This window comes from Serinus canaria, chromosome 6 (assembly GCF_022539315.1).
Source record: "Serinus canaria isolate serCan28SL12 chromosome 6, serCan2020, whole genome shotgun sequence".
NCBI classification, from domain to species: domain Eukaryota; kingdom Metazoa; phylum Chordata; class Aves; order Passeriformes; family Fringillidae; genus Serinus; species Serinus canaria.
The window spans coordinates 32,964,306-33,108,091 of record NC_066320.1 but is presented as its reverse complement, the minus strand read 5'-3'; the positions used below and the strand labels follow the sequence as shown (position 1 = coordinate 33,108,091).

Genomic DNA, 143,786 nt, shown 5'->3' with positions numbered 1-143,786 from the left:
TGGGTGTGGAGTTTGATTAGGAGTGTGTGATGTCACAGGTGGAAAACAGAGTTTGGGGTTTTAGAATATAGTAATAGATAGATAGATAGATGAGAGAGAGAGAGAGAGAGAGAGAGAGAGGTTTTAGGGCAGAAGTTCTTTTTCATCTTCTTCTTCCTAGGTTTGAGTAGTATTTTGTAATTGGGAGTGATCCAATAACTTGGAGTGATCAGTTATTGGGTTCAAAGTGAAAACAATTTAGGTGTCATTTCTTAATTCGTTTAGCCTTAAAAGACCTTGTAAAGAAAGATCTTGATGGAAGAGAAAAGAAGCCAAGGACCAGCAGCTCCTGCCCCAAGCTGTGGCCAGGATGGAAGCCAGCAGGGTGAAAGGCAGCTCTCTGGTGACCCTTCCAAGTGGGAGCCAAAGGGAGAGCCCTGGGCTGTGCTGGGATGAGTGGGAAGCTCTCAGCCCTGTGCTGGGATGAGTGGGAAGCTCTCAGGGATGTGCTGGGATGAGTGGGAAGCTCAGGGATGTGCTGGGATGAGTGGGAAGCTCAGCCCTGTGCTGGGATGAGTGGGAAGCTCAGGGATGTGCTGGGATGAGTGGGAAGCTCTCAGCCCTGTGCTGGGCTGGGTGGGAAGCTCTCAGCCCTGTGCTGGGATGAGTGGGAAGCTCTCAGCCCTGTGCTGGGATGAGTGGGAAGCTCAGGGATGTGCTGGGATGAGTGGGAAGCTCTCAGCCCTGTGCTGGGATGAGTGGGAAGCTCTCAGCCCTGTGCTGGGATGAGTGGGAAGCTCTCAGCCCTGTGCTGGGATGAGTGGGAACCTCTCAGCCCTGTGCTGGGATGAGTGGGAAGCTCAGGGATGTGCTGGGATGAGTGGGAAGCTCTCAGCCCTGTGCTGGGCTGGGTGGGAAGCTCTCAGCCCTGTGCTGGGATGAGTGGGAAGCTCTCAGCCTGTGCTGGGATGAGTGGGAAGCTCAGGGCTGTGCTGGGATGAGTGGGAAGCTCTCAGGGCTGTGCTGGGATGAGTGGGAAGCTCTCAGCCCTGTGCTGGGATGAGTGGGAAGCTCTCAGCCCTGTGCTGGGATGAGTGGGAAGCTCTCAGCCCTGTGCTGGGATGAGTGGGAAGCTCAGGGATGTGCTGGGATGAGTGGGAAGCTCAGGGATGTGCTGGGATGAGTGGGAAGCTCAGGGATGTGCTGGGATGAGTGGGAAGCTCTCAGCCCTGTGCTGGGATGAGTGGGAACTCAGGGCTGCTCAGGAGGGTGCTCCAGGCACCACTGAAAGGCTTTTCTACAGAAATGGTGGAAGTGGCACTGACTGGGCAGTTCTGCCTGTGGTGAGCAGCACAAGTGAGCCCAGCACAGCCAGTGGAAGGTCACAGAGCTCCCTGCTTCCCCGTGGGCTGCAGGACTGGAAATCCCTGCCTGCCTGCCCAGGAAAAACCCATTATCAGCTTGGTTGTTTCCTGATGACAGCATGCTTGGTCCTGGATGGAACAAAAAAAAAATAATTCTTGGGAGCAAAACATGAGCTCCATCCTGGGATGTAGGTGCTTGGAACTCCCCTTCCTGCTTTTCTCTTTCTAAAGGGAATCCAAGCTGTAGTTTTCTTCTGCCATGAAAGGATTTATCCTCTAAATTTAAATTAAGAGCAGGATCTTCAGCCAGGTGTGGGTGATTCAAGGAAAACTTCATTGCTGGCCCCACTTGGGCAGGCAGAGCAGGGTTGGATGGGATTTGGGGAAGGAATTGTTCCTGGGAGGGTGGGGATGAGCTGGGATGGAATTCCCAGAGCAGCTGGGGCTGCCCCTGGATCCCTGGCAGTGCCCAAGGCCAGGCTGGACACTGGGGCTGGGAGCACCTGGGACAGGGGAAGGTGTCCCTGCCATGGCAGGGGTGGCTCTGGGTGGGTTTAGGGTCCTTTCCCACCCAAATCATCCCAGGATTCTAAAGTTCCATAATTATACACGTAAATGAAACCAAAATAATCCTTTAGGCTGCTCTGCACAAACTCTGTCAGATCCACAATGGGGACCTTGGAAAAACTGGCTCAGGCTCTCCTGGAACTGGGCTCAGTTTCTGAAGGCATGAAATGAAATGAAATGAAATGAAATGAAATGAAATGAAATGAAATGAAATGAAATGAAATGTGGGAGAAGGGATGGAAACAGGGACCAGCTGCAAGTCTCTGTCCTTCTGCACTGCCAGAAACTCCAGTTTCAAAAAGAACTGAACAGAAAACACCCCTAAATATTCAGAAATTAAAAAAAAAAAAAGCAGTAGTGTGCCACTTCCTATGATTTAACAATTGGGATATTTTAAAGGGATTATTTGTGTAAGATTTGACCACCAAAGCATCCAAGCCTCACTAGTGTGAGCCATCACCTGGAGGTGAAGGGAATGCTCTGTGACATTCATTAGGAATTAAGGGTGATTAAGGACACTCGTGTTTATTTGCCATTATTGAAAAAAAATTACTGAGAACGAGCAAATTTGTCTCTAAAGGGTGGGGGGTTTTTTTAATTTTCACTTTATTATCATTCTTACTTAGAACATTTTGTTTCAAAGGAAATGAGGGCAAATGCTGCTTTAGAAATAAAAACTTAGGAGCCATTAATTATAATGAGGAGGGGAAAATAATAATAATAATAATAATAATAATAATAATAATAATAATAATAATAATAATAATAATAATAATAATAATAATAATAATAATAATAATATTTCCAGGGTGTTGCTCTGTGTTCCCAAGAGCAGAACTAAGAGAATTTCCCTGGAGAACTGAAAACCTGGAGTGCTGAGAGCAGCTCCTGGGACAGCAGGAGCCCCAGGGTCATGCCAGGGGGGAGTTTTAAAGGATCAGGGAATATCAGCCCATTTCTCCACTACTCACTCCTCCAGACATGCCCAGAGTTTGGAATTATTGTTCCCTTCACCTCAGGAACCCCAGACCAGCAGAGACCTCCCAGCTGCCCTGCCCAGGGTGCAGGTGAAGGCAATGTTGACTTTTCCCACCTTTCAATCAGCCCGTGGCAGATCCCAAATAAATCTTTCCATCAGAGACAGACTTTGGGAACTAAACTGTTCACTCATTTGCATTTTCGATCAAAACACAGGGGAGGCTTGAAAAATTTACTGTGCATAAATAAAAGATTTGATGGCTCTGATTCCCATTTTCCAAACCCTCACAGACACTCCACACTAATATTGACATTAAACTTCAGTGTTGGTGTAGGATGAGAACACAGAACTGCTGTAAATACTGGAACAGGATGCAGGAGGAAGTTTTGACAAAAGTAGGGGTTTTCCAAGAGGTTCTTGGGATGATTTCTCCTGTTGGGAGGCACAAACAGGCTCAGGGGGCTGTTCCACACCTGAGCAGGAAAATGGGCTGGGGCTACAACAGCCAGGTGGGGCTTCCTCAGCCATGGAATTATGGAATGGTTTGGGTTGAAGGGATCTTAAAGATCATTCCTGCCATGGCAGGGACACTTCCCACTGTCCCAGGTGCTCCCAGCTCCAGTGTCCAGCCTGGCCTTGGGCACTGCCAGGGATCCAGGGGCAGCCCCAGCTGCTCTGGGAATTCCATCCCATCCATCCCCACCCTCCCAGGGAACAATTCCTTCCCAAAATCCTATCTAAATCTGCCCACTGTCAATTTAAATCAATTCCCTGGCTCCTGTCCCTCCATCCTTGTCCCCAGTCCCTCTCCAGCTCTCCTGGAGCCCCTTCAGGCCCTGCAGGGGCTCTGAGCTCTCCCTGGAGCTGCTCCTCTGCAGGTGAGCCCCCCCAGGTGTCCCAGCCCTGGAGCATCCACCCCATTTTGGTGGCCGTGTCCCAGCCTGTCCCTCTGAGCACCCCCAGGAGCTCAGAACAGCCTGGGAAGGTCTCAGTGAGCCCAAAGCCTCACCTGGAGAGCAGGCTCAGGCTGCAGGAGATGTTTGCAAACCCCCCAGCACGGGAGGGCTCCTACCTTGAGAGTCTTGGTGCTGCTCCCCAGCTCCAGGTGAGGCTGGAGCACCCAGGGGCTCTCTGGGCTCCAGCCCTGCCCTCAGTCAGCCCCGGGAGCAGGGGCACCTCTGAAAGGTGTGAATTCCATCCTCACACGGGGCACCAGGGGTGGGGGTCCCAGCTGTGAGCTCCTCTGGGGCTGCACTGAAGGCACTGGAGAGGGCAGTTCATGCTCACACTCAGTGTTTGTTATTTCTTACCAGTAAAACACTCTCACTGCTGGGAGACTTTTACTTTTCATTACAAGGCACAAAACGGCCACAGTCTCTTGGTCCAAGGGCTTTTAAGACTGAACTGTCCCATGAAGAGCTGACACCTGGATTATTTTCCCTTTTAACCCAATAACTGATCCCACAGAGCCCCAGTGGGGACTTTTCTGCCCAATTACAAAATGCCACCCAAACCCAGAAAACAGAGAGAGAAATGCCAAGCATATTCCTAATACAAATTGGGCCAATTTATGGCAAAGTGAGATAATTTTCATGGGTTTCTATTTCTGTCAGGTTTTAAGGCACTGAGGATTGCACATTCCCCTGCTCTTGGCTTAAGTGCAGGAGAGAGGCAGAGGCATCAATTAAGAGATTTATCCTCCCCTCCATGAATCCATCAGAGAAACATTCCCTGGCTGCACTTGTGAGTGTCAGGGCTGCAGAAAACCAGGCTGGACTGCAAACAGAAACTGAAATTACAAAGCATTCAAGGACAAGTATCCTGAAGAAGAGCCTGGTCTGGGCTGGATTTTATCTCTCCCATCTCTTGGACACTAGATCAGAATTTCTGTTTTTGCAACAAAACTTGAAATTCTTCCAGGCTGACAGCGAATGGCTGTGGCTGTGCAGCTTCAATACAGCAGCACAACCTACAGAGGGGTCACATTTCATCTTTAATTCATTTAAAATCAAGAGGCTGCATGACATCACTCTGACACTCGCTGAGACAGCAGCAGCCAGCTGATGTCACACATATTCTAAGGAAATATGTCAAAATATATTAGCTCATATTTTTATCTGGACAGCTATCAAATGAAGTCAACAGAAAACAAGCTCTGCTGAAAGCAAACATTTCCACTCTCACAGTCTCAGAAGGGACAGAACAAATTATTTATAACACTGCAGTTTGTACAGGCAGGCACGAGTTCCTCTTCAGACTTTAGGAAAAAGAAAACAAGGAGAGCATGAAAAGCCAGCTGATTCCCAAGGCTGCACTAATTCCAGTTTCAGGTGCACAAACCAGCCCTCCCAGGAGACTGTGGCTCACAGTTCAGCCTGGAGAGGGGCTGAGGACCACTGGTTTAAACCTGGAAATCCTGAGAGCTTGGGAAAAGCCACCAGATTCCTTTCACCAAAGGGGGAACAGAACTCAAACAGGAGGAGGCAGGCAAACCCCTGACAATGGGAATTACAACTTCAGGTTCCTTTTTTTGGGAGTGTTTTCCCAGAGCCAGAGGCTGTTTCCATCCCTCTTTTCCCAGCCCCACTGGGAACCACACACACAAAAGCTGGCACAGCTCAGACTGGCACAGCTCGGACTGGCACAGCTCGGACTGGCACAGCTCAGACTGGCACAGCTCAGACTGGCACAGCTCAGACTGGCCTGAGGGGCAGAGGCAGAGCCTTCTCTCTCTTGGGGAGGCTCACCAAGAAGGGTTTGAGCCTCTGCCACCCAGCTGGGTGAAGTGGAGACAATAAATTCCATGGGTTTGTGTTACTGACACATTGGGCATCCCTGCTGCCCTCCCTGACCTCAGAAATGCTCCTCAGGCTTGGCCTTGATAAACAGCACCTGAATTCAACCCTGAATTCACCAGAAACTCCAGGAATTTGGGCTGCTAGGGATTCCCCTTGGAAACTCCTGCTTCTTCTCACCTGAATGACCCAAATGGAACATTCTTTTTATCCTCGAACTTTCCAGGAAAGCCACCGACCTGAGCTGTGGCCAGGATGGAAGATTGTGAGGACTGAAATCAACTCTCTTGTGACCCTGTAAACATTCCTGTCTGGATTTTGGGGGGAAAACGTTAAAAAATGTTAAAAATGTTGAATTGTTTATTGGGGCTGCCCGAATAAATCTTTCAGGATTTGATGCATTTTGTGGGCAGAGCTGGGAAGCCTCGGGTGGAACTGAGGAGCTCCACTGGGGGTACAAATAAAACCTGAAAGAATTCGGGGTGAATCAGAATTTACAAACCTTTTAGAGATGCCAGCCCAGCCTAAAATTCCTCCTGGAAAGCAGCACCCTGGACTGACAGGATTTAGGAATAAAAAACATCACTGAAAGAAATAACTCACCTGATAATTCCCCGGCGTGGCTGGTGAAAAAAGGCAACAGGGGGGCGGCGTTTTACACTTAATTACCAACAATTAAATGCTAATTCTGTGCCTTTAACTGCTGCGGTTCCAGGGGCTGATCCAGGGGATGCTCCTGCCCTGGATTTTTAGGACAGATTTCCTGATCTCTCACTGCCTCCAGAGTGTGAAAATGTGCCGATATAGATAATGAAAAATAAATAAATAAACATCAACAATAGTAATAATAGTAGTAGTAATAGTAGTAGTAATAATATTAGTAGTAATAGTAATAGTAGTAGTAGTAATAATAATAATAATAATAATAATAATAATAATAATAATAATAATAATAATAATAATAATAATAATAATAATAATAATACGGTGATAACATTAATGAAATAACAATAATAAAAATATTTCCTAATTTATTAGGAGAGTCCCACAAAAACATACAGAAGGTATTATGTGAAGCAGAGGTTGAAATTCCACCTGAAAAGCGTCAAGGGTGAAGGAAAGCAGTGAAATCTTTGGGCATTTGGTGCATCACAGGTAGCACGGGAGGCTCTTGGGACATTTTATGAAAAATAGAACAAATAAAGATGCCCCAATCAAAGAAAGAATTACAACAATTAACGGGAATTGCAGGGTAAGGGAGGAAAGTGGTGCCCAGATTTTCTGTCATTTCTCACCCACTTTGCAGAGCTCACAGAAGGGGAAGCAGCAGGAACAGAGCTCAAACAGGAGGAGGCAGGCAGACCCCTGAGAAGGGGAATTGCAACTTCAGAGAGGAAGACATGAAAAACATTTTCAAATCCCAAGCTCTGTTTCCGAGCTGCAGTTAGAAAGTCAGGATGAGCAATGATTCTCCCAGAGATGCACATTTACTCAGGATTTTGGGCATTTCTCCATAATCCACCACGACAAAATCTGCTTGGATGTGATACTCAGGAACACAAAAGTTTCTAAGTTCTTACAGTTGTACCCAATTCTAAAGGCAAAACCTTTGATCCACACCTCATCTCTCATTTTGGGTAATGCAAAGACTTTTTACATTTGCAAATCTAATTCTCGTTTAGCTCAATGTAATTTTTTTAATTGAAAATGCTCTTTGAAACACAAACCAAAACAGTTTTTAAAATTTACACTTGGTACAGACACTCATAAACAACAACTCTGTTTAAATGTTCACAGGAATGGAGCTTGCAGATCAAGCAAAAACGGATCAAAAATTCAGTTCTGGCCACAGAAAGTGCCACAGCTCATTTGTGGTTTTGAGCAAGCCCCAAGTGCACCTCTGTGGAGAGAGGGACTCCAGCCCTTTGTGCCACCATGGATTTTTGGCAGCCTTAGTCTGAGGAGCCCGTCCTGTGTGAGCTATTTACATTAAACTGGTCTCATTTTTGATCAACTACACCAACTCCCCATGCACAGCAGCCACTTTTCAGTACCCTGACTTGATTATCTAATTTCTTTTTTATTTTTAACAGCAAAGAATGCACAGTTTGCAACGGTGACAATATTCAGTGTGGTGGTGGAGGGATGATCCTGGCAGGTGCCACCAAAGCCACTCCATCAGCTGGGCAGGGGAGAGGAAACACAGCCAAAATCCCAGGGTGGATGGAGATAAGGGCAGGGAGGGATCACTCACCCCTCACCCTCACCGGCAAAACAGCTTCAACTTGGGGAAATTAATTTAATTTATCACCAATCAAATCAGAGCAGGATAATGAGAAGCACAAATCTTAAAACACAACTCCCCCATCCTCTCTTCTACCTGGCTGGATTCACCCCCTTCTCTCTCCCTCCCCATTCCCAGAGGCACAGGGGGATGGGGAATGGGGCTGGGGTCACTTTGTCCCCCTCAGCCCTTCCCCTGCTCAGCCTGGCTCCCTTTCCATGGCTGCAGGGACAGCTCCTGCCCCTCCATCCTCACTGCCTGGGGCTCAGAGCTGCTCCTCTTGCCCACCCTCCCTGCCCTGTGCAGGGTTTTTAATCCCTTCCCAACCCTGTTCTCCCAGAGCTGCTGCCCCACGGCAGCTGGGCTCAGCCTGGCCAGCCCTGGCTCCATCCTGGAGCTATTTACCAAGGTGCTGCTGGGTTACAAAGGTGGGAAACACCTGATCAGGAGGTTCATTTGATCAGGAAAAACATTCCTGTTTTCATTTTTGCCCTGTGCTGGAGGAACTCCTTGTCCTGTGCATAACTGGGGGCCTAGAGCTGGAATTGGCTCTGTGGGAAATGGGGAAAACTGCCAGCAGCTTCTCCCAGAAACCACCAAAACCTTGTCAAGCAGCCCCAAAACACTTGTAGGGAATGAATTCTTTTGGAATGAGTGAGCCACTGGGATAATTTCTTCCCCACTTGAGGAAAGCTGAGGAAGGGAGCCCAGCCCTGTGGATATCCCATGGTTTGGCTGCTTCCTTCTCTCTCCTGGAGGATCCCTGGAAAAGCTTCAAGCTGAGCATCTAAAAGTGGGGTTCAGGGTGTGACATCTGCCTGCAGGGCTGCCATGGGAGCAGGGAAGGGAAGGGGAGGACGCTGGGATGATTGTAGGAGAAATTTGTCCCTTTTGGAGCCAGCGCTGCTTGTCCTGAGCTGGGCCATCAGAATGAGGTGGCCCCAACACCTGGGGGGCCTCCAGGAGTCCTGGAGTTTGTAAAAACTGGAAAAAAGACATCAGGCAATGGCTGAGACAAGGTCAGAGCACTTTGGCAGCAAGCCTGGAGCTGCTTTCTCCCTGCAGGAGATCCTTTGGCATTTGCAGGGGGAAGTGATGAGCCAAAGTTTCAGCTTGGGCAGCACCTCCAGCCCAGAGAGGGGAGAAACCACCCTGAGGAACGTGAGGAGTGTCCTGAGATCCAGGAAAGGCAGCATTTTCCAGGGAGAAAAACCATCCCAAGGAACACACATCCAGCAGGAATGTCCTGGAGATCCAGGAAAGGGAGCATTTTTTAGGGAGAAACCCCTGTGAGGAATACCTGGAGATCCAGGAAGAGCAGCATTTTCCAGATAGAAACCCCTGTGAGGAATATCTGGAGATCCAGGAAGGGCAGCATTTTCCAGATAGAAACCCCTGTGAGGAATATCTGGAAATCCAGAAAGGGCAGCATTTTTCATGGAGGAACCATCCCAAGGAACACACATCCAGCAGGAATGTCCTGGAGATCCAGGAAAAGGAGCATTTTTCAGGGAGAAACCCCTGTGAGGAACACATTTCCAGCAGGAGTGTCTGGAAATCCATAAAGGGCAGCATTTTCCAGAGGGAAACCATCCCAAGGAACAAATTTTCAGCAGGAATGTCCTGGAAATCCACAAAGGGCAGCATTTTCCAGATAGAAACCCCTGTGAGGAATATCTGGAGATCCAGAAAGGGCAGCATTTTCCAGATAGAAACCCCTGTGAGGAATATCTGGAAATCCAGAAAGGGCAGCATTTTTCATGGAGGAAGCATCCCAAGGAACACACATCCAGCAGGAATGTCCTGGAGATCCAGGGAGGGCAGCACTGGGCATTTCCTGGGCAATGGGATGGATCAAATCCACATCCTGGCAGCAAAGTGGCAAATTTGTTCCCTCCTTTTCTCCTCGTGGTGAATCACCCACACTCAGCCTGTGGTCCTCAGGCTCTTCTAAAAAATGAGAAATCTTAGTTCTGTAACAAGAGAATTTTTCCATCCAATTCAGCATTTTTAAACTCAAAACAAAGACAAAACTTCAAGTGTTACCCCCATCACTCTGTGTACAAAACCACAGATTCTTCCTGCAATTCTGTTTTCACATTCTGTTTCCATGTTCTTCTGGGAACATCCTGAATATTTCCTGAGTAAGCCCAGTTACCAACCCTGCCCTGAACTCCTGCTGCCCCAGTTGTGCCTCAGGGCTGGCAGGAAACATTTGTTATTTTCTTCCCAGGATGTTTTACCTGGAAGAAATGACAGGGAAATTGGGGGAAAAAACAATTTCTCTTGTTTGCAGGCTGATCCAGTGAGGGCAGGACCTGGGGAGAGCAGAAAGGAGCTGCAGCTGGGCTGGTTTTAATCTGTTTGGGTTTCATTATTGGGACAATGCCTGGGACAACCAAGGCCTTCTTGGATAGAAGGGAAAGGGGAGAGTCTCTAAGAAAAATCCTACAATTTTGTAAGATCAAAATCCTACTGCAAAGACTTCATTCACATTTCAATACTTTGGCTTTTCTGAAGACAGATCCATTCATTTAAACAACAAAAAAAAAAAACTGTATCCATGTAATTCATACCAAATTCTTGAAATCCTCCATCCCTTTACACTATTTAAAAATATTTATGCCTGCTTATTTATTTATTAATATTTATACCTGTGCACAGAACAGATTTTTTGACCTGCCAGGAGTAAAACTTCCATAATTAATTGGAGCAGGAAATCTCTTCCCTGGGCCATCCATAGAGATCCCAGATCCAAGCAGAGGCATTTTAAATTAGTGCTCCTAAAAAGCACAGGCAAAGCAAGGCTCAATATTTTCAAAGCCAAACTATTTTTTAAAACAATTAATTATTATTGATGAAAATGATGATTAAAGGTGTGGTTTGATTCCTACCCAGAGTGAGCACCTGAGCGTGTCCTGGGTGGCTCCTGACACCAAATCCATGGGAAGCCAGGTGGGAAATGCCAGGGGAAAACAGGAATAAAGTCACAAGAAATATTTGTGATGTTTGTGTGTGGGTTTTTTGCCACTCCATCAATACCTCAAGCAAACCAAAAACCTTCTTTGAGTTTTGGCTTTCATTCTTAAATCTTTAATTTTGTATTTCTCCTACACTGTGGGGGCTGCTCAGATACTCCTCTAAAAGTACCACTCAAATCTAAGGCTGCATTTTCTTTCCAAGATTTTCCATTAGAACAGAAATAATATTTTTTTTTCATTTTTCATTTACATTTTCAAGTTTTTTCCCAGGTCAATCTTCACTTACCGACCTTAAGATGACTTTTTATCTATTCTGAAAAGGCATCAGTGCAAACCATTCAAAGCAAGCCATGCCTCTGTAGCAAATTAAAATAAAATAAAGGAAAATAATGCAGTAAAATAGAGGAAATAAGTAAATAGAGTAAAATAAGTAAAATCATACAGTGAAATGGAGTAAAATAAAGTAAAAGTAATACAGTAAAATAAAGTAAAATAAAGTAAAATAATACAGTGAAATGGAGTAAAATGAAGTAAAATCATACAGTAAAATAGAGTAAAATAAAGTAAAATAATACAAGAAAATAAAGTTAAATAAAGTAAAATAATACAGTAAAATAAAGTAAAATAATACAGTGAAATAGAGTAAAATGAAGTAAAATCATACAGGAAAATAGAGTAAAATAAAGTAAAATAGAGTAAAATAAAGTAAAATAATACAGTAAAATAGAGTCAAATGAAGTAAAATAGAGTAAAATAAAATAATGAAATAAAGTAAAACAGTAAAATAAAGTAATGAATAGAAATATAAATTAAAATAAATAAAATAAAATAAAAATAAAATAAAATAAAATAAAATAAATAAAATAAAATAAAATAAAATAAAATAAAATAAAATAAAATACACCTTTTCTTTCTGGTCAACGAGTTAAAAACAAACTTTGCAGTGGGCAATGAGAGTGTGAAGTATGCTGTTTTTTCCAGCCCAGCCCTTTTCTCTGAGCAGCAAAGGCCCAGTTATGCAGGACAAGGAGTTCCCCCAGCACAAGGCACAGGTGAAAACAGGAATATTTTCCTGATAAAACACCTCTGACCAGGTGTTTCCCACCTTTACAACCCAGCAGCACCTTGAGAAGTATATTGATAATATGTATATTATCTTATTGATAACGTAGTTATATTATCAATCATATATAATATTTACTTGCATTATCAATAATAAGTATCTTATTGAAAATAAGTAGAATATATTGATATTAGAAATATCAAGAAATTGCTGGTTTGTCCTCAGCACAACCTGCCTTGCTGCCAGAGCTCACGACAGATTTAAACACACATATTTGGAGTGGAGGCTATTAAAAAATTTTATTTTATTTTATTTTATTTTTAATTGTAAATTTTATTTTATTTTATTTTATTTTATTTTATTTTATTTTTAATTTTATTTTTATTTTATTTTATTTTATTTATTTTTATTTTATTTATTTTATTTTAATTTAATTTAATTTTTTTTATTATTTTTAATTTAATTTACTTTATTTTATTTATTTTTTTTTTATTTTTTTTTTTTTATTTTTTTATATTATTTTTATTTCTGCCTCCTGCAGTTTGTGTTTGGCTGTCCCAGCTGAGGGGTGAGCCCAGCCTGGGGAGGCTCCTGGGGCAGCTCAGGGCAGCCCTGCCCTCCTGCAGCTGCAGTGCAGCCCCTGCCCCTCCTGAGCAGCCAGGCTAAATTGGGTTGGGCTTCTGCAAGTGAACAAATTGGGACCTGGGAAAGACCCCAAGCTCATTTTCAATTTTGTTCTGAGCTCCTGTTTGAGCTGGAGTCGTTAGGAAAGCAATAAATAGGCCAGGGCCATGGGGGACCAGCTCCTGATGTACATTTGGGTCAGGGGCTACCACCAGGATTTCTTTCGATCATATTCCATTAGAAAAAATAAAATAAAATAAATCCCAGCCACAAAAAAGTTTTGTGTGGAGCATTTTTGGGAAGTCCTGAATAGCACAATAATAATTAGCACTGCAAATCAGAGCTGGGTGAGGTTTAGAACCGAGTTTATTTTACCCTGGCACTCACACATTGGAAATTTTCCTCCCCAAATGTCTCAGCTTGCACTTTAACAGAGGCATTCCACACACTCATGATTAATTGCTATGCAAAGGTATTAATTGAAGCAATCTGTGCTCACTTAAACTTATTTTTTAGTGAATTTTCTAGTTTAGCAACATTAGATGATTAACTTTTGTATTCATATAAATAATTGAAGTCATATAAATCTTATTTGGAATAAGTCAATAATGAAAACCAAAATTTCAGTCTTTATCATTTTTATAGAGATCCTTAAAGTGCAGTTTCATTGCCCAAGGTTATGAGAGGTGCATAAATAAAGAAAATAACAAATCTCTCTTCCTTTTTTGAGTTCTTCAGATGATGAACACAGACCATGCAGACTGAAATTTGGGGTTTTAAATGGAGATTATTCATCATTTGCATTTTGGTGGGCTTGTAATGAAGTTTGCTCTGCTCTTCTCATTCAGGGGCTGTAAATTTATATTAAAGTGGGCAAGGCTGAAGAAAGAGGAGAAATTTGGATGGGATATTGGGCAGGAATTGTTCCCTGGAGGGTGGGGAGGGGCTGGGCTGGAATTCCCAGAGCAGCTGGGGCTGCCCCTGGATCCCTGGCAGAGCCCAAGGTTGGACACTGGGAGGTGTCCCTGCCATGGCAGGGGTGGCACTGGGTGGGATTTGGGGTCCCTTCCCACCCAAACCTGGGATTCTGTGAGGAAATTACTCCTGTCCTTGGACTGGAAGCTGCCCAGGTTTACCTGCAAACATTCCCTGGCACTTTGGGAAGTGTTCAGCACCAGCTCAGGGGATTTGCTCCCACAGAAACATCCTGGCTGAATTTTAATGGAAAAAAAAAGTAATTTATTTGATTAAAATTATTAAAAAATTAAAAATTAAATTAAAACATATTTAAAATATTTGTTCAATTAAAAAATACCCCCATGGTTCCATCAGCTGCCACACCTGGAGCATGCAGAGCAGGACTCACAGCTCCCGTTCAGCTGGACCATGAAGGGTGGCTCCCACACCCAGGATGTTCCAGGACAGCATCCCATGGCCTGGGGCTGTCCCAAAGCCCAGGAGGGTGGTGTGACCCAGGGATCACCAAAGCTGCTCCAGCCCTCCCTGAGCTGGGCAGGAGGGACAGACAGAAAGGGCCATGGGTCAGCTCTTCACCCTCCCCAGGGCCTGGAGCCCCTCCCTGCTCCAGCCTGGCTCCCATGGGAGTCAGCTCCCCATGGACCTCTCCAAATTCAGCCCTGCCATTTGTTTCTGCAGGTGGATTATACAGTTTTTATTTTAGAGGGGTTCCCTTGCTTCTTTTTTCAGGAATTTTAATGATCATTCCTAATTAGTGGAGCACCTTTCTGACCCTTCCTGCCCTGCCTTTTGAAACAGCCAAGGGACACTTGGGTATTCTTGGAAATAAATTAATGGTTTCTTTGATTTTCTTCACATAACCAACATTTTAAACAACTTTAATATTTTATTAATTTAATTTTATTAATATGAACAACAATGTTGTTCATTTTGGTTTTTCTTTTTCATTCCTCCCCAGCTGGACACTGTTTATCACCACTCTGGAGTGAAAGTAAATAATAAAATAGTTCTCGTGGAATGAATCATTCAAAGAAATGTCAGAAAAAAAACCCAAAACCCCCAAGAAATTTTAAGGTCCTTCACTTTCAAGGACTTTCTTTAAAAGTGGAGGAGAAAGCTTGGAAGGGCCTGCCAATATCTGCTTCAGTATTAATTACAATTAATAGATCAGAATTGTGTGAAATATGGTTTGCTGCTTCGAGCAGAAACACTTTGGGAGATCACACCTTTGAATAATTCAGGGTGCAAGGGGAAAGATTGAGGTTTCTAAAGAAGTTCTCTCCAGTTTTAATAATAAATGACCAAAAGTTTGGATAAGAGGAGAAATGAAGTCTTTGCTAATTGTTATTACCATTGGTTTCTGTCAGGATTCCAATAAATTTGATTATTTCAGATGGATGAATCACGGCCCAGAGAGCCAACATGTAAATATTGCATGACTGCTTGCCCACTGTATCTCCTAATGAAATAAATCTCTTTATTTCCCAAAATAATTTCTAGTAAAGGCTCCAGCACCATATCAATTTATTTCACACAGAATCATTAAGGTTGGAAAAGACCTTAAAGATCACCAAGTCCAACCATCAACACCTTGAAATAGATTTACACTGAAAAAAGACTTTTCTGTCTTCATTCCCTGAGGCAAACTTGTTTCCTCTTCCTTCCCTGCTTCTCACAGGGGAATTGGTCCTTGGAAAACACAAAAAAGGGCTTGGAAAGAGGGTTTAACTTTCAGGGAAAGTTCTCACCGTGCACTCCAATGACTTCTCTCTATTCCTCCTCACTGTACCAAGCCCCGGGGTTTCTGGGCAGGTGTGAGAGGGGGAAAAGGCAATAAACCCCCAACAAATGCAGGGTTTGGGGCTGGAACTGGGAGGGACACGGGGTAAACAAAGCGAGCCCAGGCTTTGCTCTGCACCAGCAGCAGCAACATTTAACCCCAGCCTTGAAAAGGAGGATGCTGACAAATACAGCCAAGTCGTGTATTCAATTTTGCTCAACTACTGGTGTGAAATTTTAATCAAAAAACTAGAGAGCTCATTCAAAAAAGAAATTAGTGAAGGAAAAAAAAAAATTAAAAAAAAAAAATAAAAAAAAACTTTGGTCGTCTCTCATCAGTGAAAACTGATTTAGTTATGCAAATTACTGCTATGAATATTAAACCACTGATGAAAGGTTTTTAATGAAGGGATCTTTTGTTTTGGAAATGCAAGGGTATATGCTTTAATTTCTTGCTAATTTACTGTTCTTTGATAATGTTCGCATTTTCCCCAAAGTGCCTGCACTGATGGGTTTAATGCTGTGAATAGAAGTACAGGCCAACAATACTGGTTTTGACAAGCCTTCCCCTGTGTAACTATAGATCATGATTTGCAGCCCCTTATGCACAATTCTATTAGGGTGAATTTTGTCTACAGGGCTTTCCATGAAATGAATTCTCATTTTAATGTTAGCCTCCTGCAGTTTTTAATTTTTAATCTGTAATATGAAATTGCAAATTTTACAAACATCATTTGAAAAAGCCACTAGGACAGAACCGAATGCCAAAGTTTACATATTGCCTAATTAGACTGTTATGAGAAGCAGCTTATCAATGTCAAGCCAAAGATCATCAAAAAATCCAATTACTAATTTGAAAAACACATATATTTATAGGTTCATTTTGTTTAATTTGCATCCGATTAGCTTAATAATTGTTTAAAAATTGTATTAAGGTTAATAATTTGGGTTCAGTTAGCAACACACCTGGGCTGCCCAAGTGGGTACCCCTCCAAAAACAAAGCTCCATGGTGATCTTTTCCAGCAGAAAGCACAGAGAGCTCATTACTCAAATGACAAGGCAATTTTAAATATGAAAAGTTATTAAATCCACTCACAGGCTGCTCCTTTTTCAGCTGGTACTGGTCAAGACTGCTCAGGCTGAGCTCTCCCAAACTTCCAGCAGGATTCACCTCGTTTGGATGCTGAGTCCTGTCTCACCAGCCAAGGTCCGAGATCCTAACAGGGCTTTAAAATTTGGGCTTTAAAAAGTTGGAATTAGAGGGGAGCAATGGTGGGCAAGGCAAAGGGGGTGCTTCTCTTTAGGGTCAGTTTAGTGCAAGCTCAGAGTGACATTGCTAAACACAGCAAGGGACAGCTCTGGGAAATTGGTCTCGTGGCTGGACTCAGAGGTCTTCTCCAACCTAAATGACTCTGGAATTCCAATAATTCCATCAAACAGGTGCCACAGCCAACATCACTTTAGAATTTGACTCCTGGGAAGGTTCATCCCTCCCTGGTGCTGTGCTGGTGAGGGTGGTGGTGTCCTGAGGAAACACAGGAGCTGTCCAAGTGGGAACTGCTGATCCTAGGGCCAGAACTGATCCTAGGGATAAACTGATCCCAGGGACAGAACTGACCCCAGGGCCAGAACTGATCCCAGGGCCAGAACTGATCCTATGGACAGAACTGATCCCAGGGATAAACTGATCCTATGAACAGAGCTGATCCCAGGGTCAGAGCTGATCCCATGGGCAGAGCTGATCCCAGGGCCAGAACTGATCCTAGGGATAAATTGATCCCAGGGATAAACTGATCCCAGGACCAGAACTGATCCCAGGGTCAGAACTGATCCCATGGACAGAGCTGATCCCATGGACAGAGCTGATCCCAGGGCCAGAACTGATCCCATGGACAGAGCTGATCCCAGGGACAGAGCTGATCCCATGGACAGAACTGATCCCCATGGACAGAACTGATCCCAGGGCCAGAGCTGATCCCAGGGACAGAACTGATCCCAGGGCCAGAGCTGATCCCAGGGCCAGAGCTGATCCCATGGACAGAACTGATCCCAGGGACAGAACTGATCCCAGGGCCAGAACTGATCCCAGGGACAGAACTGATCCCATGGACAGAGCTGATCCCATGGCCAGAACTGATCCCAGGGCCAGAACTGATCCCAGGGTCAGAACTGATCCCATGGACAGAACTGATCCCAGGGACAGAACTGATCCCATGGACAGAACTGACCCCAAGGACAGAGCTGATCCCAGGGCCAGAGCTGATCCCAGGGCCAGAGCTGATCCCAGGGCCAGAGCTGATCCCATGGACAGAGCTGATCCCATGGACAGAGCTGATCCCAGGGCCAGAGCTGATCCCATGGACAGAGCTGATCCCAGGGCCCAGCACAGCCATGGCCAGAGCCTGGGGAAGCTGTGCCAGGCTGGGAAGGGTGCCAGGCTGGGATGGTGGTGTCCGTGTTCGTGCTCTCTCCGAAGCCACCTCAGCCTTGGAACCCCCCAGCCAAGCCCTGCCTGGGCTCCTTCATTAAGCCAGGAGTGGGGCTGAGCTCAGCCTAAAGGGGAGCGAGGTTTCCCTTTAGTTAATGGGAAGCAGGAGGCTTCTCCAGAGGGGGAACAGAGCCCCAGGCCGAGCTGCAGCGCCCTGGAGGGACGGGCATGGATCTTGGGAGGCAACTCTCCAGATGATCAAATGAGTGCCTGTGCCTGCCTAATTGGCACGGGGTGCAGCAGCTAATGAACGAGGAGCAGTGCAACAAAGGAGGCACAGGCTGGAAAGGGAGGAAAATGAGCTGGAGCTAATTGGTGGGCTTGCCTTGGCTGGGATTAATCACACATTGGAACGGGAGGGCCACAAAGTAATGCCCACCCCCCAAAAGGCACTGCAGGGCTGATCTGTATACCTATAACGAGCTGGCTTTGGTAAACTGACAGGATTCTGCTTCAAAATAAAAAAAAGCTGGTGGGTTTTCAGCTGGTCCAGCTCCTCAAAGTCTCAGCTTTAGTTTTAAACTTAGTTTCAGGCTTTGACTGAGGAGATGCTCTCAGTGGGTTCAGTTAGAATGGATTTGGCCCCTCGCTCGCCTCAGGGGTGATTTCTGATCTGCCTGACCCTCCTAGAGGGGGTTCTCAATTCCCATTATTTAAAAATAGGTCATTGAGAGTCTTAGGAACACAGGCAAAATGTTAATTACAAAGTTGACCAGCAGGGTTTTGGTCAGCTGGTGGGGTGTCTCCCCTCAAAGAAAAACAGGGATTTATGGCAGTGGGGTCTTGGGAGGGTTACAGGATAAATGCTCCTGGTTGAAAAGAGCCTGGTCTAATCTAATTTACAGCTCTAATTAGCTGCTTTTTAGAAAAATCTGTTTGACCTTCTTGAGGGCAGTGAAAGCTGCATCTTTCCCTGGTATACACAAACATTGCAATTTAAAATACCTCCAGAGCTGCACAGCTGGGAGTGTCAGATCCAGAGGGAGATGCAGCTCCCTCAGGAAGGAGCAGAGGAGAAAATCTGGAGTTCATTCCTGTGCCACACAGTAGCCACCAAGATTTCCTTACATTCTTCCACCAAGCAGCCTGGAAAACTCTCTAAATTGCACAAAATCCCAAATTTCATTCCATCATGTCCTAGAAAATGTGATCCTGTCACTGAAGGAAATGATATTAAGACAATTTAAAACCTGAATATTACATAAAGATTCTACAATAATTTCATACTAACATAACTTACTTTATAATATTTCTATACAAAAGCTAAATATTAACATTAAATTCATTTTTTAAATAAACATTTACTTAGAATTCAATAAAATTTAGAAATAAACTTCTAGCTTTCAGATGGCTGCAAGGCTGTGCAGTCCTCTGATCTCCTACAAATAGCAAAAAGTGACATTTTTCTGGAAATCATAAGTTTTTCTGTTTAAGAAAGAGCTGCAATTTATTGTTAAGAAGTTTCCTATTCCACCAGAAGAGAAAACAACTCCAACAAAATTTTGTGTCTGTCCAGGTTGAAACTTGAGTTGAAACTTGAATCAAACTGGATTAAAAACCTATTTTAAAGTGCTGTGGTTCACTTAGTCCAGGTCTCTCCTGGAGCTGGGAAATTTTATTGAAGGATTTGCATCAGCAAATTTTGAACTGCTCAAGTCAAAATAGGATTTTTTAATTCCTTAATGAACACTGAGGGGTGAAACTCCTCTCACTCAGGTTTTGTTTTAAACATCCATCCAATTTTAGGAGGGAAAACAAGACAAGAGGAACTTCCTGGCAAGATTTTTGCATCTTAATAAAATAAATTTTAAAATGCAGTAATTTATTCAGATAATTCTAATAGCAGCAGCAAAAGTGGTGCTAAAACCACTGATTTTTGCCAGTGTTTCTTCCCTAAGACACAGAGACACAGGAATATTTGCCTCAAAGTGCTCTGGCTGGAAATATTTCCAGGGCTGTGAATGCTGCTCAGAATCAGCAGTGAGGGGTATTGGAGCACTTCTGTCATGGGTTTAGGGTACCCCACCCTTCATTCCAAATTCTGGCTGCAGAATTTGGTTTTATCTCTTGATAAAATTGATCTTTTCAGTGAAATCCAGTAGAATTTACTCTTTCTGCCATCTGCCTTGTGAAAGCTGTGGTTGTCAAGCTGTGGGATGACAAGGGTGTATTTGAGCCATGCACAATCCTGCATTCTACTGGAATTTAAAATCCCTTCTGGAGAAAAAAATCATTCTGGAGAATTTCCTTAAATTCATTACAATAGAAAAGGGAAATTTATAATGCTGAGGATCAGAACAGGATTGGGATTTTAGCTTCCAAATACTCTGTTTTTTCCCAATTTTTAGTGTTAATTGCTTGTCACAGGCTGACAAGTCCTGACCCACCTGCCACTCACAGAACACAAAAACATCAACACCTGCCCTGAGCACCATCAAACGTTCCCAGCTGAGCCCACGCCCTCATTTTTAATTTCCAGTTGTTTCATTACCTTTTTTAGTACTACAGAAGGAAAATTTACTCCAGGAGTTGTTGCTCAAGTTTAGTTTACTCACCAGTTCCAGCCTCTGTTGGCAAACCTGAGAATATTCACTAATTATGACTTTTGGAGTGGCAGGGAACCTCACATGGAATTTTTTAAAAGGGTGGGAGTTCCCACCTGTCTCCAGGATTATTTTGTGACCTCCTCTGAGTACCAGCCATAAATGATATTCTGAAGGAGCAGGGAAGGAAGCTGGAGTGGGAATCTATGGAGACAACATCCTCCAAGATCATCAATTACCTGCTCTCTGTTAATCTCTGAGAATTGCCTCCATCAGAGCCCAGCCTTTGGGAAATTACAGAACTTCCCAAAATTCTGGGGGTGTTTACAGCTCAGCTCCAAGGTTAACAACAGCATCACACCTCTGGGGCAGGGCAGGGCAGGAATGCCATGGAAAGAGACAAATTAAAAGGTGCAAAATTCAAGCCAACGTGAGTTTTCTTCCCATATTTCATGTAATTAAGCAGCTTGTCTGGCTGTCAGGGAACTCTTTCAAGCCAAGAAATCTGGAAGGAAATTGGATATGAAAGAGACTGTCAGGAACAGGCAGGGCTGTGGCACTGATGGCAAGGCAGGGCTGAAATATTAAAATCCAGTTTTGTTGTCAGGAAGTTTTGAAGGTTTTGAAACTCTCTGACAATCAAGTTGATTTTTCAGCCTTATTTATGTAGTGGAAGCAGGAAGTCCATCTATTTTTAATAAGTGTGGGGATGAAATTTAGAGGAGAGATGGAGGTTCCCAGAGGGAACAGTGACAATTGACAGCACAGTGGTGACAATGCCATCAAAAGGAGCATCTAACCAAAACCTCTGGAAAAATAATGCTCCTGCTTCAATAATAAATACTCTGCAGGGATATAAAAGCCATGAGGATGTGGCATTTGGGGACAAGGGACAGTGGTGGCCTTGGAAGTGCTGGGGGTGGACTCGATGGTTTTGGAGAGCTTTTCCAACCTAAATGAGGCTGAGAGAATAAACATCATCAACAGGCAGCTCTCTAGATTTACACAAAGTTTAAAGTTCTCATTCTTCTTTACTATTCCCTTAAAATCACTGGAGAAATCAGCTTTAAATAAATTCAGAGACATAAAAACTTACAGATATATCTATACCCAGCAACTTGAAATGCAACAATCATGGATAACTAAGAGAAACCTCTGCTTCCTGATGTAATTTATGTCCCATTCTTCTCCTTCTTTCCTTAAGAAAATCATCTGCCCAGATTAAAAATAAAAAAGATTGACAATGCAGAAAGTTTGCAATTAAATTTTCCCACCATTTGCTTTTTTTTTTTTTAATTTTGTGCTGCCACACGACCAGCAATGAAGATGTAGCTCTACAGAAATTACAGAGAAGATAATTTGGAAATTTTCCTTGAGGAAAGATTTGTTTCTTTGGCTGACCCCTCAGGTAAAAGATTTGTCTCAGCTCTCCCTCAGAATCATCTACCTTGAGGTAGATTTGCAGTTTCAAATTTTCAGGGTGGAAATGGAGCTGCCTATAAAATAAAACACATCTTTATCTGATTTGAATCAACAGGAATTGATGTTAAATGCCAGTTCTACAAAGGAGCACAGAGTGAATCCCCTCTGGAAAGGCCCTGGACAGTGAGCAAAGCCCAGGTCTGGGGGGCTGCAGGGTCCCCACAACCAAACCCAGGTTATGCACAATAAAATGCATCAGCCACGTGCCTCAAACTCCTGATTTCCCTGGCTGGCTGTGGAACACTCCCAGAAATGACACAACAACAACATCACTTTTTGAGAGACTTCCACAAGTGAAGCTTTGCTTTGGGAATTTCCATCCTTCCTTGTCTATCCCTTCACCAAACACATCTGGCCTTGCACAGACCCCCAGGGCACGTGTGTGCTCCTGGCATGACAGAACTGGGGCCAGCTCTGGAGATTCCCTCCCATTCCTACAGAGGCAGTGGGACACATTCCCCAGGGAGAGCTCTCCCAATTCCTACACAGGCAGTGGGACACATTCCCCAGGGAGAGCTCTCCCATTCCTAGAGGCACTGGGACACATTCCCCAGGGAGATCTCTCCCATTCCTAGAGGCACTGGGACACATTCCCCAGGGAGATCTCTCCCATTCCTAGAGGCACTGGGACACATTCCCCAGGGAGAGCTCTCCCATTCCTACGCGGCACTGGGACACATTCCCAGGGAGATCCCTCCATTCACACACAGGCCAGTGAGAGACACATTCCCAGGGAGATTCTCCATCCTACAAGAGGCATGGGACCACATTCCCCCGGGAGACCTTCCTTCAGAGCACTGGACACCATTCCCAAGGAGATCCATCCATTTACAACAGGGCACTGGGAACATTTCCGACAGGGAGAGCTTTCCCATTCTACGGGCAATGGGACACATTCCCCAGGGAGATTCTCAATCCTACAGAGGCACGGGGACACATTCCCCAGGACAGATCTCTCCAATTCTAAAGGGCATGGGAAACATTCCCCAGGGAGATCTCTCCCATTCCTACAGAGGCACTGGGACACATTCCCCAGGGAGATCTCTCCCATTCCTACAGAGGCAGTGGGACACATTCCCCAGGGAGATCTCTCCCATTCCTAGAGGCAGTGGGACACATTCCCCAGGGAGATCTCTCCCATTCTACGAGGCAATGGGACCACATTCCCCAGGGAGCGCTCTGAATTACTACAGAGGCCCTGGGACCCATTCCAGGGAGATCTATCCCATTCCTAAACAGGCACTTGGGACACATTCACAGGAGATCTCTCCATTCCTAGAGGCAGTGGGACACAATTCCCCGGGCGATCTTCCCATTCCTACAGAGGCACTGGGACACATTCCCCAGGGAGATCTCTCCCATTCCTACAGAGGCACTGGGACACATTCCCCAGGGAGAGGCTCTGCCCAGGATTCCTGCTCAGTCTCGAGACCAACTCCAGCAAGGCACCTGGGAAAGTGGCAATGAGAGGAGACAATTTCTGATTTTTTACTACTAGAAAAGGAGAATTTGCTTCAGGAGATGTTTCTCAGGTTTAGTTTATCCACAAATCCCATCTTGGGGATGAACTCCAGCTCTGGAGGAGAACTGAGGCATTTAATGTGAGCTGAGCTTTGGTAGATTTGAACTAGAACCAAACCCAAAAGTGACAGATCTGAGCGACTGGAGAAAAGAACCCAAACAACTTCTTAGAACTAGAAAAATATTCCTGTGGATCCCTGTATGTCCCAACCATGGCATTGCTTACACAGAGGAGACAGTTTTGATTTTAGGGGAGATGGGAAAATTTTGCTTTCCCCTGGGATTTCAGGGTAAAGTTTTAGGAATGTCTTGATTGGGAAACAGTGTTTAAAAAAAAACACAAAAAAACCAAACCAAACCAGAAGACCCCCCCACCATAGAATATTCCAATTCTCATATTGAACCAAGTGAAGTTTAAGGGAAAGTACCAGATTCTGCACCTGGATGTAAGGACAGACTGGAATTTTCACACTAGAACTAAGTAATTAAAAAAAAAAAAAGTGCATTATAATTCAGTAAAAAACCCTTGTGGATATGGGTACAGAACATTCCACATGATAAAAAAGAGACAAGCAAAAAATCCAACCTAAATTAAAAAAAAAAGATACTATTATATCAGTTTTGAGGTTTGGAGTCTTTTCCAAGCTGAACAATTCCAACTCCAACTGCTCTGCTGCAGAACCACCCCCAATGCCTCACACACCACATAAACAAAGGGTTTGAAGTCAGGTCTAAAATCTGCACAAGTTTGATGCCCAGGCTGAATTTTCTGTTTCTGCATTTAAGAAGCTCCCAGCCATGAAGACAAATTATCTGTAAAAAGTCCTAAAAATTCTGTCTCCAAACCACATCAACCACAGAGACTGAGCCTTAGAAATGACCTTGTAAAACAGCAGCAATTATTCTTAAGCATTCTTAAAACCAAAAAACCACACAAGTGCTAAACTGTTTACAAGTTTAATGACTTCAGAACCTGCACTTTTCAATACAAATTTAATTTTTAAAAAAAAGTTATTAAAAATTTACCACAATACTTCCGCTAATACAACTGTTTTTTTAAAAGAATATTTACAGAACTCCAACGAAAAATAAAACTTAAGCATAGGAAAATTTCAGCAGAAAATAGCTTTAGCTGGCAGCTTCCTGATTGTTGTACTGATCAACAGGAAAAAGGGGAGAAACACTGGTCAAACAAAAAGTTATTTATGTTTGCAGCTTTGCACAAGCACCCCATGGTTTAGGAACCACCACACATTGGCAAAGCTACTAAAGAAATATCTACTGCCTACCTGTAGACACATTAGGAAATATATGTTGTAAAGCAACCATGGAATTACCAAAAATCTTAGCTTAAAATCAGAGTGCAAATCAATTCACATTAAAAAAACCTGTAATTGGAATTACTGAATTGATTTAAAAACTGGTGCTGGGACTCCTAAGGCTATTTCCTTGTTCTTGTGCTGGATCTTGTCCTCCTCTCCATCCCTCCAGTGGTCTGAGATGCCCTTGCATCCTCTGCTCCAAGTTTAGTTTTGTTTCTTCTTCCTCTTTGGAGAGACCCATTTTCATCATTCCCTATTTGCACATGGAGAAAATGTCAATTTGTATCATCAATCAAACCTTTCCCACAAAATTCCATCTTCACCTACATTGTTTTGAAAGGAAATGTCCCCAATGACAACATTCCAAAGATTACATCTCTGAATTCAACAAACCAGATACCAACCCCACACTCCTGCACATCCAATATCCTTTAAGTTGGATCCCTGAGGACTCACAGCTATTTCTGAAAGTAGGTTAACATTAATGAGAGCACCAAAACCAATTAGCTGCCATTTCAGCTAAAATTCCTTCCACTGATATGTAAAACTAAAACAGAACCAACACCAAAGTCCTGCACAAATGAACACAGAGGAAGTTTTATGGCAGGCAATTCCTTGCTGTAGCTCTGAAGAGTTGCTGCCATTTCTACTTCAAGGCATTCATTTGATAATATTTTCTAATTAGGAGTTTTTAAGTCAAGCTGAAAACTCCAGGGAATATTTTAGGTGGCAGCAGGACCAGGGCAGTGATTGTCCCCCTGCACTGGGAGGCACCTCCAGGGCTGTGCCCAGTCTGGGTCCCTCAGCTCAGGAGGGGCTGGAGTGTGAGCAGGGAAGGGAAGGGAAGGGAGCTGGGGAAGGAGCAGCTGAGGGAGCTGGGACCTTGGATCTTTTCCATCAGCAGCCCCAGAGCTCTGCACACCATTGGCGCATCTACCCAAACTCAGTCGACCTTAGAGAAGAGAAAGCCAAGCCTTGCCTCACCTGATTTTAATTTTTTGGGTGGCACATCCTCTGCTGGCAGCTGGCCCTTCCTTCTGCGAGCGGTGGGGGCTGCCTGGGGAGCAGGGTCACCCTCCTGGCCCTTTCCTGACAGATTCTCTTCAGAAGCAGTGGATGCTCCACTCCAATCCCGAGTTCCCAGAGTGCTGCCATTTCCTGGCAAGTCACTGCTTTCATGGGGAGAAGTAGCAGGAGCTGCCTCTAATGACACCTCCACCTTCCTCCTGTTGTTTCTCAACTGCCTCGTTCTTCCTTGGCATGGATTATTTTCTGGAGATGCATCTTCACTTTCTTGAAGAATCCTCTTCTGACCTCTGCCTCTGGATAGGTTGGGTTTTCCCCTGAGCGAAGTGGAAATTGTTTCTTCAGAAGTGGAAGAAGCTGTTTTCTTCCTGCCCACTCCTGATGGATTTTCTTTTGCAGGTGGAGCTACGTCCAAAAGTTTACCTTTTTCTTCAGGAATTCTGTCTTTGTCATCTTCTGGCAGACCCTGAAGTGAGGTGGGACTAAGAGCCAGTGAAGTGGTTGCTTGCCCTGAGCTCCCTTTTACAAGCTCTGTATTTTCTTGGGAAGAATTGTCCAAATTCTGCTTAGCTTCCCTATTGTTATTTTTTCTGCCCCTTTGTTTTGTCAGGACCTGGTTTCCCTGAATGGAACTTTTGGCTTCTACCAAGGGAGCAGTTTCCTTCCTCCTGCCTCTTCTCAGCTGATTTTCTTTTCCAGGGGGATCACAAGTTTCTAAGGGAACATTCTGCTCTTCTTTGTGAGCTTCTTCTCCGTCACCTGCCGGCGACCTGCGCTTCCCTCGAAGAGAGATGGAATTGGTCGTGTGTGAAGCCAGAGCAGTTTCTTTCCTTCTGCCCCTTCCTGCTGGCTTCTCCTTGGCACAGGACACTGCTTCCAAAGGCACACTTTGTTCCTCCTGAGTACCCTCATCTTTAGTCTCTGGCAAGCCACATTTTTCCTGGAGAGGAGTTGAACTTGTTGCCTCTGCTGCCGGATCCATCTTTTTCCTTCTGTCCCTTGCTGGTGCACTCACTTTTGCCTGTAAAGTTTTATTATCCAGAGCTGGATTTTCCTCTCCTCTCTGTGCCACCTGTTTAGCATCACCCTCCAGCAGCCCACGTCTCGTTCTGACGGAAGAAGATCTGGTCTGTGGAGCTGCAGCCACCTCACGGCTCCTGCCCCGCCTCGGTGGATTGTCCTCTGCTAAAGAGGGAGCAGCTTCCAAAGCTGATCCTGGCTCTTGTACAACAGCCTCATCTTTCCTAGGATCTGCACTTAATGTTTGTTTTTCCATGGAGGCAGGACTAGCTTTTTGTGGGATGGAATCAAGTTGCTTTCTCCTACCCCTCCTTCCCTGTGAAGGAGGATTTTCAGAACTCTCATGTTGATTATCTTTGTTAGTCATCCCTTCATCACCCTCAGGTAAACTTTTTCCTTCAATTGCTTTGGAACTGCTTTCTTCAAACTGAAAATTAACTTTTTTACCTCTTCCTCTTCTAGTCACCACTGCATTTCTTTGTGCTGGATTGCTCTGCAGGATTTCAGTTTGCTCTGTTTTAAGTATTCCCTGTTCATTTCTCGTCCTCCTCTGAGTGCCCTGAGCAGGACTGGCACTGTCTGCAGCAGGGACTGATGGGGCACCTGGGCTGGGCTGCTCCTCCCTGCCTTGGGCTGCACTGACACCAAGAGAGCCCACAGAATCCTGCAGAGAAGATTCATCCACTTCTGCTTCTGACTTAAATTTGGGAGTAACTGGTTTTAGGCTGTTCACATTTTCAGTCAATTCCTCAGCTTTTTGCTCCAAAAAGTCTTTTTTACCTCTCCTGTTTCTAGCCCTGTTTGCTTCCATGTTCTGAGCACTGACTGGCATTTTGTTTGTCTCTGCAGAAGGTGACTCTGCCTTTAATCTTCGAGCTGCCTCTGTTGTATTTTCCTGAGCATTTTCTGTTTCATATCCCTGAGATCCTTTCATCTTATTTTTCACATGGGATTGTGTTTCAGCATCAGTTTCAGTTGATGTTTCCTCAGTTTTCTGAATGTTTTGTGTATTTTCAAGTGCGACCCCATGAGTGTCAGCTTTTATTTCAGCTGAGTCCTTTCTGTTTCTAGTACTTCTAAGAGACCTAACTCTTCTCTCTGTTGCCTTCAGTTCAAGCTTAGTGCCATTTTCAGATTCTTGTGCTGTGACAGCCTCAGGAGCTTTGTCACAAGCCTGTTCCTGTCTTTGTGAAACCTTTGGGGACGGGTCTTTACGAAGCCTTCTGGTTGTTCCATGAAGGTCTCCTGGAGAAGCTGCTTTACCTTGGTCATTCCTTGCTCGTCTCCCTCTTCTTGGTGGAATCACTGGTTCTGTGTTCTCCACTCCTCTGTGCCTCCTTGGTGACAGGGGCACTTCTTCACTGTCCTCCACCCCACTGTCAGCAGCTTTGCTATCAGGATTATCCAAACCTGTTTGTAGCTGACAGATTTCACTCTCAGTGTTTCCAGGTCCTGTCTTTGTGCCTGGATCATCTTCAGTTTCATTGGTGTCACAGTCCTGCAAACTCTGTTTGGTATTTGCTGGTGCTTTTTGTAGCACTGAGGAATCTTCAACACAAGACTCCAGATTTTCATTTGGATGTTTTAACTCCTTCAGCTCTTTCCTTTTACCTCTCCCTGGTCTCTGGGCAGCTCCAGGTGGTTCCACAGATGAAACAATGTCAAGCCCTTGCTGATCAGGGCACTTTGGAGCCACTTCTTGTATGCAACGCTTTGGCCTCCTTCCTCTTCCCTTGTTTTCAGCTGTGATCACTCCCATCTCCTCTTGGGTGTCAGGACTCTGCAACTCCTTTAAACTCACACCATTTTCACTTGGCTTTGCTGCAGCAGGAGGCACAGCCCTCCTGCCCCTTCTGGGTCTCTGGGTAGGCTGCTCTTCACCAGCTGAGTCCTTCTGTTGGGAATCTTCACCTTGGGAAACTCCTCCTTTCTCTTCTAGAACAGGGCAAAGAGCACAAACAAAAATGAGACATTCCTGTGCCTGATCAAAGCATCTGTGTATTTCCATTTCCCTCACAGAGGCATCTTGCTCAAACAAATAATAAAATAAATAAAGAAATATTTAACCAATTCTTAGATTTAAGGTCAAGCTTCTGACTGAAGTTGTTTAATTTATTTGGATAGGTCAAAGGGAAAAAATGATCTTAGCACAGGGAATAGCTGGGCTCACTGAGAGAGGTTTGAACAACATTTGAACTTCATGGTATCATTTATGATTTTATATATTCATTATTCCTCTAAGCAAAATATTCATTCTTACCATGTTTATGACTGGAATTAGAACCAGGAGGTGCAATTTCTCCCTGAGAATCCATAACATTTACTGATCTGACCTAAAGGAATAAAAAAATCACCAATAAATGCATGTCTGACAGGACAAGAACTTGTGGAGCCAACCAATACCAGATGAATGTACAGCAATGTTAATAAAAATGCTTGTGAAACCCTTTTCTTTACAAATTAGATTAATTAAGTCTTATAAATGCATCATCCATTTAACTGATATAAACCCACAAACATAGCAAATTCAATTCTTGCCATCTAAAGTGAAAGACAAGATTGTGGAGAGGTTGAGAAGTGCCTGAATGAGTGCTCAAAGGGAATCTGGGGTATTGAAGAGAAATTGAGCGTTCTGTAGAGTTTTATTGTAGTTCTAAGCACTAAGCTCAGGGATACTATGGAATATGAGAATCAAACTAATTTTTTCAGGAAATGATAGTGGCAGTGATGCCAGCATCTCCACTGAAGATCAAGATTCCCCTCACAATAAAAAGGAGCAGCAGAACAAACGAGGCTGGGCACAGACATCACCAACCCTGACCCCACTGATTGGACAATTCATTTCTCCTACCTGTAATGGTCAGTGTGGAATGGTGAGTGAGATGCTGGGAATGTCACTTTAATATTAACCTTATCACTTTTATATTAAGCCTGTTTTTAATGATACTTAAACAACCTTAAAGCACTGGCTTGTGACAGGTCCTTTTAAATAAATATATTTTAACACACACAAATGCAGCCGTCCCTAAAAAATATTGCAAGATAGAAAGTGTCATACCAGAAAGTCTAAATTAATTTCAACCACAGGTTTCAAAGTCTAAAAAACATCCTTTCCAAAAGTTGAAGTATTTTACCTTCATGTCCTCTGGAGTACCAAACATTTCAGTCACTCCAGCATAGTCCACTTCAGAATCAGAAGATTTCTGCCTGGGTTCTGCCATGAGCCTTTGCAGCCCCACAAAATCCTCCACTGGCTGATATTTCTCTTTAGGAGACTTCATCAATCTGCTAATTCCAAACATGTTTTCCACAGGCTCCACCTTCTCCTTCGGTGTCTGGAAAATGCGGCTGATGCCAACCATGTCTTCCACGGGCTGGGATTTCAGCTTTGGGCTTTTCTTGGCTGAAGTCACACCTGGCACAGCTTTTACTGCTTCCCTGCTCTCTACTGGAGTCTCCAGCAACCTTTTCAAGGCAATTTCATCTGTGACTGGCTCCAGCTCTTGCTGAGGGGTCCTCAGGAGCTGCTTAATGCCTGACAGATCCTCCACTGGCTCTGGCTTCCGCCGCGGGGTCCTCATGAGATGCTTGATGTCTGACAGAGCCTCCACAGGCTCCAACTTCTGCTTTGGGGTCCTCATGAGATGCTTGATGCCTGACAGAGCCTCCACAGGCTCCAACTTCTGCTTTGGGGTCCTCATGAGATGCTTGATGCCTGACAGAGCCTCCACAGGCTCCAACTTCTGCTTTGGGGTCCTCATGAGATGCTTGAGGTCTGACAAAGCCTCTACTGCCTCCAGTTTCTGCTTTGGGGTCCTCAGATGTTTGATACCTGACAGAACCTCTACAGGCTCCAATTTCTGCTTTGGGGTCTTCAAGAGCTGTTTGATACCTGACAAAACCTCTACAGGCTCCAATTTCTGCTTTGGGGTCTTCAAGAGCTGTTTGATGCCTGATAAAACCTCTACAGGCTCCAGTTTCTGATCTGGGGTCTTCAAGAGCTGTTTGATGCCTGACAAAACCTCTACAGGCTCCAATTTCTGCTTTGGGGTCTTCAGGAGCTGTTTGATACCTGACAGAACCTCTACAGGCTCCAATTTCTGCTTTGGGGTCTTCAAGAGCTGTTTGATGCCAGACAGAACCTCTACAGGCTCCAATTTCTGCTTTGGGGTCTTCAAGAGCTGTTTGATGCCAGACAGAACCTCTACAGGCTCCAATTTCTGATCTGGGGTCTTCAAAAGCTGTTTGATGCCAGACAAAACCTCTACAGGCTCAGGTTTCTGCCTTGGGGTCTTCAAGAGCTGTTTAATGCCTGACAAAACCTCTACAGGCTCAGGTTTCTGCCTTGGGGTCTTCATGAGCCTCTTGATACCTGACAAAACCTCTCCTGGTTCTGACCTTTGCTCAGGGGTCCTTAAAATCTTCCTTTTGCTTGACATGACCTCAACCGGCTCCAGTTTCTGCTTTGGAGTCCTCCTTTTACTTCCTGATTTCACCAGAGGTGCTGGTTTTTCTGGAGTTACTGCCAAACTATCCACAGGATCTCTGTGCACAGCTTTTCTCTTTCCAGGAGTTTTTGTGGCTATTTCATCAAACATAGATGGAGATGACTCCTCTTTCAGAAGGTGGAATATGCCTGGACTCTCTTGCTTCTGCTCTGAAGCATCTGAATTATTTAATGGTGACACAATCATCTCTCCTGAAATAAGCAGTACACTTATGTTATTTGGAAAAATAAATTAAGCAGAAAACCCAAGCATTTTAATTGCTACATAATAAAAACAAATCAAATTCAAATATACCCTCCTAGAAATCCAAATCCAAACACATGCATTGGGCATTCAGTGTTGGAATGTCTCATCAGCAGCTTCAACTTCCATACCAAACAGAATGAATAATAAAATATCCCACTCAGAAACTAACTGGAACTACATTTTCTTTTAATACCTGGTAAATCCCAATGGTTCCTCTCATGGGCTGCTGGGATGCTTCACCTCAGTTAAGTCTGCCTGGGCTGAGACTGCTGTTTACACATAATATACCCAAATATTCTATTTTTAAAATACCAAACCTACCAGATTCCTCAGGAGTGTGCAAGTCAGAAATGTCCCCTGCAGCCCATGGTGGTGTAACATCAGCATCCTGAGCAGCAGCCAAAGGAAATGTTCTTCCTCCCTGATTTTTTGGAGTTTGGAACATTTCAGACACCCCTAGAAATGATATTTGGGGAAATGAGCAGATGTTTTGACAAAAGAACTGCACAGCAGGCAGATGAAGCCACAGACATTGAAAACTCACCTGTGTAACTTTCATCCATGTCCATGTTTAGCTTCAGCTTGGGATTTTTTACCACTTTAGGGACATGTCCAGCTGACCTGACTCTGGTGGAATAAGCTCTGCCCACAACTATGGTAGCAGGTGACTCTGCATGACCTGTGCTGAAGTGACCTTTTATCTTCTTCTCTGGAGTCTGCAGAGCGAAAAGAAAAAAAAATGTTATTAAACAAAGATTCATGGTGGAAGAGGTGGCCAGGCTCCTTCCATAATTTCTCATCAGTCATGGTTAACTGGGAGGCTCCAGAAGGCTGGAGGATGAGGGTTGAAGGTCTAGCCAGCCTTAGTTTGGGAAAGGCAGGTTCTGATTTTTCTCATCAGAGGATGGATTCCAAGATCTTGGAGGTCTTTTCCAACCCTAATAATTCTGTGATTCCTTTTGTACAAATCTCCATTTCCCACATGCTGTGGCACACACTGACTCCCATTTTACATCACACCAAGAGCTCAGCTTCTCTACCAAAATCCATCCAAGCTGCTTGGTGGATAGGTAAGAAAATAAAACGAGGCAACACAAAACAGACCAGGATACCTTTGGTGGGTGGTTTAATCTCTTCAGGGCTCTTCCTTTACGGACAGTTTTTTTAGCAGTCTTTGGCTGTGGTCTTGCAACCCCCAATTTTACCACTTCTGCCCAAGATTTTGCAACTAGAAGAAGAGGAGAAAGAAGCAATTTAACTCTCAGCTGTGTAAATAGAAGTTGACAATTATTTCTTTATGATTCCAATACATTTTCTGCAGTCTGGCAGAGGAAAGTGGTTGGTATTACCAGATAACACCTGACATGTTCTCTGAAATATTCTCAATTTGAAAATCCAATTTCAGCTGAAGTTTAAGAAGACTCCAAGTACCCAGTGTGGCTTTCCACTCCAAACCAATGATCTTCACAGTGTCAAACACAGCTCAGATCCTACAGCTGAACACTGACCCAGTTCCTTCCTCTCTCTTTTGGAAGGAACTCATTTTTCCCGACAGAAATTTGCCATGAGCTTTTCAGCCTCCTTTATTATAGATGAGCTTTACTCTGGTGAGATTTAACAACAGAAATTGTTTTTAAGTGAAGTTGCTTTCACCGCCTTCCTGAGGAATTTCAGTTATTTATCCTGAATTTAGATCTATACAGACTTCCCATAATTTTTTTTGTATCACTTTCTCCTTGTGACACACTCCCAGAATTCCCAAAGCAAGGTTATCTTCATCACAGCACCATTCTGTACACAGCAGAGGGAGCAGGGAATTACAGCTGTGGAATAAATGAAGCTGGAAGTTGTAGGACACCTGCCTTGTTTACTTCAGGAAAAAAAAAGCTATCAGAACAAAGGGATCATATAAAAGGAATGACTTTTAAAAACAGAGATAAAAAGGAGAATGCTGTTCCTTTTCCATCCAAGAAAAGGATGCTGTTATTCTCTTGTCAGAATTGCTATGTCAGTCTGTAAATAAAAAGAACTTTGAAAAGCTGACATTGCCAGGGTGTGCAGGATGCAGAGGAAAATGCCAAGCATCCAGGAAATTATCTGAAACAGCTCTGGAAACAGTTTTATTTGGATCTGAAATTTTTAAGAGCTGTGATGTTCTTTTCATATTACAGAAGGAACTGATGCAGGGATATTAAAAAGCACATTACAGAGGTGGTGAGAAATGGAATGCCACTGGTATTTGTCAAGAGCTCTGCTGCCATTAAAATGGACAGAATAATAAAGTAATAAAAATTCCTGGGTCAATGGGGAATTTGACTTTGTCAAACTGATTTAACTGATGAAAACAGGTGACAAATACACCCTACAAAGCTTATTCAAAAGTCAAAACTTGAAGAACCAGAACTCCCCTATTACAGTTTCCAATACTGACAAAACTATTTCCAATCAGTGCTCAACACTGGGAATTCTGAAGATTTGAAAGAAACACCCAGTTATGATCCTATTTTTTATGTCTCTCACTTATGTACCTATTTGAGTAGTTAAATACAGCCCAGCTCCTGGATAAAGTTTGTGAGCCTTGTATAAAAAGCAGGCACAAAATCACCAAAGTGAAGGTGCATTGCTATAAAAGGTTAAGTTTTTCAAAACTAAACTGATGTGATAAACATGGTTAAGTTTAACATTACTTGACAGATTTTATAGATCATGACTCTAACCTTGCAAAGAGAATGTTAATTTTACTATTTTTAAGCTTCTGAACATAAATATTAATCTTTAATTATGTTTATAGATGCTTTAATAAACTTGCTTTATGAACAAAAAAAATGCAGATTTCAGAAGGTTGACCAATTATCTGGTGGCTTCTGCAGAACAAAACAAGCCTTTTCCAGTGTGGTTCCTGTATTTTAAAGCATGAAAATGACTATTAAAAATTAATTATTGAAACCAACCTAATAAATTGGCACTGGAGGCACCACTTCTCCTCTTGGCACTGATGACAGCCACAGCTCCACCTCTACTCCTCATGGCAGAGCCCTTCAAGCGCAGCTGGGCACCTCTGGCTGACCTGGCAGGTGTCCCTGTCACCAAGGCTTTGGCATCTTGGGCTGCAGGGGAGGATTTTGGGGTTTTCCCCTGGGCACCACTCTTCCCCTCTGGATCCATGTCTTCTGTGCCAGCATCCTTCTCCTCTGCAATTGGGAATGGAGTGGGGGGCTGGGAGATGGAGAAACGCCCTTTCCTCAAGGGGGCTGGAGAGCCTGCAGGGGTTCTGGGAGCTGAGACAGGGGATGAGGCACCTGGGGGCTGCTGGGCTGGGGAATTTTTGGGTGATTTTTTTTCTTCCTAGAAAAAACAAACAAACAAAAACCCCAAAAACAAACAAAAAACCCAATTAGTGAATGGAGGATATTTCCTTCATTTGAATGAAGTGATCAGTCCAGGCAAACCCTGCCTGAGACTTGGATTTTACTTTTTCAGGAATGATAAATGATTCCTAAACTGTCAATCAAGTCTGGGCTAAGTTTGGCAGGAAGGTTTACCTTACTTTGATCCTCACCCTTTCCCATCCTTACCCTTAATCCATCCCCAGGGACCAATTAAATCTTTTTATGTCCATTTTAGTTTCAGATTGATTGATTTTAAATTTTTAGCCTGATTTTTCCTTGTGTGTTTTACCCATCCAGTAAGTAGCAGAGTGTCCTTGCCAATGAACTTGGTTGTACCTTCACTTTATAATAAACCTGTTTTAGCTGATGATTCCTTGAGCATCCCCAAACACTCATGAGTGACACCAGCTCGCATCACAGAAGGGTTACTACTAATTTTGAATTAATAAATAATAGAATAAATACAAATATAATAGAAATTCTAAATTCCGATCACAATAATGGACTCAGCAACTTGATGACTTTGAACATTTACCTGATCTATCAAGTGCTTCAAGCCCTGAGCCTTTTTGAGCACGGCCCGAGGAGAGTTTCCGTGGGGTAAGCTCCTCCTGGCAGGGAGGGCTCCTCTTTTCAGGGGAGAGTTGGGAGGCAAACTTTTATCAAAGAGTTCTGGGCTCAGATGACCACCAAAGGACACTCTCTTTCTTTTGCCCAAAGTCTGAGGGAGGGTTTCACCACTTTTCCTCTTCTGAGAGATTCTTTTTGTCTTGCCTGAAAAGAACAATGGAAACGATTTTTAGATATCCAAGAATCCAAGGCAGCACTTTAACCTTTCCTTGTGCATTTCAAAGTTGGAAACAAAACCCAGAGAAACCTACCTTAAAGGGAAATAAATTAAATCCAGGATATTTTATACATATTGTGTATTGTTAAGGTCAGAGGTAACAACATGATAAATATTTTCAATTAGTGTCAGTAATTGGTTCCACATTTTACCCAGGTAGGAGAATTCTTAGGAAAGTGCTATGGAATTTCTCTCACACAAAAAACAAGGCAGGGAATCCAATGTATTTACCTGAGTCTTCTCCATGCAAGAGGCCAAAAGTTTTGGTTTCTGAGCCAGGCTCAGTGTCCCTCAGCTCAGCAGCACTTCCAGGAGATCTCTTGCCCGATGGTCTCCGAGGTTTTGTAGCATCTTCCAAATCCTGGTGTTGGTGACACCTGTCCATGGCCAGCTCTGCTGGAGTTCCACTGGCTTTTCTGCCTGGATCATGCTGTTCCTGAGCAGTGTTTGTCTCCAGTGCTGTTTCAGCCAGCACTCCAGAGCTCCTTTGCCTTCCCCTTTTCCTTCCAGGTGTCTGACCAGCAGGAGATGCCAGCATTCCTTCTGCAGCCAATGCCTCTGAATGGGCACTTTTGTCCAAGAATTCTTTACTTTCCCTGCTGCTTCTTCTGGGACTCTTGGAATCAGAGAGAGAGGCAGGGGTTTCACAATGCCCCACCTTTGAGTTATCCAGGTTTGCCTGATCCTGGATTTCTTTCAGCACCTCTTGGGCAGCTTTTCCTGGTGTTTGTTGTTTGCTGCTTCGTCTTTGCTTTAAGCTTTTCTCTTCTGGCAAAGGCACTTGTGTGCTCTCAATTCTGCACACTGGGTCTTCCCTTGGAGCTCCAGCAGGGATCTCTGGAAGTGACTTCAGTTTCAGTGACCCACGCCGTGGGGTCCTTGGAGTGCCAGGATTCACTCCAGTGCTTTCTCTGGCAGGTGACCCAAGAAGAGACCGAGGACTCTTCCTCCTGGGCGTTGGTGTGCTCAGCACACACGGACCCCCTCCAGAAGCAGTGCAGCTTTTGGGGCTGCACACAGTCCCTTGAACTGGACAGTCAAACCTCTCGATGGAGCACTGCTCCAGCAACACCAGGGAGCTCCTGCGGCTCTCCTTGCTGGCCCTGGGTGTAACTACAGCACCTCCAGATCTGCCTGGTGTCCTTAATCCCTTGGGGCTCTGACTGCTATCTCCTGACACCTCCTCTGAAATGGGAGCTCCAGGACTCCTGCTAAAACTCCTGCTGGGAGTTCTCCCCGCACCTGAGAGCCGCTTGAACCTTGGGCTGTTTTCTTCTTCTCGTCTCACAATTATGCATTTTTCAATATTTTCCATCTTGCCTGATTCACTTCTTTTAGCCAGGCTGCCCAGATCCAAAAGGCAACTCTGGGATGAAATGGCAGCACTTGGTTCTGCCACAACACTCCCAGGGTCTCCTTTTGCAGCTTGCTGAGAGGAACTTCTCCTGTGCAGAGCTTTTTCCACTTTCAGCTCATTTTTCACACTTTCATAGAGTTTACTAAAGGGAGACATTTCATTTTGCTTTTTAAGAACACGATGTATTCTCTGTGAAGATTTGGGTGTTTGGAATTTGACAGGGAAAGCTTCAGGAAGATTTTTCTTTGGAGTTTGTTTCTTTTCATTGGCATTTTTTTCTTCACACTCAGCATTATCTACAAAGAAAGCAAAGCAACACAAAAATACAGATGTAGAGTTACTTTAAAATTGCAGAACTACAAAGAAAAGTTCCATAAATACAGATTAAAAATTCCTTATTTTCCCTCCCAAGGGGGAAGATCGAGGTCAGCAAAGATCTTCCTGGTCAACCAGGATCTACCAAAATGAACACCTGGAAGCATCTGGGGCTTTTTGCATTGAGACAAAAATCTGTCAGAAATGATAATTAAGAGCCTTCTCTGAAAATCAGGATTGTTTAATACAAGAAGGATGGGAAGGTGAATTCCTGGCATTTAAGCAGTCTATGGGTTATAATTATCCAGAATTAGCTGCTCTGGATTTTTCTGTTTCTACAGGAAACAGTTCCTGTAAACAATTATTTCAATATATACCACGTACCTTCAAAATTATACTTGTTTCAATTTTTCATTAGGAAAGAGTGCATGAGATAATGCAATATTTGCTAAAAAAAGGTGTAGCTGTAGGTCAGCAGAGCAGTTCAAGTTAAATTTTAATGTCTAAGGTGAATGCACAGCATTTAAACACGATGAGACAATCACTGACACAGCAAGGTGCACTCAGATTGGAAAGTCTTAAAATGCCTTTTCCTCCCTCTTTTAACTTTGGTTTAATTCTAATGCCAATAATAAATGCAGTTAAGGGGACAAAAGCAAACAAAGCCCTCATAAAACAGGCACCAACCTGAAGCATCAAGACTTTTAGCTCCTGGAGGTTGTTTTTGTAATAATTCCACTTCTGCCACCTGCTGAACATGAAGAACCTGTAAATTTGTACAACATTACAGCAGAGCAACAAATATTTTATACTTCAGCTTTCAATTCTACACTGAAAAAACCTATTTATAACAGAATATTCACTGTCCCTAAAAAGCTTTAAAGTATTCAAATTAAATCCTTGAACTTTTCAATATTTAACATTGGCCAATACATTTGAGGCCCTAGAGAGAAGTTTATCTTGTTTTATAATTTTAATTCTGAGCTGTCAAAGCAGCAGTAAAATAAGAATAAAACCACTTGAATCTCCCCTTCTTACCAAATCCAGTGGAAGATTTATAGCTCTGTCTTAGAAACATCATTAATTATTAATTATCTATTACCAAACAGTGGCAAATTTCTGACTAAAGTTTAGTAAATTTTTCGAAGTATTTATCAGAAAGAGTTGATTTGCATTTTAAGATAAAAAAGCAGTTTAGGGCTGAAAAGTTACTTTTAATAAGAAAATAGGACAAAGAAATATAAAATTCTGTCACTACAACCAATATATTTGTAAAGAAAAAAACCCACAGCCACAAAGTTACCTGCAGAGTTTCATCTTTTGGAGACCTGGAACGCTTCCTTTTCGGTGTTGATTGCAGAGGATATTCAAACCTGAAAAAATATTTTAAAATACCATTTTTTGTCATGTAATTGATGACTCAGTTCTGATTATTAAGAGGAATGACCTAGGAATAGTTGCCCCCTCCAACAATGCACACATCTCCATTTGAAAGGCTTTAGCAACTTAAAACCACTTTAAATTTCCCCCTAAAACCAATTCAGAATGATGTCTGTAAATTTTATCTTTACTGACTTAGCTTAATGCAATATAACTGATAAAAAGATAACTTTAAGCAATCCTGCCTTCTGCTGAAGCCCTGTAAGACCTTGCAAAGAATTAAGAACTGAATTTCACTCATTTCCAGTGTAGAATCAAGTACCTGAAGAGCCTGGCACCCACCTGAAAGAACGGTCGATAATGGTTAACACATCTCCGTGCTTCAGGGCAACAGGCTGCTCCAAGCACGCCCCGTTCAGCTGCGTGGGGTTCACTGAGCTGAGATTGGTCAGGACTGCCTGGAAACCAAACAGAGACCTGAGTGAGCTGCAGGGATGCAGCAGGGCAGTGCATGTTTCAGTGCAGCACCAGCAGCTCACCTCCTTGTTCTCGTTGATCTCGATCTTGCAGTGCTCGTTGGACACCCAGGGCAGGCGCATGCGGATGTCACACTCTGTTTTCCTGGGGGGAAGCACAGGTTCAGTGCCACACAAACACTGGCAGAGTCAGGGCATTTCCCAGCATTTCAGTCAGTAATGGTACAGCAGCGTGATGTCTCTAATTTTAAGGAAATTAACTACCTAAGTCTTTTTAAACTGGTACAAAACAGCAGCTCACACTCCTCCAGCGCCAGAGAACTGAGATCAGAAACACAAACACCCAAACTGAAAACAGCAGATCACAGCAAGCTGAGACACGACTACAGCACAGCTGGTGCTATGGGATTAACTTCCTCCAGAGTTTCCTCAGACTCGTGGAATATTTTTAGACAAAATGAGCTGTTAAAGTCATTCTCAGGTTTACATTTCTGACCTGAGACTGCAAACAGGTAACTGGACCTTGGTCTCACCTGCAGAACTATTTCCACCTTGTTAAAAGTTATTAGTGCATTAAAACATGTTTATAAATGTACAGACTTTTCCTTTCTGTCCTTTTCTGAAGCTAATCTCTAATGCTTTTGACTTGCTGTTGGTCTTATCACTTTTCACCTTTACTCCTTTCCCCTGATTTCCTGCGGCCAGAAACTTAAAATCAATCAATCAATAAAAGCAGTTCCAAAAAGCAGAAATAAAATAAAGTTCAACTTTCTACTCTTACATTAACCCTAGTCCAGTATCACCTTCCCTCCTCTGTACACCATTCCTAAACAGACGTTTATTTTTGTAAATAAGCATTAAAATACATGATCTGCGGGAAAACAATCATTATTTCAATGTATGCAAGCAAATTCTCACCTTCCAAACAAACAAGAAGTTGAGGTGAGAGGAAAAACAATTCCATCAGTCCCATTCCTTTTAATGACAACGATTGTTCCATAACGAGGCATCTTCGAAAGTAAGGAACCTTACCTATAAAAAACACCCAGATTACTCATCCTAATTATGATTTACACGTTTATGAGAGTAAATGGATGTAAAATTTTATGCTTTATTTTGTACCAGAGATTAGGTATTTTCCAATAGACAGCATTGCTGTTTATATACGTTTCTCTGCGTAAAAAATAAGGAATATGTTTATACAAATAGTCAGACTAATGTTGGTATTCAGGTGGTTTTTGTCACCCATCATAACCTTGGAAAGCTTCAGGAGCAACAGAGATTTTTGTCCCATAAACAACTTAAAAACTCACTCCTCTTCACCTAAACCTAAATCTTTCAATCTCTTACCTAAAGGGAAATTCTCAGATTTGGATTTAAAACAGGGACCAGCTGATTGTAGTCATGTTCTCCTGGGAAAGGAGGGGAGAGCGGCAGCAGCTCCCAGGAGCAAGAACAGCTGGGAAGGGGCTGGAGCTTGGGCAGCCCCTGAGCTCTATCGCGACCATGCACAGATCACGACAGCAGCACTGAACCGGCATAAAAACCCCAAACCCACAGCGCAAAAAGATACCCTTTAATATAATTCATTATTTAATGCATAATTACAATTACCATAAGCGATCCTCAAAGAAGCATCTTTGCTATCACTCTGTTTGAAAGCAGCAAGGTAAAACAAGGCAATTAAATGCAGTTAAGAGAGACTCTCATGGAATTTTTGAGTGGGTTTCATGCGATAAAACACTTGTTGGCTACGGGACACAACTTGGGGGGGAAGGCGGCGGTCCCTCAGCCTTTAGGGCACGCAAACACTCGGGGTCCTGCACCGGGAGCGCCCTGCCCACGGCAGCCACCAGCTCCCACAGGCCAAACAAGCCACAGGAGCTGAAGAAACCGAAATTGATAAGCCCGGGCTTCAGGCGGTCACAGGACAGGTAAATACTGGGGGAGAAAGGGGCAACAGCCACCACGGCATGGGGCTAGAGCCACCATGGGGGAGTAGGTGGCCACCAAAGCGGGGTGCCAGGCAGCCCAAATCCTCCCCGCGGCAGCCGGCACCCCAAAGCCGCGTCCCCCCGGCCCTACTCCCCTCCCCGCTGGCCCACCCGTACCTGGGTCAGCCGGAGCGCTGGCGGCCACTGAGGGGCCCCGTGTGGCGGCGTCCGACGCGCGCTCCCGGCACGGCGCGGCGCCGACTGAGCCCTTCCCGCGCGCGCGTGCCGGCCGCCGAGCCCTCGCACTGCGCTCCCCCCCCCCCCTTCCGCCCCGCTGTATCCCTCCGCCAGGCACCAAAACAGAGCCCCCGGGAACAGAACAAATCGACGGACTGGGAGCCGCCGCCACCGCCCGCGCCTGCCGGCAGCAGCCATGACGGCAGAACAGCACCGAGCCCGCCCGGCCGCGACAAGTGGCACAGGGCAGAGGGACTCTTTTAGCTTTACCCCGTACCGGGATCGGCGGAAGCAGAAACGAACGCACCGTGCGGACCGTTGAACATTCGAAAAGGAGCGCGGTGGCCTCTCATTGGCGGAGGGGGCGGCGCGCGACGCGACGCGCAGCCAATGGGAAGCGGCGAGGGCGGTTTGAGTTCAAACGGAGGCGCCGCCCCCCGGAGCCGCTCGCGCCTCAGGCGCTGCTCAGGAACCACGGCGGGAGCGGCCGGTCCCTCACGGCGGGACGGGGCCGGACACGGACCTGCAGCTGTACCTGTGACCGAACCTGTGCTTGTACCAGATCTGTACCTGTGCCCCAACCTGAACATTTTCCTGAACCTGTACCTGTGCCTGAACCCGTACCTCTGACCACACCTGAACCTGTACCTGAATCTGAACCTGTCCCCGTACATGAACCAGTACACGAACATGTGCTTGTACCTGCTCCTGTGTCTATATCTGTACATGAATCTGTACCTGAACCTGTGCCTGAGTCTGTACATGAACTTCTACCTACACCTGAACCTGGATCTGCACCCACAACAGTGCCTGTGCTCATACAGGTGTCTGTACCTGAACCTTGGTCCATAGCTGCACCTGAACCTGTACATGAACCTGTACCTGAACCTTTATATTTGTATCTGACCCTGTACCTCAACCTAAACCTGAACCTCTACATGAACCTGTACCTGAACCTTTGTCTATATTTGTACCTGAACCTTTGTCTATATTTGTATCTGAACCTGTACCTGAACCTAAACCTGTACATGAACCTGTACCTGAACCTTTATCTGTATTTGTATCTGAACCTGTACCTGAACCTTTGTCTATATTTGTATCTGAACCTGCACATGAACCTGTACCTGAACCTTTGTCTATATTTGTACCTGAACCTGCACCTGAACCTGTCCAGGATTATCGAGCCCCTCTCTGAGGGAGGGGACTTGCAGGGAGCTCAGTGGTCCCCAGTTTGCACCTCCCCAGATCAACAAAACACACCCAGATTCACTTTATATCAATTGAGCTTCACTTAGGCTTTATAAAGTGATTTCAGCATCTGTGTTTGATCAGATTAAAATACTACTAGCCACAAAAATACTATTAATCACAAAGGTGAGGGGGAGAAGAATAAAGTGAGCAGCAGTAAAAGTTAAATTAGTATTTTAAGTCCATTTTAATCAGCAAATTAGTTACCTTCATTTAGATATAAAGCTGATCCCCATCTCTGCTCCCAAACAGGAATTCATTGCTGAGACTGGAATTTGAGGGTCTGTGAGGCCAAGAATTAACATGAACACTGTGTTTTCCTGTGACTGAAGACAGAAGGAAAAAAACAATAACAACAACAGTGCATTATTGAGATCTGAAATGTGACCTTCATTCCGAGTTTGATGCTTAGGAATGGGATACAGGACAAGGTCATCCAGCCCTTTGTGCTTTGGGGCATAAAATTCTACTACTATTCAGATCTTTTACAAAGCAGAACTTTTGATTTTGCTCCTACTTTATTATCTGGCTTGCCTCAAAGACTATTTTATGTGCTGTGATGACTTTAGATGTGATACAGCTAGATGTAAGCAGCTTTTTAAATGTTATTTTTTTCAAATAAATGACTTTGAAGTCTATTTTGTAAACTTTGGAGGGGCCTTTAATTTAGCTCAGATTACTGTTATTATTATTACTATTATTACTACTACTACTATTTTACAATAGCTGTGTGTTACTGGACAGTCTTTAATTTAGATGTAAGCCATACCAAAATCAGGATTCTATTTGGTATCTAATTGGGAATCATTGCTAATTAACAGGTATTAAAAAAAATCCTTCCTGGGGGTCCTGAATGATGTATCTAAAAACAATTTCTAGCAGAAAAACTCTTGGAAATTGAATTTATTGCAGTCTCTGCCAGCCCACATGTGAGCAAACAGCACAAATAAATAAACACACCTGCACTGTGGCAATAATTGTATTTTCTGGCATGATTTACAGTGGTGCCACAGCTTTTGTGATGTGCAATATTTAGAGGAAAACACAAATTATAACAAAGGTTTTCAATGTCTCCAAGAGCAGCATCTGTACAAATATTTAGCAAAGCAGATTTACAGGAAGGAAAAGAAAAAAAAACAAAGACATTTTCTCCAAGGTTTAAATTTGCTGGTAGGTTAATTTGGAAACATTTAATTTAGACAAATACACCTGAATCCACCATGAAGTAAAACTGTCAGCTGTCAAAAATGAGGAGAAGAATAAAGTCAATGCTTGAAACTCCTTGACAGAGAATTAAAAAAATCAGCATTTTAATTTCTCACGTGAGGATCCTTGTACAGAGTTATTTATTCCAGTGTTGAACAGGCTGGGGAGCCCTGAATGAAGCTCATTTACAGATTTGTGCTATCTGTGGCTTTTACTTTAAAAAGCACAAATTCTGGTGAAAGCTTTGCCTAAATTAGGGCTTTTACAAGGTATAAAGTAAATAAATATTCAGGATACTCACACTGGGTAAAGCCAAGGCCAGAGATGAGAAGTTTCATGATTACCCCTGAAAATTTAAAATTTTGCAAGAAATCTCTCTCTTAAAATCATAATTTATTTCACTGACACATTATTGCCCCCAGGATTTTTGGAGTGCTGCTATTCATGCACAGAACCTGATTTTGACAAAGGATTTTATGTGGGAGAAATCTGCAAAAATTTAGGAACAAATGGCATGTTTCCAAATTTTATGGAATACTTTGAAATAATTAATTTACCTTAAATGACGAAAGAACATAAAAATACTAGCCTAAAAACTTTTTAAAATGATGGACACACTGATATTTTTAAGTCAAATCTGTATTTCAAGTAATCCAGATTGATCTGGAAAAGGAGCTTTCCACTTGTCCTTCAAAGCCAGGGAAGTAAAAGGCACAACGTCCCTGTGGGGGTTTTTGAGGGAGTTTTGAGGAAGTTGGAGATGGGACCTTTGAGTTTTTTAGATGATGTGGTTTATTTTCCTTATTTTTTATACAGGTAGGAAGGCTGAGTTTGTTTTCTATTGCTATAGCATGGTTTAGAAAGTTGTTAGACTCTTAGTTATGACAGTTTTTAAAGAGTTATTGACTAATAAAACACAGTTAACGAGGATATCTTTGTTTTTTATTTAATTTTTAGATGTTTTATGGATTCATGCTACAGTGTAACTTTTTTTAGTTAATTTCTATGACACACAAACTTATAGCACTGCATTTTAATCTTTTTACTTTTGTAACTACTTTATTTTTTTTCTATATCTTAAACTCTAAAGCTCTAAACTTCCCTTTCCTTAGCTTAACACGTCTCTGCTTTAAACCATAAATCCACATTCTCACTTCCAGCACCTGAGTTTGGAAACCTTTTCCAAGATCAGATCCTGGGTTTAATTCTAAACTTTGGCTTACAGGCCCAAAGTTCTGAGAGTTCCCTGCATTTCAGATCCCAGCAGTCCCAGGGGAATATGTCAGGTTTAAAATGCAAATGAAACCTTTGCAGCGTGTTCCAGGTCTGTGTGACAGACCTGCCAACTCCAAATATGACAAAGCCACCTCTGAGGATGATGGGATCCAACTCCTGGCCCAACAAACAAACCCCATGCCCAGCCTGGGAATTAATCCAGGATTAATCCAACTTCAGCACATCACTTTTAACCCCCAAGGTTAAAATCCCATAAGGGGGATTTGGCATCTCCCAGCCAGTCCTTCTGCACAGCTGAGTTAGAAATTTGTACATTTTATTGGGATTGGGGTGAGATTCCACTGGATTCAGCAAAATGAAATTACTCAACCTCTGAAATTCTGGAGTTCCATAATTTCCATGGACACTTACAAACAAGGGAGGAGAGCAATTCCATGGGCTGCTATCCTTGGAAACAGCCTCTGCTCCATCCATAGGCTGCCACATGAATCATAAAACCATGGAATGGTTTGGGGATGGAAGGACCTTAAAGCTCATCCAGTTCCACCTTCCCCCTGTCCCAGGGGCTCCAAGCCCTGTCCAGCCTGGCCTTGGGCACTGCCAGGGATCCAGGGGCAGCCCCAGCTGCTCTGGGCACCCTGTGCCAGGGCCTGCCCACCCTGCCAGCCAAAAATTCCTTCCCAAAATCCCATCTCTCTCTGGTACTCTATGCTCTCATAACCATTCCCTCTCCATCTTTTCCACAGTTTCCCTTCAGGTTTTGGAAGGACAAATTTCTATTAAAAAAAACAACTAGAAAATCCCACACTCAATAATTCCTCCTGAAGCTTTTCCCACCTGGGAGAGCTTTCCTTGCTTTTTTTCCACCCAGCTGGTGAGAAATCCCAGCTTGGATCTTCTCTTCCATGCTTATGGATAGTTGGAGTTCAGGAAAATTCAGGAAAATGCTGGAGCTGTTTCTCATGAATGGAAACAGGTGAAAAGGATTCTTTGCACGAAGAACTTCCCTGGCAAGGTGTCAACTCGATTAATGACTGAGTAATTCCCCTCCTCTGTGCAAAGCAGCACAGCAAATGCTGGATAAAAGTCATTAGAAGGAAGCTCTCACCAGAAGATCTAAATTACATCCTAATCCTTTAATTCCTCAGATGAAGAACACTCCCCGGGAAGTTCAGTGGCCTGGAAAATTCTCAATTCAACAATTTCTGCATCAGGCAAAACAGAGCTTGACATTTGTGCAGAGCAAACACCTCTGTGATCTGCCTTAGTTTACACTGTTTAAATATCCCATTAAACTATATATATTTCATGGGCAGTTTACAATTAAATTGCATTTTTTCCCTAAAAGTTGAGTTTCTAAAAACACAACCAGATAAGGAACCAGGTCTTTATGTATCTTTTTTGTAATGTTCAAAAGTAGGAGAAAACCAACTGTATCACCACCAGAGTACAGAAATATCCATGCTTGTTATGTGATCAGCTAGTACAATTATCACTATTTATTTAAATTAACCAACAATTAATTAATAACTGATAAATATTTGAGGTTCTTCTGTTTTCTGAGAGCACACCTGCCTGTCCTCACACACAGTTACCTCCCAGTGGTCACACAAGCTGCATAAAAGTACATCACCCAATCACAGAAAATATTTTATCAGCTCCTCTGGAGTAATTTAAAAAATTAACAGCTTTTACATGCAATGGCAAATTAGAATCAGATTTGTTAGGTTTGGAAAAGATGATCAAATCCAACCACCAACCAGTTCACCACCAGCCCGTGTCCTCCATGCCACATCCACACAGATTTGAACATTCCAAGGATGGGGCTCCACCACTGCCCCAAGCATTTTCCCAATGCTTTAAAACCCTTCCCAAGAAGAAATGTTCATTTCCAAACCTTTTCTGGCACAATTTGAGGCCATTTCCTCCCATCCTGCCAATGTCAGAACAGTGCCCAGGAAGGACATGCAGAAAAGTTCTTCCCAACAACTGTGGAAAATAAAAATCCTAAAATTACCTCCCCTGAAGAGGCATCTCCCAAACGTGGAGCAGGGGAGACAGAAAAGGGTCAAACAGAGATCAGGCTGCCTGAAATCCTATTTGATTTGCCATTAGTGTGGAACCCCTGAGCAGCTACTCCTGCTTTACACACACCTCCCCCCCTTGTTACAGCAGTGGGGCCTTCAGGGTTAATTTTAGCAAGATGTCCAATGCAAAACCTGTCAAAATGAATTAAGAAATTGCTGTTAATTAAAGTGAACTTTCAATTCATCATTGGGGACACAGCTGGAAGTTTAGATTCTGTTCTAATCTTAGTATGACACCACAGTTTACCACAGGATTATTTTACTTAATATAAAAATTTACTATTTTACTATTTTTTATTATTTACTATATTTACTATTTTAAATTTTACTATATTTATTTCATCAGATCTTACTTATCCAGACAGTTTGGGAAGACCTGGATTCCAACTGCTTCCATGAGTTTCTATACCCTTTATATGCACGTTCAGTCACCAAAATAAATCAAAATTTTACTCCCAGACAGCTGCAGATAAGCAGTGAAAAATTACTTATCTAGATAATGGATTTAAACTATTTTAGAATGCTTAATTCAAATGAACGCACAACACAGGAATGAAATTAAAAGATTTAAAGGAAATAATGCAGGTGGAGAATAAAAAGGAAGCTTTTGTTCTTGCATCAGAATGTATTAGATCTTGCAATTTGCATATACAAATAATTCAGCCACATTCACCGGCATTAAAAACACAGCAAGATCAAATTAGAAATGTAAGAAAAGAAAATAATAAGAGCTGAAACTGTATAATACATACATATATTATAAAGATTTGACAAATTAAATACATTTTGGTTATACAGAAAAGTTCCAGTAACTTTACATGAAAAAATGGGACAAGGGAAAGGCAAACATTTCAAAAGACTGAACACGGGGTGGTCAGGCTCATTTGAAAAGTCTAAAAAATACATAAAAATAGCCTAAAAAACACTGCTAATTACAGTATGCATTCTTCATTAAGGCCCAAGTCAGCCAAGCATTAAGGGATTGCTCTGGGGATCCACGGCATCCATGGATGGCGGGATGAGGGCGTTGGGAAGCGAACGCTTCCCAGCCGAGCTGAGCTGGGACCTTCTGAACACATGAACAGTCCAAGTCACACAGTGACCAAAACACAGACAGATCAGAAGGACACTTCCAATCCAACTATTTGGCCTTTTCAAGGAATTCCACGCAACAGAGGGAGAGTCAAAGGAAAATTCCAATCCAGCCAGACCCTCCCCAGAGCCCCAGGCAGCCAGCACACACGGGGACTGCCAAGGCAGCTCTTCAAATTCCACAAAAACCTTCATGGAGCTTCAGCTGGGAGCCCTGAATTCTGTTTTAGGCATTTCTCTTTCCTCCTCCATATCTCAATCTGGTTATCAACTGAAATCCGAGTACCCACCGAGGATTTGGCGTTCCAGCTGAACTCCATCCTGCTCCTGGTTGGAAGGAGACCTTTGGGAACTCTGTGGGAGTTGTGCTGCAGCTCCTGGGGGCTGTGGGACCCCCACACCCTCACACCCCATCACTGCTGCACTGAGATCGACCTCGTGGCCAACTCAACCCCAGGTTTTACCTCAGGGGCCCCAAAATCTGCCCAACACACAAACGATTATTGTTCAAATACTGGCTAAAGGGTCAGAAAGATCCTGACAGGAGGATCATAACATGGGAATTCCTTCCTTTTCCAACCTTTTGGATCTCCCTGCACTGAGACTGACTTCAGGAGACAACCCCAGTTTCCACCAAAGGGACCTACAAATCTGCCCAACAGACAAATTATTATTATTATAATTATTATTATTATTATTATTATTATTTAAATGCCCCCTAAATGGTTGGAAAGATCCTGACATCAGGATCAGAAAATGGGAATTCCTTTGCATTATTTTCCAATTTTTTGGAGTCTCCTCGCAATGAGATTGACCTCATGAGACAACTCAACCCCACTTTTTACCTCAGGGATCACAAAATCTGCCTAAGAGACAAATTATTATTATTATTATTAAAAAGCCCCCTAAATGGTTGGAAAGATCCTGACATCAGGATCAGAAAATGGGAATTCCTTTGCATTATTTTCCAACCTTCTGGAGTCTCCCTGCACTGAGATTGACCTCACGGACAACTCACCCCAAGTTTTTACCTCAGGGACCCCAAACTCTGACAAATTATTATTCAAATGTGGGCTAAATGGTCGGAAAGATCCTGACATCAGGATCAGAACATGGGAATTCCTTTGCATCGTTCCCCAGCCCTTGGGAGTCCTGCTGTGCTATGAATGAGATGAACCCCCTTGTCTCATCTCCAGGCTGAATTTATTCTGGCTCTTTCCATTTGGATGGAGTATCAGGAACATGCTCTTCCTCAGCTCCCCTTTCAGCACCCAGCCTGAGTGTTTCCTCTCACAGAGACTCACGAGCGAGGTTTTGTCTCGGACCACTCTCGTTCCTGAAGTGCATCATTTACTGCACAAATAAATACAGGAGTGCAGCCCTGGGAAGACAAGAACAGCCAATGGCACTGTGGGGACTCAGGAATTCCTGTCCCAAACCTTTCCCAGCCAGGCTGGCATGGAAGGAGACCAAGGGACACCTTCCCATCCCCTTGCACTGCTCCAAGGTGCAAGGAGATTCTACTGGAATGGGATAAAATAGTGCAAGAACAGCAAGGAAAGCTCAGGTTCAGCTGCTTGTTTGAATTTGATGCTGCATGGCCAAAGCCCTGCTGGACGAGACAGAACTGCTGCACATTTGTTATTTAATTAATTACAGATTCACCCCTGTGTGCTCAGTAAGTCAGAGATGCTTTTGGAAGAGTGGGAGAGATAAATTTGGTAATCATTCAACATTCGGGAGCCCTGTGATTTTGGGGATTTTCCAGCCTCTGGTCAGGGCTGTAATAAAAACTTTTATAGTTTCTGTCACCAATTCTCTTCTCAGTAGTACTTTCAATAAAAATATATCTCTGTACACAACCTAAACCCCTTAGGAAAAAACCTTTTTTGATAACATTTCTGGGAGGGTAAGAACCTGGAGGAACTTTTGCTGCAATACTCAATATTCCTGGCATTGAACTGTTCATAAAATGGTTTTTCCAAATTTTACCTCTTAATTATCCTGCTGAGTCAAATCAAGGAATAAGAGTTCATCTCTTATTTTAAAGAAGTGGGAAATTACGCAGGTTTATAAAGAAGAGATGCTTTTAACTTAATTTCTGGCCTTTCCCTTCAAGTAGACAAGTTCAGGTGCTGCAAAATAGACTTTTCAAATATGCAAAATATTCTAAAAATCACATTATTGCCTTTCTAAGTTGACTTAAACATTATTTGGGCAAAAACCAAATGAACAGGGCTTTGAAAATTCTGTTAATTCAAAAATTCAAATCTGTATTTCTACTGATTTTTTTTCCTGTGGAGAGTAAGACTCAAAATCCAACAAAACCTGGAAGCTCTTCAAAACAGCCTGGAAAAAATAAATATCTGTTTTCATGGTGAAAATATTTTCCTGGTGAACAAAATATGTTTAAACATGTGCACCCAAATTCCCTGGTTTAGGATGAACTGTAAATCACCTGTCAAAAAATTCAAGAATTGGGAGATAACATTATTGATAAATATTTATGAGTGGCAAAATTCAAAGGAAAAAAAAACTCCAATAATTAATTTTTTGTTATTTAGAATAAAGATTTCTATCCCATCTTACAGTGCTATACAGTATAGGAACATTATACTTTACTTTAGAAGGTATTTATATTTAAGAAACAACTTTATACAGCAAATGCAACTTTTAGAGCCAGCACAACGTTGTATTTACAGTTCAGTCAACAATCCAAGTGACATAGAATAAATTAACATAATATACAACTATTTATACAGACAAATTAAAAAATAAGGCAGAATTCTCATTTGAAATTAGCATAATCTGAAAAGATGTCGATGAAATCTTGTACCACTCTGTAGCAGAATTCATACTGTTCCTGGAAAACAAGGAAAAGAGATCAAAATGTGCTTTTGGTTACACTAAAAACCCAAATTCTGCAAATCCCAGTGGTCAATTCAATATATCCTAAGTGGGACCAGTAGCTGGGGACTGGTCTGTTCTGATTTCTGGTTATTATTTTAAATAAAACCAATGGTTTATTTCCTTTGCTCAGACAGAGGCTGATCCTGGCTCTCTGGTTCAAATGATTTCTTGAGCTTTTTCAGAGATGCATCTTAAACTGAGTCAGTTCTTAGGCCTGGCTTTTGATTTAAACCCAGCTGCTCACAGCAGAAACTCCTGAGCACTGCCCAGGGATAATCAGGGAATCAGAAAATCCCAGCATGGTTTGGGTTGGAAAGGACCTTAAATCCACCCAGTGCCACCCCTGCCACCTTCCCCTGTCCCAGGTGCTCCCAGCCCCAGGGTCCAGCCTGGCCTTGGGCACTGCCAGGGATCCAGGGGCAGCCCCAGCTGCTCTGGGCACCCTGTGCCAGCCCAGCACCCTCCCAGGGAAGGATTTCTTTAGCAAATAATATAAAACATGACAATCAGGCTCATTCTGGAGCCTAAGAATTAATTTCACTCAGTTCTTCTCACTCTGGATACCGGCCTGACAGAACCAGTGGGGGATGTGGGAAACCCTAAATTCAGATTATTGATAAAACATCCCTTTCCTTCAGCAGCTGTGGGAAGAAATTCCCCAGCTGCTCTGGGAATTCCATCCCAGCCCCTCCCCACCCTCCCAGGCAGGAATTCCTTCCCAGTATCCCCTCCCTGTCTCAGCCTGACCATGGATAACCAATTCCATTTCTTCATCCCCTTTCTTCCTATCTGTGGGATGGAGAGAACATCCCCCTGGAAAAAGGGTTGGAGGTAATTGTTTCTGAAGAGGTTTCAGATTGCTGAATGGAAGCTGCTATAGAAATCAAAAATATCAATATTTTTATGTATTTTCAAGTTCAGAAAAGTCTCAAAAAACTTTTTTATGGTTTCTCAATAAGGAAAAGCATCTGGACTAAGCTTCAAATAGTAGCTGTAGCTGACTTGAAGGAAAACTTTAAAGATTTTAAACAAGTCAGAGATATTTCCAAGGATTTCGTCATCCCTGGGAGTGTCCAAGGCCAGGTTGGATGGGGCTTGGAGCAGCCTGGGACAGTGGAAGGTGTCCCTGCCATGGCAGGGATGGGAATGGGATGAGCTTTAAGGTCCCTTCCAACCCAAACCGTTCCATGATTCCAATTTATGCCCAGACATTTTAAGGTAAGAAAGAACAACTGATAAACAGCTCAAAAGCCATTTACTTAATACATTTTATCACCTGCAACACTCAAAATACATTTAATTTCACTGCCTCAAGTTCCTAAAAGTCAGAGAAAATTTAACCAAACTGTATTTTAGACATGCTCTAAAACCCCTGTAAAACCCTGATTATGCCTTGTACACACACATCCACCACACATCATTTATGCCACCCTGCAAAACCCCTTTTATTCTCCTTTGCCAAGGATATTTACACTCAGAACTCCCTTCCAAAGGCCTGCTAAATGCCATACCAGTGTTTGCACCATGTGTGGCCTCTGCAGCCTCAAGCTCTTCACAGCCTGGAACACGTCCAGGAGCCCCTCAGCCTTGACCCGTTCCAGGATGTTGCTCAGGGCTATGAAGGTTCCTGTTCTCCCTGCTCCAGCACTGCAAAGAAAACACAGTTTTTTGCCATGAATGGGGTAAAAATGGGAAAAGAGCATTGGAATCTGAAATGCAGGGAACTCTCAGAACTTTGGGCCTGTAAACCAAAACTTAGAATTAAACACAGGATTTGAGACCTTGGAAAAGGCTCCCAAACTCAGGTGCTGGAAGTGAGAATGTGGATTTATAATTTAAAGCAGAGACGTGTTAAACCAAGTAAAAGAAAGTTTAGAGTTTTAGAGTTTAAAATATAGAAGAAATAAAAGTAGTTCCAGAGGTGAACAAGGAGTTCAGAATGCAGCTCTGTGGGTTTGTGGGCCATAACAGGATTGGCTAAGAAAGCTCACACTGCAGCACGGGTCCTTAAGATGAAATATTTAAGGATTGGGTCAAAAACCAAACATATCCTTGTTGGCAGTGTTTTATTGGTCAATAAATCCTTAAAAGGTCTTGTAACTCAGGGTCTTGTGACCTTCTGAGCCATGCAGTGAAGATGTGAGCCGAGCTCACCCTCCCTCTCTGTGCAGAAAATAAAAAATAAATGGCATCATCTAAAACAATTCAGAGTTTGTGTCTCTTAACTCAAAACTCCAAAAATCCCCAGAAAAGAGGAAGGCCAGGGGCACAGAGCAGCCAGGCTGAGGTGCAGAGGGGGCTCACCTGCAGTGCACAGTGATGGGGTGGTTCCCTGTCTGCTGCTGCTGCTTCTGCACAGCTGCAATGAGGTCGATCATGCCCTTCCCTTCGGCAGGAATCCCGATCTCCGGCCACCCGTGGAAGTGGAACTGCCTGACCAGCCTGCTCTGCTTCTCCTGGTTGCTCTGCCAGCAGGAAAAAACCCTTCAGCCACTCGTCACTCCCAGGTGCAAACACAATTCCTGCCTGGAACGTCTGCAGCAGCAATTTTGCACTGCAGAATTTGCAACCTGGTCCTCACCATATAAAGGACCTTGGTGATTTCATTCCCAGTGACATTCCATGATTCTATCCTGGCAGCTCTGTTTCTGATAATTTCCCCCTACAATTTTCCTTTGCTTTGCACAGCTGTTCCCTCTGGGAAGGATTTAGGAGTCACTGGAAGTGCCCAAGGCCAGGTTGGACAGGGCTTGGAAAAACCTGGGACAGCGGGAGGGGTCCCTGCCTGTGGCAGGGGTGGAGTGAGATGAGTTTTAAGGCCCCTTCCAACCCAAACCCAAATGTTGTGAAAAATCTTGAATCAAATTTTCTTTAATACCCATGTGGGAGATGGCAGAAAAATCTAGAAATAACAGCAACAACAAAACAGTTAAAAAAAACCCCAAACCCACCCCCCATTTTGCAGCCACCTGTTTCACTGATCAGAATTTTCAGGGACTTAAAGCAAAATTATTTCCTATAAGCTTCCTTTTAATGCCAGCTTTGGATTAACCACATTTGAGTTTAGACAGAAATCCCAGAATTTAAGATACATAACCAGATTTGTAAATGCCTTCTGATGGGGGAAAAAAAAAAACCCCAAAACCGCTGGAATTGTAAAGAATTACCGGATTATAGGTGACCAGGAAGTCCCTCACGCTGATGGCATCCATCAGGCTGTCACTCTTGATTTCCACCGTGATCTCTCCGTGAGTCACAGAGCCCTCTGATGGCCAGTACTGGCAGCATTTTTCCTGCAGAATCCAGAGAATTGCAAATATTCCTGGATTTATTTTCCCCAGTTATCTACATCGGCATGAATCTCTGGCATAAGAAGTGACATCCAGCACAATAAGGGTGTTCAAACACTAAGAATACGGTGATGAAATATTTCTTGAATGGAAATCATCATGATGAAAAAGGCTCAGGAGGCCCAGATAGCAAATATTGCTTTAAAACAGAGTAGAATAATAAATGGAGTTCCTGAAAGCAAGGTAATGTTGTTAAAAAACTCCCAAAACCACCAAGAAAAAGCTTTTCACAACACCCTTGTTGAACCCAGAATTTTCAAGTGTCAGCACAGGACTCTTTAATTAATTAATGACATTTATGCTCATATTTAAATCAAATTATCAATTAATTCTCATATTTTAATCAAATTAGGACAAGCTCAGAATGAGCAACAGGAGCTTTCACTGGGACAAATGGGATAAAAGTTCACACAAAAGTTTATTCCCAAATCCCAAAACTCTGTCTCGTGTCAGGCACCCCTTAAAGCAAACTGGAAGCTTTTAAAAATCACAATATTCTGCAGGTTTTTGGTGTTTCCTGACAATTCCAAGAAAAAGCAGCAACACTGCCTCACACCAGAGAGTGAAGCAAGTGCTCCTTTTCGGAAAAACCAAGAAAAATTGAGATTGCTGGAATTTTTAGGCAAAAAAAGAAATAGTTTCTCCAGTATTGCTGCTGGTGGTTTGCAGGTGGGAGGGGGAAGTGTGGGGCTGCAGGGTGGGCACGTGTCAGACCAGACCCTTTTCTGACCCAGCCATGGGGCAACTGGGAGGCCTTTCAAAAACTTTGATTCCATTTTCAGTCTTGTGTGAAGGGTGAGATAATACAGATGTTGTAATTCACACCACCACAAGCAGAAGCTATTTCCTAATTACAATGCATTATAAGGGTTTCCTGGCCCATCAGCTTTGGCCCCACCATGCTGGAAATGCCTTAAAGCCAATTTAAAATTACCCCTCTTGTGGAAGAGGTTTTACAGTGACTTCTGAGAGCCAGGAGAAGTTTGATCCGTGTTCACTGAAAGAATTTCCTACCAAGGGTGTTGACATAAAAACCAAGAAAGGAAGAAGGAGAAATAAGAGAAACCTGCAGCTCTGTTCCAATGAGCACTTTGTCTTTCCTGGCCAATGGGTAAACTTAGGAGTTTTGTAAGAATGTATAAAGAGCATGCTAGAATAAAAACAGTTTGCTAGAATAAAAATGCTAAAATAAAACCAATTTGAAGCCTTCTGAAAATGGAGTGTGTTGCTTTGTATTGTCTCCATCTCAACTGCAACAGTGGCTCCCACTACAATGCACCTTCCATGGTTCTGTTTCTCCAAAGTATCCAGTCTTATTGGCAAGGACTTCTTTTGAAACTTGTTTCTATTTCCATTTCTCTCTCAGCAATGCCTGTCCTGCTCCATGGCGTTTCTAAGTCAGCATTTCTCACCTCAAGGTCTGCACCCTGTGTGAGCCCTCTGCCAGGCTGTGAGAGCTCTCCAAACCCATCTCCCACGTACCTGCTCCCTCTCCTGGACCTCGGTGAGCATCACGATGGTGTGGCACTTCCACTCCCACACCATCCTCCAGAAATCCTCCACCGTGTGAGGGAGGGGGCCCTGGGTGGCAATGAAATAATCCTTCTGCCGGTAGCCCTGTGGGAAGAGAGGGGGTCACCCAGGGGACAGGGACACGGGGACACCACGGCTTAACCGGGGCTTCTCCCCCAGGGAACGGCCCCAGGCTGCACCAGGGAAGGTGGAGTTGGGTACTGGGGGAACTTCCCCTCAAAAAGGTCAGTGAGTCTCCCTTCTGGAGGGATTTAAAGCCCTGTGGAGGTGGCACTTGGGGGATGGTTGGACTCGATGGGCTGAGAGAGCTTTGCCAAGGTTCTAAAATCTCCCCCAAATTCAGGATGCTCAGGGGAAATTCTCCAGTCGTGGCTGAGGGGATGAGATGTGCAGGAGCACATTTCACAAGATCAGCACAACAGCAGCTCCCAGCTTTCCTCTAGAATGAATTTCTGCCTCAAGTTTTGAGGTCCAGTTTAATTTCACAGAATCAATGAGGCTGGAAAAGACCTCAGAGACCATCCAGTCCAACCTGTGTCCCAACCCCAAGGCTCTGAGGCCACATCCAGCCTCTCCTTATTCCCAGGCAGGTGGGATCTGTGTGGAATCCACAACCCTCAGTCACTAACGTGGTTTCACTGCTCAAGGACATGATTAATTCTCATATTTCAGCAAAAACAAGGCACAATCCCGTGCTCAGCTTCCAACAGGAAGCTGGGAAGAAAGCCTGGAATTCATCCAGCTCTGCCCAAGTAAAGCCTGGCTGCCAAACACTGTCACAGCTTTGCCTGTGCCCTACACTGACTTCTCTGTTTCTCAGAAAAGCAAATATTTACACCTGTTAACCTGACCCAGATAGTGGAATCACAAATCAGCTGTAATTGTGCAGCTGATTTGTTTGGTCAGAACTGAATAAAAGGTTTGGTTTACAAATCTAACAACAAGGTTTAAATTGCACAACCATTTAAACTGAAATTAAAAACACCAGATAAGAAATGCATTTGGAAACTCCCACAAACAAAGCTCATGTTCTTTGCAAGCCAAGCTGATTGTGCCTCTTTAAAAAGACCTCTCAGCAGCAGCAAGATCTCTGATTTGAAGAGGAAAGGCATGAAAATGTTGTATACTTACATCTATGAAGGAGGCATTGATGTAGTCTGTGTACTCCTGCCCTCTTTTCATGGACAGAATCACTCTGTTAAAATCATCTGGAAAAAAAATTTTAAAAAGCCTGGGCTTTAGTTTTGAGTCCAGTAAAAAAAGTCTGGTCTTAATTTTGAGTCCTGTCTTACTTTTGCCAACTGCCCACGGAAGAACAAACCCCACCCAATCTTTTTTGTGAAATCTTCATTTTCAGGTGCAAACATTCCAGTGCTGCCCAGACCGTGCATGGCATCACACAGAAAAGGGGGAAGGGGTGGTTTAGCAGGTGAAACTGCTGAGATATTTAATTCAAAATCCCTGGCTGTAACAGATTCTGGGGTGATTCAGTAAAACCCAAATCACTGAATCTTTACAGTGGCAGTTTGTAAGGGGAGCTGTGCTCTGCCAGCAGAGTGTGTGCTCCCAGCCAGGGATTCCTGGCTTTCCCTGGAGAGGAGGAGCTGGGCTCTTACAGGGGATGATCTGGATGACTCTTGCTTTCTTCATGTTGGCCGGGAGGTTGCCAGTCCTCATGTTCTCCTTCATGATGCGCACGTTGGTCAGCTTCTGCAGAGAGCAAGGGGTGAGCACCAGGGCCAGCACATCCTGCATGCCAGGGCTCTGGGTGGGCTGCAAACCCTGCCCCACTCACAGGGAGCCTGCAGGCACTGCACTCTCCTGGCTATAGAAACTGAGAAGGAACAACAGTCACAGCACCCAGGATGGGTTGGGTTGGAAGGGGCTTTAAATCCCATCCAGTGCCATGGCAGGGACACCTCCCACTGTCCCAGCCTGGCCTTGGGCACCTCCAGGGGTGTCCAAGGGGATCCAGGGGCAGCCCCAGCTGCTCTGGGCACCCTGTGCCAGGGCCTGCCCACCCTCCCAGCCAAAAATTCCTTCCCACTATCCCATCTAATCTTCCTTCCCTCAATACTGTTCATTTTGGAACTTGTTGCTCTATCATCAAACTTATTTTTACATCATTTTTTTCTACCCAGTTCCCAATTTCTGGTTAAATTAGTCCTTTAAAGCAAAGGGAGAACTCCAGTTAACACCCAGATGGCAATTAAAACTTTAAACCTATATAGAAAATAAATATTATACCATAAGGAAAATCATAAAAAAATTCTAACCATTCCTTCAGGGAACTGAAATAATTTAAACAATGATCACAAACAGCCAGTGTGGTTTTCTTCAGCTGGGGTTTCTCCACTGATAAGAAATGGGGTTTTTTTGGAATTTTTTGAGGTTTTTCTCCAGCCCTGTACATTCCCTGTTGTCAGATACCTCAGAGTTAACCATCCCACTGGGATGCAGATTGGGAGCACCTAATCCAGTTTCCTCTTCCAGCATTATCTGATCTGGCAACTGCACCCCACTCAGAGAACCACTTCACTTTTCTTTTATAAACAAACAAAAAGCATTTAGGGAAAGGCCACGGAATGACAGAGCTCTGAATGAGGGAGTGAGATTAAAATCTGAATTTATGGAACAGGATGTTCAGCAAGGCCCCATTCACAACAACCACCAAATAAAACAACTCCTTCCCTCTGAGGCACCTTGAAGGTTACACTCTCATCCTCCTGGCTTACATCCTGGAAATCCTATGGGAAAGATTTCCATACTTACTTTAAATTCCTCTTCCAGGCCTATTTTGACCAGGTTTGGAGCTGCATTTTGGGAAGTCTGGAGGTGTTTTTCCAGGGATGACACATCCAGCTCTGTGTCACCATAGAGGTAGTACTCGAGTAAGGCTTGGTAAATGAAGGAATATTGCATCTGGAAGGGACAGAGAGGAGGAGGAAGGAGGGAAATGAGGAATTCTGGCACTTGTTTAAAAATCACAGAATGGTTTTGCTTGGAAAGGACCTTAAATCCCACCCAGTGCCACCCCAGCCATGGCAGGGACACCTCCCACTGTCCCAGGTGCTCCCAGCCCCAGTGTCCAACCTGGCCTTGGGCACTGCCAGGGATCCAGGGGCAGCCCCAGCTGCTCTGGGAATTCCATCCAGCCCCTCCTCACCCTCACAGGGAGCAATTCCTAATTCCCAATATCCCATTTAACTTCAAAACCTGCTCCTTGTCTTGTCACTGTTTGGTGACAATCTTTAATTATTAACATAATAATTAGAAATGATTATGCTAAACCAGAGTTTTCCTCTTTGCTCACATTCCCACTCATATTCTCTGACATTCCACTCTTGTGTGCATGGGAAAACCTGGAAATGACTCCTAAAAATCAAGTGTTTCACAGTGGTCTTCTCCACCTTTATCTTCTGCCCCACCCCACATCCTTCACTGAGCTTTGTGCATTTTTGAATTAGAGAATCCCAGAATGATTTGGGGTGGAAGGACCTTAAATCCCACCCAGTGCCCCCCCCTGCCATGGCAGGGACACCTCCCACTAATCCCAGGCTGCTCCCAGCCCCAGTGTCCCAACTGTCCAACAGCACTGAGCTACAAGGGAGTGGGAGCACAGCAGCCCTTCCTCCTGTGCCCAGGAAAAGCTGGGATCCCAGGTGCTGGAGAGCACTCACATCAGTCTGCACCATCTGGGGCCGCTGGTTGCGGATCCTGCAGACGAAGTCGAAGACATCCACCCTGTGCTCGGCGTGCATCATGTCCATGATGGCGTCGATGACGATGAAGGTGCCCGTGCGCCCCACGCCCGCGCTGGGGGGAACAAACACCTGCTCAGCACAGCCCTGCACCCCGACACGCTCCTCTCACAGCACAGCATCTTTGGGAGCAGCTGTGAGAGCTCAGAACAATGAACTGGAACCATTCTCATCTCCCCTTGCTGCACCTGCTGTTGGACATGTGTGTGTCTGGGGTGACTGAGGGTCCCCCACACACACAGGAGCAGGGCAGAGATGAGAATCCTGACTCTACGTTTCAGAAGGGTAATTTATTATTTTATGATATATTAAAAGAAAGCTATACACTAAAGCTATAGAATTATAAAGATATAGAATTAGAACAATTCTCATCTCCCCTTGCTGCACCTGTTGTTGGGCACGTGTGTGTGGGGCGGTGACTGAGGGTCCCCAGGACCAGGGCAGAGATGAGAATCTGGACTCCACGTTTCAGGAGGCTGAGTTATTGTTTTATGATGTATTAAAAGAAAATGATATACTAAAACTATAGAACTAGAACAATTCTCATCTCCCCTTGCTGCACCTGTTGTTGGGCACGTGTGTGTGGGTGACTGAGGGTCCCCAGGAGCAGGGCAGAGATGAGAATCTTGACTCCATGTTTCAGAAGGTTAATTTATTATTTTATGATATATTAAAAGAAAATTATATACTGAAACTATAGAATTAGAACAATTCTCATCTCCCCTTGCTGCACCTGTTCTTGGGCACGTGTATGTGTGTGGGGGGTGATTACTGAGGGTCCCCAGGACCAGGGCAGAGATGAGAATCTTAACTCCACGTTTCAGGAGGCTGACTTATTGTTTTATGATATATTAAGAGAAAATTATATACTATAACTATAGAATTATAAAGCTATAGAATTAGAACAATTCTCATCCCCAACTTGCTGCACCTGTTGTTGGGCACGTGTGTGTGGGGGGGTGATGACTGAGGGTCCCCAGGACCAGAGCAGAGATGAGAATCTTGACTCCACATTTCAGAAGGCTGATTTATTATTTTATGATATATATTGTATTAAAAGAAAATTATATACCAAAACTATAATGTCACAGACAAGTTTTATGAAAAATCCTTCCCTTAGGATTTTTTTCTCCTGAGAAGCTGAAAGGCCTCAGGAACAAACTGTAAACAATGATTCTCTGCTGCTGTGGGATGCAGCAGGTGGATCTGGGATTGGTCCATGTGGTTGTTTTTAATGGATGGCCAATCCCAGTCCAGCTGTGCCTCTCTCTGGTCAGACACAGGATTTTGTTCTCATTCCATTCTTTCTCCTTGCTTGCAAGCCTTCTGATGAAATCCTTTCTTCTATTCTTTTAGTATAATATATACCATAAAATAATAAATCAAGCCTTCTAAAACATAGAGTCAACATTTTCATCCCTTCCCTCATCCTGAGACCTCTGTGAACACCACCACACTACAGAATTCTAAAACTATAGAATTAGAACAATTCTCATCCCCAACTTGCTGCACCTGTTGTTGGGCACGTGTGTGTGGTGGTGTTTGAGGGTCTCCAGGATGAGGGAAGAGATGAGAATCTTGACTCCATGTTTCAGAAGGTTCATTTATTATTTTATGATATATATTGTAATAAAAGAAAATTATACACTAAAACTATACTAAAAGAATAGAAGAAAGGAGACATCAGAAGGCTAGAAAAGAATGAGTAATGAAAATCCTGTGACTCTCTGAGCCTGACACAGCTGGACCAAGACTGGTCATCAAATAGAAACAACTCACATGAGAGCAGCCTGTTGGTAACCATCTCCAGACCACACTCCAAGCAATCAGATAATTATTGTTTACATTTCTTTTCTGGGGCTTCTCAGGATAAACACCCTGGCACAGGGATTTTTCAGGAAATCTCACAGTGACACCTGTGGAATGTGTTATGGAGAGTGCTCACCAAAGGGTGTTTGTTAACTGGACACTGGGTGGTGGTTGGGGGGATGGACCAACGAGGTCAAAGCTGTCTGGGACACTCAGTAAAGGTTACAAGTTTCTTAACAGCATAGTAAAATATAGTATAGCCCAATGAAGCAATGGATCAGCCTTCTGCAATTAGGAGTCAGCGCTAATTACTCCCCGTTCAGGGGACCCTTGCCATGACACAAACACACAAAAACCTCCTGGAATCACCCAAACCTGCAGGAACTGCTGCAGCAGTGAGCCTTGTGCTCAGACTGGACTGAAGTAATCCCTGGGAAACATTAAATCTCATGGAATCATGGAATGGGTAAGGCTGGAAAAGCTGTCTCAGATCCTTGAGTCCAACTGCCCCCCTGTGTCCCCAAGTGCCACATCCACAGGGCTTTTAAATCCCTCAGGGATGGGTGCCACCATCCCTGTGGCCAGTCCCAATGCCTGGTCACCCTTCCAGTGAAGGAATTCACCCAATTCCCAGAATCACTGGGCTGGAAGAGACCTCCAGGATCATCGAGTCCAGCCCAGCCCCAGCACCCCAGCTGAGCCCTGGCACCCAGTGCCACATCCAGGCTTTGTTAAACACACCCAGGGATGGGGACTCCACCACCTCCCTGGGCAGAACATTCCAGAACTTTATCACCTTTCTGTGAAAACTTTTCCCTAATATCCAATCTAAACCTCCCCCTTTTTCATTTTAACAAGGACAGCAAAAAGAGAGGGATGTTTTTAGCATAAAACTCCAGCTCTTCCCAGCTGATGCCATCAGAATTAAATTTAAAAAGACATTTGAAAAGAAAATCTGCTTGACCATCTCTAATAATTCATCTCTAATAATTCTATAATAACTCCATGAGGCTGAGATAAAATAAATAACTATAATAATAACTCTAAAGGTTAAGATAAAATCCTAATTATTCTTTCAGGAATTTTTAGCTCCACATTTCCCAACGTTTCCATCCCTGAACACTTTTTGTTTTTTATATCCCTAAAAGCCACGAGAGGGAGCACGACCGTTAGAAATGACAAAATTCCAGCGACTTTCAGCTCTTCCTTCCAGAGGAAAAGGGCACGGCATCCTGTACTAGCCATGAGCAGCTCTCCCTTAACCTCTGGGCAGTTTGTTTGGCTGCAGTGGCCACAAACACCTCCAGGAACACGGAAAGAACATCTCCCCTCTCCTCAGGGCCTCAAAATACAAAGCAATTCTCAGCAAGGCAACATCAGGTTTTCATTAACACCAGAAAAATAAAGTTATTGCATTTATGGTACAATTATTTAATTTCCATACACACTTTACCAGCAGGGAAACCAAAACCCACGAGCTCCAGTGTTCCAGAGGTCTGGAGGGATGATGGAGACTCCCTTCCCTCTCCCTTCCAGCCATCCAGCACCACAAGGAATCCCCCTCATGTCCCAACACCTCAATTCCCACTGAAGAGATTGTTCCCTGCTGACAGCTCTGGAAGCCACCTCTGGATCTCCCCTCCCCATTCCCACTGGTCCCTCACTGCTCACTCCTGGAGTTTCAGCCCAGCTCAGCTCCTCACTCCCTTTCCAGCCACGATCCCTTCCTGCCCATCCCTGTTCCATCTCAGATCCCAGATCAGCTCTGGATTCCATCCCTGCTGAAGCTGGTGACTTCCCCACCCTGGACAGGCACCTCCTGAGTGTCTCCATCCTCAGCCTGCTTTGTGGCATCCCTTACTCAGCCATTCTTCAAACCCACTGAAAATATTCTATTTCTGAAAAAACCTATTTCTAAAAGCTGACAGAACAGAAGAATCAGCAGAAAATCCTGCCACTCCCCACGTTCACTCCTTGACTTCCAAATGCTCCATCTGTGTTTTATTCACTTCCCAAACCTCACGGCAGAGCTTTTGGCCAGGGTGGCTGGGGCAGATTTTCCTACAGGCTCCCTAAAAATGGATGGTTACTCACTGCTGATGGGCTTCCCCTTCCTCTTCCCAGCAACTCAGTGGTGTCACATCCTGCAGTGGGACGGGAGCTCGGTGTCACCTCTGTCCTCCTCCCCCTCTCCCCCTGACACACAAGGGCCCCTCGTGCTCTGCTGGCCCTTTGCACTGAAACCTCTGCAGGCACTGATGAAATTATTTGGAATTTCCCTTGCTTTTGGCTTTCCTTCTGCTGGTGAAACCAAGCCCAGCATTTCCTGCTGCTGCCAAATAAAGCTCAAGCCCAACATGAGACTCCACACACAGCAAAGGGCTATAAAATATTCTCAGCTGAGACAATTCAAATCTGCTTTTCCCATCTCAGTTTTTTATTCATGCCACCTGGGGAGAAGGTGAACCCCAGCAGGACAAACACCCTCTTTTTCTCTAGCACACATTTCCAGGGAGTATTTCTAGCAAGGAAAAAGAGGAATTTACAACCTTACAAATACAGGAATTTACAATTTTTTTTGCTTAGAAACAAGGCCCAGACAGACAAATCTGCTCTTCTTTCCTTTCCATCCTGCTCTTGTGCTCTTTTTCCTCTCACCCTGCAATGGAAATTGCTCCTGAAAAGCCACTTCCTGCTCAGGGCTGAGCTTACAGCTGCTCCAGAGGTTGCAGTTACCCTCTTCAAACAGTTTGGGAGTTTGGGTTTAGTTTCATCAAAGATTTCAGCAGCAGGATCTGCCTGTGTGAGTGACCAACATGTGGGAATTGGTTCTGGGCTGGGGTGAAGCACATTTTTAAAACTGCAGCATTTAAGACTCTTGAATTCAAGTCTTTCTTCCAAACTTTTCAGGCATTTCATGGCTAATTTCCATTCAAAAACTGCAATTTGACTGTGGGAGAAGTGGGGGAAGAATTCCCAGAGCAGCACTGGGTGGCAAAGGGCACAGATTTTCTATCACCAGTCTGTTTTTCTGACAGAGAACAGCTTTATACCAAACAATGGAGATCCCTCATAAAGAAAAAACCCAAACAGCAGAACAACAACTTCTGTTTGAGTATTAAACTGGCAGCAGAGACAGAGCTTTGGGGATTGGTTTTGCTCTCAGCTCTCAAAAACTCAGCAGATTCTTACCCTTGAATAGAAATAGATGAGTAAATATAGCTATAAATATAAATACACATAAAATAGATATAAAATCTTTAAAAATATATAAAAACATGCACACATTTTTTGTATTTATATAACTAACTCCAGGCCAAGCCACAAGAATGGTCTGAGGAGCACATCACATACCTGCAGTGAACCACAATGGGCCCAGCATGGGCAGGGTTCAAGGTCTTGACTTTTTTCAGGAATTTCAGCATGCCAATAGGTGTGAAGGGCACCCCAAAATCCGGCCAGCTGGTGAAGTGGAGCTGGGTCACCAGCCTTGGAGCTTTGCATCCCTCCTGGAGCTGCAGGGACACCCAGACTCTCAGTCTGACATCTCATTTCTCACGTTGGTTTTGTGGTTTTAGCAGTTGATGATTATTGATTTTTTTAAAAAAATGTTATTTAACTATATAGAAGTTATTAGTTACTTTACAGTTATGTTTGAGTTGCTTTTATTGTTAGTTACAAAACCAAGAATATCAGTTATTATTTGATAGTTATAGCTATTTTTGTAAAAGGTAAATGTATAACACATATTCTATATTTTGCAAAAGTTAAAACTATAATAAAATAATATAAAATAATTTTAAATAATAGTTAAAATTATAATATATTACAGTGGTCATAAATGAAAATATAATTAATAAATGATATTGTGAGAATCCAAGTTCCACAGGGGCCAGATCACAACTATTATATTAAAAGCAGTTAAAAGTGACTATAAATCTATTAAAATCCTTGTGATTAACAGTTGGTAGAAGTTAATTTACAACAGCAAAAGCCAAAAATCACACAGTTATTTAGCCTAAATCACTATGTGGCTCTTTTAAAAACAGAAGTGATTAGAAATATATTAAAATCCTTGTGATTAACAGTTGGTAAAAGTAAATTTATAACAGCAAAAGCCAAGAAATACATAGTTATTTAGCCTAAATCATTATGTAGTTGTTTTAAAAGGAGTTAGAAGTGATTAGCAATATATTAAAATCCTTGTGATTAGCAACTGGTAAAAGTTAATTTATAATAGCAAAAGCCAACAAATAGTTATTTAGCCTAAATCATTTTGTAGTTGTTTTAAAAGTAGTTAGAAATGATTATAAATCTATTAAAATCCTTGTGATTAACAGTTGGTAAAAGAAAATTTACAATAGCAAAGCCAACAGCCACCCAGTTATTTAGCCTAAATCATGATGTGGTTGTTTTAAAACCAGAAGGGATTATAAATCTATTAAAATCCTTGTGATTAACAGTTGGTAAAAGATAATTTACAATAACAAAACCAACAGCCACCGAGTTATTTAGCCTAATTAATGATGAGGTTTTTGGCTAAATCAGCCCAATTTCTGCCATTCTGATTCCCCAAACAGCCTCAGTTCCTCCCCAGGGACATTTGGGATCCCCCCAGGGCTCACCGAGTGCACGCAGAACTTGCGGACGGTGTAATCCACCAGCACCATGGAGTCCTCCACGGACACACGGACACTGCCGTACGTCCAGCAGCCCTGGTCGGGCCAGTACTGGAAACACTTCTCCTGCACAAAAACAGGGAATCTCAGCACCAAAAACAGGGAATCTCAGCGCCAAACCAGGGATCTCGGGCCAAGCACGGGAATCTCAGGCCAACCGGGACTCAACCAAACCCAGGGAATCTCAGAGCCAACCGGACTCAAGCCAACCGGGAATCTCAGCAGGCCAAGACACCAGGGAATCTCAGTGCCAAGCACGGGGAATCTCGGGGCCAAGCACGGGGAATCTCAGTGCCAAGCACGGGGAATCTCAGAGCCAAACCCAGGGAATCTCAGAGACAAACCCAGGGAACTTCAGAGCCAAACCCAGGGAATCTCAGAGCCAAACTCAGGGAATCTCAGAGCCAAACTCAGGGAATCTCAGAGACAAACCCAGGGAATCTCAGAGACAAACCCAGGGAATCTCAGAGACAAACCCAGGGAATCTCAGAGACAAACCCAGGGAATTTTAGAACCAAAATCACTGAATTTCAGAACCGACCAAAGGGAATTTCACAACCAAAACCATGGAATTTTAGAACCAAACATGGAATTTCACAACCAAACCCAGGGAATCTCAGGGCCAAGCACGGGGAATCTTGGAACGAAACCCAGGGAATTTTACAACCAAACCCAAGAAATTTTAGAACCAAAACCACTGAATTTCAGAGCCAAACCCCGGGAACTTCAGAGCCAAACACATGGAATCTTAGAACAAAACCCAGGGAATTTCAGAGCCTAGGACAGGGAATTTCAGAGCCAAAATCACAGAATTTTATAACCAAACCCAGGGAATCTCAGAGCCAAAGACAGGGAGTTTCACAACCAAACTCTGGGAATTTCACAACCAAACCCCGGGAATTTCAGAATCAAAACCACTGAATTTCAGAACCAAGCAAAGGAAATTCCAGAACCATACCCAGGGAAACTTAGAACCAAACCCTGGTAATTTCAGAGGCAAACCCAGGGAATTTCATCACCCTGACTTTGCTTTCACTGCCACGCTCTCCCAGCAGGATCCAGGGAAGGTGAGCACAGCAGAGTGTGCAGAGCTCCTTCTCTGGCACAACCTCAGCACCCTGCTACTGCTTCTTGAATTGACGCAGAGAAGGTGAGAACAGCCTTGAATTGTTTTTTAACCAACTGAGCCCCCACAGCTTTTGTTTCAGTTTGGCAGCTTTGTTGTCCAGCTGTGGGGACTGCGAGGTTTTCACTCTGCTTTGGAGCCCGAGCTGCAGACTGTGAGAGATTCAAAGCAGCTCTGCTTTGGAGCCATCAGGAATATCCAGATTTAGCAGTTCTGGCTGCTCCCACTGGGAACTGGCCCTCATGGCCTGGCTTTGCTGTTTGAGCTTCATCAAACTGCAGTGAAAGTGCAGGAAAGTCAAGTCCAGGAGGAAAACAAGGGATGCCCATCCTCAGGGGAGGAGGGGGGCACAGGAAGGAACAGCAGCACCCTCACAACACAGCAGCTTTCATTTCTCTTTGTTTAGCTGACAAACTGTGCATTTTGAAACCTAAAACTCGAGAAAATGAGCAGAGTTTTTATCTTCATTCCTGATCAATCCATCCCCAGGTGCAGCCTCACACTGGGATAAAACCACAGGAGTTTTCCTTTGGCCCTGCAGGACAGAACTGGCCATCAGAATTTTCTCCTTGAGATCACCTGACACAAAGGAGTTATTTCAGAAATGCAAACTGTGTTGTGGAGCAGAAACTCAGCTGTGCTGACAGGGCCAGGGCAGGAAGTGGTGAGAAATGCACCTGGTGAGAGCCTCCTGGAGCACAGGGGACAGCCCAGCAGGGGGAAAGCTCCTCACCTCCTTCCTTTCTTTCAGGTTGGTTAACATGACAATAATGGCTGACTTCTGCTCCCAGATCATCCTCCAGAAGTCATTGACTGTTTCCTGCTTGGGTCCTGCAGACAGAGCAGGGAAATGCTCAGGAGAGGGGCTGGGGCAGATCCCAGAGCAGTCCCACAGCCGTGTTTGCTGCCCCTGCACAGCTTTGGAATCCACCGCATTTCTGTATTCATGTACCAAATAACCTCCCCTCTGGTTTTTTTTTTTTTTTACATAACCATGCACCCAAATCTACATTTTTAGAAGGAATCTCCTCTCTTGAAATACATAAAATCACAGAATGGTCTGAGTTGGAAAGGACTTTAAAGATCATTTAAATAATTTAATAATTTACTTTCCACTCCCTGCCATGCCAGGGACACCTCCCACTGTCCCAGGGACACCTCCCACTGTCCCAGGGACACTTTCCCATGTCCCAGGTGCTCCCAGCCCCAGTGTCCAGCCTGGCCTTGGGCACTGCCAGGGATCCAGGGGCAGCCCCAGCTGCTCTGGGAATTCCATCCCAGCCCCTCCCCACCCTGCCAGGGAACAATTCCTTCCCAAAATCCCATCTAAATCTATCCCTTCTCAGCTTGAAGCCATTCCCTGTGTCCAGTCTCCCCAAGCCTTGTCCCCAGTCCCTCTCCAGCTCTCCTGGAGCCCCTTCAGGCCCTGGAAGAATCTCTAACACATTCACTCTTAAATATAATTTAATCTTTCAACTACAGGAGCAGCATTTAGAATTCCCCCTCTGCAGCTCTTCCCCTTCCAAGGTCCAAGGTTCCCCTGGAATGGCTCATCAGGAGACACCAATTCCCAGCCAAGAGGGTCAGGAGGGGAAATGAGCTGAGAGCAGAGCCTGGAGGCAGCAGCTCACCTCGAGCTCCCTCGAGCTCATTTCAGCTGTGAGCTCAGCCCCAGCCTCCCCCTGACCACCCCCTGCAGCCACAAACAGCCCTTCCAACACCTCTGCAATTAACTGTGCTCAGCCCTGAGCTGTGCAGGAGACAGAAAGGAGGAGGAGTTACCTTGTGCTGCTATGAATTTATTCTTTTCTTTGTAACCCTGGGGAAAGAAATGCCACAGCAGTTAAAGGGTGCAGGGCTGAGGTGTGCTGGCACAGAATTACTCCTTTAATGCCCCCAAGTTTGGGCAGCTGTGGGCAACCCTCAACTCACATCTATGTATGAAGCATTGATGTAGTCTGAAGGTGGGACTCCATCAATTTGGGTCAAAATCACTCTGGAATGGTCATCTGAAAGACAAGAAGGACAGTGGCCAGTTATTAAAGTTGAAATTGGTATTTCCTTGCAAGCAGGAGGGCTGGAAAAGCACAGAGTTCCCCAAAGCACAGAGTTCCCAAAGCACAGAGTCCCCAAAGCACAGAGTTCCCAAAGCACAGAGTCCCCAAAGCACAGTGTCCCCAAAGCACAGAGTCCCCAAAGCACAGAGTCCCCAAAGCACAGAGTCCCCAAAGCACAGAGTCCCCAAAGCACAGAGTTCCCAAAGCACAGAGTCCCCAAAGCACAGAGTCCCAAAGCACAGAGTCCCCAAAGCACAGAGTCCCCAAAGCACAGAGTTCCCAAAGCACAGAGTTCCCAAAGCACAGAGTCCCCAAAGCACAGAGTCCCCAAAGCACAGAGTTCCCAAAGCACAGAGTCCCAAAGCACAGAGTCCCCAAAGCACAGAGTCCCCAAAGCACAGAGTCCCAAAGCACAGAGTCCCCAAAGCACAGAGTCCCCAAAGCACAGAGTCCCAAAGCACAGAGTCCCCAAAGCACAGAGTCCCCAAAGCACAGTGTCCCCAAAGCACAGAGTCCCCAAAGCACAGAGTCCCCAAAGCACAGAGTCCCCAAAGCACAGAGTCCCCAAAGCACAGAGTCCCCAAAGCACAGAGTTCCAACACATGAAGAGCATTCCTGAGCAGTGAAATTGCTGTTGGTTGATGTTTTCAGCACACCAGCAGCACCAGCAGCCTGCTCAGTGCCAAAAAGAGTTGTGTGGTTTGAAAGAAGAGCGAATGGCTTACAGGGCAGGATGTTGGGATATCTGTTCTTCTCCCTGTTCTCCTCCTTATTTGCCATTTCAAACGTTCCCTGCACATATCCAGATGTTAGTGACTGAAAAAAAAGAAAGACACAGAGTCAATGTGTTAGAAAACAAATAATTCTGACTGCACACAGCTTAGGGAAAATTTGCACCCAGCAGAACTAAATATATTTCAACTTCTTCCTCCCAGTAACTTTAATTCCTCCCTAGCAGAACTACATCCTGGCAGATTGAACTGCAGACAAGGAGCTCAGCAGCTGGGCAGGGAGAAGGAATCTCTTCCCGCCGAGATCACAGTTCCTGAGCAGATTGCTCCTCTCTGAGCTGCTGCCTGGAGCTGCCAGGGAGCCTCAGAGCCACTGGGGGCAGGCACAGGGCTGGGCTGGGCTCCTGCTCAGTGCTCAGGGCATCCCACAGGCAGCACCCAGCCCAGCTCTGCAGGGAGGGCCAGCCCTGGGGGAAAAGGGGGAAGGGAAAAAAAATTAGAGAATAAAGTAATAGAAACGTATTACATTAATTTTTATAATATAAGAAATAATATCATTATTTATTAGATTAGAAATAATTCGAATAATGTTATTATTATACAATTAATTTATATCGTTATATATAATAGGGCATTTAAATTATACAATATAAAAATAATAAAATAAAAATAAAATAAAATATTATATAATATTACAATAATAAAATAAAAATAAATTTAAAATATTACAATAATAAAATAATAAATTTAAAATATATAATATAATAAGAAAATAAAAATAAATTAAAAATAAAATAATGCAATAATACAATAATACAATAAAACTAAATAAAAAAGATAAAAATTAAAATAAAATTTCTATTTTATTTTTGTATTATTATATTAATACAAAAATAAAATAGAAATTTAAAATATAATATAATAATACAATAATAAATGTAATGTAATGTAATATAATATAATATATAACTTTTATCTATTATATTATATATAATATATAATATAGAGATAAATAATATAATAGATAAATTTATATAATATAGTAGAATATAGTAGAACATAATATAGCATAGTATAATATAATATATATTATTTTATATTATTATTTATTATTAATAGATAATATTATTATATTATTTATTAATAAAATATTTTTTTATTATTGGGTTAAAATTATTTTAACCCATAAAAAAAATAAAGGGGTTTTATGCAGCATGACTTGAGTTCTGAGTGCAGGTAAGAAAATCAACCAAGCAGTGATGGAGGGCAATGAACCAAAGGGAAAAACAGAGAGGAGGGTGAAGAGGAAAGCAAGGAGTGCCCAAGGTGGAGCTCCTGCACAGCTGAGATGCTGCCACTGCAAAGGCACCAAAGCAGAACCAGATTTTGAGAAGTTCTTTAAGGAACTTCCTGAAATTCACTGAACTGAGCTCCAGAAGTGGCAGCAGGGTGGATCCCAGTGAGGGAAAACCCAGCAGTGAGGGAAGGCAGCACACCCTGTGCCCCCCTGTGCCTCCCCCTGCCAGGCTGAGTCACCCAGGGCAAGGACAGAGAGCAGGGCTGGAGTCCCCCAGACTGCACAGGGGACACAGTGGGGGACACAGGGGGGGCACAGGCAGCCCCGACCCCCAGCACACAGGGAGCACCACCCTGCACTGTGGGCTTGGTTTGCTGGGGCTGCTGTGGCACAGGAAGCTGTGACTGGAAAAGAGAGGAGGCTGACACAGGGCTGAGGAGGAAAGCTGCTGCCAGGCTGCCTAGTTCCTCATCTGAATGCAGCTCGTGGCTTTATCAGCCCATTTTGCTGATTTAAGTGCATTTATGAAACACAAAACCAAAAGAGAGGAAGGTGTCCCTGCCCATGGCAAGGGGCTGGAACTGGATCAACTTTAAGCTCCTTCCAACCCAAACCATTCTGTGACCCTATGAAATAATGATCTTTTTAACCACAATCAGACACCCAATTTTCAATTAACAGCCAGAGAAGTTCTGGATTTTCCTGTGAAAAGCACATAAAAAGGGATTAACTTTGGCCAGATCTCCTCTGCAGGGCCTTGGCACCTTCCCAGGCACTCCTGGTGCCCCAGGGTGGGTGCTGAGCCCAGAGCAGAGCCCAGCTCCTGCTGCACCCACGGGCAGGATGTGAATCACCAGCCATCCTCCCAAACCCATCCTCCCCAACCCATCCTCCCAACCCATCCTCCCAAACCCATCCTCCCAAACCCATCCTCCCACCCCTCCCAACCACCCCCAAACCCATCCCCCCCATCCCCAAACCCATCCTCCCAACCCATCCTCCTAAACCCATCCTCCCAAACCCATCCTCCCAAACCCATCCTCCCAAACCCATCCTCCCTAACCCATCCTCCCAAACCCATCCTCCCAAACCCCAAACCACGAGGAGCTGACGGGTCCTGCTGGCCCTGCCTCGTCTGTGCCACCCCACCCTGAGCTGTCCCACCAGGCAGTGACCCCAAACTCCCACTGGAGCCTGGAGAGGCTCAGCCCAGCTGGATCTGCACATTTCCTCCTTTTTTAGCACTGGAGGAACCACAGGGATCTCTTAATCAGGCCAGAATTCAAATTTCAAAAGAAAAGTCTCAGGGGAAGTTTTTCAGTAATTAATCTGAAAATCAAGGTGGTAATCCCAAACTTCCAGGGATGATCAGCAGAGGTGGGGCTTTACAGAAAGGAATCCATTTTATTTTAGTTTTATTTTCTTTTTCCTGTGAAGAAAGAACACACTCTTCCAGTGCCCAGTGTTCACAAAGGAATCACATCAAAAGAGAAGGAGCCTCTGCTGCTCTGGTGAGTATCCAAGGGGTGCCATGGATCTCTCAGGGGCCATGCAGGCTTTAAGCACAAAATCAAAGTGCTGGAGAACACCATGAGGCACATCAACCCAAGAGAACTGTCCTCAGGTCAGGAGCTGTCCTCAAAACTCTTTCCTCCCTGCTGGGTGTCTTCATCTTTTAATGTCTGCTTTCTTTTGACCAAAAAAAAAATCACTTGGGACCAAACTCCTCAATATAATAAAATAGTAGGTGCACATGCACGTGCCTGGCTCCCAGAACTCAGAGTTTTCAGCCCAAATTTGTCCCTAATTCCCACTGGAGCTGCTGCAGCTGCACTCCCAGGGATGCCTGGCCCCTGCCCTGGGGGATGTGGAGTGGGCAGAGATCCCTGGAGCATCCCCAGGGCAGGGCTGAGGCACAGAACCACAGACTCATGGAATGGGTTGGGTTGGGAGGATCTCTTCAATCCCACTCATTCCCACCCCTGCCATGGCAGGGACACCTTCCCCTGTCCCAGCTGCTCCAAGTCCTGTCCAGCCTGGCCTGGGACAGTCCCAGCCCTCCCAGGCTGGAGCAGACAGCTCATCCAGCCACAGGAAAAAACCACACTGAGCATCAACCCCATCACTGCTCATTTCTGGGGATCAGAGCCCAGGTTTTTGGGTGTGGACAGAATCCCACATGCTGACGGCATGGGGCAGAAAATTAGCAAAGCAAAGAGGGGTTGAGAAATGAAAACAGATGGTTTGTTTCACTCTGAACCTCAGAGCAAATTCACCAGGAGAGTCAAAATTCACCAGCGCACCGTGTCAGGCTGGTCCTCACCTTCATTTTCAGCTTTGAGAAGGATTTCCACACTGCTCCCTGTCTGGTAAGGCAGAAGTCTGTGGTTTAAATTTATCATCAGCCAAAGAGCAGCTCTAAATATGCTCCCAATTAAGAAGGCAGCTCAGCAGCCTGCCTAATCAACACGTGCCTTGGCTCTCCCCAATCCATGGCTGACATTTCAACTCCTGCTTCGCTTCTGCTGTGCAGGCAAGTGAAGTCTAGTCATAAAAAAATTCTGGAAAAGTCCCCAGACTCGGGCTCCTGGTGTTGTGTTTCTCCACAGGAGTCCTGCAGGAGCTCATCCCTACAAGCACAAAATCCTGCCCCAGGCCACACTCAGCAGGAAAACCCTGAGAGCTGAGACACCTCACAGAAACTCTGAGCTGCAAAGAGGGGAGTGCTGGCGTGGTGACCAAGAGCAGAAAGTCAAATTATCAGGAAAAAAGAAGTCAAATCTCCCCAGGGCAATGTTAAAGCCACGCTGTGTCCTCTCCTCTAAGTACTCCCCGTGGAGGTGAAGCACCCAGATCCCCCCAGCACCATCCTGGATATCAGTGCTGAAGAGGTTTCTATTCAATGCTCCTCTCCTCCAGCTTCAGGCAAACACTAAAGACTTTATTAAAATACTAGCAAGAGGCAACAGTTCATGTAATTCCAATTCAGCACCACAAATCAGTAAAAACTCCAGGTTTTATCCAGGTGAAAGGTCCCCACACACGACAGAACCCGCAGGAACAGCACCAATCAAACACAGAATTATTAATGCTTGCAGATATTTTGGTTTTTCCCCCCATTTTCAGCCATCCACGTGCAAAAACTCACATTAAACTCCTCCCTGAAGAGCTTGCCCTCGTCGGCCGAGCGGATCCGGATCTCCTCCTCCAGGTTTTCCACAGGGATGGGGAAATACTTCCTGGGGCCCGAGGGAGACCTGCTGAGCAGCATCACCCGCTGCTGTTCTGTCAGCACAAGGGCAGCAGCGTCAAAGGCACGGCCAGAGCCACAGACCCCAGCTACAAATCCACCTTGGGGCTGAGAGATGCCAAAGCAAACTGCTGCCATGGCCCTCGGAGGGGCCAGAGAATGAAAAAGGGAATGAAAACACCAAATCCTGGGCCAAGTGGCTGCTTTGAGAGCTCAGTGGTGTCAAGAAGGTGAAATGAATGATTTCCCTACTCACACTGGATTCAAAAGTGACCAAATTTTATTCAGAGAAGGTTCTTTCTGCTGACAGGGCAAGGACAGCTTGTGGCACCTGTCACCAAGGAGGTGCTGCCAGATTATTTCATTTCGAGGGGGGATAATGCTAATAATACTACTAATAAATAATTTATCTTTAACTTGGCAGCCAGCAGAGACTGTGCCCCCAGAGGAGCTGCTGCCCTGTGCACAGAACAGCCCAGCAGGAAGCTGATGGGTATTTTTAGGGTTTTGACTTTTCCTCTGACTGTCACCCTCCTCAGCTCCCTCATCCCCTCACACGTGGCCAAGTGGGGCAGACACGAACCACAGACTGATTATTTTATCTTTAACTTGATCATTTTTCTCTGGGTTGTGATTAAAACAACTTGGACCCACAGAGGAGCCAGCCTGGGGCTCCCCACGGGCAGAAACAAACCCAGCACACCTCAGACCTGGGGGAAACATCTGGAACTCCTCAGAGAGTTTTATTTCAGTGCCTCTGGTTCAAACTGCCCCATCTCAACCCCCTGCCCCACGTTCAGAAAGCACCCAGTGTATTCACAAAGTGCTAAGGACTTTCCCCCCCCATTTTAAGAAGAAAATGCTGCAGTTCTTTCTCCAAACACAAAGATCACAGTGTCCCACACGTGGATCTCAGCTGGCACCCTGGTACAACACCTCCAGAGAGCCCAGGCAGGTGTCACACAGAAACATTTGCTGCATCACAAAGTGAAACCCATCTCAAACCAGCAACTGAAAGTTAAGATTTTCCATAGACTGCTTGGGGATGATTTCTAAATATGGATCTCTAGTCCAAGGCCAGCCTGGAGGGGACAGCCAAGGGCTGGAAGATGTCCCTGCACATGGCACGAGGTTGGAACTGGATGATTTTAAGGTCCCTTCCAACCCAAACCATTTGTCACTGCATTTTTTCAGACTATTTTCTCTTTAATGACAGCCCTGTCACTTGTATCAGAAATAAAAGCAAACCCTGAGTAATTCTGAATTAAAGGCAGAAACAAAAGTGAGAGTTTGAGAGCAAAATCTCCCCGTACCTTGTTCTTCCAAGATCCCATTTGGCATCTTCTTGTCCCCAGAGCTGACCACAGCTTTCCTGTGTCTCCTGAACCTGGAACAGAGGCACCACATCAACCCACAACTCTGGCAAGGGCAGGGCAGCAGCATTTCCCCCCCAGGCCCTTTCCACAGACCATGTAATTCTGGAGAAGCTCTTTCTGTTCATGCTGGCAGCCAGAGCAGGGCAGGCACGAGGCTCTGCCTCGCTTCTGCTTCCGTGGGAGGGCTCCAAGAAAGGATGGGCTGAGCCCACAAAAATCCACCCACCTGAAAAAATACCCCACCAGCACCACGAAAATGATCACCACCAGCACCAGGATCAGCAGGGAAGTCAGCAGCTCCTTGTGCAGGGTGTTCTCCTCGGTGGAGTCTGGGGATGGAAGGAGAAATGTGGAGTATGAGATGGGGATTGCCTCATCTGGCACCAAAACTGTGCTGCAGGCACCAAAACTTCTGCCCCATTATCTGCTTCTGCTTACTAAGAGCTTCACAACACCTGACACAGGCAAAGCTCAAATTAAAAGTTAATTTAAAAAAAAAAATTTAAAATTTTTTCTCCCTCGTCAAAAGCACAACCAAACCACTGCTGCTGAGAAAACCCAAGATCTTTTTCAACTTCCCTGTAATCAGAGAAAGCTGAACAGCTCCAAGGCACCAAGCTGAATTTGAAGCCCATGGAAAGGTTTGCTGCAGTGCCCTTCTGCACATCAGCTGCTTCTCAACCACCTTTCATATAAATATATACAGAAAATTCCACCTTTCACAGAGATCTTATTCACTGAAATTCCATAGAAACACGAGAACAAGCAGGAATAATGACATTTTTCTCAGAATGGAGATTAAAGAACACCTTTGTTCTATCTGGTACAAACTCTGAGTCTCACCCTTCTGTTCTCAGTGTTCTGTGGAAGTGTCTCTTTACCTTTCACTTTCATTATGCTTCTGTAACCTTTTCGTTCCACTGAATAATTCAATACAGAACAGATTAAAACCATTAAAAACCCAACATGTTTTATCTAAGGAAGCCAAACTCCCAGTCTGAATCTTCAGCAAAAAAACACAACCCTACAACCACTCCTCCAAAATTAAGGCAATTTCTGTTGCTGCTGGAATTTGGATTCTTTTTCTCTTTTTAACTGTTTTTACACACATTAAGGATTTTTTTTTTTTCCCCAGACTCTCTGGTCGTTGAGAGCTGGCTGACAGAAGGGTTGGATGGGATATTGGGAGGGAATTCCTGGCTGGGATGGAATTGCCAGAGCAGCTGGGGCTGCCCCTGGATCCCTGGCAGTGCCCAAGGCCGGGCTGGACATTGGGGCTGGGAGCACCTGGGACAGTGGGAGGTGTCCCTGCCATGGCAGGGGTGGCACCGGGTGATTTTTAAGTTCCCTTCCATCCCAAACAATTCTGGGATTCAAAAAAAACAAAAATATTTAGGAGTAGGCAACACCTGCAATAATCCAGAAAGGATTCATGTGGATCAAAGCAACACCCAGAACTGATGGCTACAAAAGCAGCTGAGTGTTGGGGGCAGCTGGAAACTCTCTGGGTGCTCCACAGGGTGAGAGGACGTGGGGGAAATTCCTGGAGAGGCTCAGGTGAGCTGGGGACACACAGGGAAAAGGGCTCATAAATCAACAGCCTAATTCCCAGACAGGGAAGGCAAGGAAAGGCACGAGGGATGACTTTGAGGTGGGGTATAAAGATCAAAGTGACAGGCATGACAAAACTGCAGTCAGGAGCTTGGCAGGGCTCAGGAAATCTCTCCTGGAAGGAGTGGCTGGTGAGGATGAGGATGAACAACCACCCAACACCTTCTCTGGGGGGTTCTGCAGCTCTGCCTGGAAGCCAAGGCTGGCAAGGAAACAAACACCCAAAAAATCTCAGGTTTTGTCCCTCACAGACAAAATGCAGCCACTTGCATGGAGTTGGAAATGTCACCCTGAGCATGTCAGAATGCTCCAGGCTTTGGGGGTTTGTGCTGGTTCCCTTTAGCTCTGGGACAGGACCCATGACATGGGAGGGAAAACAACAAGTTTGCATCACGAGGGAGTTAAAATTTCCCCAAGAAAATTACACAGTAAAAAAAATCCCCTCTTTTTGGGGTGTCTGTGGAGAAGTGATTCCCAGGCAAACACTGAAAGCTCAGTCCCAGCCAGGAAAAGAGAAGCTGAGCCAGCAGCACCAGTCAGTGTGAGTTCAACACCTGGGAGCTGAATGTCCCTGGGCAGAGCCAGCTCAGCCCCTGGCACTGCAGTCACACAGGCTGGGTCTGGCCTGGAGGGACCTTTAAATGTCACCCAGCCCACCCCCTGATCTGAAACCACCTGTTTCTGAAGTTCTGCTTTGCAAACTAATTCTTGGCATTGCGTGTCTGCAGAGAATCCCTCTGGCATTCAAACACCAAATAAATGACCCAGATCCCTTCCCCACCACTCAGTTTGCTGATGCTGCCTCATTTTCTCCATGAGACCACCACGGGTCTCACAGGGAAGTCCCACCCCTGGGTCCTCCTGGGTGTGACACCGTGGTTTGGGTGGGAAGGGACCTCCAAAATCACTCAGTGCCACCCCTGCCATGGCAGGGACACCTCCTCCTGTCCCAGGGAGCTCCAGCCTGGCCTTGGGCACTGCCAGGGATCCAGGGGCAGCCCCAGCTGCTCTGGGAATTCCAGCCCATCCATTCCCCACCCTTCCAGGGAACAATTCCCAGTTCCCAATCTCCCATCCAGCCCTGCCCTCTGGCACTGGGAGCCATTCCCTGGGTCCTGTCCCTCCCTCCCCTGTCCCCAGTCCATCCCCAGCTCTCCTGGAGCCCCTTCAGGCCCTGGAAAGCCACACTGAGGTCACCCCAAAGCTTCTCCTCTCCAGGTGAACAATCCCAGCTCTCCCAGCCTTTCCTCCATCCCCTGAACATTTGGGTTCATCCCCACAGCTCCAGCTCCTCCCCATGCTGGACAGGGGTCCTGGGTGGGATCTCTCCAGAGGGCAGAGACACCCAATCCTATTTCCACATGGCCACTGACCTGCTGGCAGCTGGAACCAGCACTAAAGAGGAGCCCAAAGCTGCCCCATTTCCCTGCCTTTTAACCTGCAGCTCCTCTGGTGAACTCATCCCCTCTGAAGGATCAGACCCAGGGATGGGAGGGATTGGGAGGAGTCAAAGGCACCAGGAGCCCTCAAGGAGCAAATACCAGAGGAATGTCAACATCTGGAGAGGTTTTTAAAGGTTTACAACTGCAGCTCCCAGGCACATTTCAACAGCTCCACAAGCAAAAAGACAAGAGGAAGTAAAACAATCCAGACTATGATTAATCCTGGGGAATTTACAAATATTTGAATTACCAGGAGTTACGGGATGGTCACGGACAATATCCTGAATAAACATCTGTAACAAGGATCTGGGAGCATTAAGGTGTCTCTGCTGGAAATATACATTTAGTTATGCAAATCCTAATAAACATGAGCTTGGAAGTCAGAACCAGATGCTCCCTTCCAACCCAAACCATTCTGTGGTTGGATGGTTTAGATTTATTTAGTGCAGCTGAATACCTGGAGTAAAGATCAGGGCAAATTTCCAGTTTGTGGCACTGCAGTAAAGCCCAGAATATCTTCATTTTTTGAAAGGGAGACCAATTTCATGGCTGCAGTTTCAGAGTGTTCTTGTAGGAGGTAAAATGGCAGCAGTGCTAAAAATTGACCCATCCAGACAAGGTAACTGTGTTTTAAATAAGAATAAAGCTGACATTGTAATTCAGCAAATCTTTGAAAAAAATCAAGGCAGCTCAAAGAATGGCATGGAATCATTTATACCTATTCCTTTCAGAATCAAAAGCATCTTTTGGGATCACTCATCAAATTAGCATGCAAAAGGAAAGCTGATTTTTTTTTAGGCTCTTTTAGTTCTTTCCATAGTCTGTTAAATGGAGTTTTCTTTATGCTTCAATCAAAAATCTTTATTTTTGTATTTTAAAATGCTGTGTTAATTCAATGGCTATCAACTTTGATTAGATAATCCAATTATCTTGGTTCTCTTTCTGCAGCAATGTAATTTTCAGGGTGCCCCCAACCTGCCTGTCAGACAAAACTCTTCCTCACTGCAAAGCCAGGAAGGCTTTGATATTTAGGAAAAACACTTTAGTCACACCAATCACTTCTGAATCATATCACTGAAATTAAGATTTAATTAAAATAGGGATGATCAGATTACTCTTATCCATATTATCAGACTTAAATCCAACACAATTTGGAATTAAACCCTGAAGATGAACAACACTGATGGCAAAACTCCCTTTGCACTCACGTTATTAAGATTGTGGGAAGTGATAAAAACAACCAGAGACTTCCCCTTCTCAATTCCCATATTCTGACACATTCAGCCCAATATTAGTAACTTGTTTTTCTGCAGCTCCAGGTGCCAGACAAGAAGCAGGGACCAAAAACTACCTGACAACACTTCAACCTGATTAATTGGCAAACTCACACTCGGCTAAAGCTTCATTCCTGTGAATAATCTGGGTTTTTGGGAAGCACTGAGCAGAGCCACACTCAGACTGTCACTGCTGATGGTGGAGCCCCTTGGTGCCCAGCCTCCCCTTCCCCTGCTGAGCTCTGCAGTACCCCAGTCAGTCTGGAGAAGGAAAATGCCCACACCTGGATTAGCAGCAAATCCCAGACTGGTTTGGGATGGGGAGACCCTCAGAATTATCCCATCCCACCCTGCCAGGGCAGGGACACCTTCCCCTGTCCCAGGTGCTCCCAGCCCCAGTGTCCAGCCTGGCCTTGGGCACTGCCAGGGATCCAGGGGCAGCCCCAGCTGCTCTGGGCACCCTGTGCCAGGGCCTGCCCACCCTCATTTCTATCCCAATATCCCATCTCAATCTCCCCTATTTCCATTTACATTACTACAACCAAGAACCAGAACAATCCAGGGGGCCGTGAGCCAAGCCTGGCATTTGACTCCTCTCCTTCCCCAGGGCTGTAAAGTTCACAGACAGATTAAAAGCAAATAAAGCAACAAATCAGCTTTGTGTGAAGCACTGGGTGTCAACAGCAGTGACCTGAACAGTGATCAGAACCTGCTCACATTGCTCATGTGGGACATCAGCAGCTTCACTCCCTGCTTTGGGCTGGAAGGGCCTCAGGGGTTGTCCCATCCCACCCCTGCCATGGCAGGGACACCTGGCACCATCCCAGGGGGCTCCAAGCCCTGCCCAACCTGCCCCTTCCTCAAAGCCCCCAAATTCCCCTGCACAAGCCCCTCCCCAGGACTGGCACCGTGGCTCTGGGAGGGTTTGAGGAGGAAGAAATTCTGCAAACAGAAATGAGGATGAACATGAGGTGCTGTGCTGGCCCAGAGTGATGCCTCAGGTTTGGCTTTTCTGTGTGTCACATTCTGTGCTGCTTTAGTGAGTGGGTCTGGGTTCATATTATGGGATGGTGAGCTCTGTGCACAGAGCAGGGAGACAAAACAATTCCTGCTCCAGCTGGGCACCAAGGACAAATGATCCCAATCTCAGCCCAGGAGCACAAACCCCGTGGGCTGGAGAGAGAAAAACAAGCAGGGTGGGAGTGCCTGGGCTAAAGCTGGGCTGGGACAATGAACTGCAAGGTGGGAATGGAGCAGAGCTGATCCCAGGGAGAGACCCCGTGCCCGGCCGGGCATTTTGGGGCCATTTTGGGTCATCTTGGGTGCAGCCCTGGCTGGGCTCTGGTGCTGCCCAGGTGGATCCATGGAGGAGATCCTTGGAATCAATCCCTGCTTTGTTCTGGGACTCTGTCTGGTCTCTGCTCTAGATCAGGCTTCTCAAGGCATCAAGAGAGGAGGGGATCACTCTCAGCTCCTGGAGCAGCTCTCCTGTTTCTCACCTGGCAGGACCCTCCACAGGACACCTGCACCTCACACCCTCCTCCAGTCTCGGCATGGAAACACAGAACTCCTGCCAAGGCTCCTGACAGTGTTTCAATCCATTCACCCTGCTGTCTAATGAAAATTTATTTCTATTATCAGTGCCCACATCCCCTCAGATCCCCCTGGCAGCTCCTGGCCCCGCAGCTCCCCCTGCTCTGCCGTGTTCTCCCCTCCCACGGCAAAGAGAAAGTGAAACCCCAACACCACCCAGGGGCAGAGCCAGCCCAGAGGACACCTGGCACCACCACAAGGGTGGCACTGGGGTCACAGCCCTGCAAAGCCACCCTGGACAGTGGGCCAGGGCCAGCCCCTGAGCTCCATGCCCATCCTGCCCCCCAGGTCACTCCTTACTGGTGGCTGTGGTTGTTTTGGGCAGTTCTGTTCCATTGGGTGGCAGAGCTCGTGCAAAAATGAAACTAACACAGAGCAGCAGGAGCCAGCAGGAATGTTCCATCCTGGACCTGGAAGGAAGCAAAGCAGAGGATAAATTTTCAGGTCAAATCGATTTTTTTTTTAATTTTTTTTTTCCCCTCGTGGCAGAAGGAAGCTAAAAGTAAAAGCAATGTTTGCTTGAAATTTAAATTTATTTAAACCCTGGTTATGCTCTCCCATCACCTTAGCACTGAATGCTCAGTTTTGATGCAAAAAGGAAATACAACTTGTGCACACCAAAGATTCACTAAGGAGGTTTTAAATCCAGCAACAGAAGGGCAACACTCAGGCATGGTTCACAGACAGCAGCAGAAATCAGGGCAAAAATGCTCCCTCCATAGAAAAAGCCATCTGAGGACACTGGGGGAACAATCCTGGGAGTCACTGCCAGAGATAAGAGGAAAATCCATAACAAAGAGGAAGAGTTTTTTACCAGAAGACACCAGAAAGCTCCGAGTGCCTTGGACACACACTTTTAGGGTTTCCTGATCCCACCTGCCCCCCTGAGGCACAGATGGATGGATTCCATGGGGGAATGTCTGCCACAGCTGAGTCTGCTTTCTAAACACACCATTTCAGCCTGGGTGAGACCAGAGAATAATCCCCAGTATTCCAAAGGAAACTGGAGGAGAAGTGTGGGGAGAACAGGCTGTCTCTGGATTCAGGGAAACTCAGAGATGGAGACCAACAACAGGTCCAGAAATGCTGCAGTCCCTCTAAACAGAGGTGGAAAATGAATGTTGGTATTAATTTGTTGTGATTTATCCAATCCCTACTGAACAGATTAATTAGGAGAGGCTCCCATCTCAGCCATTAGCCAGTCCTGCTTGATTTAGAAACAATTTCCCACAACCTTTGCTTTGTGGCAGGATTTATCCAGATGGTGGCTCTGCAGCCACTGCTAAAATTCTGTCCCTGGAAATGCTGCTGCCCAGAGCTCCCTGTGTCAGGGTAATACACTGAATTTAACAGCTCAATTTCCACAGGGTGTTACACAGTCCTGCCTCACAACACACTAAAAAAACCCAGGAATTTGGCAGTCATTAGAATAACCATTAGAAAATCCTGCCTTTCCATGAAAAGTGGGATAATCCACCAGAAATAATCCCTGGATAAACTCAAATATAGAAAAATCTCCCGTGACAACAACTTTCACACCAGCTTTGCACTGCTCTCACAGCTCCTACTCAGAGGTGAAATATTCCCAGCCATTCCCAGCCTCTCCAAACCTGGTCCTACACCCAGGAGTGAACTCAAACTCAGCACACAGCTGCTATTCCTTGGATACACAGCTGGGAAGCTCAATGTTTAGTTTTTTTCCTAATACAAAATGAGTGAAAAAAATAATAACAAAAAATATTATTAGCATCAAACTTTATTTTCTTTTTTTTTTCCCCAGTCCAGCTTCCTACTAATTTACTCCTTCAGTTCCTTCTACTACTATTTCTAATTTACTCCTGCAATTCCTTCTACTACTATTTCTAATTTACTCCTTCAGTTCCTTCTACTACTATTTCTAATTCAAGCAGCCTAAATGTCTTACAGTCTAATCCCATTCTTGGGGTTTTGCAATCCCATTCTCTCCCAATCCCATTCTTGGGATCAGACAGCTCCTTGTGTTCCACACCTCCCTGCAAACTGTGCCTGCATCATTCTCAGCATTATATAAATGCCCCAAATTAACTATTTATCATTATATTATATTTATAATTAGAAAGCTTGGGACTCACAGCAGCACTGAGTGGAACTGAAAGGAAGGGAAAGGAAGGAGGATTTGGAAATGAGGAATAAAGCCAGAATAAAAGTGGAATTAACAGGGAAGAGGTGCTGAATGCTGGGATGCTTCCCACCCTCAGCAAAGGCTGCTGAAATCCACTGGAATTTCAGGTACTCAATCCTGGCAGGGGCTGATTTTCCAAGGCAGTGCTGAGTTCACTTTCTCATCCTTAAAATACATCCAGCTCCTTAAGAAAGGAAAAAAAAAATCCACAGAATAATTGAAGTTGCTGGAAGGTTTCCAGGAGAGCAGAGAGGGAAAGGAACATGAGTGCTCCTCTCCAAATCCCTGTCAGGAGGGTTTTCCAGATGCCAATTCCCTGCCAGACCCTGGAATCTGTTCTCTGGGATGGGATAAGAAAAATAAAATAATTCTCTGGGATGGGATAAAGTGTGGCTGGAACACGCTGTGGTGTCCCTCCATTTATCAGAAATAAACACAGCCACGAAGATTATGGAAATCCTGAGATTTTGGGGTTGGCCAAAGCCCTTTGCATTCCCAGCTCCTGCTGGGAGAGAGGAGGAGGAAAACTCCAAGGGAATTCAGGAGCTGCAGCTGAGCTGGGTGCAAAGGACTGGGCTCAGCAGGACCAAGCAGAAAATCACGGAATTAAGGTTGGAAAAGACCTTTAAGATCATCAAATCCAACCATTCCCAGCACTGCCAAGGCCACCACTGCCCCGTGTCCCCAAGTGCCACATCCACATGGATTTTAAATCCCTCCAGGGATGGGGACTCCAAACTGCCCTGGGCAGCTGGGCCAGGCTTGGATAAACCTGTCCACAAAGAAATTTTCCCTAATTTCCAATCTAAAACTCCCCTGGCACAGCTTGAGACCCTTCCCCTTCTCTTCCCACTGGGCTGGGTGGGGAGGTGCCCATGCTGCAATCCCACAAAAAACCCCACAAATCCACTGTGAGTTTTACTCTGTATTTATATTTATGGCCTTCACAGTTCAGGCCTGCAACATCACCATTTTCTGAACAAAAAAAAAAAAAAAAAACTAGCAAAAAACCCACTGCTGCAGGCAGAGCAGCATTCCCCACATTTTCCTTACTCACAAAAGCACAAAGTCATGATACAGCCTGGTAAAACAAGAAGGAAAAAATAGTAACAACTCTCCTGGGAGAGCAGGCAGGGAGAAAAGCAGGGCTGAGCAGGGAAGGACAACCACGTGCTACAGAAGAAGCTCTTGTTGATAAAAGTGGAAAGGAAAAGAGCCAGGGAGAGACAAATTGTTATTATTGCACAGCTCTGCTGTAGGGCAGCTCCTATAAAAAGAAATAGGAGCTGCCTTTGAAACAAAAAAACCTGAATTTATCAACTCCTGTCCTATTGCATCCAGCCTTTATTCCCTGGGTGTGCCTGGGTGGGCTCTGCTCCCAGGGAAAGAGCAAAGGGACAACTGGATTGGCCTCCAGCTGTACCAGAGGGGGCTCAGGGGGACATCAGGAGGAATTTTGTCACAGGAAGGGTGTTCAGGCCTTGGAACTGCCCAGGGAGGTTTGGAGTGCCCATCCCTGGGGGTGTCCCAGGAATTCCTTGGTGCTCTGGGCTGGGGACAGGGTGGGGACGGGGCACAGCTGGGACTGGATGACCCTGGAGAGCTTTTCTATCTGAAATGATTCCATGATTCTGTTCTGGATGGCTCAGGCATCTCAGGTTTAACCCCATGGACTGACTTTTCCTGTTCTTTATTGCTGCTCTGGGACACCTTCCTACAGGAATGTGCTCCCTGTTGACACAGGGACAAACCCATCCTTTGTCCCTTTAGAAAGGAAAGGAGCTCAGAAGTTTCTCTCTTCAGAAGACATCTCGTAGGACTTCACCTCTCCATCTTCCCAGGCTGCTCCAAGCCCCATCCAGGCTGGCTTTGGGCACTGCCAGGGATGGGGCAGCCACAGCTTCCCTGTGCTGGGAATGGCTCAGGGCAGCCTGGGACACCTCTGGCCAGCTCCTCCTGCAGCCCCAGGACAGCCCAGCTCCCCAAAACCCGAGTAAATGGCATTCTTTCCAGGGATTAATGGATTACCACACATGGCTAATTTCTATTTTGGATGCAGAACTGAATCCTCATCTGACCTGACAGCTCAAGAGTAAAACCTGGGCTTGGAGAAAATAGGCCAACAAAACCCCCGTGTGCCACGTGGCTCTGCCACAGATCTGGAGCCCTGCTCCTTTTCCCAAGGATGCACCAGCTGCTTCAGAGCAGGTTAAACTGACACCCAGCCCTTGCATCCTCCTAAAGCAGGAAAAAAAACAATCAGAGAAACACCCCAGGTAACGCAGAGGAGAGAGGAGAGACTGGTGGGATTTGTGTTTTCCCCCAGCTCAGGTCCTGCTCCAGCCTCTCAGTGCTACAAAAGTCACATTTGCAAGGGTAAGCACCATCAGTTCAGAAAACAGAGTTAAAAAATGAGAGACACAACAGCCTTGTCACTGCAGAAAATCCTGCTTTTCCACAGGCCACACCAAGAGCAAGAGCCAACCCCCAAAATTTGGTAGTTTAATTTAAAAAAAACCAACAAAACACCAAAAGGGGAACGAGGAGACAACAGTCACCCGCTCTCTTTGCTCTTCCTGCTTCCCACCCATAAACCCCAACACCCTGCTGGTCCCTGTAAAGGCTCCCCAGAGAAGCTGTGGCTGCTCCTGGATCCCTGGAAGTGTCCAGGGCCAGGCTGGATGGAGCCTGGAACACCCTGGGACAGTGGAAGTTGTCCCTGCCCAGGGATGGAATGGGTTGGGCTCTAAGGTCCCTTCCAACCCAAACCACTCTGTGATTCCATGAGAAGAATCCCAGGCCCCAGTGCCTGTTTCTCCAGGGGGTTCCCCTACCTGGAGCAGGTGAGCTGGCACAGCAGCTCCCTCTTGGCTGGAATCCCAGGCTCCAGGAGCTGCTCCCACTTCCAGCTGGGCTGATTGCAGCTGTTCTCTTTTCCCTGAAGCCCTTCAGGGAAGTCAGGGACTGTGTCTGCTGACCCATCCCGGGCAGTGCCAGGTTACAGTTTAACTGGAATTGCTCCCCATGACCTCATTGGTGCTTAGGGCTTTATTGCCCCATTATGTCATCAGGGCAAGCAATCCATGCCTTCCCAAAACTGCTCCCTTCAATGACCTGGGAAGAGAAGTGCTCCTCCCCTTCCCAAAGGAATGGGGGAAATCAGGAACTGGCATCAAGATGGAACCACGAATGGTTTGGGTTGGAAGGGACCTCAAAGCCCATCCGACCCCACCCCTGCCATGGGCAGGGACACCTTCCACCATCCCAGGGGGCTCCAAGCCCCATCCAGCTGGAGTTAACCCTTCATTCCTCGTGTTTGCAAGGAAAACAAACAGCTCTGGGAGGTGCCAGGTCCCACAGACCCCTCTGACCACCCCTCCATCCCCATCCCCACCCTGGGCACTGCAGCCCATGGAGCAGCAGGATTTGGGTTCCTGCCCTCAGCTCACCAGGGACACCCCACCCTCCAGGGGCCAGCAGCTGGGACCAGCTTTTCAGAATTCCAGAACTTCAAATTCCAGCTTTTCAGAATTACCCTCCTGGGGTACCCATTCCACAACCATCTGTTACTTGGAGTCAGACACTGAGCCCCAAATCCAATTCCCAGAAGTTTGATCAAGTCCCGTGTTTTGACACTGCTTTAACATTCAGGAGCTTTAAAAAACCCAAACAAATAGAATTCCAATTTTCTTATTTTTGAATCCTTGTAATTCTTCCTCGAGACTCAGGACATCCTAAAATCCAGAGGAGAAAAAAAGGAAGGGAATTTGTGGTGATGTTTGTGCACGTGTTCCACGCAAGAAACTCAAGAAGGGACCTCTCCACTCAGGAAACATTCCTCAAAATCCAGCCACTGATAAATTAGAAAACACTCCATTATGAACATTAAATTTCACCACAAACCCCATAAATTTAACAGAACTGTTTACAGCACACTCAGTGTTGCTGTAAATGTATTTGCAAATAAAAACCAGGCAAGCTTTGTTTCCAACCCCTTCAGAAACAACCAGGGAATTTAAGGGACAAATAGATCATTTTATAATCATCTATAATTTAATATAACTGCCCACAGAATTGTATCTGACTGTAAAAATTCCTCACGTATTCTATACAAATAGCCTCAGTAAAGATCATTTCAAAGAGATGGCAATAATTAGATTAAAAAATTACAAATCAGAATAATCATTTACACGTAAGAGACCGAGCGAGGCAAAGCACCCAATTAACTGAGTAAAATCAATTTCCATTTGGAATAATCAAGCTTGATAGACTGTCTTGCTTATTTAGTCACTTTGTGTCTAATTCAGGTGGACAAATTATTATATTTGCTTTGATTTCCATGGAAGGGGAGGTCAGCAGATGTGGCAAATCCATTATTTGTTCCAAAAAATGATATTTAAAGAGAAATACCCGAATGCAGACAAGAACTACCACGTTTGTAACCCCAATTCTTAAATTCCACCCAGCTCAGCTATTTCTGTGTGTCGTTCCCAGCACCCTGAGTGTCCAAACCCAGCCCATCATGGGGAACACGAGCTCCAATCCATTTCAATTAGCAAGGCTGGGATCTCCCGGGAATATAAATCACGGCTTGTCACCAGCTGATTAAGCACTGCATTAACAGGGCTGCTGCAGCCAGGGTTAGCTGACACTGCTGGTGACATGCCACCCTCACAAAGTGACACTGCCACTTGAAAAGCAGTGGGGGAATTGTTCAATCAATGGGATTTCTACAAATGCAGCCAGGAGTGGATGGGCTGGAGCTTCAAAGGTCCCCTCCACCCCCAATTACTCCGTGGTCACCAGGAGGCAGCAGCACTGAGTGTGACAGGGATCCCTCTCCTTTTATTTCCTTTGCTCACCAGGACTACTCAAAGCAGTGGTGTTGGTATTCTGAGACACACAGTGAATGAAAACCAGGAGCATAAAGAACTCTGCAGCCTTAATTTGGGAAAAATATTCACTGCCTGCTCATGTGTTGCACATCTGGCTTATCTGCAGCCCCACAGATCTGGAAATGAAGGGAAAATAAAAGAAGAGAGATTCCTTTTCCATGCCTGAGTGGCCCTGAATGAAGCAATGCAAGGGCTGTCGTATCTGAAACTCCCCAGGTCAGCTTGGAACAGGCAGCTGTCAGACCAAAAAACCCCAACACAGAGCCATGGAAATGCTCAGGTTGGAAAAGTGCTCTGAGACAGAGCCCAGCTGTTCCCACAGCACTGCCAAGGCCACCACTGCCCCGTGTCACCAGGTGCCACATCTACATGGATTTTAGATCCCTCCAGGGATGGAGACTCCAAACTGCCCTGGGCAGCTGTGCCAGGCCTGCACAAACCTTTCCAGGAGGAAATTGTTCCCAAAATCCACCCTGAGCCTGCCCTGGCCCAGCCTGGGGCCGTTCCCTCTGCTCCTGTCCCTGTTCCCTGGAGCACAGCCCGACCCCCCCGGCTGTCCCCTCCTGGCAGGAGCTGGGCAGAGCCACAAGGGCCCCCTGAGCCTCCTCTGCTCCAGGCTGAGCCCCTTTCCAGCTCCTCAGGGATTCTCCAGCCCTTTCCCCAGCTCCATTCCCTTCCCTGGATGTGCTCAATGTCCTTCTTGTCACAAGGAGCCCAAACTGCCCCCAGGATTCCACGCTGCCCTCCCCAGTGTCCAGCACAAGGTGACCACGTTAGGAAAAGTGCACACAAAAAAATGGAAGGAACAACTCCAGATAGAGAGAGAGAGATGAGAAGTGTGTTCAAATTCAAAGCTGTTTTCATGCTGCAATAAAAGAGGTCAGGATGACTAATGCATTCTCTCACAGATGTACATTTACCCTCAAACACTTTTTGAAGAATTCTTTTGCCTTTTTTTTTTTTTTTTGCACTTTCCTGACCATCTTTTGCAGGAAATATCCTGCAAAACTCAGCAGGTGCATTTCTGAAGTGATCATACAGTTCCAAAGTCAACACAGTGAGGACACTATTTCCTACCTGATGTATAGAAAATTGCTTAAATATTCCCAAAAATCTCAACAAATTTGCCCCTAGTTCCTTCAGTTATAAAAAAACCCCAAAAACAAAACCTCAAACACAAGGTTAAAGTCCCCTTACCATATCTTTTTTGAAGTTTAATTTGTGTTGTGTCACGAACTGGGACTATAATCATTAAAGGAGATAAAATAACTCCTACCTAAAGTGAAGTTGCACAGTCCCATGATTTCAGTGTAATTAATTAAATGAGTCATGTTTTATTTAGGTGCTTACACAAGTGCAAGAGGATTAATTCTAAATAAAACCAATAGAGCTGTAAAATTCTCATTTGGAAAAGGTCCTTGACAAGTCCCCAAGGCCAATCCCTCACCTCAGGCTGGCAATTCCTGCCCCATTCCTGGTGATCTGGTCTGAACTGCCCATCCAAATCTCCAATTTTGGAGTCTCCAAATCTCCAATTCTCAGCAAATCTCCAGCTCTTCATCATCCCTGGCAGGGGCTGCCCTCTGCCCCCTCACACATCTCCTGCCCTCACCACCTCCCAGAGGCAGGGATGGCTCCAGCCTCTTCCCAGATCAGAGCTGCAGAGGCCACCCCAGCTGCACAACACCCAGCTCCATCTCAAAGCCACTTTGTCCTTCCCCTGTCCCAGCCCAGGTCCCATCCCGTCACCACGTGGCTCTGGCAGCTTTGGCTGCCCATCCCCTGCTCCCCCAGGAGCCTTTCCATGCCCTTTGCTGCTGAGGAGAGCAGATCCAGCCCTTTTCCATCTGTTCCTTCACCCACCTGCAGCGCTCAGAGCATCAGGAACGTCCCCTTGGGGACACACAGACCCAGCCACGCTCGGCCACTCCTGAGGTGCAGCAGCTCAACAACACCAACCCCACACGCCCAGAAGTCTTTTCAGAAACCACAAAATTCACAAGAAGCTGATTCTTCTCTTTTCAGGGCCAGAGAGAATTTCCTTTGTGTCCTCACTGCAGTGCCCAGCTGTGCCTCAGCAGCAAACCTCAGCTCTGAGGGGACAGAGCTGGCTGCAGTGACAACCTTGCTCTGAAATGCCAGCTCTGTTGGAAAAGGGCTGGATCTGCTCTCCTCAGCAGCAAAGGGCATGGAAAGGCTCCTGGGGGAGCTGGGGATGGGCAGCCAAAGCTGCCAGAGCCACGTGGTGAGGTGGCTGCAGGGATGGGACCTGGGCTGGGACAGGGGAAGGACAAAGTGGCTTTGAGATGGAGCTGGGTGTTGTGCAGCTCTGGGGTGGCCTCTGCAGCTCTGATCTGGGAAGAGGCTGGAGCCATCCCTGCCTTGGGGAGGTGGTGAGGGCAGGAGATGTGTGAGGGGCAGAGGGCAGCCCCTGCCAGGGATGCTGAAGAGCTGGAGATTTGGGTGGGCAGCTCAGACCAGATCCCACTGCACAACAGCTTCAGCCAGAGCAGAGCAGCCACCAGCTGGGAAGCAGGACAGCAGATCCCAGAGCTGGATGCCATCATCCCTCCCCCAGGTCCCCTTCCAGCGTCCCACCCCCCTAAGCTCACCTTGCCCCCCATCCCCGCTTGGTGTCACACGCCAGCTGCCAGCAGGTGACTCCACACACAGGTGCCATTCTCAGCCAGCTGCTCCCAGGAAAACAAAACCTCCTCCAGAAGTATTCCTGCAGCTAAAGAACGTTTCTTCAGCTCCAGGAACAGCTGAATTAGATGCCTGCAGTATTTAAGCCCCCATATTTCGTGTCATCAATCCCCTGAGGTGAATCTCTGCTCTATCAGATTTTTGCAGGAAGAACTGACTCTTTTCAGTTTGTGGGTTGTTTTTTTTACTTCTCCCCTGCAGTTGGGCTTGCACTTATTCCCTTTTTTCAGGCCGTTTCACCATTTCCTCCCCCCTGCCAGTTCTGCAGTGCAGGGCTGAGTGCCTGCAATTAAGAACTCGCTCTCAATTAACAAAACCACTTGGGGAGAGCCAGTGGCACCTGCAGTACCTGCTGCTGCTGGCTGAAGGGGTTACCAGGGGCTTTCATTAGTGCTTTCAGCAGCAGCCACGCAGTTTTATAGATAGCAAAGCTTAGCATGAGCAAGGAGCCAGCCCACCCTGGCCCCCCTTCCCAGCAGCTCCGAGGAACATCTGACTAAGCCCAGCTCTCTGACTGAGCCCGGCTCTCTGACCGAGCCCGGCTCCCTGACCGAGCCCGGCTCCCTGACCGAGCCCGGCTCTCTGACCGAGCCCGGCTCCCTGACCGAGCCCGGCTCCCTGACCGAGCCCGGCTCCCTGACCGAGCCCGGCCCTCTGACCGAGCCCGGCCCTCTGACCGAGCCCGGCCCTCTGACCGAGCCCGGCCCTCTGACCGAGCCCGGCTCCCTGACCGAGCCCGGCTCCCTGACCGAGCCCGGCTCCCTGACCGAGCCCGGCTCCCTGACCGAGCCCGGCTCCCTGACCGAGCCCGGCTCCTGACCGAGCCCGGCTCCCTGACCGAGCCCGGCTCCCAGCTCCTGACTGAGCCCGGCTCTCTGACCGAGCCCGGCTCTCTGACCGAGCCCGGCCCTCTGACCGAGCCCGGCTCTCTGACCGAGCCCGGCTCTCTGACCGAGCCCGGCTCTCTGACCGAGCCCGGCTCCCTGACCGAGCCCGGCTCTCTGACTGAGCCCAGCTTTTGGAGCCCACAAAGAGGAGCCAATCTATTCAGAGGGAGTGTGGGAGAAAAGGCCTGGGCTGGTTTTGGGCACAGGAGGTTCAGGAATTGCCTGGGCTCTCACTGGCTCGCTCTGCAATCCCAATTCACTGGGAATTCTGGATCAGAGGCAAAAGCCTTAAAGGACATTGGAAAGGTTTGAGGCAGAGGCTCAGCACAGACAGAATGAAATGGAGATAATGAGTTCCAGCCTGGAAGGGGTGACTCTGGGGGGCTGCTGGCTGTGGTCAGTGAAGGGACAGCGGTGGCACAGCAGATGTCACTGCTGAGTCAGCAGGAAGCCCCAGGCTCTGGCCACTGTCACTGTCCCCAAGCCAGAGGAAATGGCTGTGACTCCGGGGCTGGGGTGGCAGCTGTGACACCCAATCACAGCTGCCACCTCCACATCCCTGCTGCTGTCACTGTCCCCAGGGCACCTCGCAAAGCCCCGAGAGAGATGAAGGCACTGAGGGATTTTATGTGGAAAACGAAGGAAAAACCATTGGATTGTTTTCTAAGGACTTGTTGCCTACTGTCAGGTCTGTGCCACAGCCATTTCACACTCCTGTTCCACATCCAGTTGTGCCTCTTGCTGTACACTCACTGTCCATCCTTGTTGTCTCATTTTAGTTAAGAAAGGTCTCTGCAACAAGGCTCTACTTTGAATTATTTACTATTTCTCTCACAAGCTCAGCAAAGCACTGAGGTCAGCAACACAAACGTGGAGAAGGAAAAGAGACTCATCAGATTAACCCAATCAAATAATTCAACACTGGCCAGCAACAAAGCTCCAGGATTTGCTTAAAAAACTCTTAGAGGAACAAACATTTCAGATAAAAACCCTGTGACTGGTTTTAACATCTCACTGATATCTTTTATAATACTAAAGGGCTACCCATACCCCAAATTAATGGCATTTTACTGAACAGGGATGGGGAACCTTTCAAGCCAAAGGAAGAGCTTGCAGTTCCATTCTCCCAAGTTTCCAGCACCCCTGTCCCAACAGGCCTGCTGAAGTCACAAATTAGGGTCACCTTTCCCCCTGCACTGTCAGCAAATCAATCTGGGCTGCTTTTCAAGCAGGGCTCACACATAAATTAGGCAGTCTGCCATTGATTCACACGAGAAACCCTTGAGCAGTGGAGTGAAACACCAATAAAATCTTACAGTTAACTTGAGGAGCTGCCTTTGGTTCCGTCCCAGCGGCCCTTCTGCTCCTCAGCTGCACAAAACATGTCCTCACACAGATGCTCCCTTGTAGGCTCTGGATGAATGTTCAAAATTGCTCCTTGAGCACAAAAACTAATTACAGCCAAGGGGAAATACTCACAGAAGAGTTTTCTGCTGCATCATGGCCAGCCTGAACACTTGTGTTTCAGCTGCAGTTTCATTTTGGAGGGGAGAAGAGGAGGAAGGGAGAAAGCAAAGCAGAAGTGTGCCTGACTCTGGAGAGTCCCAGAAGGAGAACACACAATTGCATGGGTGAGAATTCACTCCAGCAACACAGGAAGGAAAGAGGGAGGGAGGGAGGGAGGGCAGCAGGGCTGGGGCTGAAAGGTCTGCAGCCCAGCAGGTTGGACCCCTCACAGGTGTACCCAAAGTCCAGCACTGCAGAATTCCAAATCCAAACAATGCTGGGGTTGAATGAAGGATTTGAGTGTGCCTGGGGAGCCGTCCAGTCAGCAGAGGCACCAGCTCACTGCTGGCTCCCTGGGCTCCCCCATCCAGGTCCCTGCAGCCCCTGCAGGCAGCAGCCAGCACCAGGACACCCTTCAGGGCTGGCACCTGGGAAGGAAGTTCAGCAGCACAGCCTCTGGCACGTCCTTCAGAGTCAAATCCAGCGCCTGGCCAAATTTAAAGACAGAAGGATCTTTTCAGTGCTGAAGATGGAAATGGAGGCTGATAATTAGGAAGTTAACAGTGAAGGTTTTCCTGGGCTGGTCAGCTCGCTGGTGGGATGGCTCAGGAATTCCCAGCACAGAACTTCTCACATCTGCAGCTCCAGGGAACCCAGCCACGCCCCTCTCCTCCTCCCTGTGTCCTTCATGGAGTTCACATGTCTCATGTGTCCCTTGAGCTGCAGAAGTTCTTGCTTTTAAGCCTTCAGCTGCTTCCCAAGCACAGTGACACAGATTTTTAGCTGTGTAACTGGAGAAGCAGAGATGGCACCACTGTTTTCAGGTTCCTAAATCCTCTCCTCACCTCTGCAGTGCTGAGACTCTTCTCCAGCAGTTTCCCTGGCCATGGAGTTGCCAAAGGAAAAAGCTTCTGATGCTAAGGTGCTGAGGCCCTGGCACAGGTTGCCCACAGAAGCTGTGGCTGTGCCCATCCCTGGAGTGCCCAAGGCCAGCTTGGACAGGACTGGAGCAGGATCATCGTTCTGATGATCTCAAAGCTCGTCCCAGTTTAAATGATTCTGTGATTCCATGTCCCTGCTCACCAGGGGCTGGATTAGGTGGCCTTTAAAGGTGCCTTCCAACCCAAACTGTTCCAGGTTCCTGTGGCTCCTGCTGCTCCCAGCACACAGGCATCAGCTGCTCCAGAGCACAAAGGGTTTGCTGGCACAGCCTGTGCAGGTTCTCATTCCTTGTGTCTCCCACACCAACACCCCCACACATCACCCTGCAAACGAGGGGGAGGAGCAAGGGAAATTCACTTTTCCCTGAAATCTGAACCAGTTCAATGATCAAACTCACAGGCACAGCCCAACCCATGGCTGAGCCAGCAAAACTGGGGTGGGCAAGGGACAGCAGGGCCAGCAGGGCCAGCAGGGCCAGCAGGGACAGCACCCGCCCTGGGGTCTGGAGTGCCACATCTCTGCTTCCAGGGACTGTCCTTTCACTGCCTCCTTGTGGGTCAATGACATCTTACTGATGTCAGACACACAGACAGACAGACAGATGGGATCTTCTCTTCCAGCTGAAGTAATGCCTTACAGAACTTATTCCCTAAGGCCTCCACCCCAGGTTCTCCCTTTCTTTAAGCTCAGGGTATTTTCCACAGCCCTGCTCAGTCTTGCTCTCAGCTCCTGTCCTGACCTGGCCCACGTGGCCCACCCACATCCCAAGCTGGCAGCCAGGCAGGAGTGACTGTCACCAACATTCCCCAAAGCATCCCAGCAAAGTCCCCCCTCTGGAGGTGTTTGGATGGAGCTCCCTCACACTGAGCCAGCTGCATCCACACACTGACAAAAACATGAACCAGGATCCTCCCAAACAGGATAAAAGCCACTTTGGGGATTATTTTTAAAGGCAAACAACAGCTCTTGATGTTCAGACTGAGGCACTGCTCTCCTGAGGTGAGCACAGGACCCTGCTCACTCTGTGCATCCCAGGGGCTCTCAGGAAGCACCAGCTCCAAACCAGCACACGCTGCAGTTTACACCAGGAAAAAATCCACAGCCTCTGTAACCTGTTCCCCTGCAGCTTGCACTTAGCAAGTGCCCATTTATGTGGATTTCTACATCCATTTATGTGTATTTCTACAGGGACAACTCCCTCTCCATTTTTCCCAAGGCAACACTAAAACTCCAACCAACAAAAGCTCCCCCAGAACATTTATGCTCCCCGAAGCCCCCTGAGAGCAGCAGCAGTCACAGCACAAGGGTTCCTGCTGCAAACCTGGCTTCTCCAAGCCCTTCCCACTGACCAGCAGGGAAATTCAACAAGTACAAAACAATTACAGAGCTAATGAAGCAAACGCTGCCAGATGTTGAACTGATGCCCCAGATAATTCCAGGGAACACCTGTTCCCTGCCTGGGGCTGTGTCCCAACAGCAGCCTGTGCAAATGTGAGCAGGGATTCAGGGGAACATCTGGTTTTCCATGAGCTGCTGGCTGAGCATTCATCAAAAGGCTGATATTCCAATTATTTCTTTGGAATGGCTGCTGTGGGCACAGACAGCAGCTCCCTGCTCCTGCAGCACCAGGAACTGAAGCAACAGCCTGGCCCGTGGTACAGATTTAGCACCTGCCACAGTGCTTGCTATTCCTCTTTTCCTCTGACATCCCCAAAGTTAGCAGATATATATTTACTCCCCAGAACGAACTTATGGCATCAACAGCACCAGCTTTAATTCTAAATCTGGCTCTGGGACACGAAATGCATCTGATTTTCTCATCCATTATTAAGTCTCAGGCATGTTAATAAGGCATTTATCTCCAAAAAAGATCATTACCCATGTGGGTTTCTAGGGGTAGTCAAGTTCTTTACAGCCTGGAGTCCCAGGACATAAATAGAAACTGCATTTACTATTAAAATTAAACAGCAAGCCTGGGAGTTATTAGAAAAGTAAAAGCCAAGGTTGTGCAGGCAGCTCTGGGAGCCTGCATCAAATCCTAGGGATGCAGGTCCTGCATTTCCTGCACAGAAACTGCAGGAATGCTGAGTGCCTGCATCCCCGGGACTGCCCTGCATCCCTGGGACTGCCCTGCCTCCCCGGGACTGCCCTGCCTCCCCGGGACTGCCCTGCCTCCCCGGGACTGCCCTGCATCCCAGGGACTGCCCTGCATCCCCGCGACTGCCCTGCATCCCCGGGACTGCCCTGCATCCCCGGGACTGCCCTGCATCCCCGGGACTGCCCTGCATCCCCGGGACTGCCCTGCCTCCCCGGGACTGCCCTGCATCCCTGCGACTGCCCTGCATCCCCGGACTGCCCTGCCTCCCCGGGACTGCCCTGCATCCCAGGGACTGCCCTGCATCCCCGGGACTGCCCTGCATCCCAGGGACTGCCCTGCATCCCTGGGACTGCCCTGCCTCCCAGGGACTGCCCTGCCTCCCCGGGACTGCCCTGCCTCCCCGGGACTGCCCTGCATCCCTGCGACTGCCCTGCATCCCTGCGACTGCCCTGCATCCCCGGGACTGCCCTGCCTCCCAGGGACTGCCCTGCCTCCCCGGGACTGCCCTGCATCCCCGGGACTGCCCTGCCTCCCCGGACTGCCCTGCATCCCCGGGACTGCCCTGCATCCCCGGGACTGCCCTGCATCCCCGGGACTGCCCTGCATCCCAGGGACTGCCCTGCATCCCCGGGACTGCCCTGCATCCCAGGGACTGCCCTGCATCCCCGGGACTGCCCTGCATCCCAGGGACTGCCCTGCATCCCCGGGACTGCCCTGCATCCCCGGGACTGCCCTGCATCCCCGGGACTGCCCTGCATCCCTGCGACTGCCCTGCATCCCTGCGACTGCCCTGCATCCCCGGGACTGCCCTGCATCCCTGCGACTGCCCTGCATCCCCGCGACTGCCCTGCATCCCCGAGACTGCCCTGCATCCCCGGGACTGCCCTGCATCCCCGGGACTGCCCTGCATCCCAGGGACTGCCCTGCATCCCTGCGACTGCCCTGCATCCCAGGGACTGCCCTGCATCCCCGGGACTGCCCTGCATCCCCGGGACTGCCCTGCATCCCAGGAATTCTCCCCACCCCAGCTTCACAGGCACTGCTGAAAGCATGAACAGGAGCCCTTGGTCTGCAGAGAGAAAATCCAATCCCCCCTGAATGAACCATCTGCAACTTTTCATGCATAGCACAGGGTTAGGGTTTCCTGGCAGGAGGGAGATTCTCCTTTGCTCAAGTCTGGAAAAGAATTCCTGTCATAAAAGAGGAACAGCATCAACAATAAAACCCCAAGAGGAAAATGCTGACACATGCTGAAAAAGCCACTGGAGAGAAAAATTACTTTAGTGAGGATGTTTCTGCAGCAGCTGGGGGAGAATAAATGCAGCAAGAACTGCCACCCCCTCCTGTAATTCAGATTTTGAGAGAATTCCCCACACCTCTAGGGGACTGCATTAAATCTTCCATCATTTTGGCTCAGACCACTCTTGGGCTGGGAAAATTCATGAAAAGCCAATGTAAAAGTGTCAGTCTGAGCTGAGATTTTGGAGCATCTTTTAAAGTCTGGAGACTTCTCAAACATTTAGGTTGCCCTGGATTTGGAGAAATGGAAATATAGTGAAAGAGAAAACCAAATTAGTGTCATCATTTTGGAGATGAATCCTACCTGAGATGCTGGGGGCTGGGAAAGCAAGCAGCCAGAAATCAACTGGAAAAAGGAGGAGTGAGGGGCAGGGCTGGAAGACATAACTGAAATGTTGGGATCCCCATTTAGATCACCTGTATTCCATTCAAAATTCATGATGGTGGCCACATTCCCCACCTTAAATCTCCATTTAAAACACCTGCACTCCATTCACTCTTTAGCATCAGCTGCATGATATAAACAAGAAGCTTTAAAAATATTTTTATATCCAGCTCAGAAAAATCAGTGAAGCATTTCTCAAGTTGGTGCCACTTCTGGTAAAATTAAGGTTCAAAAATGGAGCTGAAAATTTAAAAATGTTGGTTGGTATCCCCTGCAAATGACACAAGAGCTGAACAGCACTTCAGATAACTGATTCTGACACCAAAGACAGGGCTGGGCTAAAAGCCACCCAGAGAGATAAGGATCCCTGGTGGGTGCACTGGTAACAGACACAGCTGCACAGAGCACTGACAGCTCCACCACCAGAGATGTCCCTCCCTGTGCCCACCTCAGCTCCCATCCATCACCAGCAACATCTCACTGTCACTGCCCTAGGAAGGGACAGCTTCATGTCCACTCCTTGGAGCAGGGACACCCACAGAGCAAAGGCTCCTGGTGAGTTTGGAAAAATGACCTGTCACCCCTCCAGGTGCCAGCTGGAAGTGGGGGCTCTTCCCCAGCTCCCACCAAAGCCAAACCAGGTTTGCACTTGGGGGGATGGTTTCCCAGTGCCAGAGGGCAGGGATGGATGGGATTTTGGGAAGGAATTGTGAGGGTGGGCAGGCCCTGGCACAGAATTCCCAGAGCAGCTCTGGCTGCCCCTGGATCCCTGGAAATGCCCAAGGCCAGGCTGGAGCACCAGGGACAGTGGGAGGTGTCCCTGCCACGGCAGGGGTGGCACTGGGTGGCATTTTAGGCTCCTTCCAACCCAAACCTTTTTGGGATTTTATCATTCTCTGAGGTGAAATCCAAAGTCTGCTGAGCATCTCTCCTGCTCTGCTCCCTGCCCCACTTTGGGTGCACATCCCTGGATTACGCCTCAGCCTGAAGAGGCCCTGATCAGACAGGAAGAATTCATGTGGGGGATTAAAAAACCCCAAAAGCAAACAGATCAAACTCCCCAATAAAAGAACACACACACCCCCAACAAGCCATCAACCACCTCCCTTCTTCTTTGTTTGGGACCACTAACTAATCCAGATAGAAATCCAATAAATTATAATGGCAGCATGTCCAAAGTACAGAATGCAAGTTTGAGAAATGTGGCAAAACCCATCAAAATGAGATTTTTAAAAACCCAAACAAGCAAAACCTGGAAAAAAAATTACTCTCCAGTGACTCCTCTTGCCCCACTGAGTTTCCTGGTGTAAATTCCCAGCTCCCCTCCAAGTCTGGCCCCTTCCCCTCCCAGGCTCCCCTGTGCAAACCTCATCTCCATCAATCCAGGGCTGTGCTCTCTCAGCCTCTGGCCTTGCAAGGCTGCAATTTCCTCACAAATAATCCTCCCAGTTTCATGCTTCTTCATTACTCTAGTACAGGAAATGGCTCAGAACAAAACTGAAGGCTTCCAGTTAGATATTTTTGTTTAGCTCACCACCAAGCCCACCATTGCTCTGGCTGGGTAACAGAATGGTTGTAATATCCATCAGAAGCTTCTAAAAGCTTCTGAAGCCTCTAAAACACTGCAGAACTGCCTTTTCCCCCTATTAAAAGGGAATTATGTGATTCTATTTGATACAGAGATATGACAGGCACCCCATTATTCTTCTGATTCCAAGAGTTTCTGGAGCAGCAGCTCGCGGGGCTCCGACAACAGCGGCTGGAAAAATCCTTTAATTTCCACCCTGAGCCCCTGCTGAGGAATCTGGTGCTGCACATCCACTGCCAGGCTGGGGAAAAAGGGAATTTCCCTCTGGAATGAACCCTGGGGTGGCATTTCCACCATCCTGTTGTCACAGAAAGCAGGATCACAGTGCTGGAACACCACCAGAGCCACAGGTCACACCCAGGCCCTGAGCAGAGGTAAGGTGCATCTCTTTGGATGCTGTGTTAGAAATAATAAGCCAAACTTCTTTCCTTAGCAATTAAAAAAGCTGGAAGATCAATGGTTTTGTGCTGTTGTTCTCAAGCAAGACCCACCTGATCAATAAATACCAAATTACAGGATTTTATTGGGTTTTTTAAATGCATTTTGAGGCAAAGGTGCCCCAAGCCAGGTTGGATGGGGCTTGGAGCAGCCTGGGATAGTGGAAGGTGACCCTGCCCATGGCAGGGAGTGGAATTGAGGATTTTATGGCTCCTTCCCACCCAAACTATTCCATGATTTAATGTAGAAATTCCAAGTGTGTAATGATGCCCCCGCCCATCTTACACTGAACATTAAACTCTGTTATTTGGCAATTACTCTGTTATTTCCATTCTCAGCTGTGAGACAACTCAGGGAGATCCATTTGCCTCCAATCATTAAATTGCCCCAGTGCTGCACACTTCAGGCAGGAAAAGGCTGAAGCACCAAGAAACACACAGGGAATTTTCCCCTAACTTCTGTCTAATGTCTGTTTTATTCCTTCTGAATGAAAACATAAATTTCATTACTGGAACATGATTAAACTTTGGTTTTTTCCTATCTGAAAACCCAGTAATCACCACCTGAGCCTCCCAGCTGTCAATGACAACAGCCCCAGGATCTGCAGGAACTGAACAATTAGCAATTAATTAGAACAAAGCTGAGTAGTACAACACAAGCTGTACTGGCAGCTCGAGTTATCAGAGAAGCAAAAATTAGGGTTGGGCCTCCTGCTAGGTGTGAGCACAGCAAGCTCATGGTTTCTTCAGCAAACTCACAGAAAACTTCCCTTAAAAAAGTGATTTTTTTTTTCCTTTTCTCCTTGAGATGACAGCACAAAGCTTCTGTCCCCAGAAGTACCCCTGTTCTCCACACCTCTGCAGGATGACAGGATGCCTTGTGACAGGCAGAATTTCTGCCTTGTCCAGTCCTCTGCTCCTTTCCACTCAGCTCTCTCTCTGAAAAAAAAAGTTCTTCTGCCCCCAAAATAAACCTCTGATTGTCCTTGATATCTGAAAAATTCTCCACAGAGAGCAAAATGTGATGAAACTGTTCTTGAATTTAATTTTCATTCTTTGTTCACAGAGAGTAAAATTGGACGAAATTCTCCTTGAATTTGATTTTCATTCTCATAAATTCTTTACTAACAACTCCTAAAGCCCCACCCTGTGGGACAGAGGGAAGGAACAGCAAGGATGGAGTCCCCAGCTGACATCCCAGATTTTGGCTGCTGATTGTGCAGAAGAAGTGAGGGTTTGGCACACACACCAATCAATCACCACTCCTTGTCCAAGCACAAGCAGCAGCCTCGGGGGTCTCTGGGGATGGGCAGGTAACAGGAGCAGGGCAGAGAGAGGCTGGCAGGCAGCTGCAAGGGAGCTCAAGTGGAAAAAAACTAAAATGCACCCCAGAGAGGACCTCTGCAGGCACTTCAGTGCATTGGAGATGCCACTTACCAACGTGAGAACAGCAGAAAACAGAAAATCTCTGTTCACAGCGTGGAGAAATTACTGACAGAGTGGCCTGAGTAATGAAAAATGTTCCTGCACGTGGTGCTTTTGAGTGTTAAGGAAATCTGAATTGTTACAGCTAAAAAAAACCACCAAAATATTAATGAAAAACTGATGAAAAGTATGATATCAGTCCAACATCAGATCTACTCCACACCTTCACACTAATTCCCATTAAAATATATAAACAATCAAACCAGCGATAAGCTGAAACTGTGCCATAAACACAGAATAAAGCACAAAAAATCCCTGCCAATGTATTGGGTCCTGTAACCTTGGAGCTCTCCAAAGCTGCTGCTGATTGAGAGGACTAAGATTAAGATTAAAACCTCCTTTAAAGGAGTAGTTCTCAGATAAACACATATTTAGGTCAATGACTTCCCCTCCTTCCCCAAAATCTGTGTCTCCAAACCCAGGAATCTCTCTGGGGTGGAGCTGCTGCACCTTTGGGGGATGTGGATCATCAGATCAGGCAGCCAAGGGCAGCCCTGCTTTGGTTCTGGTGGCTCTGCTGAAGAACTGCAGCAGGATTTTCCTTCCTTCACTCACACAAAAATATGAACAGCAACCCTCAGTACTGAAATAGGTTTTCTGGCCAGCTTTGGGATTTGAAAACCTGAAAGGAAATAGAATCAGGAAATGGTTCGGGCTAGTGGGGTGTTCGGGATTCCTGGATCCACCCCTGCCATGGCAGGGACACCTTCCCCTGTCCCAGGTGCTCCCAGTGTCCAGCCTGGCCTTGGGCACTGCCAGGGATCCAGGGGCAGCCCCAGCTGCTCTGGGCCCCCTGAGCCAGGGCCTGCCCATGATCTCACCTAAATTTCCCCTCTTCCATCTTGAACCCATTACTCCTTGTCCCACCACTACAATTCCTGATGCAAAGTCTCTCCCTCATTCCTTGTGTTCCCTTCAGATCCTGGGAGGTCTCCACGGATCCTTCTCCTCTCCAGGCTGACCACCACCATCCCTGTGGATCCACTGCTGCTCAAAACCCCCTCTGGGCCATAAATGTTGTGTTTGGGAGACCTGATTTGGCATCAGGGACCTCACAGCTGTGGAAACTCTCCCATAAAACCAGGAGATAACTGCACAACCTTTTCCAGGTTCATACTCTCTGCACAATCAGAGAAGTTTCATCTCTTTTAAGCCTCTTTCCAAAATGTTGATTTGTCACCCCTTGCTTTTAACCATTCAATGTTTATCCTATGAGGTTACACCTCCCCAAAGAATAAAAATGTGCCAAGGGCTGCAAATTGTCTGAAATGCATCCATCTATTGACAAGGAAGCCAGGAAGAGCCATCAGGAATATCTGCATACACACAGCCAAAACTGAAATGCCAAACCATTTCTGCAAGAGCTCCTGTTAAATAAAAAAATAATAAAAAAAAGAGGTTTAAAGCACTAATGTGGGACACAGGGCCAAAGCCAAGTCTCCATAAAGTCACTCCTCCTTTCCCAAGCCGGGTCCTAGAGCAGATTTCAGTGCAGGGACATCCCTGCAGGCAGGATTCCTCCCCAAAAGCAGGAGTTAGCACATTCCCATTGGGATTCTCCAGGTTCCTGCAGGTCCAGGCCTAGCAGATTGACCAGCCCCCTCCCAGTTTGCTGCTGGGGCCCTGCTCCAAGGGCCAGGCTCAGGATCCCACAAATCCCTCAGGATTTGAGAACAGCTTGGAAAACTTGTGTACAACCTCCAAACCTCCAAATGACTTCCACTGCTGCCCACACACTCGGCAGCCAGATTCGGCAGCTCAGAAACTCGAGGAGAAGGAGCTTTTCTTGCCCCAAAGAAGAGGAGAGAATGATAAATTAAATACCAGCACTATATTTAGAAAATAAACTCTTTCCGCTGCAGCTCTAATTCGCCGAGTGTCACAACATTTTGAGTTTCCTTGGAAATATTATCTGCAGGGGGGAAAAAAACCACATTTAAACACGGCACATTCTCACTCCCATTTCCAGCTGCAGCAGAGGACAGCTCCAAAACCCTTCCCAGGAAATCGTGGCACAAGGATTCAGTGTCAGTCACTGCTCCTGCCCCTGGGCTGCACCAGCCCTGCATCCCTGACACTCCATCCACACATTTCCCAACTCCCACCTTTTACTATTCCTAGCCCCACTAAACTGACAGATTCTGGGTTTAGGATGGTTTATTTGCATTATGAAAGGAAAAAAAGAAATGTTTTTCTCTTCAGAGAGCAGCAGAGTGAAGGTTGGGAGATGCTGAATGGCCTCCTTTGATGTGAGAGGTTTGCACTTGACCTTCTGCTTTCCTTCCTGGATATTTATATCCCCTTGGCTCCCACAGCTGAATAACAATGAGATGCACACCCTGACCTGCTCAAGTGAAGCTTCCATCCCTCTCCTAAAAGTGAATCCATGGCACTGGGTGCCAACAGTTTTGGGGAGATAAATGACTAATTTTCAGCTTAATTTAGCTCTCTTGGCATTTCAGCAGCTAAATAGATTATTCCAAGCAAAAATTCATCACTTCAGTAAATCCAACACATCCCCTCAGATGGGGATTAGTGCTTCAAAGCCACAGAATTAATCCCAAAAATTCTTCCCTGGCAGGGTGGGCAGGCCCTGGCACAGAATTCCCAGAGCAGCTCCTGGATCCCTGGCAGTGCCCAGGGCCAGGCTGGAGCACCTGGGACAGTGGGAGGTGTCCCTGCCATGGCTGGGGTGGGATGGGATGGGATTTAAGGGGTTAAAGGTCCCTTCCAACCCAAACCATTCTGGGATTCCATGATTCCACCCAAAACACCAATGTTTTGACCCAACATCAAAACAAAACCTTGAAAAGACATCAAAGCCACCCCTGGAAAAGGAGAACATTCCCGTGTCATTCCTAAAAGACACAAAAGGATCTGAAAGTAAAACTTCATGGCTCATTTCTTCCTCACTACGAAAACTACTTAGAAAACAGCAAATTTTCTATGGAAATAACTGTCAGAGCACACTCTCATGATGCCTCAACACTCATTTCTGAGACATTTCCAGGATTTTTAGTTGTCTTTCTACTGCTGTAATCTTTAATTCCTTTTAATCAACATGAAGTATATTGTTCAGATGAAAGTAAGCCAATTTTTATTTGGTAATAAAGCAGAATACACACAAGAGAAGCAAGGCACCAATCAAAGATGGGGAAGAGGAAGAGATTCCATTTAAAACAAGGACAAGGACTTTGATTCAGGGAATCTGTTGCTTCCCAAGGAAAGTGAACCTTGGAGCATCCTGTCATAATGTGATAATCCCAGATTCTGGGGACTCCACTGCAAACTCTCAGAGAATTCCCAGAAATGCTCAGGATCAGCTGGGAATGTTTTGGTTTGATGTTAACCACGTGGTTTTGGAACAGGAAAAACCAATATTTCACATCCATTTGCATTACAGAGCAGCTCTGCAGCCCCCCCACAGGGTGAATATCCACTACTCAAATTATTTCATTGCAACCACATTGAAATTGCTTCATTATGTTATTTTAACTGTGAGTAACTTCAGGGAAATCGATAAAACAGAAAAATAAAATATAAAATATAAAATATAAAATATAAAATAATATAAAATATAAAAAATATAAAATATAAAATATAAAATATAAAATATAAAATATAAATATAAAATATAAAATTCTGCAGCAGGACAGAATTTTTGAATGGATCTGCTGCAATGCCTCAAAAATAGCAAAAAAATAATAGGGATTTCCTACATTCAGCACTTCCATCAACTTTAAGGAAAGCCTGGAGCCCTGGCAAGGGAAGAGCTCAGCCTGTAATACTTTTCCCTTCTTGTAAACCCAAGGATTACAATCCCTTCCCATGCCTGTGTTTAATGCAGCCAATACATATTTATTGGAATTCTCCATGCAATCCCAGCTAAGCCCTCAGAAGTTGAAGCCAAAAAGCATTAAAATGATCTTTAAGTCTTCTTTAGGGCTGATTCAGACATGTGTTTTATAGGGGCATCACTAACGTGATAATCCCAGATTGTGGGGACTCCACTGCAAACTCACAGAGAATTCCCAGAAATGCTGAGGATCAGCTGGGAATGTCCTGGTTTGATGGGAAAAATGGTTAAAATGTCATTTCAAACCCTGTTCATGCTGGAAGGTGTCCCTGGGGAGCTGCTCCTGCTCCTTCCAAGGTGCCACAACCTGAGGTCACACCCAGCACCCAGGCACTTCCCACTGAGTGTGCCCAGGGACCTTCTCCATGCCCTGGGGAAGGGAATCACCCTGCCCTGCACTGGGAATGCTGGCCAGAGCCACAGGGACTGGTGGTGCAAAACTAGAGAGGCTTCAGTTCATGGAATCATGGAATCATCAAGGCTGGAAAAGCCCTCTGAGATCATCAAACCCAGCCTCACCTCTGCCCCGTGTCCCCAGTGATGTCCCCACATCCACGTGGATTTTAAATCCCTCCAGGGATGGGCACTCCAAACTGCCCTGGGCAGCTGTGCCAGGCCTGCACAAACCTTTCCAGGAGGGAATTGTTCCCAAAATCCACCCTGAGCCTGCCCTGGCCCAGCCTGGGGCCGTTCCCTCTGCTCCTGTCCCTGTTCCCTGGAGCACAACCGGACCCCCCCGGCTGTCCCCTCCTGGCAGGAGCTGGGCAGAGCCACAAGGGCCCCCTGAGCCTCCAGGTCAGTGTGGAACATCCCAAAGTTCCATTTCTGAGCATTGCTTAGGTTGGAAAAGCCCTCCAAGATCACCAAGTTCAACCCCAGCACTGCCCCCTGTCCCCAAGTGCCACCTCCAGACACCTTTTCAATCCCTCCCGGGATGGAAACTCCACCTCTGCCATCTAGCAATTTATAAAAGGAGAGGTTTGAATGATCAGAATGATGAAATTCAAGACTCATTTCATCTACAGATTCATGGAAAAAAAAAAAAACCCACCCAAATTCTCCACGTTGTCAGGAAGGAAAGGCACAGGGAGCTGACGGATCCCTCTGTCAGGTTATTGCCATGGATAAACAAACAGAGGAAAACCACCACAGGTTTCCACAGTTAATCATGGGAGGAAAGGGGTAGAGGTCAGGGCTTTGTGGCCAATTCCAACTTCTTCACCCTCTGAAAGGCAGGTTTAATTAAATGTATGTAATTTAAACAGAGTCCAAATGCAGAGGTTACACTCAAGAAGAAATTCATGTGTTTTCCTGAGTCATGATTGTTCCTGATCCTCCTGAACTCACAGTAAATCTTGGGAACTCTTTTCAGACACTACAGCGAAAGCAGAACTTCCCAAATCGTGTAGAGGGCTAAAAATATTTCAGCAAGTTCCCTCCAAGTCCAAAGTGCCTGTGAGAAAAGTCCTTTTCCCACAGATAAATTCACAAAATCTGCCATTCATAACTAGTTCATATTACTTCTAAAGAGCTCAGGTGGGAATCACCACATCCAGTCCTCAAATAAAGTACAAATGCAGCTGTGGAAGGGTAAAAATCATGGAATGGGCTGGGTTGGGAAGGATCTTGGAGCTCATCCTGCTGTGGGCAGGGAGGATTCCACCATCCCAGGGTGCTCCAAGCCCCAGGGTCCCACCTGGCCTTGGACAATCCTCTTAGATCTGAATTCTGGTGCTTTGATACTTTGCAAAGTTCCTGGAGCTATAAGGGTCTTTCCTACCTAAAAAGGTTTGGATGTGGCTTTGAATAACCCCAAGGAACAGTTCCCCACTTGCACAGGACTCCCTCCTCTTAAAATAAATAAAACCACATAAAAATAAATCAAATAAATCAAAATCATGATCTAGCTTACCAAGCAAACTTGACTTTCCATTGGGAATTCCAACACATCTCCCCAGCCCTCCATCTCCCACTAAGCAGCAGCCATGTGAAATAGGTGTTATTAAAGTGCCATATGCAGCCTCAGATGGTATTTCCTTACACAGTTCAGTTCCTCAGCTCTGGAGGAAAAGAAATGGTAATTCTGTGCAAAATAAGCTGTGAGTCACAGCACACAGCTCCTGCAATTATCAAATTCCCCACTTTTATTTACACGGGTTTGAGTTCCCTTAGGCAGTTTAAAAATGTCCTGATTGAAGGAAGACCAAAACCAATCTCAGAGATTTCTGGATGGAGGAATAGACAGAACTGGTGCCATGAGGACTGGCCAAGGAGCCCAATATTGACTGGAGGGATTCCACACGGAGGAAATGATGGGATGCAGGGATACTTCCTCCAGAGCTGTAAAATACACCCCAAAAACTTTCAACTTCCCAGAAAGACTCAAAGTGTTGTGATTTTCGACCCCCCTCCTACACCCCTTTTATGAGGGCTGTACACAAAGCTGAGGACTGAAACAAACTTCTTTTAATCTTGCAATTAATACCTTTATAAATGCAATTAATGCAGCATTTCTTCTATGTTTTTTGGCTTAATCCCAATTATTTCTCTAAGTTTGCAAGCACCTGCACCTGACCATTAGAGAAATGCCCAATGCCTTTGGTTTTTTTCCTGAAAAATATGATAAAATAAAATAAAATACATAAATAAAATAAAATAAAAATTAAAAATAAAATAAAATTAAAAATAAAATAAAATAAAAATAAAATAAAATAAAAATAAAATAAAATAAATAAAATAAAATAAAATAAATAAAATAAATAAAATAAAATAAAATAAAATAAAATAAATTAAATTAAATTAAATTAAATTAAATTAAATTAAATTAAATTAAATTTCTTGACTACACCAAAATTTGGCATGTCTCCTTTTCCCACGAGGGCCCATATTCTCCCTGCTTGCTGTGGCAATGCTGCAGCAGAGCTGCTCTGGGTTGGTTTCTGTGGTTTCCCACCTGGAAGTGGGAGAGGAGGCTTTGATCCAGGGCACAGCTCCCTCCAGAGCCTCTGGGGTCCTGTTTGGCTCAGGAGTGGCCAAAATGGAACACCTGGAATGGTGAAATAGGAACCAAACCTCTAAAAAAGATGGAATTCATCCTTGTTCATGCCTTCCCCTTGAGTTTGCCCCCACCAAGACAAGGTTCCTGTTGTCCTGCACAGCTTGCACACACTGAAATATCAACTTTCAGTACAGTCACATCTTTTCAATAAAAAATCCATTATTAAACGAAGGAAGGGCAGACTAAGCATTAACTTCAACTCTTCCTGATGCCAAACTTAGAGTAACTCCATGCCAAGGCAGGCTTAGGAAGTTGAAACTCAAAAAAAAAACCCACAAACAAATCTAAAAGTCCCCAACAAGCAGAAAATTCCCCAACAAGCCATGGGTTTGGTTTTGTTTTCTTTCTTTCATGAAAATGAGAAATCAGGACCCCAGGGAAGTCCTGAGGCCCAGGGCACTGCAGAGGCACCTCTGGTCAGCTTTGGGTCACACAAAAAGGACCTTGAGGGGCTGGAGCACATCCAGGGAAGGGAACAGAGCTGGGAATGATGCCTCAGGTCTGGCATTTCTATTTTTCACATTCTGTGCTGCTTTAGTGTGTGGGTCTGGGTTCATATTATGGGATGGTGAGCTCTGTGCCCAGAGCAGGGAGACAAAACAATTCCTGCTCCAGCTGGGCACCAAGGACAAATGATCCCAATCTCAGCCCAGGAGCACAAACCCCGTGGGCTGGAGAGAGAAAAACAAGCAGGGTGGGAGTGCCTGGGCTAAAGCTGGGCTGGGACAATGAACTGCAAGGTGGGAATGGAGCAGAGCTGATCCCAGGGAGAGACCCCGTGCCCGGCCGGGCATTTTGGGGCCATTTTGGGTCATCTTGGGTGCAGCCCTGGCTGGGCTCTGGTGCTGCCCAAGGTGGAGCCATGGAGGAGATCCTTGGAATCAATCCCTGCTTTGTTCTGTAGCTCTGTCCAGTCTCTGTTCTAGGGCAGCCTTCAGAGGGCATCAGGAAGGGGCTGGAGAATCCCTGAGGAGCTGGGAAGGAGCTCAGCCTGGAGCAGAGGAGGCTCAGGGGGCCCTTGTGGCTCTGCCCAGCTCCTGCCAGGAGGGGACAGCCAGGGGGGTCGGGCTGTGCTCCAGGGAACAGGGACAGGAGCAGAGGGAACGGCCCCAGGCTGGGCCAGGGCAGGCTCAGGGTGGGCACAGCAGGAATTCCCCATGGAAAGGGTTGTTGAACCCTGGATTTCTCCACAGAAAAGGCTGAACCCTGGAAGGAGCTGCCCAGGCAGGTTTGGAGTGCCCATCCCTGGAGGTGTCCAAGGAACCACTGGAGGTGACACTTTGATGGCTGAGTTGGCACGGTGGGATTCAGCTGACAGCTGGACTTGGTGGTTTTGGAGGTCTTTTGGAGGATTTTTCATCCCTCTGTGGTCTTTTCCCACCTAATGATTCTGTAGGAAAGCCAGTGATAAGTCCCTGATGAAGTGGAGTGCAGCACCCTCTGCCCCAGCTGCACAGAGCCTGTTCACCACAGCACCCTCCAAACACACCCCTGAGGGGCTGGGCAGCCTGAGAACAGAAATCACAGCTGAAGCTGCCTCCTTGCCTTGTACTGATCACAGGGAGAAGAAAGGAGGTCACGTCAATTCAGCTGAAGCTGGTTAAAAGTGTGTTTTTAGGTTATCCTGCACATCAGCACTGTCAGCACGATGAGCAGACGCCTGGCTGGGCTTGGGCACGACCCCCCCTTTGCTCCTGACTCCTGCACCTCAGAGACATCATTAAACATCAGCCAGGTAGCACAGCAGCAACCCAAATAATCCAATCATAAACCAGAAATTTACTGTATAAGCAGATAGTCACACAGGGGTGCAACCAATGGCATGGGAAAAATCCTGAAGGAGCAGCAGGGAAACAGGAATTCTGCTGCAGACAAAGCTCTGAGGGCTGCTACAGCCCCTCCTGAATGCACAGAGCCCACAGGAGCTGCTGGCTTTGGAACATGAAGGTTTTCCCCTGCAAGCCAAGCTGACAGCAAACATATGCTCAAGTGCTGCTGCAGCAGCCAGTGAAGCCTGGTTACTTTGTAGCAATAAATATTAAATAACTACATCTGTTAAATAAATATTTTTGAATGATATCACCAGAATTATATCAAATAGTATTTTATATTTTTAAATAAGAATAAATAATGAATAAATAATGAATAAATATTGTGGTTTTTTACTTTGATTGGGCACAGACAGGGTTGGATATCACACATGGATATCACAGCTGCTTTGCTGAAGGAGAGAAATGCTGTGCAAGGTTATCATCAGCAATAAACCACCTGGAAGGTCGATACTCCCTGAATTACAATGCCAAGGCTTTTTCCTGACCCCACAGAGCGAGAGCAAATAAAAATGAAAGGTTCTGCTTCCTGCAGACCTTGTTTGTACCATTCCATCACACCTGGGCCACTCCTGTGCATGACATTCCCCTTTTCACCCCAAATTCACCCATCAGCTGCAAACCCTGCAGGTCTGCAGCTGAACACACTCAATTATTGGCAAACAAACAGGAGAGGCTTTTCTTTATCTCCCTGCCCCACTCCAGCCTGGGCTCAGCTGGGGCTGGTACCTGCTGCCCTCATTTCTCCTGTAGCAGTCTGGGCCTCCCAAGCAGTGCAGCAACCTCAAGCCATTCTGAAAAGTTTCACCTGGACACAACCAGCAAAATTCCTCAAGCCAGGAATAATTTTGATGAGTCACAGTACAGCAGAGCCAAGGAAGAGCTTCAATGGCTTGGGCAGAAAAAGACCTTAAGGACCATCCAGTCTGCCCATTCTGCAGTTCAGACAGAAGAGAATTCCTCAGGGAAAATATTCAGCTGCTCATCATGAGTGATGGTTTCTTGTTTCAACTCAGACCTTGCCCCCTAGGCAGAAATCCTTAAAAAACTGACACTTAGAGAGAGAAACATCTCAGTTTTGGGATGGGAAGAAGAATTCACCAGGATAGCTGCAAGAGCTCAAAAACTGCCTTCTCCATTTATGTGGAAAAAACCCCAAGAAGTGAAGAAAAACCTGCTCCGAACAGCGTGACCCTGCTGGAGAAAAGGGCTGCTGTGTTTTCCCACCGGTGCCTGGAACAGACAAAAGTGGAAGCTGATGACTAAAGGAACAGCTAAAAATACCCCAAGTAGTCTGGATCTGAGAGCTGTGCGCCCTCACTGCAATTAGCAAATTGCATATTCAGTTTCACTGACACTAATGAGCGCAGCCCAGTTCATCTACACCTCAATTAACTTCGAGAGACGCTTCTTTTGCACAAATAATGGCAATTCCTCCTTGCCTTTGCACAGTCCCTCTCTCTGCCTGACCCCTCCGGCAGTAAATCACCGCCTCGTTTGCTTCAAATAGGGTTTGGAGGGATTAAATGGCTGAAAGAAAAGAGAAAAATGCACTTCCAACGCAGGGAGGGAGGGAGAAGGAAATCTTGCACTGGATGGGAGCAGATGGATGCCAGCAGGCTTTGGGATACAGCCCTCATTGTGTGCATTTGAGGAAAATCAGGAAGATTCATTGAAGGAAATGTCCAGGCAGCCCTGGTATTCTCTAGGACCTTTCCAGGTCTGACCACCACGTGGTATCTGAGGTTAAAAATCAGTTTTCACCTCGGGCTGGAAGAGAAATTCCAGCCTGGACAAGAATTGCCCACAGCAGGATTAGCAGGTGGGGACAGAAGGCTGCAGTGTGCCACTGCTTGTGCTGAACAAAGTCCTGGTAGAACCTTCTCTACTTCTCTCCTGGAAGGAGTCAAGAAGTGCCCTCGGTGGGGAGTGGACTTTAAAAACTGGCAATGTCGTGTTTGATCAGATCATTTTTACAGTTAAAGCAATGGAATAAAGGCATCGTTCAGAGGGGAGGAAGGGGAACTGGATTGATGGTGCCTGGGAAAATAAATAAAGAAATAAATCAAGAGAGGAGATTTCAAGCCCAAGCCCAAGTGAGGATGACGCTGAGGATCACCTGGATACCCACGGGAGGACACAGGGATGGGCCCCAGCCCTGCCACCACCAGAGCTCCCTGCTGGATTTGCTCTTTGTCCCACCTGCTCCTCACACACAGTCACAGAATCATGGAATGTTTGGGTTGGAAAGGCCCTCAAAGCCCATCCAGAGCCACCCCTGCCATGGCAGGGACACCTTCCCCTGTCCCAGGTGCTCCCAGCCCCAGTGTCCAGCCTGGCCTTGGGCACTGCCAGGGATCCAGGGGCAGCCCCAGCTGCTCTGGGCACCCTGTGCCAGGGCCTGCCCACCCTCACCATCAACTTTCCCTTTTGTTCAGATGCTGACAGCACTAATTAGCAGAGAAGTGTGCAAACAGATGCTAATTTGAGGCAGTATCACTCGGTTTGGCAAGAGGCAGTGGCTGATGGAAAATCCAGCCATTGATTTTCCTATCGGCTGCTGCTGCTGCTGCCTGGGAATAAACAACCCCCAGAATATTTGCCTTCCAATGACAGCTGGTGTCAGCATCAGTATGCATTTGCTGTCGTGCTTCCTGCAGAATAAACTGATATTTTGCTATTTAATGTGTTTCAAAATCATCACTGGGATTCCTGACAGCATTGTGCTATGGAATACACACGGATCTTCAAGGCCTGGCAAAGCACTGAGCATCCACAGCCAGCTCCCATTCAAATCCTTGCAAACTCTTTTCAAGGCATGGCATTAAAAGGAATTGCTCCTTTTGAACATATTTACTAAGGGACAGAAGCAAACTCTCTGTGAATACCAGCACAATAATCACAGCAATAACACAGAAACATCCTCTTGGGAAATACTTAGCACAAGTGAGTTTTGAGTGCTGCTCGGGGTATTTACAGCTCACAAAAACCTAATTTTGGACTTGTAAGGGCTTTCTATAATTATTGATTTCTCCTGCTTACTTTGCAAGTTGGATTTTTGCATAAAGGGCTGGGATTTTTTTGAGGATGGGGATAAAAAAAGTGGAGTGTTTTCCCTTGACAGCTGCCTCAAAGGCACCAAAGAACACAGAGGATGGTCCCACTTGGATCCTCCTTGGAGTGAAACTCATAACAAAGCTGGGGATTTGACCATCACAGTCAGAAATTCCACCCAAAAATACTTGTGGGTAGAAAATACCCCTTGGTGAAGTGTGGCTTGTTACCATGGGAATAATTCTTTGGACTGAGCTGCATCCTGGACCTAAGATCAAAGAGAATTATATTTCTATTTTGGAAATAAGAAGTGGCTTAAAAATAAAATAGAAATGCAGCATTTGTGCAGGACATGGAGTCCCAAATGTGCAGGTTTTATTTTCCCAAATAAACCAGGGGCTGAGCCAGGGCAGAGCCCACAGCCTGGGCCAAGCACCAAGAGCATCCACTGAAATCCTGCCCTTGGAAAGCTCCTCCTGGTGGAAAACCAGGAATCTTTTATATATAAAGCCAATTGTTTTCTCAGAGAGCATTTTTGCTTTTTGTTTTTATTAGAAATGAGCCGTTTATGTCTCCCAGTGTTTACTCAGCTCCCAGAGAGCTGCCAGGGCTCTGCCTCTGCCCAGACCATCTGGCTGTGCTCACTGGGACCTGCTGGTGGCCCCAGTGCCACAGAGGAGCCACAAACACCCGGGGCTGTGCCCCAGACAGGGCTGGTGGCCACTCAGACCCCGATGTGGCATTTGGGGCACTCATTTCACATCACACATGGAGGACACAACACCAGCAGGGGGACAAGGGGGGCCAGGTGGAAAGGACATTTCACACCCCAGCAGGAGCAGCCAAGGCACCACGGGGACTCTGGGAATGGCTCTGTCCCCTGCCAAGAGGACACTGAGGTGTCCCTGGGGAGCTGCTCCTGCTCCTTCCAAGGTGCCACAACCTGAGGTCACACCCAGCACCCAGGCACTTCCCACTGAGTGTGCCCAGGGACCTTCTCCATGCCCTGGGGAAGGGAATCACCCTGCCCTGCACTGGGAATGCTGGCCAGAGCCACAGGGACTGGTGGTGCAAAACTAGAGAGGCTTCAGTTCATGGAATCATGGAATCATCAAGGCTGGAAAAGCCCTCTGAGATCATCAAACCCAGCCTCACCTCTGCCCTGTGTCCCCAGTGATGTCCCCACATCCACGTGGATTTTAAATCCCTCCAGGGATGGGGACTCCAAACTGCCCTGGGCAGCTGTGCCAGGCCTGCACAAACCTTTCCAGGAGGGAATTGTTCCCAAAATCCACCCTGAGCCTGCCCTGGCCCAGCCTGGGGCCGTTCCCTCTGCTCCTGTCCCTGTTCCCTGGAGCACAGCCCGACCCCCCGGCTGTCCCCTCCTGGCAGGAGCTGGGCAGAGCCACAAGGGCCCCCTGAGCCTCCAGGTCAGTGTGGAACATCCCAAAGTTCCATTTCTGAGCATTGCTTAGGTTGGAAAAGCCCTCCAAGATCACCAAGTTCAACCCCAGCACTGCCCCCTGTCCCCAAGTGCCACCTCCAGACACCTTTTCAATCCCTCCCGGGATGGAAACTCCACCTCTGCCATCTAGCAATTTATAAAAGGAGAGGTTTGAATGATCAGAATGATGAAATTCAAGACTCATTTCATCTACAGATTCATGGAAAGAAATCCTGCCCTGGCACAGAGAAGCTGCCCCATCCCTGGAAGTGTCCTCAGCCAGGCTGGAGCAACTTGGCATTGTGGAAGATGTCCCTGCCCGTGGCTGGAGATGGAACTGGGGGAGTTCTAAGGTCCCTTCCAACCAAAACCACACAGAAGGGCTCTGAAATCCCTTCCATGACACTTTTAGCCTCAGAGATATGAAATTAAAGCCGCCAGCCTGACTTTCCTCTGAACAACCCTTCCAGATGAACGAGGTTTGAAATGGCATCTCCAGAATCTCCAGCAGGATCAGTTCTAAACACAACCCCCCAATATTTTCACTGCTTCTGTTTGTTTTCCATTCCCATCCCATGTTTTGACTAATCCTTCCCACACCCTAACAAATCAATTCCTCTAGAACACGGAAACTTTCAAAGCAAGTCGCTTTCTGTGGATCCTAAAAGACACTTGGAACTCTATTTCAAGCATCTCTCCAGCTCTTTGTGTTCCCTGCTCCAGGAATTTTGGGGTTTTTCCCCTGCACCACAATCTCCAAAGCACAAACACATCCCCCCCATGCTTTTAAGCCCAAACCACAGTCTCAGTTTCACAGAAATAAATCACACCCAGGTACATTTTAGAGTAAAAAACCACAGCCCCGGGAGACTACAGAAAGAGATCCTCCAAATGACAGTTCCCCCAAATTATTCATATTTTGCTGTTCTACAGTTCTCCCCTAATATTTTTAATTTTTATTTAATATTCCTGGAGCACTTATTCCAAATCAATCAACAGACAGCTTATCAAGGTAATTTTGATTAATTTTCAGTCCTTCAATTTAACCAGATGAGCTACATTTCAGCAAGATTTAAACATTTATTTTCCCCTTTATTTACCTCCTTTCCAGCTGATGCAGGGATGCCCAAGAGCTGCTGCCCCACAGGACCCATTTTTTCAGCTCAGCTGAACTCTGCTGCCTGTCAGTCTGGTCTTTGAGGAGAGATCAACCCCAAAAAAAGGGGAGAGGTTTTTATAGAAGAAATTCAGGTAGTGCAGCCCCAGAGTGAGGATGGAAAACCTGACTGCTGAATATTTTGCTTATTTGTGGCTTGAACATGTGACAGAAGCTCACCCCACGGATTCAGTGGAATAACCTGACAGGCTCTGGCCACGCCAGAACACCAAATTCTTCCTCCTGTGACTGGAAAATAAATGTCCAGGCTGATCAATGACTGGCTGGAACTGCCACAAAGTGAAATCCCCTCTTATTCACCAGAGGACCTGGCCACGTGTTTGTATCCCAGGAAATAGCAGAGAAAATCTACTTGGGGTATTTTATATAAATATAAAAATAATACCTATAACTACAAATATAAATAAATAAAGTTTAAAATATAAATATATAAATATATAAATATTCAGGCTGATCAATGACCAGCTGAAAGTGCAACAAAGTAAAATCCCCTCTTATTCACCAGAGGACCTGGCCGTGTATTTGTATCCCAGGAAATAGCAGAGAAAATCTACTTGTAGTATTTTATATCAATATTTTAAAATATAAATATAAATATAAAGAAATATAATGTAAATATAATAAAAATATAAATATTCAGGCTGATCAATGATTGGCTGAAGCTGCCACAAAGTGAAATCCCCTCTTATTCACCAGAGGACCTGGCCACGTATTTGTATCTCAGGAAAGAGCAGAGAAAATCTACCTGTGGTATTTTATATAAATATTTAAAAATTATAAATATAAAGAAATAAAATATAAATATAAAGAAATAAAATATAATATAAATATGAATATAAATATAATATGCATATAAATATAATATAAAGATATATAAAATAAAATATAAAAATAAAATAAAAATAAAAATAAAAATAAAAATAAAAATAAAATAAAAATAAAAATAAAATAAAAATTCAGGCTGATCAATGATTGGCTGAATCTGTAACAAAGTGAAATTCCTTCTCTTATTTACCAGAGGACCTGGCCACATATTTGTATCCTAGAATATAGCAGAGAAAATCTACTAGTGGTATTTTTATATAAATATAAAATATAAATTGATTTTTATATATTTTTAATATTTATATATGTACAGGTGTGTATATATATATAATATATGCATATGTGTGCATATATATAGGTTTATATATATTTTATATTTATATATGTGTAGGCATATATGTATAGATTTATATATATTTTATATCTATTATAACTAAATATTTTTTATCTACGTGTGTATATACTTGTATATATGTGAGCATCTATGTACAGATTTTTATATATTTTTATATTTTTATATATGTGTGTATAGATATGCACATGTGTGTGCATATATGTATAGATTTATATACATTTTTATATTTATATACACTGGGTGTATATATTGCATATGTGTGTATACATGTATAGATTTATATATATTTTATATTTATATATGTATATGTGTGCATATATGTACAGATTCATATATATTTATATCTATTATATCTAAATATTTTATATCTACATGTGTATATACATGTATATATGTGTGCATCTATGTATAGATTTTTATATATTTTTATATTTATATATATGTGAGTATAGATATGCACATGTATGTGCATATATGTATAGATTTATATATAATATTTATATATGTATATGTGTGTATATATGTATAGATTTATATATAATATTTATATATATGTACATATATATATATGTATATGTTTGTGCATATGTATGTATATGTATATTTGAAGTATATATATGTATATGTATATCTGAAGTATGTATTTCTGGGGATTTAAAGTTTGTATTTCTGGAGAGCAGAGGGCCAAGGCTAATTGTCACCAAAATTCATGGTCACTAAACCCAGGTCAACACCAACCCAAGGCTACTGTGCAAAAAAAGCATTTAAAAACCAGAACAGGCCCCAAGCCCACAGGGAACGGAGCCACGCTGGCTCCCAGGGGACCTTCTGTCCACAGGTCAGGTACAAACTCTAAAGTGCTTTTGTAGAGATGAAATTAAATCATAAACATCCTGTTAAATGAACCCCACCATGTCTGAACAGAACCTTTCCAACCAACTTGAAATCCTGAGAGATACCTCAAATTTTATCTTCTGGAAAATTCTTTGGTGTTACCATCCACTGATCCTGGAAGTGTTGGTTTCCCTCTCGCACACCCAGAGCTCTGATTCTTTCAGGAAACCAACTAAAGGCATTAACTAAAAATAAAAAGCAAACGAGATCAGCTTAAGCAGCTTCCTTAAAAAACATATCCTATTTCACAGCACGCTCATTAATGGAACAGAAGTGATATTCTGATATCATGATTAAGAACAGTTCATTTGGAGCATCTTGCTCACCAGCAGATCAAGGCAATTAACTGGCAATTTGCTCACTAAATGACTTCCCAAGATGTGCTACTGAGATAAGGCAAAGCCCTTGGAAAAGTGACTTGGAGCCAGCAAAAGATGGACCTGCAGGGAGTGTTTTTATGAACAATGTACAAGTCGACTCTTCAGCAGTCAGGGAAAGCTTCTGCTTCAGGAGTAATGACAAGAAAATATTCATTTATGTGGAACAGCAAGACACTGGGGGGTTTTCTCCTTATTTCCCAACCTAAAACCACTATAAATAATGCAGTGATGGAGAACACATCCAAAACATCTTTTTTAGAATATATAAAACTGAAGCTCTTGATTTCTTTGTATTTTAACCATTGACACAGGTGGGAGCTGGGGGCAGATAAATCCCTTTTCCTGCCCTGTAATCCTTCTGCCCCAGCACTCAGTGCTTTTCCCAGTGCTGCTTCACAAGGAGCTGGGCTGGCTCCTGGGTGACAGAAATAAAAGAAATGCCATCCTTCAGGGGCTGGGAACAGGACCAGTTTTTTGTTCTGCATTTTGGGCTAGAGCTCAGTTTGGTGCTCTCCATGACTTTCCAACCCAGCTCAGCCCCTCACCCTTCTCCTCCAGGTTGTTCTTGAATCTGGGCAGCCCCAGGATTTGGATGTCCCTGTGCAGAGCAGCCCTGCCCTGCAGCACTGCAGCTGCTCCCAGGCAGAGCCATCTGGCACCGTGCTGAGCCAGCACTCACTCCCTCAGCCAGAGGTGCTGCTCTGCTCTGCTCCAAAGCCATGAGCAAAGACCTCCCTGGCGTGTTTGCCTGCTCTCAGAGAGGCCAATCTCCTGCAGAGCTTGCTCCTGCTGCAGCACACATTTGGTCTGGAGCACCCTGGTTGGCAGTGGTGAGGTGAGATGGGATGGTTTCAGTGTGAAACCAGGCACAAACACCAATTTTCTGCAGTGGTTTTGGTTTGCTAATTTGAGATTTGGCTCATTTTGAGATGTCTTGGTTAATGCACTAAGGAGTGTGGGGGGTCAGGTGTTGGCTCATCACCAGTGCCCTCATTTCCTGCTGGGAGGTCGGTGAGCAGAAAGGCAGAACAGGTTCAAAACTTTAAAAGGGCATAAAGAAAAATATATCAACAGTAACTAAAGAAAAAAGTAATAAGAATCAGAACAAAACCTTTAGAACATTTCTCCTCTCCCTACGTTTTCATTCTCACTGACAATGTAAGGAAACAAAGCTTAATTATTTTTTTTTTTTTTTAGTTTATTACCTCTAGAGGTTTATTACCTCCAGAATAGTCTTTGATGTTATCACTCCAAAGTCCTCAATGAGCTCCTGGAAGGTCAGGAACCTGCAGAACCGTGCCAAGTTTCAGTATCTACCTCACACAAGCTTCCACAGACTTGAGCTTATTTGGTAATCGTCTGCACAACAAAACAAATCATTTTTTAAGGGCCTGGGCCAACACAAACAGGAAGAAAACATTGTGTTCAGAGGTCAGGCTTTGCATGTTTTCCAGGGGTTTGATGTCCTAAGGATGTTTGTTAGGATGTTTTGGATGCACACAGAATACAAAATCAAGACTTTGTTAACCGACATCCAGCCCTTGTACTGAATCTTTAAAAAACCCCAACAGAAATTGCTTTTTGATGAATATAAAAAGCTTTACAAGCCCCACTTATTCCAGCAGACTGCAATTGCTGATGTTTTGACCATTTGCCTCAAGCACTCAAGGGAGATGAACTTGCAAATGCCACCACAAGTCACTGCAGCGCAAATGCAAACAGCTCAGCCCGGATGCTCCCAGACAGGAGTGCAATTACATCCCAGAGTCCACAGCCTCTCCTCAAAACATCAAATGAAGAAATAAATAAATGCTTGGATCCAGTTTATTTGTGCCCCAAAAGGTTTTTTTCATCCCCCTTTCCACCTGACATGAATTAATTGCTTCTACCATAAGGGCTGCAAGAAACCTTCCAAGTGATTTTAAAACTGGTCACAGCAAAGCTGAGCTTGGCAACGAGCTCTGGACACCACTCAGGCCAATCTTCCATGGAAAGCTGGGCTTTAGTTTAGCTTTTCCAGGAACTGTCAAGCAAATTCATCAGTATTTCATGAGTGTCTTTGAGAACAGTAATTATGAAAATGACTTTTGCTCCGTGCTCGTTAAGGAACTTCCTTTCCTGCCCGACTGAAATGACAACGCTGAGGCACTCACTGCTCCTCCAGCTTGGGTAAAGCCACAGAGGAGCTGCAAGAGGTGGAGCTGCTCCAGACCTGAGCTGGCCAAACCTTTCCTGGGTTATCCTGGGAATCTCCTCGCCATGGAACTCCCCCTCACCTTTAAAACTCCAGGGAACGCTGGTCTGGGGAAGCCTGGGAGGGTTTTATCAAGCCTGGATAATTTACAGGAACTTCTCTTGTCCTGAAGCTGTGCACCAGGACAGCAGGAGGTGACTCATCAATGGCATTTCCACAGCACTCATCTGAGGCTGACACCCTTCCCTGGGTGTCAGAAATCCCGTGTTCCTGGAGATCCTAATTCACTCTGACACCACAGGGTGGGAGCACCACGACAGGGATGGAGAGCAGAGGGCTCTCACCCAGCTTCTGGGCTCCCACTCAGCTGCCAGCTGGGGTGTTTGATGTTCCACCAGGAACATCCAACCTTTCATCCATTCCTCCATTTCACCCAACCTCCCCAGAGGCAGAAGACACAAAATCCTCATTTCCAGGACAAGAACAATTTGTGCTGGAGCTCCAACTCCTTTCAGTCATTTCCCAGCATCTGGGCTGAAACAATGGAACACAGAGATGCCCCACAGATGGCTTAAAAGCCATTTCAAACACCCAGCTGTTGTGGGTTTTCACCACAAAGGCAGAAATTGGCTCTTAATAAAGCTGGGTGTGGATGGCTGCCGCCAACTCCATCTAAAATTCCACAAGAATCGCCCTGAACATAGCCCCAAACAGACATTTATTATTATTTACAGAGCAACAGAATGCAGTGGTTCCAGGAGATGGTTATAACCATCTTTTGAATTTTTACTCCATGTAAGAGTGCATGAAAAATAAGAAAAAAAATTAAGAGCCTACCCAGCTTTACTTTCTAAGTGTCATTTGTACTTTGAATGTAGAGTTTTTCTACAGCCTGATGCATTTCTACATGGATTCTCAGGTCAAAGTCTGCAAGCAACTTCTCATTAGAAAAAGTGAGAGTTCACCCCAGATCTGAAGAAAGATTGACCCATCAGGAATCTGCTCCAGGAGAGGACACAGCAGGGAGAAGAAGGAAGGAGACACTTTGCCTGGTGTGCCTCACTGATGCTGTTCCAGCTTTCAGCTAATCACCTTTACTGATCAGTTTCAGCAGAAAAGAACACTGAGAATTCATGGGTTTGATCGTAGAGCAAGAGATGAGCATGAGGTTTGGAACAAAACCAAACAAACCCCAAAGCCTCAAACTGAAACACTCAAATGTTGCCCCATCCCTGGAAGTGCCCAAGGCCAGGCTGGACAGGGCTTGGAGCAACCTGGGCTGCTGGAAAGTGTCCCTACCCATGCAAAGATTATTACATTTCAAAGTTAAATCCCCAAAAACCCCAAAATCTCATGCTCTGCGAGTGCTGAGCACAGCCCTGTGCCCTCCTCCAAGGATCTGAGCAACCTCTGTGACCTCCTCATGAGCAGCTCCTCCGTAGGAGCCAACACTGCTGCATTCATTTAGGGAACAAAAGGAGCACTATGGGAAAATCTGCTGCTCAAAACTGCTCACAGCTCTGCTGTGACATCCTCAAAAAGGACTCTTGCTGCCCCAAACTTCAACAGGGGAATTTCAGACACTCTGCAAACCTGAAACTTTTGCTTGCTTTCTCCTTTGAGAGCAGAAAAGCTGTTTTTTATGACACACAATTTTTTAGGAATTAACCATCTTTATATTGTGCTTAAGGACTTTGGCCTGGTTTTCCTTCTCGAATATCAGATATTAAGAACTCCTGGCATCGTCCCTGAATTTCTACAACTGCCTGAAAGTTGTAGAAATTCTGCCTCCAACAGACTGGGGAGAGGCCTTACAAAATGTGCCAGCCCTAAATCAGAGCTGTCCAAACTCACAGAACCATGAAATTGTTTAGGTTGGAAAAACCCTCCAAGATCATCAAGCCCAACCACGGCCCCAAGGCCACCCCTGCCCCATGTCCCCTGTGCCACATCCACAGGGTTTTTAAATCCCTCCAGGGATGGGGACTCTACCTGCCAGGGCAGGAACTCCTCTCCCTAAAGGAATTTTCCCAAATATCCACCCTAAACCTGCCCTGGCACAACCTGAGACCATTTCCTCTTGTGATGTCTGTGGTTTCTTGGCAGAAGAGACCAACCCCCACCCCAAAAGAGCCAAAAAAAAAAAAAAATCAGAGTCTTCTCTACCAAGATTTGTTCTTCTCCCAAAACAAGAATGTAGCAACTTTTCAAGGCTCTGAAAAAATTCCCTGCTCCTGCCAGCCTCCCCCTCTCTGTTCTTCCTCTGCCACCTCAGCTGGGCCATCAAATTCATCCCTGAAACTGCATTTTCCGTGATATTCCTTGGATTTTCTCAGGTTTCTGTGCTGATCCATGGTTTATGCCTCAGCAAATAACCAAAAAGAAATAAACCACCAAAAAAGTAATTTTAAAAAAGTAAAAAAAGCCCTTTTCCTTCTTCTCAGTAATTGTGAAGTACACAATTAAATTGTAGCACAGTCTTCTTTAGGAAAGGGTTCTCTTCATTTTTTAATGTCTGTTTTCCTTTAGGAAAGAGTTCGCTTTCATTTTTTAATGTCTACATTACATTAAGATCAACGATTTAAAGATAATTAACATAACTCTATTTACAAGCTATTCAACACTTTCCATGTTAATCCATCATTTCCTTTGGGAGTTTCTGCAAAAGGTGCATTTCCTTTTTGAAAAAATAGAGAAAGAAAGAGGTATTTACGTGACTTTTTTTTTGTTTCCCCAGCTGAATGAGGCTGCAAAAACAAAGCCCTGGCTAATTAAATCTAGTATCCAGATAAGCTATTTATGGCAGGGCAGTGTTTACACTTTGGACTACAACTCATTGAGAAGATGTACAGCAGCAGTGCTTGAAAAGCTGCTCTGCAATTGGGATCTGAGGCTCTAAAACAAGCAGAAAAAAGGTAAAAACTCTGCTCCATCCTCAGCTTGCAGGTGCAATCTCAGCCCCACATGAATATGCATTTGGTGTTTTATACACAGCATCACAAGTTTGTGCGGCGCCTCGGGACCTCTGAAGAAGGCACAGAATAAATGAAAATCATTTTAATTAAAAGCAAATTAAAGGCTCCTCTAATCCAGGCAGCGGCAGCAAATCCGTGGAGAGTTTTTAGGCTGAGGCTCCTTGAAGTTCCCTGGCTTCCAACCCTCCCTAATTCCACTTTCCTTCCCTGATTCTCCCCAGAGGAGGCTCGGAGGCAGCACGAGATCAGGTTTATTATGAAAATTCTGCTCCAGTTGCTAAAAAAAGCTTTTGCTCCAGTTTCTCAGTGGCCAGGGGCGCTGGCACCCTGGCAGAGCAAATAATAAAGGAATGACAAAAGCAACGTTTGTGCTCTCTGCAGGGGGAAAGAAGAGATAAGATTCCCTTTTAGGCTTTGAAGAAGTGGTTTCAGCACTGATTAGGAAAGTTGGAGTTCTCCTCCTTGTCGGGAGCCTTTGGAAATGCAGCTCAAGAAAATCAACTAAGTAACCACGAAGGGAAATGTTATCACAGGAATGGCTTCAGATTAGAGAAGTCACAAGGAAGGAGAATGTGGACAACTAAAATGAAATTATTCCTGTGTCCTTTTTCACTGCTGTTCCTGCAGCAGGAGGATGTTACTGGGAAAATCTCCCTGCTTTCCCCCTGCCTGTCCCCAATTCACTGCTGCCAATCCAATAAATTCCAGAATGAATTTACAAACGCTCCCAAAAATAAACAGGAAGCTAAACCCAGTCATGGTGTTTATTTCTGTCGAAAAGGCATTTTAATATGTATTTATCTCCTTAAATAACTGAATTCCTCTGCTACGAGAAAAAAAAAAAAAAAACACAAAAATCTCAACCTTGAGGGAAAGAATCCAAACAACAGAACAAGAGGAACAGAAAAAAAGAGAAAAAAGTGGGCAAAACGCCTGGAGAAACTCTGCTTTGATTTTGACACATGGGAATAAATGGGAAAAAAAATATTCAGCTAACCCTTCTTTTAATCAAAACATCTTCCATCTCGTGTGCAAATTTCAACAGCTGAGAAAGCATCCTACTCAATCTCCCCAAAGTGGTGTCAGCATGTTTTATGTAAATACTGCTTAACAAGGGAGGGGTGTTTGCAGCAAACATTCTGAGCTCTGCTTTAGGAGCTCTGGATGCACCTCTGGATCAGAGGAATTGGGATTCTGGAGAGGATAACAGGAGATGTGCACAAAGGAAAAGGGTTGGGGTTTTTTTTTTCCTTTAAATAGGATGTATTTGTTAATGAAGCGTTTTCAGTGGTTATTTAATAAATTAACAGCAGGAAAACTCAGTGACTCAGCTCAGCACCAATCTGTGGCACAGAACATCTTGGGAACAACTTTAAAAGTCTGGAAATAAATTTGGGTTCAATGACACTGTCACCCTGAAAGGACCCTGGGACCAGGGCAGCTCCCTGGGACAGTCAGAGATGGGACACAACAGGACCAGCTCCTGCTCTCCAAGGGGACATCCAGGGAAAGCAGCAAATTCCTGTCCAAATTTGGGGTTTGGGCAATGCCCCACCTGCCCAGGGGCACTGCTGGCACTGCTGCCCCCAGCCCCTGTGCCCTCCCAGGCACAGCTCTCCTCTGGCTCCACACTGACCCAGCAAAGAGGGGAATTTATTCTTCCCGCTCTGCTTCTGAGCTTTTGTCTTCAGGGACACCTACAGATACCTGGGCACCACTCGGGATGTGGCCATATGAACCACCCCACAGCCATCTACAGCACCCCTGGGCAATCCCATAACCACCTAAACCACCCCACAGCCACCTAAACCACCCCTGGGCAATCCCATAACCACCTAAACCACCCCACAGCCATCTACAGCAGCCCTGGGCAATCCCATTGCCACCTAAACCACCCCACAGCCACCTAAACCACCCCTGGGCAATCCCATAACCATCTAAACGACCCCACAGCCATCCCATAACCATCTAAACCTCCCTACAACCATCTAAACCACCTCATGGCAGTCCCACAACCATCTAAACCACATCATGACCATTGAAACTACCCCACAGGTACCTCACAGCCATCTGAGAAATCCCACAGCCACCTAAAACACCCAACAGCCACTCCATAACCATCTAAAACACCTCATAATGACCTAAAACACCCCATAACCACCTTGGAATGATCTAAAACACCCCACAGAGAGCCCATAGCCACATAAACCACCTCATGGCAATCTACAACACCCAGCAGCCACATCCTAAGGATCTAAACCACCCCAGAGCCATCTAAAACACCCCATAAACATCCTAGAACATGCCACAGCCACAGAAAAGCCATCTAAAATACCCCATAGTCATATAAAACATCCCAAAAGCCATCTAAAACACCTCATAGTCCCCAAAAACACCCCACAACCATCCCACAGCCACCCCATTGTCATCTAAAACACCTCATAGTCCCCTAAAATGCCTCACAACCATCCCACAGCCCTCTAAAGCATCACACAGCCACCCCATTGTCATCTAAAACACCCTAAAAGCCATCTAAAACACCCTAAAAGCCATCCCATAACCTTTTAAAACATCCCACAGCCACCTAAAACACCCCATAACCAGCCCATAGTCATCTAAAACACCCTAAAAGCCATCTAAAACACCTCACAGTCCCCTAAAACACCCCATAGGCACCCCAAAGGCACCTGAAACACCCCACAGCCACCCAAAACACCCCAAGCATTAGGGAAATGTTCTTTCACTGTCACACAGAGCAGGAACAGCACCCAGCACTGGAAAAACCAGCGTGCAGCACGTGCAGGAATACAAACAGCACAAAAACAACCACCAAGATCAAAGGATTTCTGGTTTCCAACCTTCCTCTCCTGTCCCCTCCCCTCCCTCTGCAGCTGAGAACTCCCTCAGCCACCCTGCACCAGTGTTTGCTGTGCCAGGCCGGGAGAATATCTGGGTTAAAAGAAAGAAATTCATTTGAAAGTTAGGATGGCAAAAGCCCTGCAGAAGGAAACATTTCCCTGATGGGATTTACAGCCCTAAAAAAATGTTCTACATCCTCAGAGAGCAGCAGCTCAGGGGCACAAATAAGTAGCTGAGAAGAGGCAAAAACCTGTTCACAATTTTTGGAAGACAGAATTCTTCTGGAAGAAGACACTGCCATAACCACAACATCCTTCACTCAGAGCAGCAGCAGCTCGTTTATTTCAGCTCTGTCTCCTCTGGTTAGTTTTTAACTTGTCCTGCCCCAAAATCTCTGTCCCATCCTGGCTCCAGGGGACACAAGGGAAGATAAACAGAGCAGGCAGGGATGGGTGAGGCAGCCCCTGCTGGAGCCAGGCAAGGGCAGGTGCTGCTCCCAGCCCCACCTGCAGCTCAAGGAGGGCCCAGAGTTCACAAAAATTGTGCCCAGTGTGATGGAACAGAAGCACAAATCCCCTTCCCACCCTGCTGCAGCCCGGGATCCACATCAGATCCCTGCTAGGAGTGAATTTCCTTCAATTGCCCCTTCCACATCCCACAACTCCACCAACAGCAGAGCCTGTTCAATGGGATTAAAGGAAAGCATTTTTCCATCAGCTGGAGCCATAGAAGAGCTGTTCCCAGAGCGATAACACCAGGCTGGGGATGGCAATCCCTATTTTCACTCTGCTCAGAATGTTATCAGCGAGGAGGAAAGGGAACTTCCAGATAAGCACACACAATCTCTCCTGCCTGAGGCACTGAGTTTTATCTCGGGGGTTTCTCACAATCACACATCTCAGCTGCAGGAAACGTTTGAGGATCGCCCTCATCTCCATCCTGCCAGCCCCTCCTCAGCCCCAGCCATCCCAGGATCCACCAGCAGGACTCAAGGAGCTGCTCTGTCATTTTGTGACGTGCAGGAGATGTGACCTCCCCCCAGAATTGTCAATTTTCATTACCCAAGTCCCGGGATGCCAAGTTCACCCACAGCCTTTTCTTCCTTTAGGATTAACATGATGTGAATAAATGGTTTCTCTTCCTCCCAACTTCCCACACTGAGCCCAGGGGAGAGAACCTTTCCTTGGAGAAGTGCACAGGAAGGAGGACAGCATCCTCCAGAGATGCTTTGAGGAGCAGAAATGGGTTCCAAGTTTGTTTTCTGTAACACTGAGGGGATAAATTAAAAGTTATTGCCCTCAAGGAACATTTCTTGTTTGCAGTTACATAAAATTTCCTTCATTTGAAGATTTTGGGTATGTTCTACAGGGATTTGACCTTTTTGCTTGGATGCTGCTATCCTAAGCCCTTCCTGCAGAAGCCACCCCAACTATTTGTCCAGTGTGAGAGATGAAAACTCAGATTTGTATCAATTTTTGCTTATTTCAGCCATTCTTCAGTACAATGACTCAGAAGGAAATGGTGAACTCCATTCTTCCTTAAGCCCTTATTCCTGCTGGCTGCAGGAGCACTCAGATGTTCCTGTTCAAAGGCTGGATAAACAGCCAGAAATCCAGATGCAAAACAAAAACTAGCAGTGGGAGGCTGAAACAAAAATGGATAAAACTCCTCACAAAAACACAAAACTCTCACTGTTCTGCAAACTCTGAGGAGGAAGGAGCTGTACAGCTCCAAGCTGAAACACAAAACCTGCTGGAACCCTGGATGCTGAGAATGTTAAACTTTCTGTGCTGAAGGGCACAGAGCCACAAGAAAATACTTTATTTGACCTGAGGCTGTGGAGAAGGCTCCCAGAATGGAATGACAGAACTGGGATTGTGGGTGAGGAGTTTGATTAGAAGTGTGTGACATCACAGGGTGGGAAAGTTAGAGTCTGGGGTTTTAGAATATATCAATATATTTGGGGGAAGATGGAGGTTTTAGAGCAGAGGCTGGTCCTTCTTCACCTTTTTCTCCATGGGTTTGGGTGGTGCTTTGTAATTGGATAGAAAAGTTCACAGTGTGGACTCTCAGTTATTGGGTTAAAAGGGAAAATAATTCAGGTGCCATTTCTTAATTGGACAGTTTGGCCTTAAAAGGCCTTGGAACAAGAGCTAGTTGGGCATTTTGTAATTGTTAGTAGAATGGTGTAGAACTCACAACTTGTAAAATAGAAAAGAAATAAAAAACACCCGAGTCTGAACACGAACTGTCCTCTCAAGTGCCTTCAACCCCAACCTCGACAGAAGAAGAAAAAAGAAGCCAAGAACTGGCAAAAACGGATGTGGAAAAATCTTCAGAGAGCTCCAGGAGCTACTCAGGGCTGAGGATGACAATGAGGGCAGAGATTCCTGTCACCTGCAGACTGCCAGGACTTCCAGTGCATGACACATTTAATTTTACAGAGAGCAGTCCACAAATGACAGGGATTTAATCTAGAAGCAGACTGGATTCACCATATGGGAGGAATGGAAAATTGGAAATGGATTTATAGAAGATTTTCAAAGCCTGACAGAAGTTTCTCATATTTTACATCTGTATGTAAGCTTTGAGATAAGAAATACTAACTTAGAAATACTGTAGAATAGGAGAGACATTAAGAGAGAAATGAACTTGAACCAAGTTTTAAAGGGTGGCCTTATAAATAAGACTAGATACTTTAGAGAAATAGAATTGTGAAAGATATTGTAGTAAGGCTCACAGAGAGTAATTTCAAATAATTAAAACATTTACAACATAGTGTAACTGAGCTAATAAACCAAGAAACACTTATAATGTGTAGTAATTAAAAAATAGTTAACTTCTAATTGCAACAGCATAAATTATAACATCTGTATTGTCTCACCCTTCACATAAAACAGAAAAGGAAATTAAAGTTTTTAAAACATCTCTCAGTTGCCCCATCTGTAAGTCAGGAAAAGCCTTGATCCAGCATCCCTAGGCTCCCACCCCTTCAGTGGTGGAGTTATGCCCAGCTTTTGGCACTGGCTCTGGTTCTCCACAAAGAAAACACCCTCAGTGACTTTGCTGCTTCTGAAAGGCTCAAATACCAGAGCCTGTCTTTCAGATGAACTTTTCTCTCAAAACCTGGTGGTCAGATGTGCTTACCCAGATGGATTTGGCTATGAACAGCACGGAGCTGGGAATCCAGCAGCTCAGAAAGGCCTGGGATGCTCTTGGGCAGCCACAGCTTCTCTGGGCACAGCATCCCAGGCCTTTCTGAGCTGAATTATGGAAAGGTTTGGGTTGGAAGGGACCTCAAACATCATCCCCTTCCACCCCCAGCCATGGCAGGGACACTTTCCCCTGTCCCAGGCTGCTCCAGCCCCAGTGTCCAGCCTGGCCTTGGGCACTGCCAGGGATCCAGGGGCAGCCCCAGCTGCTCTGGGCACCCTGGGCCAGGGCCTCAAAGCCAACAATTCCTTCCCAATCTCCCATCCATCCCTGGCCTCTGTCAGTTTAAAGCCATTCCCTGTGTCCTGTCCCTCCATCCTTGTCCCCAGTCCCTCCCCAGCTCTCCTGGAGCCCCTCCAGGCTCTGAGCTCTCCCTGGAGCTGCTCCTCTCCAGGTGAGCCCCCCCAGGTGTCCCAGCCTGGCTCCAGCACCTCCACAGCCTCCTCTGGATCACTCCAGCAGCTCCACATCCTCACCCATGACTGCTTCATTCCCAGCTCCATGAATTATTTCACAATTAAAACAACACAGAGTAAATATTTCATCGCAGGATCAGCACAAGTCTGGCTGAAACGGAGCCTGCACAGCCTCAGTCGGCTCCCGGCGGGTCCTGTGGGCCACGGGCAGCTGAGGTCAACTCAGCAACAACGTTCAACACATTTGTTCCATTTGTTCTGCACAAACACCAGGACAGGACAGCAAAATGAAAGCCAGCAGAGTTTTCCTTTTCAGTGCCACAGTGGAAATGTCACTGAAGCCATCGGTGGCCAGGAGGTCTCTCCCAAAGAGAGGAGTGGGACAAGGCCCAGCCCACCCACACTGCCCGGCATTCCCAGCAAGGAAACTGCTCCTTCTTCTGGAAAACAGCCTTGGAAAATGCCCCAAATCTGCTCAATTCAGCCAGGCTGGAGGGAAATCCAAGTGCTTGCAGCGAGGGATCCCTGCCTGCTCCAGCTCACAGTGCATTTAAATAAAGCCTTGCAGGAACCCGCAGGAGAAATTTGCTGATGTTTTGAGAGGGTGAAAGGAGAAATGATTTGGATTTGGGTCTCTGGATCACAAAGCCAGGGTATAATTTTAGTCCCCTCTAGGATCCAGGATTTTGAAGATTCCTCATCCATTCAGATCCAAGTGGAAGAACTGAAGGAGGTTTTAAAGGCTTGATCCTGCCTGGCCAAAAGCTCATGGACAGACACTCACACAGTCTCAAACACCAGCAGAGACATTCCCAAAATAAGGAAAATTCCCAAAATAAGGAAAGCTAGCAATCCACTTGGAATTTTCTTATCCTGCCCAGGGCATCAGGTCAGATATATTAAAAGCTATTTCAAAATAAAATGCAGTAGGAGCATCCCAGAGGCCCAATAACAATATCCTTTCTCCATTGTCCAGACTTTGTTTGCTTGGAAACAAAGCACACAGACGATTTTGGCATTCCAGAAATTTATAAACAGGGGATGCCTTGTGTGCCTTTTCTTCCAGAAAGCCACATCAGCAGAAATGTGTTTAATACCTGCTTGCACAATTTGGGAAAAATGAGATAAATAAAAAGCTCTCAAGGAATCAAGGAACAAAATGGGCTGTGGGGATTCTGTATGGAGAAATCCTCTTTTTGGGACCCAACAACACCAGGGCATTGCTGCCATAAACACGAATCTCACTCAATTATTTAAATTTGATCATAATTAAAATAATTTTTTTAAAATCCAACTAAAGAAATGCACCAACACTGCTGCCCCAACGACCCCAGAATTCATTTCACTACAACAATTACAGATTGCCACTATTTACTACCCTGATAGAACAGAATGAATCCTGCATTTACCATGCCTGAGGCTTGAAGCTATTTTAAGGAGCTGTTATTTCCCAAATTCCTATTGCAAAACATCCCGTGTTGCAATTAGAGAAGAGTTACAGCTTTTAAAGCCTCTGATCAGAGAGCAGCGACATGATGCAATTGTTTAGATGTTTCCAGGGAGACTTAAAAAGCCAGAAAACACCTGGTGGATTTAAGAGGTCCTCATGGGAGTTCTTAAACACAGAGCTGGAAATTACACAAATGCCTCTGTGGTTTCTGAGTGTTTTCAGCCTTGCAAATTAACAGAATCTCTTTAATACCTTTGATAATTTATTAGCTCCTGCTGCAAACCCTTAACAGCAAATCCCTGATGCCACCAATTCTGCAAATGCATTTCTGGGCTGCAGCACTCTAATTATTCATCTGAGGGGCTGAAAGCAGCTTGAAAAGTTCCTCTTCTGCCTGAAATCAGAATATGTTGCCATGTTTACATCCCACAGACACAATTCTTCAATGCATACAGACCTATATAAAATTATAACAACTATAATATATAATAACAACTATATTATACATAACTATTATAATATATAGTGGCTATAATATAACTATAAGATATAATAGCTGTAATATAAAATAACAATAATATAATATATTATACCTATAGAATATAATAACTATAATATAATATACAACAGCCATAATATAATATATAATAACAATAATAGTTACATATAAACCTGTATAAAACTATAATAAAACCAATACTACAAGGAATTCTTAAGAAAAGCATCATGCCTGCCTGACCTAGTGAGATTAAGGAAAAAAATAAACCTCAACTCCATAAAACACAACCACAAGCCCCCAAAACCAAGAAATGTCATCACCTGCCTTGGGCTGAGGGAAGAGGGGACTTCCCTACGCTCCTGCCCTGCCCTTCCCAGGATGGAACAAGTCCCTGCTGAACAAGTCCCTGCTCATTTCCCCCTTGGGCTTTGTTGCCTCTGTCCCCCAGGAAAATTCCATTTTCCCTGCAGGGATAAAGGTTCCTGTGAGCCCCGAGGCAGCGCCCATGAATGGCTGCAGTGTTCAGGGCCAGAGCCAGTCATGCTCCCCAAACAATTGGTGTTTGTGGTCCTCAGGCAGCAGCCCACTGGGCATCAACAAAGGGCTGGTATCACCTCGGGGGGGGGGGAAAAGTTCAAGAGAAATACAAGATTTTCCCTAAAAATCCACTTTTTTAGTTTTTTATTTCCTCCAAAAATCCACCTTTTTCTGTTTCACATTTCCTCAAAAAATCCACCTTTTTCTGTTTCACATTTTCTCCAAAAACCCACCTTTTTCTGTTTCACATTTTCTCCAAAAACCCACCTTTTTCTGTTTCACATTTTCTCCAAAAACCCACCTTTTTTCTCACACATGGAAGCAACTCTCCACAACCACCACCAAAGCCATGGTGGGTCTCAAACTGAAAAGCAGGTGGGAAATGAGCTTAACTAAGTGAAAGCTACAGCTCAGCCACACTCAAGTCATTAAAAAACGAGGGCAGAGCTTGCTCTGAAAATCAATTTTCATGGCAAAGTCTTTTATGCACATAAAGCCACACGTGCAAGGTGTTTTCTGTGTTCAGGCTCTGATTATTCCAAGCAGAAATTCAAAGCCCTTCGCCCTGACCAGCTCTGAATCCTCCCCTGGAGCTGGTTATCCTGGGAAGGGAAGAGCAGAGGTGGATCCTCCAAAACTTGTCCTTCAGGTGGGATTCTCATCCCCACTCTCCCTGGGCATCCCTCACCCCTCACTTCAATTCCTGCTTCTCTTCATTCCTGCCTTTCCCAAAACCTCTGCTCCCCCACAAAGCCACTTCTTCCCCTGGGAACTAAAACCCAACTGGCTGAAGTTTCACTCCAATCAAACCCCCAAATCCCACCTTGCTTTAGTCCCACTCAAACCATCCATGGACTTTCTGTAACTGTTGTTATTTGTACACAAATCACACCTGAAAAATATTTTCCTCTATTTTGTCTTGTTCTGTTGGCTTTGATTCATTTCTTTTGGTGGTAAGAGTCAATTTCTTTGTGCAGACATAAATATGGGAAATGTACAATACCCAACACTGAAACTCTACCAGTTTATCTCCCAAACTCCTTTCCCCCATCACACAGAGTGAATCAAATACCTTTGAATAATAAAAAGGTCATTTAAGATGGTTAAAGGTGTTCAAAGCACTGCTGGATGGACACAAAACAGCCCAAGACATTGTTTATGCTCAGTTTCAGGAGAGCTGATAGAAAACACTGAATTTGAGTTTCAAACACATCTAAATTCAGGAAAAAATTAAAATTGTTAAAAACCATTTACCCCACTTCTGAAAAAAGAGTAATACCCAGCTGTGGCTGTATTTCTAGCTGAAAAATAAATCCCCCCCCATTGCTGTGTCCCTCCCCCAGCCCTGCACAGCTGGGCACAGCTCTGCAAACGCTCTCTGGCAGGACAGTTCCTGCCTCTGCTCCTTTCCCACGCTCCAGAGCTGCTTCCCAGTGCAGCTCCCAGTGCAGCCCTTGGAATGAGGGGAAAACCTCACAGGGATGGCCTGGCTGGCCTTAAATCCCATCCCAGGAAAAGTGCACAGAGCAAAACTGCCCTGGAAGAGCCTGGGCAGCAGCAGCAGCATCCTGCAGGGATGAACTCCTGAAAACAGGAATGCACAACTCTGCTCACACAGAAAGGGCCCTGGGATTTTCCAAGGATTTTCCAAGGAAATTTTTCAAGTTTCTTCCTCGGGAAGTTCTGGTAAATGAGGTTAAATTTCAAGGGCAAATAGTTTGATGCAGTGCAGCAGTTCTGCAGCTTCTTCAGGACAAATTACAGCTCGAGTTAAACGTGCACAAAACTGAGAAATAACTTGGGCAGTTCACAGTCAAAGATACTGACTTTAGTGGCCCAAAACTGACCCCAGGATTTGAGGTTCCTCCTTGAAAAATGCCCCATCATGACAGAAATTATCTCAACACCACGAGCTCCTAAGTCTATTTGTAATAGTTCAAACTATGTAATGTAAATAGGTCATTATTTAAATATAGTTCCCTGTTCCCACCTTTTCCTTTCCTCTCTGCCTTCCCAGAAATATTTAAGTCTCTACAACTTCCTCTCCCCCCCCTTCTGCCAGGAACCAGTGCTGGAGTGGGAGGTTTGCCTGTGGAAAACAGATTAGAATTAAGTGTTGGATCTGTGGCCTTGAAATGTGCCCTCAGCTGAGTCTTTAATTTGGGCTTTTCAAGATTGATCAGCACACGTGTAATTTAAAAGCAATTTGAAGCAGCAAGGTGGGGAGTTTGACTTAAAATTAATGAGTTTTTGACATCTGCAAACAAAATGATAACGTGAACCCATTTAAACTCAGGCCAGTGTTTAACAGGGAGAGCATCTATCATTTTAACATGGTTACACCAAGGCTTTTCTGCTGCTGTCCAGAAGCTGCTCTGCACCATCCTGCTCCCAGCAGCAATTTGCAAACTTTGTTCTATCAGATTAGGAGAAAGACAGGCTGCAGATCAATTAATATCATTGAATAATTAAATGTTTTAAGTGACAATCTGCAGCATGATTGAAGACATTCATGAAACCCAAATTTAAATTAATCAGACTCAGTCCCTGAGACATCTAAACCCACAGAACATGGGGTGCACACATTATTTATGGCTTGTTTAAATCAGGATTTTACTGCTCAGGAGAGGCCCAGCACTGCAGCTCCAGCAATCCACAGCATATTCCAGCAGAAACCAAGGCTAGGAATGCAAAGGAAAATAAATCCTCCAAGGACAACCAGCAGAGATGACAAGATTAAAGGGCAAAAGACAATCAAGATGGAATTTACCAAAAGAAACAGTGCACAGGGTGAGGGAAGGGTTAGGAGTGAAACTGCAGCTGAGGAATTACAGCTCTTGCTAAAGAAATATTTACAGCTCCTTTATCAAATATCCTGCAAACCAGAGGGTCTGGAAGCAGGAATTCTCATCCTTGGCTTCAAGTGCTGATCATGCTGCCTTTCGTTTACCAGAGTTAGATTTTCTTTTGGACAAAAAAATCCCATTCAAAGAACCAAGGGAGGCAAGAAATGACAGGAGCAAACAACAGGATGAAAGCAGGTGTGGGGTGAACCTCGTGGAGCTTGGTCCCACCTTTGGGAATTCACAGACAGGACAGCAGCAGCCCCTGGGGCACCTGTGGGATTCAGCACCTCAGACAGGGAAGCATCAAATCTTAGAACCAACCCAAACTCAAGCACTCCAGCCCAATCCTCACAACCAACCCAATCACCCCACAGCCCTGTAGAAGATAAGAAATTTCAAGGTTACAAATTTCCCTGGGTGGCTGCTATTCATAAGAGCCAGGAGAGAACTGGTTTTTCTTATAGAGAAGTCTCCATAACATTACCAAGAAGGAATTCTCTCAGTAAATAAAGGAAGACTATTCTAGAAGCAATAAACTGACTAAAGTTTTAAGTTTTATTTCTTTACATTGTCAGTGAGAAAGGAAAAAGTTGTAGGGGGAGGAGAAATGTTCCCAAAGTTTTGTTCTAATTCTTATTACTCTTTCTTTTAATTACTGCTAATAAAATTTTCTTTATGACCTTTTAAAATTCTGAGCCGACTCTGCCTTTCTCCTAATCCTACCTCACAACAGAAAGTGAGTACATGAATTATGAACCAGCACTGAACCCCCACACTCATTGCTGGGTTGGAAAGGGGGGGTTTGGAACCCTGGAGTTCCCAGTTCATCCCAGTCTGGCTCGACCAAAATTGCTCTGCTGGTCTCCAAGGGGCTCTGGGATAATCCCCAGCAGCTCCAGTTCAGCTCCCTCCAGAAGTTATTCCAGGGCAGAGAGATTGATTTTGGTGGAAGAAAGAAAACTCAAACCCACAGCAATTCAGGGAACACCAACCAGCAGCAAACCTGGAACTGATGGAGCTCAGGAGGGGCAGATCTTGCCATGGAGGTGCAGTTGGGTATTTCATTCTAAATTGTTTTCTCCAGAGCAACAAAACCCACAAGTCAGAGCTTTATCCTCCAGCTGCCCTGATTATTGTGTCCTGATCTCTTAGAAGTGACATGAGTAACACACTTTTCACTTCTTCCCTTGCAAATCTGTTCTTTGCTCTCTTTAAAATTCATTGTCCTACTAAACCAAAGCCTCTCCAAGCCCTCATTCTTCCTGGGGATTGTTGCTGCTGCATCCCTGCTTGTGTGTTATCTTCAGGGAACAGCTGCTCTTGGCACAGCTCCTTCCAGCTGCTGGGCCATCCTCACACTCCTGTGGGGAAGAGCTGCCTCCTCCCAAGGCAGAAAACCCAAACTTGTCACTTCTATCACTCAGATTTTTTTTTTTTAGTTTATGTCTCATCTCACTTCTGCCTGATTTACAGTTTTGGTTTTTGTCAGACTTCTCATTCTTACCAAAAAACCTCTCGCTGTACATTAGAAAAAGGAAATCTCAGATAAGACAAGCTTTCAGGACTGAGAACCTTCTCCTTTTTACAGAGGGGATAAAAGTGATAGAAAACCCCAGAAGAGAGTTGTTGGAATTTTCCCAGTGACAATCCACCATCACTGCAAGCAACAAACTAACCCAGCACATTTCTCCCCAGTTTGATTTCTCCCTCAGCCAGGAAACACCTTTGAACACAGGCAGATCTCTGTGAGCAGATTTGACTTTGCCATTTCAGCACTGAGTCAGTGCCAGCAGCCAGAGGGGAAAGGGCACTTTTGGGGCAGGGGATGTCACTGGTGAGGCATCCTCTGCAGGAAACACAGAGGATTTGGGCAGGCAGAGGGATATCAGGGATGGAATTATTATTATACCTGCAGCAAGCTGGCTGAGCGTGCCTTAAAAATACACTCCATGATGTGAATAACTCAGAATTAAATCCTGTACTAACACTTCAACAAAATGCTGCTGCTGAGCTCCTCCTAATCAGTGTCTCATTTCAGCTCTGGCTTGCACAAGTATTAAATATATTTGTACAACACACCTGAAGAGATACCAACATTGCAGCAAAAAGTTTGGAATAAATACAGGCAGGGTTTTTTTTTGGTTTTTTTTTTACTATTATTAACACTTAGAGCATTTGGGATTGTGTAATTCAGATCAGACAGGACAAAAACAACACCAGGATGAAACCCTGTGCAGAAAGGAACAATGAGTAAAAACCACAAGATTGGAGTTTAAAAAGATGCAGAAATCCTGCACAGAGCATCCAGTCCTCATTCAGCCCAAATTCTGCTGCATCACATCACAAATCAGCTCAAGCAACACCCAAATCATTCCCTGAGCCCAGAAAACCAGAGCCACATCCAGGGGAGCCATAAATGCTCCACCAAGACCACACAATTCCAAACTCCTTCATAATTCATGGAGCCAATTCTCAGCACTTCCCATGCTGGGCACAGAACGATCCTGCAGCTTACAGAGGGATTTTCTGCCATTAATATTGCAGCAGGAGATCAATAATGAAATGCCCAGCAAGGAGCAGAGAGGGGCTCACTACAGCCATCCAAACAGCATCCCTCAGGTCTGGCTGCTCTGCTCTGCTTCCCAACCTGCAGGGATGCTGGAAAAATGCAGCCTCTCTCAAAAAACTGCATCCTCTCCCCCCCAAAAAAACCCTGCAGCCTCCTCCCCAAAACCTGCAACCTCCATGGGAAGACTGCAGCCTCTCCTTGGAAAAAATGCAGCCTCCCCCAACAACCTGCAGCCTCTCCCCCAAAAAACTGCAGCCTCCCTGGGAAAAATGCAACCTCCCCCCCAAAAAACTGCAGCCTCCCTGGGAAAAATGCAACCTCCCACCAAAAAACTGCAGCCTCCCTGGGAAAAATGCAACCTCCCCCAAAAAAACCCTGCAGCCTCCCCAAATAAACTGCAGCTTCCCCCCCCCAAAAAACCTGCAGCCCCCCCCCCAAGAAAAATGCAGCCTCTTCCAAGAAAAACTGCAGCCTCCCCCCAAAAAAACCCTGCAGCCTCCCCCCAAAAAAAACCCTGCAGCCTCCCAGGGGTGCTGGATGAGGAGCAAGTGACAGAGTTGGAGTCTGACTCACCAAACCCAGCCCATTGTGCTGTTTGTAAAGGAAATGTGGTCCCTTCCTGGCAGCCCCCCTGGAATAGGGATGGAATTGCAGCTTCTACCCAAAACATCTGTTTACAGCCTCTCCTCCTGTGAAATGTTCATTGCATGTCCTGATCCAGAATAATTCACTTTAAAGCCCATGTAAAGGCAGGTTTATTCCACCAAAACATCACCATTCATTGATGACACCACACCCGGGATCTCCAGCCCTGCCATAAATCCATGCTGAGGAATATTTTGGAAACAGAGACTGAAACACAACATCACATTTACAAAATGCCAACATCATTCCCAGGAGGGACCAGCACAAGCCTCAGGTGCCCTAGAATTGAACCATCTTCCTGCAGAAGCTCCCACTCCTCCAGCAAGGGCTCTGTGGGCTCCCATGAAAAACAATTCATTATTCCTCGGGATCTCTCAGCTTTTCCTCCTCCACAGCATTCCATGCTTGCTCTTTTTTTATTTTCCACTGCAGCTGACCTGCTCCAAAACCTTGAACAAATTTTCCTGGCATCACCAAGCGTGAAGAACACGAACACTTTGCTGATAACAAGAGCTGGAGAGGGGCTTTTGATAAGGGCATGGAGTGACAGGACAAGGGGGAATGGCTTTAAACAGAAGGAGGGGACATTTCAATGGGATATTGGGCAGGAATTGTTCCCTGGGAGGGTGGGAGGCTCTGGCTGACCCTGGATCCCTGGCAGTGCCCAAGGCCAGGCTGGAGCAGCCTGGGACAGTGGGAGGTGTCCCTGCCCTGGCAGGGGTGGGATGGGGTGGGCTCTGAGGTCTCTCCCAAGGCAAACCCTTCTGTGTTTGTGTGACACGTGGATCTGGCTCTCAGAAAACACCAAGGACATCTGTGACAGGGCAGAATGGCTCTGGCTTCCTCCAGCTCTATTTCACAGTTCTGGCAGTTTGTCAACCCCTGTCCACTCGTTTTTCTTCACAAAACCTCTGAAATGAGTAAGAGAAAGGTCACCCAGTCAGCAGCCAGAGCTCTGCTGGATCACACTCTGAAACCAGCCCAGTTAATAACACAGCTCTGCAGCTTTGGGCATGACAGCACCAGCTCCAAAACCCCAACAAACTCCAAAATCCTTTCCACCTTTCTGAGAAGGTGTAGAGCCCTCTCTGTGCAAGGCAAGGTGGAGCTCTGCCTTCTGCCCCAGCCCCACGGGAACCTGTGTGGGACAGGTATGGAACCTGCTGGGTCCCCCAGGAATCCTTTTCCAGCCCACACGGTGCACTCCTGACACCAGGCAGGAGCTGGGAATGCCATGGAGGGTGAGGGAAGGAAAGTAAGGCTAAGAAAATGCAGGGATTCTGGACACCTCTTTAGGAAAAGCCAGCCCTTACTCAGAGATGAAAAACCTTGAGTTTATTAACAGATAAATAACCATAAACATCTGAGGTGGAGAGCAAGAAAAAATTCAAAATACAAACACACGGGACCCAAATGTGCTAAAATTCCCCTCGTAGCACCTGAGGAGAAATTCCTGCAGCCCAACCAGCCCCAGCACCCTGCTTTAGGCACATAAAGAAGTCTGGGTTTACTAAAGGTGCCAGCAAAGCTTTCAAAGCAGGAATTCAGTTTCTCTGTGCTTGGGAGAATCCCTGCGTTTCAGGAACACCGAGCCCAGCAATCCCTTTCTTTGGGAGCACAGCAAACACACCAAACACTACTCCCACTCCATTTTGTTTCTCACATTATTTTCTTTCCCTTCTTCTCGCACATTTCTGAGCTCTCTCCACACATTTCAGCTCGTCCTGGCACTTGAGAAAAGAACTGTTTTCAGCTGAATTCGCTGTGCTGGGCCGATCCATCACCCCCCAGGTGATGCTGGCATCCACACCAGCACGGTCCCCTCCTCCTGGGGACCTCAGCCTGCTTGTCCCACTCCATCCCCACCCTGTTCTCCCCAGTGCCACCCCCCAAACCCCATAGACTGCCCCACAAACACCTCGTTACCCCCATCAAGGCTCCTCTCCGAGCCCAAATTCCACCTGATCAAGACCAAGCCAGTCCCCCCAAATCACCTAAAACTTCCCACTCCAAGGCTAAACTGGTTTCATTTATCCCCCAGCAACACCTGGTGCGGGATAACGTCCCTCCAGCATGAGGAAAGCACATTTTATCCACATTTAAATCTTTTCTAAACTACACCAGCTTCCAGCTGAACGTCATTAGTTTTCATCAGAAGTTACTCATTTCATTTATTTATTTATTTACAAGCCCCAAACACAACACAGACAGAAGGTACAACTATATCTCACTTTAAAAAGATATATTTTTTCAATTTTCTGCATCCTTATTTCTACTTTCCACAGATTATAACATCTAAGGGGGAAAAAAACAAAAAAAAAAATAAAAGCTCGATAAGCGCTGTCGTTTCTTTCAGCTCAGCAATGTCTACACCATCCAAATCAGACACAGACAGCTACACAGCTGAATACACAGAAAATCACTTCACGCTATGGAAATAAGCCACATGGAGAGGAGCCTCACAGAAAAATTGGGATAAAAGCAGGAGACAGCCTTTCACAATCACAAACACTGCTCCATCCCACAGCAAATTCCCGTTAACCCTTTCCACAAAGCCGCGAGTAAAGAGAAAAACAAAATCCCGTGATGGGAAGCAGTGAAAAGCCACGTGAGACAACTGATAAACGGAACGAATGGAAATAGAGGGAGTTTAAAGAACACCAGCCTTGACCGTGGGGGACCACGAGAGTTCGTCCGCAGCCACCGGTCCCGCTCACTTCAGGGGAAAAGAAAAGCAGAAAATCGCTTTTAAAGGCGCAGCTCAGCGCCAGCCCCATCCCGGGAGCGGGGCAGAGCCCGGGGAGCACACCTGGGGTGGATGCGCGGGGATGCCAAAGGATGTCCGGGGATGCGCAGGGATGTCCAGAGATGCGCGGAGATACCCAGGGATGTCCAGGAATGCGCGGGGATACCCAGGGATGTCCAGGGATGCGCGGGGAGCCGGCCGTGCCCTTGGCGCTGCCGCTGCCGGCGCGTCCCGCATCTCCCGGGCTCCGCGCAGTCCCAGCCCCGCCGAGGAGCCGCGGCCGCCGCTTCGCCAGCTCCGCCCGCCCGCGCTGCCCCCGTGGCGCTGCCGCTCCCGGGATGTCGCTGCCGGGATGTGGCCGCCTTGTCGCGCCGGCGCCCAGGGCCGGTCCCGGGCAGCACCGCGCTCTCCCCGTCCGTGCCCGGCTCGGAGCTCCGGAGCCGCCGGAGCCGCCCGGCCGCTGCCGGCACCTGCGGGCGGCGGCATCCCCGCTCCCTCCCTCCCTCCCTCCCTCCGCGCTCGCTCCCCCGCTCACCTGCGCGGCTGCGGCGGCTCCGCGGGCCGCTGGCGGCGCGGCCGGGCCGGCCGGGCAGGCGCTGTGGGCCGGGGCGGCGGCTCCCGGCAGGAAATTTCCCTTTGGCCGCCGCCTCCTCCCGCTGCCGCTGCCGCCGCCGCTGCCGAGCCCCAGCCGGCGGCCGAGCCCGCGCTCAGCCCGGCCCGCGCCGCCCGCAGCGCCGCCTGGCGGACACGGCGCGCACTGCAGCGGGAGCGGCCCGGCCGGGGGACGCGGCCTTGGGACTCTGTCGGCGCCGCGACAGCGACAGCCACAGCCACAGTGACAGCCACAGCCACAGTGACAGCCACAGCCACAGCCACAGCCACAGTGACAGCCACAGTGACAGTGACAGTGACAGTGACAGTGACAGCCCCGCCGCACACACCCACTGTGCCGAGAGCGCCCGGCTCCATCCCGAGCTCCCCCCGAGCTCCTCCCGGAGCGCCCGGCTCCAGTGATGCCGCACCTGCCCGCATTCCCGTCCATCCTGCGGTGTCCCCAGGTGTAGCCCCTGGGAGATGCTCCGTCCCCTCGCTGCCCAGCCCGCCCGGAATGTGTCGCTGCCTGCGCTGGGAGGGACACACCTGGGGCTGGCGGTGCCCGCTGTCCCCTGCGAGGGACGGCGAGGCGGGACGGGGACAGCGGGACGGGGACACCCGGAATAACAGCGGCAGGTGGGAAAGTAGGGCAGGGAGGAGGGGATTTGCGGGAATCAGGAGCCAGCGCGGCTCAAGGCACATCTTGGCTCCAGTCCCAGCTACACACCTTTCCCAGAACCAGAGGAGCCTCCCAGCAGAAGAAATCCCTGCTCCAGGAGCGATCCAAGGGATCGGAAAAGTCTGGCCCTGCGTTACTTTCAGACACCCC

The 143,786-nt window shown here is 45.8% G+C and overlaps 2 protein-coding genes across 38 annotated transcripts; both read right to left on the bottom strand.

The window, feature by feature from the left end:
* Positions 1–24,369: 24,369 nt before the first annotated feature.
* On the bottom strand, positions 24,370–41,555 carry MKI67 (marker of proliferation Ki-67). Of its 31 annotated transcripts, none has more exons than XM_050976146.1 (18): positions 41,426–41,555; positions 40,233–40,346; positions 39,378–39,459; positions 39,181–39,296; positions 38,762–38,831; positions 38,146–38,224; positions 36,018–37,439; positions 35,475–35,713; positions 34,502–34,895; positions 32,663–32,778; positions 32,095–32,266; positions 31,872–32,006; positions 30,869–31,495; positions 30,759–30,808; positions 29,931–30,698; positions 29,057–29,129; positions 25,735–28,731; positions 24,370–25,003 (listed from the first exon to the last, which is right to left on the bottom strand). In XM_050976146.1, exons 2-18 carry the CDS (start codon positions 40,322–40,324, stop codon positions 24,870–24,872), a joined length of 7,566 nt encoding a protein of 2,521 aa, XP_050832103.1. In that variant the 5' UTR covers positions 40,325–40,346; positions 41,426–41,555; the 3' UTR covers positions 24,370–24,869. The 31 variants fall into 31 exon arrangements, with proteins under 31 accessions (XP_050832103.1, XP_050832109.1, XP_050832104.1 ...); XM_050976152.1 differs by having other exon boundaries at positions 29,931–30,638; XM_050976147.1 differs by having other exon boundaries at positions 30,759–30,818; positions 30,879–31,495.
* Positions 41,556–47,815: 6,260 nt separating this feature from the next.
* Positions 47,816–143,582, bottom strand: PTPRE (protein tyrosine phosphatase receptor type E). 7 transcript variants are annotated; one of them, XM_018910515.3, is made up of 20 exons: positions 143,386–143,582; positions 82,454–82,563; positions 76,460–76,562; positions 76,171–76,244; positions 74,756–74,892; positions 70,305–70,395; positions 69,455–69,531; positions 69,305–69,341; positions 68,256–68,353; positions 66,343–66,462; positions 65,072–65,232; positions 59,828–59,963; positions 58,920–59,069; positions 57,764–57,857; positions 57,279–57,355; positions 56,097–56,231; positions 54,432–54,557; positions 53,569–53,729; positions 52,776–52,911; positions 47,816–51,217 (listed from the first exon to the last, which is right to left on the bottom strand). In XM_018910515.3, exons 1-20 carry the CDS (start codon positions 143,403–143,405, stop codon positions 51,143–51,145), a joined length of 2,118 nt encoding a protein of 705 aa, XP_018766060.1. In that variant the 5' UTR covers positions 143,406–143,582; the 3' UTR covers positions 47,816–51,142. The 7 variants fall into 7 exon arrangements, with proteins under 7 accessions (XP_018766060.1, XP_030097087.1, XP_030097086.1 ...); XM_030241227.2 differs by having other exon boundaries at positions 143,504–143,524; XM_030241226.2 differs by lacking the exon at positions 143,386–143,582 and adding an exon at positions 142,899–142,940.
* Between the last annotated feature and the right edge of the window lie 204 nt (positions 143,583–143,786).

Bases quoted from the DNA above. Each gene is read 5' to 3' on its own strand.
- MKI67 (XM_018910507.3), bottom strand. From the start codon at position 40,324: ATGCCTCGTTATGGAACAATCGTTGTCATTAAAAGGAATGGGACTGAT. The intron at 35,714-36,017 runs GTAAATACATTG...TGTTCTTTTCAG, and splicing joins CTTGCATGGAGAAGACTCAG to GCAAGACAAAAAGAATCTCT. The intron at 34,896-35,474 runs GTAAATGTTCAA...TGTTTTTTCTAG, and splicing joins TGAAGCACTTGATAGATCAG to GAAGAAAAAAAATCACCCAA.
- PTPRE (XM_018910513.3), bottom strand. From the start codon at position 91,889: ATGGCACCTGTGTGTGGAGTCACCTGCTGGCAGCTGGCGTGTGACACC. The intron at 65,233-66,342 runs GTGAGCCCTGGG...GTGTCCCTGCAG, and splicing joins GCAAGTTCTGCGTGCACTCG to CTCCAGGAGGGATGCAAAGC. The intron at 52,912-53,568 runs GTGAGCCCCCTC...TTTTCTTTGCAG, and splicing joins CCCATCACTGTGCACTGCAG to TGCTGGAGCAGGGAGAACAG.